The following is a 144,179-nucleotide window of genomic DNA, read 5'->3' on the forward strand; positions in this document are numbered from 1 at the left end:
CTAGGAGAATGCACCAACCAGGCTTCTATAACACAGAGCTTGCCACCTTGACCATAGCAACATGATTCTGAACATTGCCCGGAAACCTCTCCATATAACAAGACACCTTTACATATAAGGGTCTGCTGGCTGCACCGTGTCAGTCACAAGCCATGTGGAAGCCAATGGCAGATCCACATGGCCCCACCACAGATGTTTTATCACACACCTGCACACCACTGCTCTAGGCCCACTAATCAGCAGGCTCCAAATTACTGGCATCTCTGTTCTACACCATTTTCATGAAACCCAGTCAATCAAGGCACTGTCTGGTACACTCATGATCAGCAACAGGACATCCAAAGGTTCTCCAGTGCCACCTGGACATGGGAATATCAAAAATTTCATGGTATTTATCAAGCCATTTTTCAAGGATGAACTTGGAGGCACTGTGGGTTTCTATACATTCAGGAACCACTAAATGGTGAGGAAGCTCATTTCAATGAAAGCTCTGGAGAAACACTCAGAGGCAAGGTTTCCCAAGAGTGGCCAAAAGGTCACATCAAGCCAGGCCCATTGAGGTCTACAATGTGAGGTCCATGTGTGTTTTGACTCTCAATTATGGCTGCCAGGTCTTTAAGAATAAAATCATGTGATATCCTGGCTGAGATTCCCAGTGCTCTGCGGAAAGCCACCCTGGCCTAGATCTCAGTTTCCAAGAGCAACTCTCATGCGTGGCCTCCTAAAATCCCAACACAATTCATGGCAATACTTCTCTGAGTTCAGTTCCAGAACACAGTCTCTAAGGGGAATCACGCCAGAGTTCAAGACCAGGTGGACCAAGTCATCTCTTCCAACCACCACAGAAATGACCACAATTCAAACCAAAACACTGCCACATGGCCCTCATCTTCTTCCATATATGCACTCATCATAACCTCTGGCTGGAGGTTTCCATGAGGGGGCATCCGAAGACCTTGTCTAGAATAAGCTCCCTTGCCCCTCATTTGCCTAATGTCAGGGTGCCCTGGACACCCTTCCTGTGAACCAGGAGTGATCAAATAGGCCTGCCATTAGTACTGCTCTGCTTCTCCAATTTGAGGCCTACTGACTTTCGGGTATAGATTCTTTGTGTGAATTGGAGACATGACAAAACCCAACAACCTATGGGCTAGCCTCTGCAGGGCTTTGAAGAACTCATTTGATCCAAAGGATCCCTATTCTCACTTATGGAGGACAGCAACTTTCCAGAGGAAGGAGAGAGACTTCATCCACAATGACTGCTCTTTTTGCCATTTTGGCTTTGGATGCACACATGGGATCTTTCTTTAATCCATCAGGTGCTGAGAATCTAAGCCACAGCCTCACACAGGGCCAAGAGGCTGATTCACACACATCCCTTTGCACAGGAATTAAGCAAAAAGCCACAGGTGATGCCCCTTCATTTCCATTTGAAAACTGTTTACTTCAGGCTTCACAAAGGGGTGGCCTGAGGCAAAGACCTTCCTGACATTCAGGGCAACAGAACAATAGGTAAGCAAAAGGCCCAAAGCATGGTTTCTCCACTGACACTTTACTGGTCACACTGATATCTGAGTTTTCTGAGATGCTTGCCATTCCCTTCAGTTATCCAGTACATGGCCATGTCACAGAGCTGGGAAGTGGTACAAATCTTGGACACAAAACCATGAGCCTATTTTGGAGAGTGGCCAGAATTCAGGAAGAAAACAGGAACTTAGCCAGATAGTAGGTGTTGCCCATAGATAAGGCAAGCCCCAGTCCATTCATAAATTGGAAAGAATGAATGCTGGAAAGTTTTCTACTAGACAGGACACATCCATTGATTCATTCTCTTTTCCAATGTCTACAACCAGGGATACAGTGGGATACACAGACATAGAAACACTCGCCTTGTCAAACAACTTACTAGAAACAGTCCACTCCAAACCAAACAAACTGCCTTTCCTACCTAGTCTCAGAACATGAGAGAAAACCATAAACTCACACCCACACCCACGAAGGCACCTCCTTCCCCAAGTAGGTCTGTGACTATCTGGAGTGTCTTCTGACTGGTGGGCCATACAATGTTCCCCCAAAATGGCCCGTCCTCTCTCAGATCTGGCCTCCTTGGCCTACTCAATGAAATTGTCAGGACCCACCCGTGAGCCACTCACTACCTTCTTTCTCAGAAAAGTCCCCTCTTCAGAGCTTTCCTGGCATTTGGTCATCCTCACATCAGTAGGTACCAAGAAAGACTGACGCTGTCCTTCGTAAATGCAAACAAGTGAGCCCACTGGGACTGGGACTGAAACTGGCTCTGGGTGCCTGGCTTCCTGGTTGCCAAGTTCAGAGAGTTCCATCACCAAGGAAGTGAGGTGAGGTCACTTCCTTCAGGAACTGAATGCGGTCACTGCCTTGGCAACCAAATTGTCCTAACAGTTGCTTCCAAGGGTCCTATGAGATGGAGGCTGCCCCTGCTTCCTGTGACACTTTCACAAGTTAGAATGGTATATCCTCCATGGGCACCCAGGAACAGCTTTCCACACAGGCCTGGTTTGGTCCATCTTGTCTACATTAAGAAGAGTGCGGCTCATTCAGACACAACCATTCATCCTGACCAGGTTGTTTGCCATGGAAGAGGACTTTTGCTCTCTCATGTCCTTCAGAGCTGCCTACATCTCCTCCAGGGATCATTTCAGCATGGACCTTTGTGTTCTCAGCAGGTGGAAGATCCCCTACATTCCTCTATTGTAAGACCAACTCTGTCCCTGCTTTTATGTAAAGTTGGATTGAGGGAACAGTGTATGGTTAGGGGTAAGAACATGTTTGATTTGGGTTTGGAATCATTCTACTGCATGAAGAATTGTATTGGGAACCTGCGATATTTATAATAATATATAGGTGAAGTACATGTATGAAAAGAGAAATCTAAGTAAGCTTTGAAGCCCAGAAGGGCATTGGGCCCTTGACTGGGATACTTAGCTTTGAATTACATTCTGCACAGATCTCTCAGATAAATTGATATACAATGGCATAAGACCTTGTACCTTGGATGATTGAATGTGGAAGAGAACATCCAGTCAAAAAGGGATAGTAGGTAGGATTAGGAAGATAGTCAGTAGGTTTAGGAAGAAGAGTGAGTATAACATTTGGACCAAAAGTTCTTTAGCAGTAGGGTGTCAGAGAGTAGATGTAAATGTCAGCACATGTGAAGAGTCAGTCACAATAATGAATACGGGAAATTATGTAGGAAAGCAGATATCAATAGAGAGATTGGGAAATCAGTCAAAGTAGAAATTGAGTGATAGGATTAGATATTGTCAACAGGGTTGAGGTTGAATATGTAATCTTAGGACGAAGCAACTGTGTAGTCACCAATAGGATTGACATTTGAGAGCATCAGGCACCTGGACAAGGATGTTTTTAGTAATCCATGCTCACTTTCCATTTAGACTTTGGTACAATCATAAGTGTGAACTTTGCATTATGTGTCCAGAATATCACTGTGATAAAATGTATATGTAGATCAGGTGACATGAGTATTTCTTCCACCTTTTCTGGAGCAATATCTTGAAGATGTATTGATTAGTGTTTGGGGGCATCAATAGGTGTACCCTGTGTCTATGAATATAGAGATAATGCATGAATAGACCATACTGTGAATAAATAATATAACTGGTTCCCATTTACATAATGGATTGAACTGATACCTGAAAATATGTAGGAAATCTAATATTGATACACAATCATTCATTCCAACCAGTTATATATCTAATGGTAATATTAGGGTTCTGGTTTACCATGAATGCCCTGTGAGATTTGCTTGAAAAGTATTTATGGAAATCGAAAATAATGTGTTTGGAAAGAAGTCTCATGAAAATACCAGTCCAGAAATATACAGGAGTACATGTGTTCTGAAGCAGGAAGTGATTGAAAGTGAACCAAATGCCTGGAAATTTGTGAACTTGTGGATGAAATATATATCCTATGATGCGCATCAACTGAAGAAATAGTGATGTACCAGTGTCGAAAAAAAAGAAACGTCAAAATACTCATCATGTATCATAGGAATCTACTTGCATTGATGCTAAACTAGGTCAGTTACTGTAGAAATATTAGAATTTCTAAGCACCATTCACTAGGAAACAAATGTGTATTTCAGGTGGATGAATATTTCTGAGAATAATCTTTTGAAAAGATGATTATAAATCCACATACATGAACATGAATGAATTTAGGGAGTGTATAATAAGACACATATATTTCATACTTTGAAAAATCTGGAGAGAGAGAGTGTGTGTGTGTGTCTGTGTATATATATATATATATATATATATATATATATATATATATATACATTCAAACAATACAAACACACAGAGACTTTCAAAAGTAGAAATATATATGCCAATCAAAGTTCACCATGAAATATATATCATCCACAGATCCAAAAATATTTAATTTACTGAATATGGATTGATGCATCATGTTGTTCAAGTAGAAAGCTCACCCATAGGTTGAGTTTTCTGTTCCAACAGCGTTTAGGAGGAGTGATCTTTTCTCACAATTTGTATCTGCCATGTCAGCCACCTCACAAGAATGTACGTGGGATACCAGGTAGGATTCTATATGTGCATGTAAAAATACATGTGCTGAATAGGCTACAGAAAAAGGGAGACAGGAATTCACATATTGGTTAACTTTACAAACACATGGAGAACTACTTCTCTTAAATTGGACTAGATTTATAACACCTAGCCTTTATAATTCCAAAGGAAAGTCCAATTAGACACCATGCCTCCTCTGAACTGCATGTATTGCTATTCTGTTTGGGTTATTTTCCTCCATCATATCAGGATTGGTAAACAGAGTCTAGGAGGGTATGGGTTAGTGTCAGGGATTCAGTATTTTGAATGGAAAATAGGAAAATGAATCCAATGTGTATGCAATTCTGTGCTACACAAAAATCTTCCCACTCTCATCCAGAACAATGCCTTGACATTTCCTTTGCCCCAAGTAAGACACAATTCGAAGAGAAGAGTTAGAAAATCTGTGAATACATATATACAATGGAAAATGCTCAGGAGTTCACAACCTTGGAGGTTGTAGAGGAGTTTCCATAAGTAAGGTGTAAGGGTCCGGCGGAACGTCGGAGTAAGAGACCGCAAGAGACTGTCTTATGCAAAAGCAGAAGGGTGGGTTTATTTGGAGACCAGCATGCTAGGGCTCTCTCTATAGCAAAGAGAGATAGAGCCCTGAGAACTGCTTGAGCAGAGCTTATATACTTTTCTTGGAGAGGGCAGGGAGGGAAGTTCATTGATGGGTCAGGGTGAGTGAGCAGTTTGCCTGCAACGTAGTGAGGGAGTGCATCCTGCAGTTTGGCAGTTGGGGACAGCACATCCTGGGAACAAGATTAGCAAACAGTTCACAGTTGGGGACAACACATCCTGGGAACAAGATTAGCAAACAGTGTTTTGTTAAGCATATAGAAAAACAGAGTGACAAGTACCTATTTTATTAACCTTTCATTCCCCACTTCTTCTTCTGGCTACTTTTAATCATAAAAGTGATTATTGGGGGGTGTCACATTCTGTGTCTGCTAGTGGGGTATATTGTTGTCTGATTACCATAAGTTTGATTTGTCCAATTTGGGCCTGGAGAATGGAAACTACACGGTTGAGCAAACAGGGTCCTAATGTTAGCAACAATATAAGAATTATTAGAGGACCGGCCAAGGCTGATAAAAGCGTAGTTAACCAGGGGGACTGTGTGAACCAAGACTCATACCACCCTTTTTGGGTTTCTCTCTCTCTCTGACGCTCTTCAAGGCGTCCTCTTAGTTTACTCATTGATTCTTTTACAACTCCAGTATGGTCGGCATAAAAACAACATTCTTCCCTTAATGCAGCACAACGGCCCTCTTCTCTCAAGAAGAGGAGGTCTAATCCTCGCCTATTCTGTAAAACAACTTCAGAGAGAGAGGTTAAAGATTCCTGTAAAGCTGTGATGGAGGTTTCTAATATCTTTAAGTTTTGGTCCATTGCTGTTTCTAATTGGGTCATTCGTTGTGTCCCACGGACCAGGGCAGTAGTCCCTGTGCCCACCCCTGCAGCAATTCCCATTCCTAATAAGATGGCTAAAGTGAGGGATACAGGTTCTCGGCGAAACCGGGTTGTATGTTCCTCTATTTGATCTTCAAATGAATCTGCGTCATGATAGATCACTCTGGGAAACATCTGCACCATTACACAATAATTTACAGAGTTGTTAAATATCTGGGCTGAAATGCAAGGAGTCAACCCTGTGTCACATGCCCACAAAGTTCCATTATCAGGAGTAAGGTAACCCTGTGTAATGCCAATATTTTTTGTCTGGATACATAAGTGTTGTTTACTTTTAGGTGGAGACCCTATACATAAGCCTGCCCCAGTTACTTCTGGGAGGGTCAACTTAGGATTTTCACCCCAGTTACAGGAGGAACTCTGCGCTTTTACTGCATAAGTCCCATCAATTGCTATCCCTTCATAATAAGGGGGAGCAGAGGAGAGACAGAGCCAACAAGACTGAGTGAGATCTGGTTGTGTGAAATTCAGTACAGCAAAGGCTCCTTCAATTAGCTTCCAGGGGAAAGGGTTGACTTCACTCTGAATTGGGGAAGTAAATGAAGGTGAAACTTGAGGATTATGGGAAAGTGAAAGGTCCCTAGTAGGTTTAGGTTCGGGTGGTCTATGAGGCCCAATTTCTGGCTTGATGGGATTAGGCCCTATGGCCAAGGGAATTTCTTTTTTTTTCCAACCTGATAGTGAACCAAAGGCCAAAATCATATCCTGTGGTGTAAAATCGCATTCCATAGGTTTTTCCTGAAAGCCATGCCCAGACATTTTGGTTTCTTCCTTTGGAGGTGAAGGTTATATTTAGGGGGTTGCATAGGCTATTTGTGTTACATGGAATAGGGTCAACTAGTCTAGAAGCTTCCACTTGGGGACTCCGTTTAAATGGAAGACATTGTTTGGGATTTAATTTAGTATTATTTCTTCCTACCCGAATCAGACTGTTAGGGGAGTCTGGGTTCCACCAGATAGCCCCTGTATGCTCACATCCCCATGACTTACAGAAGAAGTCGGCTTTTCCTCCACACAGCCGTGACTGTTTGTGACTTCGATTGTCCGCTGGGCAAACATAATAATCCAGGCTACCCAACCTACATCTAACTTGTATGTCCCTACATCCATAATGTTTGTTTCCATTATCTATGATACGGAGGGGATTTAATGGAATTTTAGTGGGATCTTTTTCATCAGGGATATCCCAATAGGAAAGACCTATAGCCAGCTGACAAATATCCGGGTGGAGAGATGGCCACCAGGTCCCTAAGGGGGCTGTGTGCGAGACAGACCATACTTCCTGTCCAGTAGGATTTATGATCAGCCATCGCTGCTGAACGGGCTGATGAGGATTAGGACGACTGATGGTCAAGGGGAGGATCCATAGCCCTATCCACACGGCGAATACGCAATTTGAAAGGGTTATCAGTCTTTTCCAACTTCCAGCTAGAGTCTGGACAGGGAGCAGCCTTGAGATGAGAGGCATGGATCCAGGAGGTGATTCCGTCTACCTTTACTGCTGTAGGTGTTATAAGTAGCACCTGGTATGGTCCTTTCCAGCGAGGTTCTAGGGATGACACCTGATGTCGTCTTACGTAGACGAAGTCTCCTACTTGATATCGGTGTGGGGTCCCTTCGTCCCCAGGTTGGTAGGCAGTGGCCAGCTGTTTCCACAGGTATCTCTGGGTTCTTTCAAGAGCTTTTAGTCTGTCAAGCAAGGGGGTGTGAAAGGAATCGTTAGGTCTCAGAGTTGGGGTCAGGTCCCTTATTGGAGGAGGGGCACCATAGAGAATTTCATAGGGGGTGAGGTTACACAAAGAAACAGAGGGAGTATTTCTTGCACGAAACAGTGCATAAGGCAGGAGCATAGTCCAATCTTTTATGCCGGTCTCTAAGCTTAATTTCGTCAAGGTCTCTTTAATGGTTCTATTCATTCTTTCTACCTGTCCTGAGCTCTGGGGTCTATAAGCACAATGTAACTTCCAATTAATCCCCAGGGTCCTGGCCAACCCCTGACTTACCTGGGCCACGAATGCCGGTCCATTATCGGACCCTATTACCTTAGGCAGGCCATATCTTGGAAAAATATCTTCTAGGATCTTTTTGACCACCATTTGCGCCGTTTCTTTTTTTGCGGGGAAGGCTTCAATCCATCCTGAAAATGTGTCTATAAAGATTAGGAGATATTTAAGTCCATACCTTGCTGGCTTAATTTCAGTAAAGTCCACTTCCCAGAATTGTCCTGGTCTGGTTCCTCGAAGGCGCCTTCCTATAGGAAGCTTGGAGGGGTAAGCATTAACCAATTGACAGACCCGACAGGCTTTTGTTACTCGTTCAGCTAGTTTTTTTCGCTGTGAGCTGGTTAGTGGAAAACTCTGTTCTTGATCTTTTAGGAATGCCTGCAGTTTCTTTGAACCAAGGTGAGTGAGTTGATGTACATTCTTAACGTAGTGTAGGGCTTTCTGAAATTGCAAGTTGGGTTCAGTGTTGTCAAGGAGTTCAGTGTCAGTGTTCTCAGATGTTAAGTTGTCAGGGTGCTCCGATGTAGTTAAATCTCCTGACTCATATTTCCCCCGTATGGAAAGTGTTAACATGGTTACTCTGTTTAGAGCTGCCAATTTAGCCTCTTTATCTGCCTTCTTGTTCCCGACCACTACAGGATCGTTTCCTTTCTGGTGTCCTGGACAGTGCACTATAGCTAATTCTTTAGGGCTTTGTATTGCTGAGAGGAGGCGGAGGATTTCATCTTTGTTCTTTATTTCTTTTCCCGCCGAGGTTAACAGTCCCCTTTGCTGGTAGATAGCCCCATGTATATGAGCGGTAGCGAAGGCATAGCGGCTATCTGTGTATATGGTGGCCTTTTTGCCTGCTGCCAGCTCTAATGCCTTCGTGAGGGCGATCAACTCTGCCTTTTGAGCCAATGTTCCCTCTGGGAGGCTAGAGGACCAGATGACTTTAGTTCTGCTAACAATTGCTGCCCCAGCCCACCGCTTACCGTCCTGGAGAAAGCTGCTGCCATCAGTGAACCATATGACCTCAGGGTGGGGCAGTGGCTGATCCTTTAAATCCCGTCGTATACTGGTTTCTTCTGCCAGTATATGTTGACAGTCATGAGTGATGGGTTCTGATGATTGTTCAGGTAGTAGTGTAGCCGGGTTAAGCGGGGCGGGGGGTCCCAATATTATTCTGTCCTTGTCAAGTAACAGACTCTGATAGTGTGTTATTCTAGAGTTTGATAGCCATCTGTCTGGTGGCTGGCGAATGATGCTCTCTAGGGCATGGGGGGCTATAACGGTTAGCTTCTGCCCCAGCGTTAACTTATCAGCATCTTTGATTAGTAGGGCCGCCGCTGCTATAGCTTTTAGGCAATGAGGCCATCCACTAGCCACTGGGTCCAGCTTTTTAGATAAGTAGGCTATAGGCCTTTTCCAAGGTCCTAAAGTTTGAGTAAGCACTCCTCGTGCTATTCCTTTCTTTTCCTCAATGTAGAGAGTAAAGGGTTTTTCTACATCCGGGAGTGCTAAGGCCGGAGCAGATAGCAGCGCCCTTTTGATGTTATCAAAAGCTTGTTGGTGTTCAGGGTTCCATTGGAATTGGGCATTTCCCTTTAACAACAGGTATAAAGGAGCAGCTAAGGTTGCAAACCCAGGTATCCATAACCTGCAAAAGCCAGCAGTCCCAAGAAACTCTCTAAGTTGCCTCTTATTAGATGGGGGTGGTATCTGCACAACAGTTTGTTTTCTGGGCTCAGTGAGCCATCGTTTACCGCCCCTAAGGGAATAGCCCAGGGAGATTACTTCTTGCTGGCAAATTTGGGCCTTTTTGACAGAAGCTCTATACCCGAGTTGAGCAAGCTCAGATAGTAGTGCTTGGGTCCCAGACTCACAGTTTTCCTTGGTGTCCGCTGCCAGTAGCAGGTCATCCACATATTGGAGTAGGGTGACTTCAGGGTGCATGGTTCTGAAGTTATTGAGATCTCTGTGGAGGGCTTCATCAAAAAGAGTGGGGGAGTTCTTGAATCCCTGTGGAAGTCTGGTCCAAGTTAGTTGACCAGATGTTCCGGTTTCTGGATCTATCCACTCAAAAGCAAACAGCAATTGACTATCTTTATGCAGAGGCAAGCAAAAGAAAGCATCTTTTAAGTCCAGGACAGTATACCATTTTCGCTCAGGGTTAAGGGTGCTAAGCAGATTGTACGGATTAGGTACTGTGGGGTGAATGTCCTGTACTCTGTTATTGATCTCTCTTATGTCTTGAACAGGGCGATAGTCCCCGGTTCCTGGCTTTTTTACTGGTAGCAGGGGAGTGTTCCAGGCTGATTGACAGGGCCTTAGGACCCCTAAGGCCAGATATTTCTGAATATGGGGCCTTATCCCATCTTTAGCTTCTTTGCTCAGAGGATATTGTTTAATATTAATTGGGGAGGCTGAGGTTTTTAACTCCACCATTATTGGAGGTTGTTTCACGGCTAGGCCTAACCCAGCAGTTTCTGCCCAGGCATCTGGGTAATCTGTTATCCATTTCTGGGGTAGCTTGCCTGTTTGATCAGTCTTGGGGGGTGTGAAGAGTTGGTGTTCATCTTCTACTGACATAGTTAAAGCCATGACTATAGGAGTTTTTACTGAAGGATTTAGAAATTCCATTTGGGGGCCTTCAGGATTAAAAGTTATTCTGGCCCGGAGTTTGGTGAGCAGATCTCTGCCCATCAATGGGGCTGGGCATTCTGGGATCACTAGGAAGGAGTGATGGACTTTTCCTTTTCCCAGGTCCATGGTCCTCTTAGTTGTCCAAGCCCGATATTTACTGCCGTTAGCCCCTTGAACTAGAGACCTTTTAGTTGATAGAGGGCCCAATGGGGCCTTAAGGGCTGAGTATACTGCCCCTGTATCCACTTCAAAGTTTACTGGGGTCCCCTCCACTTCAACAGTTACCCTGAGCTCGGGGAGGGGATCCGAGCCTCGACTTTCCTAGTCATCCTCCAGAGTTAGAATGGCTGGTTGGCGTGGCTGTTTCTTTTTAGGGCACTCTTTGACCCAGTGTCCTTTTTCTCTACAGTAGGCACATTGGTCTGAGGCCAGATGTGGCTTTTGGCGTGGGCCCAGGTATCCCTTTCTGTCTCCCTGTCTCCTAACTTCTGGCCTATTTGTTGTTGTGACCAGGACCTTAGTCAATGCCTCAGTCTGTCTTTTGCTTCTTTCATCTTCTCTTTGCTCCCTTTCTTTCTCCCTTTGCTCCCTTTCTTTCTCCCTTTGCTCCCTTTCTTTCTCCCTCCTTTGTTCCTTCTCTTCCTCAGTTTCTCTCTTATAGTATACCTTCTCAGCTTCTCTGACTAAATCTCTCAAAGTCATATCTTGTAATCCATCTAAGCGTTGTAACTTTCTTTTAATATCCAGGGCAGCTTGCCCAATAAAGGCTATCATGACAGATGCCTTTTGATCCTCTGCCTGAGGATCAAAAGGAGTATATCTCCTATATGCCTCCATAATTCTCTCCAGAAACATAGAGGGTGATTCATTAGGCCCCTGTATAATCTCTCTTACCTTAGTCAAATTAGTTGGCCATCTAGCGGCTGCTCAGAGACCCGCTATTAGAGCCCGGCGATAAGTGGACAGATGCTCCCTACCTTCAAAGGTGTTGGGGTCCCAGTTAGGTCGGTTCAAGGGGAAGTCAGCTTCGATTATGTTGGGAAGTTGTGTCGGTCGCCCATCTGGTCCGAGGATATTTTTTCTTGCTTCCAGGAGGACTCTTTCTCGCTCCTCTGTCGTGAAGAGGGTGCCTAAAAGTTGTTGGCAGTCATCCCAAGTAGGCTGGTGTGAAAACATCAATGACTCGATCAGACCTGTGAGCCGGGTGGGGTCCTCGGAAAAAGGGGGATTGTTATTTTTCCAGTTATATAGATCTGAAGAGGAAAAAGGCCAATACTGGTAGATTTGCATTTCTCCACCATGGCCATCCTCTATCATTGGCCCATGAGGACGGAGGGGAAGTATCACGGGGGCTTCAGGATTTTTAATCATTCGCTGCCGGCGAGTTCCTTTAGCCGGGCCAGCTTCCTCCAGGGGAGGAGGGGCTATGTGTGCCTCAGGGAAGTCATCTGAAGGGTGCTGGGCTTGCTTAACCTCCTTTAATGGTGGAGAAGCTGAGTCAGCAGCAGGGGAATCACTTAGAGGGTGTTGGGGGTTGGGGAATGGAGGCAGGGGATAAGGAAAGGGAGGAGAGTCCAGCAGAGTCAAATCTTGAGACTCAGGGAGAACAAAGGGTAATGGAGGAGGTTTGAGAGATAGAATCGTAGGGGGAGGGGGAGGGGCAGGAACAGGGACAAGAAAAGCTTTCACCCAAGGAGGAGGAGATTCACAAAGGTCCTGCCAAGTTAAGATATACGGTTGTTGATCTGGATGGCTATGTGGCCCCGGCTGAAAAACAATATCTCTGACTTTCTGAATCAATGGGGAGTAGAAAGATCCTTCTGGAGGCCATCCAATTCCAAAGGCGGGCCACTCTGAGGCACAAAGAGTCTGCCAGGTCCGACGTTTGACTGAAAAAGAAAGATTCTGAGCCCTTATGCGGACTTCAGTCCAGTGATCAAGGGTCAGGGACAGAGGCGTGGAATGACTCTGTCCCATAATGAAAGTTACTTGAATAAAGACAGGGACAATACAAATGTGACACCAACACGGACACACAATGAACAGTAAACGTGTAACACAAATCTAGAGGCAAAGATTAAAAATAGACAGTGAATTCAACCTGAGAGAAAGGATAGTTGCCGGCAAGACCAGACGGGTTGGCAGCAGAATACAGATGAGGGCACCTTGTCCCTCCCAGATGGGGGCACCTCCGTCCCCCCCAGAGTCTCTCAAAGCGTCCCTTGAAGAGACGTGGTCTGTGGCTTCAGGGACACGTCTATCCCACCACCGCCAGGGGGAGCTCACGCTCTCCGCTGACAACCACACTCTGCCAACCCAAAACCAGAAAACCAGAAAAACCAGAAGGCTCTGAGAGCTCACGTTCTCCAGCCCAAAACCAGAAGGCTCTGAGAGCTCACGCTCTCCAGCCCAAAACCAGAAGGCTCTGAGAGCTCACGCTCTCCAGCCCAAAACCAGAAGGCTCTGAGAGCTCACGCTCTCCAGCCCAAAACCAGAAGGCTCTGAGAGCTCACGCTCTCCAGCCTAAAACCAGAAGGCTCTGAGAGCTCACGCTCTCCAGCCCCAAACCAGAAGGCTCTGAGAGCTCATGCTCTCCAGCCCAAAACCAGAAGGCTCTGAGAGCTCACGCTCTCCAGCCCAAAACCAGAAGGCTCTGAGAGCTCACGCTCTCCAGCCCAAAACCAGAAGGCTCTGAGAGCTCACGCTCTCCAGCCCAAAACCAGAAGGCTCTGAGCGATCGCAAAGGAAAAACAAGAAGGAGAAGAAGGAGGAGGAGAAGAAGAAGATATGGCACCTTACTTACCCCCCCTAAAGGAGTCTTGTTGAGGTCTCCCTGTCCGGCGATGTGCACTTCCCGGCCAACGCACCAAATGTAAGGGTCCGGCGGAACGTCGGAGTAAGAGACCGCAAGAGACTGTCTTATGCAAAAGCAGAAGGGTGGGTTTATTTGGAGACCAGCATGCTAGGGCTCTCTCTATAGCAAAGAGAGATAGAGCCCTGAGAACTGCTTGAGCAGAGCTTATATACTTTTCTTGGAGAGGGCAGGGAGGGAAGTTCATTGATGGGTCAGGGTGAGTGAGCAGTTTGCCTGCAACGTAGTGAGGGAGTGCATCCTGCAGTTTGGCAGTTGGGGACAGCACATCCTGGGAACAAGATTAGCAAACAGTTCACAGTTGAGGACAACACATCCTGGGAACAAGATTAGCAAACAGTGTTTTGTTAAGCATATAGAAAAACAGAGTGACAAGTACCTATTTTATTAACCTTTCAAAGGGACAGGGTAAACACTCCACAAACATGGAGCTCTGCTGGCCTAAAGACTTCTTGGGAAACTGCCTCTGAGTTTGGACCCTTGAAATATATGTTGTTGTCAGGAGCTTTATCTTCCTTTGTAGTGAGACCATCAAAGCTTGGTCTGCATCTATGTGGCCTGGAGGACATGGTTTCTGATTTTCCAATGAACATGAGGCAGTAGTGCTGAATTCTCTCTTTGTAGGTCAACTGTGGCCACTGGGGTCTAAGTCTTTCCCCGTGTGGACTGTGAGGTCATTTGGTCATCCTCCACTTTTCCTGGTGTTTCTTGCTGCTTCACTGGGAGTTTCCTATTTGCTTCATGAAATACAAGGAGTTCAACTGTTACACAGTGCTGGAGGGAGTTCTGTCACGTGTGCTGACTCAGGGTCCTAGGAGAATGCACCAACCAGGCTTCTAGCCCACAGAGCTTGCCCCTTGACCATAGCAACCTGATTCTGAACATTGCCTGGAAACATCTCCATATAACAAGATGCCTTTACCTGTAAGGGTCTGCTGGCGGCACCTTGTCAGTCACAAGCCATGTGGAAGCCATTGGTAGATCCACATGGCCCCACCACAGATGTTTTACAACACACCTTCACACCGCTGCTCTAGGCCCACTAACCAGCAGGCTCCAACTTACTGGCATCTCTGTTCTACATCATTTTCATGAAACCCAGTCAATCAAGGCACTGTCTGGTACACTCATGATCAGCAACAGGACATCCAAAGGTTCTCCAGTGCCACCTGAAATTTCAAAAATTTCATGGTATTTATCAAGCCATTTTTCAAGGATGAACTTGGAGGCACTGTGGGTTTCTATTCATTCAGGAACCACTAAATGGTGAGGAAGCTCATTTCAATGAAAGCTCTGGAGAAACACTCAGAGGCAAGGCTTCCCAAGAGTGGCGAAAAGATCACATCAAGCCAGGCCCATTGAGGTCTACAATGTGAGGTCCATGTGTGTTTTGACTCTCAATTATGGCTGCCGGGTCTTTAAGAATAATATCATGTGATATCCTGACTGAGATTCCCAGTGCTCTGTGGAAAGCCAACCTGGGCCTAGATCTCAGTTTCCAAGGGCAACTCTCATGCGTGGCCTCCTAAAATCCCAACACAATTCATGGCAATACTTCTCTGAGTTCAGTTCCAGAACTCAGTCTCTAAGGGGAATCATGCCAGATTCAAGACCTGGAGGACCAAGTCATCCCTTCCAACCGCCACAGAAAGGACCACAATTCAAACCAAAACACTGCCACATGGCCCTCATCTTCTTCCATATAGACACTCATCATAACCTCTGGCTGGAGGTTTCCATGAGGGGGGCAGCCCAAGACAGTGTCTAGAATAAGCTCCCTTGCCCCTCATTTGCCTAATGTCAGGGTGGCCTGGACACCCTTCCTGTGAACCAGGAGTGATCAAATACGCCTTCCATTAATACTGCTCTGCTTCTCCAAATTGAGGACTACTGACTTTCTGGTATAGATTCTTTGTGTGAATTGGAGACATGAGAAAACCCAAGAACCTATGGGCTAGCCTCTGCAGGGCTTTGAAGTACTCATTTGAACCAAAGGATCCCTATTCTCACTTGATGGAGGTCAGGAACTTTCCAGAGGAAAGCGAGAGACTTCATCCACAATGACTGCTCTTTTTGCCATTTTGGCTTTGGATGCACACATGGGATCTTTCTTTAATCGATCAGGTGCTGAGAATCTAAGCCACAGCCTCACAAAGGGACAAGAGGCTGATTCACACACATCCCTTTGCACAGGAATTAAGCAAAAAGACACAGGTGATGCCCCTTCATTTCCATTTGAAAACTGTTTACTTCAGGCTTCACAAAGGGGTGGCCTGAGGCAAAGACCTTCCTGACATTCAGGGCAACAGAACAATAGGTAAGCAAAAGGCCCAAAGCAGGGTTTCTCCACTGACACTTTACTGGTCACACTGATATCTGAGTTTTCTGAGATGCTTGCCATTCCCTTCAGTTATCCAGTACATGGCCATGTCACAGAGCTGGGAGGTGGTACATATCTTGGACACAAAACCATGAGCCTATTCTGGAGAGTAGCCGGAATTCAGGAAGAAAACAGGCACTAAGCAAGATAGTAGGTGTTGCCCATAGATAAGGCAAGCCCCAGTCCATTCATAAATAGGAAAGGATGAATGCTGGAAAGTTTTCTACTAGACAGGACGCATCCATTGATTCATTCTCTTTTCCAATGTCTACCAGCAGGGATACAGTGGGATACACAGACATAGAAACACTCGCCTTGTCAAACGACTTACTAGAAACAGTCCACTCCAAACCAAACAAACTGCTTTCCTACCTTTTCTCAGAACATGACACAAAACCATGAACTCACACCCACACCCACTAAGGAACCTCCTTCCCCCAAGTAAGTCTGTGACTATCTGGAGTGTCTTCTGACTGGTGGGCCATACAATGTTCCCCCAAAATTGCCCGTCCTCTCTCAGATCTGGCCTCCTTGGCCTACTCAATGAAGTTGTCAGGAGCCACCAGTGAGCCACTCACTACCTGCTTTCTCAGAAAAGTGCCCTCTTCGGAGCTTTCCTGGCATTTGGTCATCCTCACAAAAGAAGGTACCAAGAAAGACTGACTCTGTCCTTCGTAAATGCAAACAAGTCAGCCCACTGGGACTGGGACTGAAACTGGCTCTGGGTGCCTGGCTTCCTGGTTGCCAAGTTCAGAGAGTTCCATCACAAAAGAAGTGAGGTGAGGTCACTTCCTTCAGGAACTGAATGAGGTCACTGCCTTGGCAACCAAATTGTCCTAACAGTTGCTTCCAAGGGTCCTATGAGATGGAGGCTGCCCCTGCTTCCTGTGACACTTTCACAAGTTAGAATGGTATATCCTCCATAGGCACCCAGGAACAGCTTTCCACACAGGCCTGGTTTGGTCCATCTTGTCTACATTAAGAACGGAGAGGCTCATACAGACACAAACCTTCATCCTGACCAGGTTGTTTGCCATGGAAGATGAATTTTGCTCTCTCATGTCCTTCAGAGCTGCCTACATCTTCTCCAGGGATCATTTCTGCATGGACCTTTGAGTTCTCAGCATGTGGAAGATCCCCTACATTCCTCTATTGGAAGACCAACTGTGTCCCTGCTCTTCTGTAAAGTTGGATTGAGGGAACAGTGTATGGTTAGGGGTAAGAACATGTTTGATTTGGCTTAGGAATCATTCTCCTGGATGAAGAATGGTATTGGGAACCTGCGATAATTATAATAATATATAGGTGAAGTCTATGTATGAAAACAGAAATCTAAGTAAGCTTTGAAGCCCAGAAGTGCATTGGGCCCTTGACTGGGATACTTAGCTTTGAATTACATTCTGCACAGATGTCTCAGATAAATTGATATACAATGGCATAAGACCTTGTACCTTGGATGATTGAATGTGGAAGAGAACATCCAGTCAAAAAGGGATAGTAGGTAGGATTAGGCAGATAGTCAGTAGGTTTAGGAAGAAGAGTGAGTATAACATTTGGACCAAAAGTTCTTTAGCAGTAGGGTGTCAGAGAGTAGATGTAAATGTCAGCACATGTGAAGAGTCAGTCACAATAATGAATATGGGAAATTATGTAGGAAAGCAGATATCAATAGAGACATTGTGAAATCAGTCAAAGTATAAAGTGAGTGATAGGATTAGATATTTTCAACAGGTTTGAGGTTGAATATGTAATCTTCGGACGAAGCAACTGTGTAGTCACCAATACGATTGACATTTGAGAGCATTAGTCACCTGGACAAGGATGTTTTTAGTAATCCATGCTCACTATCCATTTAGACTTTGGTACAATCATAAGTGTGAACTTTGCATTATGTGTCCAGAATATCACTGTGATAAAATGTATATGTAGATCAGGTGACATGAGTATTTCTTCCACCATTTCTGGGAGCAATATCTTGAAGACGTATTGATTAGTATTTGGGGGCACCAATAGTTGTACCCTGTGTCTATGAATATAGAGATAATGCATGAATAGACCATACTGTGAATAAATAATATAACTGGTTCCCATTTACATAATGGATTAAACTGATACCTGAAAATATATAGGAAATCTAATATTGATACACAATCATTCATTCCAACGAGTTATATATCTAATGGTAATATTAGGGTTCTGGTTTACCATGAAAGCTGTGTGAGATTTGCTTGAAAAGTGATTATGGAAATCGAAAATATTGTGTTTGGAAACAAGTCTCATGAAAAGACCAGTCCAGAAATATACAGGAGTACATGTGTTCTGAAGCAGGAAGTGATTGAAAGTGAACCAAATGCCTGGAAATTTGTGAACTTGTGGATGAAATATATATCCTATGATGCGCATCAACTGAAGAAACAGTGATGTACCGGTGTCGAAAAAAAAAGAAACGTCAAAATACACATCATGTATAAGAGGAATCTACTTGCATTGATGCTAAACTGGGTCAGTTACTGTAGAAATATTAGGATTTCTAAGCACCATTCACTAGGAAACAAATGTGTATTTCAGGTGGATGAATATTTCTGAGAATAATCTTTTGAAAAGATGATTATAAATCCACATATATGAACATGAATGAATTTAGGGAGTGTATAATAAGACACATATAATTCATACTTTGAAAAATCTGGAGAGTGTGTGTGTGTGTGTGTATATATATATATATATATATATATATATATATATATATATATATATACATTCAAACAATACAAACACACATAGACTTTAAAAAGTCGAAATATATATGCCAATCAAAATTCATCATGAAATATATATCATCCACAGATCCAAAAATATTTAACTTACTGAACATGGATTTATGTATCATGCTGTTCACGTAGAAAGCTCACACATAGGTTGAATTTTCAGTTCCAACAGCATTTAGGAGGAGTGATCTCTTCTCACAATTTGTATCTGCCATATCAGCCACCTCACAAGAATGTATTTGGGATACCAGGTAGTATTCTATATGTGCATGTAAAAATACATGTGCTGAATAGGCTACAGAGAAAGGGAGACAGGGATTCACATATTGGTTAACTTTACAAACACATGGAGAACTACTTCTCTTAAATTGGACTAGATTTCTATCACCTAGCCTTTATAATTCCAAAGGAAAGTCCAATTAGACACCATGCCTCCTCTGAACTGCATGTATTGCTAATCTGTTTGGGTTATTTTCCTCCATCATATCAGGATTGGTAATCAGAGTTTAGGAGGGTATGGGTTAGTGTCAGGGATTCAGTATTTTGAATGGAAAATAGGAAAAGGAATCCAATGTGTATGCAATTATGTGCTACACAAAAATCTTCCCACTCTCATCAAGAACAATGCCTTGACATTACCTTTGCCCCAAGTAAGACACAATTCAAAGAGAAGAGTTAGAAAATCTGTGAATACATATATACAATGGAAGATGCTCAGGAGTTCACCACCTTGGAGGTGGTAGAGGAGTTTCCCTAATTAAGGGACAGGGTAAACACTCCACAAACATGGAGCTCTGCTGGCCTAAAGACTTCTTGGGAAACTGCCTCTGAGTTTGGACCCTTGAAATATATGTTGTTGTCAGGAGCTTTATCTTCCTTTGTAGTGAGACCATCAAAGCTTGGTCTGCATCTATGTGGCCTGGAGGACATGGTTTCTGATTTTCCAATGAACATGAGGCAGCAGTGCTGAATTCTCTCTTTGTAGGTCAACTGTGGCCACTGGGGTCTAAGTGTTTCCCCGTGTGGACTGTGAGGCCATTTGGTCATCCTCCACTTTTCCTGGTGTTTCTTGCTGCTTCACTGGGAGTTTCCTATTTGCTTCATGAAATACAAGGAGTTCAACAGGGACAAAGTGCTGGAGGGAGTTCGGTCACGTGTGCTGACTCAAGGTCCTTGGAGAATGCACCAACCAGGCTTCTATCCCACAGAGCTTGCCCCCTTGAACATAGCAACTTGATTCTGAACATTGCCGGGAAACCTCTCCATATAACAAGACGCCTTTACATATAAGGGTCTGCTGGCTGCACCGTGTCAGTCACAAGCCATGTGGAAGCCAATGGCAGATCCACATGGCCCCACCACAGATGTTTTATCACACACCTGCACACCACTGCTCTAGGCCCACTAATCAGCAGGCTCCAACTTACTGGCATCTCTGTTCTACACCATTTTCATGAAACCCAGTCAATCAAGGCACTGTCTGGTACACTCATGATCAGCAACAGGACATCCAAAGGTTCTCCTGTGCCACCTGGTCATGGGAATTTCAAAACTTTCATGGTATTTATCAAGGCATTTTTCAAGGATGAACTTGGAGGCACTGTGGGTTTCTATTCATTCAGGAACCACTAAATGGTGAGGAAGCTCATTTCAATGAAAGCTCTGGAGAAACACTCAGAGGCAAGGCTTCCCAAGAGTGGCCAAAAGGTGACATCAAGCCAGGCCCATTGAGGTCTACAATGTGAGGTCCATGTGTGTTTTGACTCTCAATTATGGCTGCCAGGTCTTTAAGAATAAAATCATATGATATCCTGGCTGAGATTCTCAGAGCTCTGTGGAAAGCCACCCTGGGCCTAGATCTCAGTTTCCAGGGGCAACTCTCATGAGTGGCCACCTAAAATCCCAACACAATTCATGGCAATACTTCTCTGAGTTCAGTTCCAGAACTCAGTCTCTAAGGGGAATCACGCCAGAGTTCAAGACCAGGTGGACCAAGTCATCCCTTCCATCTGCCACAGAAATGACCACAATTCAAACCAAAACACTGCCATATGGCCCTCATCTTCTTCCATGTAGGCACTCATCATAACCTCTGGCTGGAGGTTTCCATGAGGGGGGCAGCCCAAGACAGTGTCTAGAATAAGCTCCCTTGCCCCTCATTTGCCTAATGTCAGGGTGGCCTGGAAACCCTTCCTGTGAACCAGGAGTGATCAAATAAGCCTGCCATTAATACTGATCTGCTTCTCCAATTTGAGGCCTACTGACTTTCGGGTATAGATTCTTTGTGTGAATTGGAGACATGAGAAAACCCAAGAACCTATGGGCTAGCCTCTGCAGGGCTTTGAAGAACTCATTTGACCCAAAGGATCCCTATTCTCACTTGATGGAGGTCAGGAACATTCCAGAGGAAAGCGAGAGACTTCATCCACAATGACTGCTCTTTTGCCATTTTGGCTTTGGATGCACACATGGGATCTTTCTTTAATCCATCAGGTGCTGAGAATCTAAGCCACAGCCTCACACAGGGCCAAGAGGCTGATTCACACACATCCCTTTGCACAGGAATTAAGCAAAAGCCACAGGTGATGCCCCTTCATTTCCATTTGAAAACTGTTTACTTCAGGCTTCACAAAGGTGTGGCCTGAGGCAAAGACCTTCCTGACAGGGCAACAGAACAATAGGTAAGCAAAACGCCCAAAGCAGGGTTTCTCCACTGACACTTTACTGGTCACACTGATATCTGAGTTATCTGAGATGCTTGCCATTTCCTTCAGTTATCCATTACATGGCCATGTCTCAGAGCTGGGAGGTGGTACATATCTTGGACACAAAACCATGAGCCTATTCTGGAGAGTGGCCAGAATTCAGGAAGAAAACAGGAACTTAGCAAGATAGTAGGTGTTGCCCATAGATAAGGCAAGCCCCAGTCCATTCATAAATTCGAAAGGATGAATGCTGGAAAGTTTTCTACTAGACAGGACACATCCATTCATTCATTCTCTTTTCCCATGTCTACAACCAGGGATACAGTGGGATACACAGACATAGAAACACTCGCCTTGTCAAACGACTTACTAGAAACAGTCCACTGCAAACCAAACAAACTGCCTTTTCTACCTATTCTCAGAACATGACACAAAACCATAAACTCACACCCACAGCCACTAAGGCACCTCCTTCCCCCAAGTAGGTCTGTGACACTCCGGAGTGTCTTCTGACTGGTGGGCCATACAATGTTCCCCCAAAATGGCCCGTCCTCTCTCAGATCTGGCCTCCTTGGCCTACTCAATGAAGTTGTCAGGAGCCACCAGTGAGCCACTCACTACCTGCTTTCTCAGAAAAGTCCCCTCTTCAGAGCTTTCCTGGCATTTGGTCATCCTCACATCAGTAGGTACCAAGTAAGACTGACACTGTCCTTGGTAAATGGGAACAAATCAGCTCACTGGGACTGGGACTGAAACTGGCTCTGGGTGCCTGGCTTCCTGGTTGCCAAGTTCAGAGAGTTCCATCACAAAAGAAGTGAGGTGAGGTCACTTCCTTCAGGAACTGAATGAGGTCACTGCCTTGGCAACCAAATTGTCCTAACAGTTGCTTCCAAGGGTCCTATGAGATGGAGGCTGCCCCTGCTTCCTGTGACACTTTCACAAGTTAGAATGGTATATCCTCCATAGGCACCCAGGAACAGCTTTCCACAAAGGCCTGGTTTGGTCCATCTTGTCTACATTAAGAAGAGAGAGGCTCATACAGACACACCCATTCATCCTGACCAGGATGGTTGCCATGGAAGATGACTTTTGCTCTCTCATGTCCTTCAGAGCTGCCTACATCTTCTTCAGGGATCATTTCTGCATGGACCTTTGAGTTCTCAGCAGGTGGAAGATCCCCTACATTCCTCTATTGTAAGACCAACTCTGTCCCTGCTCTTCTGTAAAGTTGGATTGAGGAAACAGTGTATGGTTAGGGGTAAGAACATGTTGGATTTGGGTTAGGAATCATTCTACTGGATGAAGAATGGTATTGGGAACCTGCGATATTTATAATAATATATAGGTGAAGTATATGTATGACAACAGAAATCTAAGTAATCTTTGAAGCCCAGAAGGGCATTGGGCCCTTGACTGGGATACTTAGCTTTGAATTACATTCTGCAATGATGTCTCAGATAAATTGATATACAATGGCATAAGACCTTGTACTTTGGATGATTGAATGTGGAAGAGAACATCCAGTCAAAAAGGGATAGTAGGTAGGATTAGGAAGATAGTCAGTAGGTTTAGGAAGAAGAGTGAGTATAACATTTGGACCAAAAGTTCTTTAGCAGTATGGTGTCAGTTAGAGAGTAGATGTAAATGTCAGCACATGTGAAGAATCAGTCACAATAATGAATATGGGAAATTATGTAGGAAAGCAGATGTCAATAGAGACATTGGGAAATCAGTCAAAGTATAAAGTGAGTGATAGGATTAGATATTTTCAACAGGGTTGAGGTTGAATATGTAATCTTAGGACTAAGTAACTGTGTAGTCACCAATAGGATTGACATTTGAGAGCATCAGGCACCTGGACGAGGATGTTTTTAGTAATCCATGCTGACTTTTCATTTAGACTTTGGTACAATTATAAGTGTGAAGTTTGCATTATGTGTTCAGAATATCACTGTGATAAAATGTATATGTAGATCAGGTGACATATATTTCTTCCACCATTTCTGGGAGCAATATCTTGAAGACGTATTGATTAGTATTTGGGGGCACCAATGGGTGTACCCTGTGTCTATGAATATAGAGATAATGCATGAATAGACCATACTGTGAATAAATAATATAACTTTTCCCAATTTACATAATGGATTGAACTGATACCTGAAAATATATAGGAAATCTTATATTGATACACAATCATTCATTCCAACCAGTTATATATCTAATGGTAATATTAGGTTTATGGTTTACCATGAAGGCTGTGTGAGATTTGCTTGAAAAGTGATTATGGAAATCGAAAATAATGTGTTTGGAAAGAAGTCTCATGAAAAGACCAGTCCAGAAATATACAGGAGTACATGTGTTCTGAAGCAGGAAGTGATTGAAAGTGAACCAAATGCCTGGAAATTTGTGAACTTGTGGATGAAATATATATCCTATGATGTGCATCAACTGAAGAAATAGTGATGTACCAGTGTCGAAAAGAAAGAAACATCAAAATACACATCATGTATCATAGTAATCTACTTGCATTGATGCTAAACTCGGTCAGTTACTGTAGAAATATTAGGATTTCTAAGCACCATTCACTAGGAAACAAATGTGGATTTCAGGTGGATGAATATTTCTGAGAATAATCTTTTGAAAAGATGATTATAAATCCACATACATGAACATGAACGAATTTGGGGAGTGTATAATAAGACACATATATTTCATACTTTGAAAAATCGGGAGAGAGAGTGTGTGTGTTTGTGTGTGTGTGTGTGTGTATATATATATATATATATATATATATATATATATATATATATATACGAACAATACAAACACACAGAGACTTTAAAAAGTAGAAATATATATGCCAATCAAAATTCATCATGAAATATATATCATCCACAGATCCAAAAATATTTAATTTACTGAACATGGATTTATGTATCATGTTGTTCAAGTAGAAAGCTCACCCATAGGTTGAATTTTCAGTTCCAACAGCATTTAGGAGGAGAGATCTCTTCTCACAATTTGTATCTGCCATGTCAGCCACCTCACAAGAATGTACGTGGGTTACCAGGTAGGATTCTATATGTGCATGTAAAAATACATGTCCTGAATAGGCTACAGAGAAAGGGAGACAGGAATTCACATATTGGTTAACTTTACAAACACATGGAGAACTACTTCTCTTAAATTGGAGTAGATTTATAACACCTAGCCTTTATAATGCCAAAGGAAATTCCAATTATACACCATGCCTCCTCTGAACTGCATGTATTGCTATTCTATTTGGGTTATTTTCCTCCATCATTTCAGGATTGGTAAACAGAGTCTAGGAGGGTATGTGTTAGTGTCAGGGATTCAGTATTTTGAATGGAAAATAGGAAAATGAATCCAATGTGTATGCATTTCTGTGCTACACAAAAATCTTCCCACTCTCATCAAGAACAATGCCTTGACATTACCTTTGCCCCAAGTAAGACACAATTCGAAGAGAAGAGTTAGAAAATCTGTGAATACATATATACAATGGAAAATGCTCAGGAGTTCACAACCTTGGAGGTGGTAGAGGAGTTTCCATAAGTAAGGGACAGGGTAAACACTCCACAAAAATGGAGCTCTGTTGGCCTAAAGACGTCTTGAGAAACTGCCTCTGAGTTTGGACCCTTGAAATATATGTTGTTGTCAGGAGCTTTATCTTCCTTTGTAGTGAGACCATCAAAGCTTGGTCTGCATCTATGTGGCCTGGAGGACATGGTTTCTGATTTTCCAATGAACATGAGGCAGCAGTGCTGAATTCTCTCTTTGTAGGTAAACTGTGGCAACTGGGGTCTAAGTGTTTCCCCATGTGGACTGTGAGTCCATTTGCTCATCCTCCACTTTTCCTGGTGTTTCTTGCTGCTTCACTGGGAGTTTCCTATTTGCTTCATGAAGTACAAGGAGTTCAACTGGGACACAGTACTGGAGGGAGTTCTGTCACGTGTGCTGACTCAGGGTCCTAGGACAATGCACCAACCAGGCTTCTAGCCCACAGAGCTTGCCCCCTTGACCATAGCAACCTGATTCTGAACATTGCTCGGAAACCTCTCCATAGAACAAGATGCCTTTACATATAAGGGTCTGCTGGCTGCACCGTGTCAGTCACAAGCCATGTGGAAGCCAATGGCAGATCCACATGGCCCCACCACAGATGTTTTATCACACACCTGCACACCGCTGCTCTAGGCCCACTAATCAGCAGGCTCCAACTTACTGGCATCTCTGTTCTACACCATTTTCATGAAACCCAGTCAATCAAGGCACTGTCTGGTACACTCATGATCAGCAACAGGACATCCAAAGGTTCTCCAGTGCCACGTGGTCATGGGAATTTCAAAAATTTCATGGTATTTATCAAGCCATTTTTCAAGGATGAACTTGGAGGCTCTGTGGGTTTCTATTCATTCAGGAACCACTAAATGGTGAGGAAGCTCATTTCAATGAAAGCTCTGGAGAAACACTCAGAGGCAAGGCTTCCCAAGAGTGGCCAAAAGGTCACCTCAAGCCAGGCCCATTGAGGTCTACAATGTGAGGTCCATGTGTGTTTTGACTCTCAATTATGGCTGCCAGGTCTTTTTTTTTTTTTTATAGTCAATGGAATGTCACTCATCTTTATTTATTTATTTATTTATTTTTTTATTTTTGGTCGTTCAAAACATTACATAGTTCTTAATACATCATATTTCACAGTTTGATTCAAGTGGGTTATGAACTCCCAATTTTACCCCGTTGGTTGTTCAAAACATTACATAGTTCTTGATATATCATATTTCACATTTTGATTCAAGCGGGTTATGAACTCCCATTTTACCCCGTATACAGCTTGCATAATCACATCAGTTACACTTCATTGATTTACATATTGATAAACTCATGTCTGTTGTATTCTGCTGCCTTTCCTATCCTCTACTATCCCCCCTCCCCTCCCCTCCCCTCTTCTCTCTCTACGCCCTCTACTGTAATTCATTCCTCCCCCTTGTACTGTTTTTCCTTTTCCCCTCACTTCCTCTTATGTGTAATTTTGTATAACCCTGAGGGTCTCCTTCCATTTCCATGCAATTTCCCTTCTCTCTCCCTTTCCCTCCCACCTCTCATCCTTGTTTAATGTTGGTCTTCTTCTCGTGCTCTTCTTCCCTAGTCTGTTCTTAGTTACTCTCCTTATATCAAAGGAGATATTTGACATTTGTTTTTTAGTGCTTGGCTAGCTTCACTTAGCATTATCTGCTCTAATGCCATCCGTTTCCCACCAAATTCTATGATTTTGTCATTTTTTACTGCAGAGTAATACTCCATTGTGTATAAATGCCACATTTTTTTTTTATCCATTCGTCTATTGAAGGGCATCTAGGTTGATTCCACAGTCTTGCAATTGTGAATTGTGCTGCTATGAACATCGATGTAGCAGTGTCCCTGTAGCATGCTCTTTTTAGGTCATTAGGGAATAGACCGAGAAGGGGAATGGCTGGGTCAAATGGTGGTTCCATTCCCAGCTTTCCAAGAAATCTCCATACCGCTTTCCAAATTGGCTGCACCAATTTGCAGTCCCACCAACAATGTACAAGTGTACCCTTTTCCCCACAACCTGGTGTTCGACTTCATAATGGCTGCCTATCTTACCGGAGTGAGATGGTATCTTAGGGTGGTTTTGATTTGCATTTCTCTGACTGCTAGAGATGGTGAGCATTTTTTCATGTACTTATTGATTGATTGTATGTCCTCCTCTGAGAAGTGTCTATTCAAGTCCTTGGCCCATTTGTTGATTGGGTTATTTGTTATCTTATTGTCTAATTTTCTGAGTTCTTTATATATTCTGGATATTAGAGCTCTATCTGAAGTGTGAGGAGTAAAGATTTGTTCCCATGATGTAGGTTCCCTATTTACCTCTCTTATTGTTTCTTTTGCTGAGAAAAAAACTTTTTAGTTTAAGTAAGTCCCATTTGTTGATTCGAAATGTTAACTCTTGTGCTATGGGTGTCCTATTGAGGAATTTGGAGCCCGACCTCACAGCATGTAGGTCGTAGCCAACTTTTTCTTCTATCAGATGCCGTGTCTCTGATTTGATATCAAGCTCCTTGATCCATTTTGAGTTAACTTTTGTGCTTGGCGAGAGAAAGGGATTCAGATTCATTTTGTTGCATATGGATTTCCAGTTTTCCCAGCACCATTTGTTGAAGATGCGATCCTTCCTCCATTGCATGCTTTTAGCCCCTTTATCAAATATAAGAAAGTTGTAGTTTTGTGGGTTGGTTTCTGTGTCCTCTATTCTGTACCATTGGTCCACCCACCTGTTTTGGTACCAGTACCATGCTGTTTTTGTTACTATTGCTCTGTAGTATAGTTTGAGATCTGGAATCGCTATACCACCTGATTCACACTTCCTGCTTAGTATTGTTTTTGCTATTCTGGGTCTTTTATTCTTCCATATGAATTTCATGATTCCTTTCTCCATTTCTACAAGAAATGCCGTTGGGATTTTGATTGGCATTGCATTAAACCTATAGAGAACTTTTGGTAATATCGCCATTTTGATGATGTTAGTTCTGCCTATCCATGAACAGGGTATGTTTTTCCATCTTCTAAGGTCTTCTTCAATTTCTCTTTTTAGGGTTCTGTAGTTTTCATTGTATAAGTCTTTCACCTCTTTTGTTAGGTTGATTCCCAAGTATTTTATTCTTTTGAGGATATTGTGAACGGCGTGGTTGTCCTCGTTTCCATTTCAGAGGATTTGTCGCTGATATACAGGAATGCCTTTGATTTATGCGTGTTGATTTTATAACCTGCCACTTTGCTGAATTCATTTATTATCTCTAATAGTTTCTTTGTAGACCCTGTTGGGTCTGCTAGGTATAGAATCATGTCATCTGCAAATAGTGATAATTTAAGTTCTTCTTTTCCTATTTTTATGCCTTTAATTTCTTTCGTCTGTCTAATTGCTCTGGCCAGTGTTTTGAGAACTATGTTGAACAGAAGTGGTGAAAGAGGGCATCCCTGTCTTGTTCCAGATCTTAGAGGGAATGCCTTCAATTTTTCTCCATTCAGAATTATGCTAGCCTGAGGCTTAGCATAAATTGCTTTTACAATGTTGAGGTATGTTCCTGTTATCCCTAGTTTTTCAAGAGTTTTGAACATAAAGGGATGCTGTACTTTGTCGAATGCTTTTTCCGCATCTATCGAGATGATCATATGGTTCTTATTTTTAAGTCTATTGATGTGGTGAATAACATTTATTGATTTCCGTATATTGAACCAACCTTGCATACCAGGGATGAATCCTACTTGATCATGGTGCACAATTTTTTTGATATGTTTTTGTATCCGATTCGCCAGAATTTTATTGAGGATTTTTGCATCTAGGTTTATTAGAGATATTGGTCTGTAGTTTTCTTTCTTAGAAGTGTCTTTGTCTGGTTTCGGAATCAGGGTGATGTTGGCCTCGTAGAATGAATTTGGAAGTTCTCCCTCTTTTTCTATTTCCTGAAATAGCTTGAAAAGTATTGGTATTAGTTCCTCTTTAAAGATTTTGTTAAACTCTGCTGTATACCCGTCCTGTCCTGGGCTTTTCTTAGATTGTAATCTTTTGGTGGTTTCTTCTATTTCCAAAACTGATATTGGTCTGTTTAGGTTGTCTATATCCTCCTGACTCAATCTGGGCAGACTATATGACTTAAGAAATTTATCGATGCCTTCACTATCTTCTATTTTATTGGAGTATAAGGATTCAAAATAATTTCTGATTATCTTCTGTATTTCTGAAGTGTCTGTTGTGGTATTGCCTCTTTCATCCCGTATGCTGGTAATTTGAGTTCTCTCTCTACTTCTCTTCGTTAGCATGGCTAAGGGTCTGTCAATTTTATTTATTTTTTCAAAGAACCAACTTTTAGTTTTGTCAATTTTTTCAATTGTTTCTTTTGTTTCGATTTCATTAATTTCAGCTCTGATTTTAATTATTTCTTGCCTTCTACTTCTTTTGCTATTGTTTTGCTCTTCTTTTTCTAGGATTTTGAGATGAAGTATGAGATCATTTATTTGTTGTTTTTTTCTTTTTTTAAGGAATGCACTCCAAGTAATGAATTTTCCTCTTAGAACTGCTTTCAATGTGTCCCATAGATTCCGATATGTTGTGTCTGTGTTTTCATTTAACTCTAAGAATTTTTTAATTTCCTCCTTGATGTCTTCTAAAACCCATTGATCATTCAGTAACCTATTGTTCATTCTCCAAGTGATGCATGATTTTTCCTTCCTTCTTTTATCGTTGATTTTCAGTTTCATTCCATTGTGATCAGATAAGATGCATGGTATTATCTCTACACCTTTATATTGACTAAGAGTTTCCCTGTGACATAATATATGTTCTATTTTTGAGAAGGATCCATGTGCTGCTGAGAAAAAAGTGTAGCTGCTTGATGTTGGGTGGTATAGTCTATATGTGTCAATTAAGTCTAGGTTGTTAATTGTATTATTGAGTTCTATAGTTTCCTTATTCAGCTTTTGTTTGGAAGATCTGTCCAGTGGTGAGAGAGGTGTGTTAAAGTCTCCCATGATTATTGTATGGTGGTGTATTAGATTCTTGAACTTGAGAAGAGTTTGCTTGATGAACGTAGCAGCCCCGTTGTGTGGGGCATATATATTTATGATTGTTATGTCTTGTTGGTGTATGGTTCCCTTGAGCAGTATGTAGTGTCCCTCTTGATCCCTGTTGATTAACTTTGGCTTGAAATCTATTTTATTTAATATGAGTATGGACACTCCTGCTTGTTTCCGCAGTCCATATGAGTGATATGATTTTTCCCAACCTTTCACCTTCAGTCTATGTATATCTTTTCCTATCAAATGCATCTCCTGCAGGCAGCATATTGTTGGGTCTTGTTTTCTGATCCATTCAACTAGCCTGTGTCTCTTAATTGGTGAGTTTAAGCCATTAACATTTAGGGTTATTATTGAGATATGGTTTGTTCTTCCAGCCATAGTTTGTGTATTAATGCTATTAAACCTGATTTGTTTTCCTCTTTGATTATTTCCCCCCCTTTACTGTCCTACCTCCCACTGTTGGTTTTCATTGTTGTTTTCCATTTCCTCTTCCTGTAATGTATTGCCAAGCATTTTTTGAAGAGATGGTTTTCTAGCTGCAAATTCTTTTAACTTTTGTTTGTCTTGGAATGTTTTAATTTCATCTTCCATCCTGAAGCTTAATTTTGCGGGATACCCGATTCTTGGTTGGAATCCATTTTCTTTTAGCGTTTGAAATATGTTATTCCAGGATCTTCTAGCTTTTAGAGTCTGTGTTGAGAGATCAGCTGTTATCCTGATTGGTTTACCCCTAAATGTAATCTGCTTCCTTTCCCTTGTAGCTTTTAAAATTCTCTCCTTATTCTGTATGTTGGACATCTTCATTATAATGTGTCTAGGTGTGGATCTCTTATGATTTTGCACATTCCGCGCCCTGTAGGCTTCTAGGATTTGGGATTCTGTCTCATTCTTCAAGTCTGGGAAGTTTTCTTGTATTATTTCACTGAATAGATTGCTTAATCCTTTGGTTTGGAGCTCTGTGCCTTCCTGTATCCCAATGACTCTTAAGTTTGGTCTTTTGATATTATCCCATAGCTCTTGAATGTTCTGCTCATGGTTTCTTAGTAGACTTGCTGAGCTATCTATGTTCTTTTCAAGTTGAAATACTCTGTCTTCATTGTCTGATGTTCTATCTTCTAAGTGATCCACTCTGCTGGTAGTATTCTCAATTGAGTTTTTAAGTTGGTTTATTGTTTCCTGCATTTCTAGTATTTCTATTTGTTTGTTTTTTATTACCTCTATCTCCCTGTGAAATTGATCTTTTACTTCCTGGATTTGTTTGTCAATGTGATCTTTCATTGTCTGATTTTGCTGTCTCATGTCTTCCTTGAGACTCCAGATCATCTGAAGCATGTATGTCCTGAGCTCTCTATCTGACATTCCATCTGTTGCAGCTATTATCTCTTCTAAAGTTGAGTTGACCTGCATTGCCTGTGGTCCTTTCTTTCCTTGTCGTTTCATACCGCTGGCGTTTCTTTCTGCTTGGTGAAATTGTTGTGTCTTTGATATTTTCCCTCTATTTATTTATATTGCTCTTGTATAGTTGAAAAATCACCCTTGCAGGGCAGGTAGTGGCTGTGATCCTCCTCCAATTAGTGTGATCCGTCTACCATGCTGGCAGGCCCTAGGTCTGCTTTGCTGGTTGGTCAAAGGTCCACCTACCCAGCAGGGGCCAGGGGCACCTGTGTCACACCGTAGGTTGCTGGGCCTAACCTCCCGATGGGTTGCAGGTTCCCCTCACTTGCAGGCACTGGGGGAGGGGCCGGTTCTGCCCCTCAGCAGGCTTTGGGCCCGCTCTGCTGGTGTTCACAGTCCCCCGCCTACCTGCAGACACTGGGGGAGGGGACGGGCCTTGCCCTCAGCCATCCGCCGGACCTGTCCTTGTGGGTCCGGTCTGCGTTCACTGCCGGCGCGTGTAGCTGCTGTCACTTGGCTGGTTGCTGGTCCTGACACGCCCGCCAGTGGCTTGCAGGTTCGCCCGCTGCCAGGTCTTTAAGAATAAAATCATGTGATATCCTGGCTGAGATTCCCAGTGCTCTGTGGAAAGCCACCCTGGGCCTAGATCTCAGTTTCCAAGGGCAACTCTCATGCGTGGACTCCTAAAATCCCAACACAATTCATGGCAATACTTCTCTGAGTTCAGTTCCAGAACTCAGTCTCTAAGGGGAATCAAGCAAGGGTTCACGACCAGGTGGACCAAGTCATCCCTTCCAACCACCACAGAAATGACCACAATTCAAACCAAAACACTGCCACATGGCCCTCATCTTCTTCCATATAGGCACTCATCATAACCTCTGGCTGGAGGTTTCCATGAGGGGGGCAGCCCAAGACAGTGTCTAGAATAAGCTCCCTTGCCCCTTATTTGCCCAATGTCAGGGTGGCCTGGACACCCTTCCTGTGAACCAGGAGTGATCAAATACGCCTGCCATTAATACTGCTCTGCTTCTCCAATTTGAGGCCTACTGACTTTTGGGTATAGATTCTTTGTGTGAATTGGAGACATGAGAAAATCCAAGAACCTATGGGCTAGCCTCTGCAGGGCTTTGAAGAACTCATTTGACCCAAAGGATCCAATTCTCACTTGATGGAGGTCAGGAACTTTCCAGAGGAAGGAGAGTCTTCATCCACAATGACTGCTCTTTTTGCCATTTTGGCTTTGGATGCACACATGGGATCTTTCTTTAATCCATCAGGTGCTGAGAATCTAAGCCACAGCCTCACACAGGGCCAAGAGGCTGATTCACACACATCCCTTTGCACAGGAATTAAGCAAAAGCCACAGGTGATGCCCCTTCATTTCCATTTGAAAACTGTTTACTTCAGGCTTCACAAAGGGGTGGCCTGAGGCAAAGACCTTCCTGACAGTCAGGGCAACAAAACAATAGGTAAGCAAAAGGCCCAAAGCAGGGTTTCTCCACTGACACTTTACTGGTCACACTGATATCTGAGTTTTCTGAGATGCTTGCCATTCCCTTCAGTTTTCCAGTACATGGCCATGTCACAGTGCTGGGAGGTGGTACATATCTTGGACACAAAACCATGAGTCTATTCTGGAGAGTGGCCAGAATTCAGGAAGAAAACAGGAACTTAGCAAGATAGTAGGTGTTGCCCATAGATAAGGCAAGCCCCAGTCCATTCATAAATTGGAAAGGATGAATGCTGGAAAGTTTTCTACTAGAAAGGACACATCCATTGATTCATTCTCTTTTCCCATGTCTACAACCTGGGATGCAGTGGGATGCACAGACAGAAACTCTCGCCTTGTCAAATGACTTACTAGAAACAGTCAACTCCAAAGCAAACAAACTGCCTTTCCTACCTATTCTCAGAACATGAGACAAAACCGTAAACTCACACTCACACCCACTAAGGCACCTCCTTCCCCCAAGTAGGTCTGTGACTATCCGGAGTGTCTTCTGACTGGTGGGCCATACAATGTTCCCCCAAAATGGCCCGTCCTCTCTCAGATCTGGCCTCCTTGGCCTACTCAATGAAGTTGTCAGGAGCCACCCGTGAGCCACTCACTACCTGCTTTCTCAGAAAAGTCCCCTCTTCAGAGCTTTCCTGGCATTTGGTCATCGTCACATCAGTAGGTACCAAGAAAGACTGACTCTGTCCTTGGTAAATGCAAACAAGTGAGCCCACTGGGACTGGGACTGAAACTGGCTCTGAGTGCCTGGCTTCCTGGTTGCCAAGTTCAGAGAGTTCCATCACCAAGGAAGTGAGGTGAGGTCATTTCCTTCAGGATCTGAATGAGGTCACTGTCTTGGCAACCAAATTGTGCTAACAGTTGCTTCCAAGGGTCCTATGAGATGGAGGCTGCTCCTGCTTCCTGTGACACTTTCACAAGTTAGAATGGTATATCCTCCATAGGCACCCAGGAACAGCTTTCCACACAGGCCTGGTTTGGACCATCTTGTCTACATTAAGAAGAGAGAGGCTCAAACAGACACACCCCTTCATCCTGACCAGGTTGTTTGCCATGGAAGATGACTTTTGCTCTCTCATGTCCTTCAGAGCTGCCTACATCTACTCCAGGTATCATTTCTGCATGGACCTTTGAGTTCTCAACAGGTGGAAGATCCCCTTACATTCCTCTATTGTAAGACCAACTCTGTCCCTGCTCTTCTGTAAAGTTGGATTGAGGGAACAGTGTATGGTTAGGGGTAAGAACATGTTTGATTTGGGTTAGGAATCATTCTACTGGATGAAGAATGGTTTTGGGAACCTGCGATATTTATAATAATATATGCGTGAAGTATATGTATGAAAACAGAAATCTAAGGAAGCTTTGAAGCCCAGAAGGGCATTGAGCCCTTGACTGAGATACTTAGCTTTGAATTACAATCTGCACAGCTGTCTCAGATAAATAGATATACAATGGCACAAGACCTTGTACCTTGGATGATTGAATGTGGAAGAGAACATCCAGTCAAAAAGGGATAGTAGGTAGGATTAGGAAGATAGTCAGTAGGTTTAGGAAGAAGAGTGAGTATAACATTTGGACCAAAAGTTCTTTAGCAGTAGGGTGTCAGAGAGTAGATGTAAATGTCAGCACATGTGAAGAGTCAGTCACAATAATGAATATGGGAAATTATGTAAGAAAGCAGATATCAATAGAGACATTGGGAAATCAGTCAAAGTATAAAGTGAGTGATAGGATTAGATATTTTCAACAGGGTTGAGGTTAAATATGTAATCTTAGGACGAAGCAACTGTGTAGTCACCAATAGGATTGCCATTTGAGAGCATCAGGCACCTGGACGAGGATGTTTTTAGTAATCCATGCTCACTTTCCATTTAGACTTTGGTACAATCATAAGTGTGAACTTTGCATTATGTGTCCAGAATATCACTGTGATAAAATGTATATGTAGATCAGGTGACATGAGTATTTCTTCCACCATTTCTGGGAGCAATATCTTGAAGACGTATTGATTAGTATTTGGGGGCACAGGTAGGTGTACCCTGTGTCTATGAATATAGAGATAATGCATGAATAGACCATACTGTGAATAAATAATATAACTGGTTCCAATTTACATAATGGATTGAACTGATACCTGAGAATATATAGGAAATCTAATATTGATACACAATCATTCACTCCAACCAGTTATATATCTAATGGTAATATTAGGGTTATGGTTTACCATGAAGGCTGTGTGAGATTTGCTTGAATAGTGATTATGGAAATCGAAAATAATGTGTTTGGAAAGAAGTCTCATGAAAAGACCAGTCCAGAAATATACAGGAGTACATATGTTCTGAAGCAGGAAGTGATTGAAAGTGAACCAAATGCCTGGAAATTTGTGAACTTGTGGATGAAATATATATCCTATGATGTGCATCAACTGAAGAAATAGTGATGTACCAGTGTCGAAAAAAAAGTAACGTCAAAATACACATCATGTATCATAGGTATCTACTTGCATTGATGCTAAACTCGGTCAGTTACTGTAGAAATATAAGGATTTCTAAGCAACATTCACTAGGAAACAAATGTGTATTTCAGGTGGATGAATATTTCTGAGAATAATCTTTTGAAAAGATGATTATAAATCCACATACATGAACATGAATGAATTTAGGGTGTGTATAATAAGACACATATATTTCATACTTTGAAAAATCTGGAGAGAGTGTGTGTGTGTGTGTGTGTGTGTGTGTGTGTGTGTATGTATATATATATATATATATACACATTCAAACAATACAAACACACAGAGACTTTAAAAAGTAGAAATATATATGCCAATCAAAATTCATCATGAAATATATATCATCCAGAGATCCAAAAATATTTATTTTACTGAACATGGATTTATGTATCATGTTGTTCAGGTAGAAAGCTCACCAATAGGTTGAATTTTCAGTTCCAACAGCATTTAGGAGGAGTGATCTCTTCTCACAATTCTTATCTGCCATGTCAGCCAGCTCACAAGAATGTACGTGGGATACCAGGTAGGATTCTATATGTGCATGTAAGAATACATGTGCTGAATAGGCTACAGAGAAAGGGAGACAGGAATTCACATATTTGTTAACTTTACAAACACATGGAGAACTACTTCTCTTAAATTGGACTAGATTTATAACACCTAGCCTTTATAATGGCAACGGAAAGTACAATTAGACAACATGCCTCCTCTGAACTGCATGTATTGCTATTTGTTTGGGTGATTTTCCTCCATCATATCAGGATTGGTAATCAGAGTCTAGGAGGGTATGGGTTAGTGTCAGGGATTCAGGATTTTGAATGGAAAATAGGAAAATGAATCCAATGTGTATGCAATTCTGTGCTACACAAAAATCTTCCTACTCTCATCAAGAACAATGCATTGACATTACCTTAGCCCCGAGTAAGACACAATTCGAAGAGAAGAGTTAGAAAATCTGTGAATACATATATACAATAGAAAATGCTCAGGAGTTCACAACCTTGGAGGTGGTAGAGGAGTTTCCATAAGTAAGGGACAGGGTAAACACTCCACAAAAGTGGAGCTCTGCTGGCCTAAAGACTGCTTGGGAAACTGCCTCTGAGGTTGGACCCTTGAAATATATGTTGTTGTCAGGAGCTTTATCTTCCTTTGTAGTGAGACCATCAAAGCTTGGTCTGCATCTTGTGGCCTGGAGGACATGGTTTCTGATTTTCCAATGAACATGAGGCAGCAGTGCTGAAATTCTCTCTTTATAGGTAAACTGTGGCCACTGGGGTCTAAGTGTTTCCCCGTGTGGACTGTGAGGCCATTTGGACATCCTCCACTTTTCCTGGTGTTTCTTGCTGCTTCACTGGGAGTTTCCTATTTGCTTCATGAAATACAAGGAGTTCAACTGGGACACAGTGCTAGAGGGAGTTGCTGTGCTGACTCAGGGTCCTAGGAGAATGCACCAACCAGGCTTCTATACCACAGAGCTTGCCACCTTGACCATAGCAACCTGATTCTGAACATTGCCCGGAAAACTCTCCATATAACAAGACGCCTTTACATATAAGGGTCTGCTGGCTGCACCGTGTCAGTCACAAGCCATGTGGAAGCCAATGGCAGATCCACATGGCCCCACCACAGATGTTTTATCACACACCTGCACACCGCTGCTCTAGGCCCACTAATCAGCAGGCTCCAACTTACTGGCATCTCTGTTCTACACCATTTTCATGAAACCCAGTCAATCAAGGCACTGTCTGGTACACTCATGATCAGCAACAGGACATCCAAAAGTTCTCCAGTGTCACCTGGTCATGGGAATTTCAAAAATTTCATGGTATTTATCAAGCCATTGTTCAAGGATGAACTTGGGGGCACTGTGGGTTTCTATTCATTCAGGAACCACTAAATGGTGAGGAAGCTCATTTCAATGAAAGCTCTGGAGGAACACTCAGAGGCAAGGCTTCCCAAGAGTGGCCAAAAGGTCACATCAAGCCAGGCCCATTGAGGTCTACAATGTGAGGTCCATGTGTGTTTTGACTCTCAATTATGACTGCCAGGTCTTTAAGAATGAAATCATGTGATATCCTGGCTGATATTCCCAGTGCTCTGTGGAAAGCTACCCTGGGCCTAGATCTCAGTTTCCAAGGGCAACTCTCATGCTTGGCCTCCTAAAATCCCAACACAATTCATGGCAATACTTCTTTGAGTTCAGTTCCAGAACTCCGTCTCTAAGGGGAATCACGCCAGAGTTCAAGACATGGTGGACCAAGGCATCCCTTCCAACTGCCACAGAAATGACCACAATTCCAACCAAAACACTGCCACATGGCCCTCATCTTCTTCCATGTAGGCACTCATCATAACCTCTGGCTGGAGGTTTTCATGAGGGGGGCAGCCCAAGACAGTGTCTAGAATAAGCTCCCTTTCCCCTCATTTGCCTAATGTCAGGGTGGCCTGGAAACCCTTCCTGTGAACCAGGAGTGATCAAATATGCCTGCCATTAATACTGCTCTGCTACTCCAATTTCAGGCCTACTGACTTTCGGCTGTACATTCTTTGTGGGAATTGGAGACATGAGAAAACCCAAGAACCTATGGGCTAGCCTCAGCAGGGCTTTGAAGAACTCATTTGACCCAAAGGATCCCTATTCTCACTTGATGGAGGTCAGGAACTTTCCAGAGGAAAGCGAGAGACTTCATCCACAATGACTGCTCTTTTTGCCATTTTGGCTTTGGATGCACACATGGGATCTTTCTTTAATCCATCAGGTGCTGAGAATCTAAGCCACAGCCTCACACAGGGCCAAGAGGCTGATTCACACATATCCCTTTGCACAGGAATTAAGCAAAAAGCCACAGGTGATGCCCCTTCATTTCCATTTGAAAACTGTTTACTTCAGGCTTCACAAAGGGGTGGCCTGAGGCAAAGACCTTCCTGACAGTCAGGGCAACAGAACAATAGGTAAGCAAAAGGCCCAAAGCAGGGTTTCTCCACTGACACTTTACTGGTCACACTGATATCTGAGTTTTCTGAGATGCTTGCCATTCCCTTCAGTTATCCAGTACATGGCCATGTCACAGAGCTGGGAGGTGGTACATATCTTGGACACAAAACCATGAGCCTATTCTGGAGAGTGGCCAGGATTCAGGAGGAAAACAGGAGCATAGCAAGATAGTAGGTGTTGCCCATAGATAAGACAAGCCCCAGTCCATTCATAAATTGGAAAGGATGAATGGTGGAAAGTTTTCTACTAGACAGGACAAATCCATTGATTCATTCTCTTTTCCAATGTCTACAACCAGGGATACAGTGGGATACACAGACATAGAAACACTTGCCTTGTCAAACGACTTACTAGAAACAGTCCACTCCAAACCAAACAAACTGCCTTTCCTACCTATTCTCAGAACATGAGACAAAACCATAAACTCACACCCACACCCACTAAGGCACCTCCTTCCCCCAAGTAGGTCTGTGACTATCCAGAGTGTCTTCTGATTGGTGGGCCATACAATGATCCCCCAAAATGGCCCATCCTCTCTCAATTCTGGCCTCCTTGGCCTACTCAATGAAGTTGTCAGGAGCCACCTGTGAGCCTCTCACTACCTGCTTTCTCAGAAAAGTCCCCTCTTGAGAGCTTTCCTGGCATTTGGTCATCCTCACATCAGTAGGTACCAAGTAAGACTGACACTGTCCTTGGTAAATGGGAACAAATCAGCTCACTGGGACTGGGACTGAAACTGGCTCTGGGTGCCTGGCTTCCTGGTTGCCAAGTTCAGAGAGTTCCATCACAAAAGAAGTGAGGTGAGGTCACTTCCTTCAGGAACTGAATGAGGTCACTGCCTTGGCAACCAAATTGTCCTAACAGTTGCTTCCAAGGGTCCTATGAGATGGAGGCTGCCCCTGCTTCCTGTGACACTTTCACAAGTTAGAATGGTATATCCTCCATAGGCACCCAGGAACAGCTTTCCACACAGGCCTGGTTTGGTCCATCTTGTCTACATTAAGAAGAATGCGGCTCATTCAGACAGACCTCTTCATCCTGACCAGGTTGTTTGCCATGGAAGAGGACTTTTGCTCTCTCATGTCCTTCAGAGCTGCCTACATCTTCTCCAGGCATCCTTTCTGCATGGACCTTTGAGTTCTCAGCAGGTGGAAGATCCCCTACATTCCTCTATTGTAAGACCAACTGTGTCCCTGCTCTTCTGTAAAGTTGGATTGAGGGAACAGTGTATGGTTAGGGGTAAGAACATGTTTGATTTGGGTTAGGAATCATTCTACTGGATGAAGAATGGTATTGGGAATTGCGATATTTATAATAATATATAGGTGAAGTATATATATGAAAACAGAAATCTAATTAAGCTTTGAAGCCCAGAAGGGCATTGGGCCCTTGACTGGGATACTTAGCTTTGAATTACATTCTGCACAGATGTCTCAGATAAATTGATATACAATGGCATTAGACCTTGTACCTTGGATGATTGAATGTGGAAGAGAACATCCAGTCAAAAAGGGATAGTAGGTAGGATTAGGCAGATAGTCAGTAGGTTTAGGAAGAAGAATGAGTATAACATTTGGACCAAAAGTTCTTTAGCAGTAGGGTGTCAGAGAGTAGATGTAAATGTCAGCACATGTGAAGAGTCAGTCACAATAATGAATATGGGAAATTATGTAGGAAAGCAGATATCAATTGAGACATTGTGAAATCAGTCAAAGTATAAAGTAAGTGATAGGATTAGATATTTTCAACAGGGTTGAGGTTGAATATGTAATCTTAGGATGAAGCAACTGTGTAGTCACCAATACGATTGACATTTGAGAGCATTAGTCACCTGGACAAGGATGTTTTTAGTAATTCATGCTCACTGTCCATTTAGACTTTGGTACAATCATAAGTGTGAACTTTGCATTATGTGTCCAGAATATCACTGTGATAAAATGTATATGTAGATCAGGTGACATGAGTATTTCTTCCACCATTTCTGGGAGCAATATCTTGAAGACGTATTGATTAGTATTTGGGGGCACCAATAGTTGTACCCTGTGTCTATGAATATAGAGATAATGCATGAATAGACCATACTGTGAATAAATAATATAACTGGTTCCCATTTACATAGTGGATTGAACTGATACCTGAAAATATATAGGAAATCTAATATTGATACACAATCATTCATTCCAACCAGTTATATATCTAATGGTAATATTACCGTTATGGTTTACCATGAAGGCTGTGTGAGATTTGCTTGAAAAGTGATTATGGAAATCGAAAATAATATGTTTGGAAAGAAGTCTCATGAAAAGACCAGTCCAGAATTATACAGGAGTACATGTGTTCTGAAGCAGGAAGTGATTGAAAGTGAACCAAATGCCTGGAAATTTGTGAACTTGTGGATGAAATATATATCCTATGATGCACATCAACTGAAGAAATAGTGATGTACCAGTGTCAAAAAAAAAAGAAACGTCAAATACACATCATGTATCATAGGAATCTACTTGCATTGATGCTAAACTCGGTCAGTTACTGTAGAAATATTAGGATTTCTAAGCACCATTCACTAGGAAACAAATGTGTATTTCAGGTGGATGAATATTTATGAGAATAATCTTTTGAAAAGATGATTATAAATCCACATACATGAAAATGAATGAATTTAGGGAGTGTATAATAAGACACACATATTTCATACTTTGAAAAATCTGGAGAGAGTGTGTGTGAGTTTGTGTGGGTGCATATATATATATATATATATATATATATATATATATATATATGTATGCACACACATTCAAACAAAATAAACATAGAGAGACTTTAAAAAGAAGAATATATATGCCAATCAAAATTCATCATGAAATATATATCATCCACAGATCCAAAAATATTTAATTTACAGAACATGGATTTATGTATCATGTTGTTCAAGTAGAAAGCTCACCCATAGGTTGAATTTTCAGTTCCAACAGCGTTTAGGAGGCATGATCACTTCTCACAATTTGTATCTGCCATGTCAGCCTCCTCACAGGAATGTACGTGGGATACCAGGTAGGATTCTATATGTGCATGTAAAAATACATGTGCTGAATAGGCTACAGAGAAATGGAGACAGGAATTCACATATTTGATAACTTTACAAACACATGGAGAACTACTTCTCTTAAATTGGACTAGATTTATAACACCTAGACTGTATAATGCCAAAGGAAAGTCCAATTAGATACCATGTCTCCTCTGAACTGCATGTATTGCTATTCTGTTTGGGTTATTTTCCTCCATCATATCAGGATGGGTAATCAGAGTCTAGGAGAGTATGGGTTAGAGTCAGGGATTCAGTATTTTGAATGGAAAATAGGAAAATGAATCCAATGTGTATGCAATTCTGTGCTACACAAAAATCTTCCCACTCTCATCAAGAACAAAGCCTTGACATTACCTTTGCCCCAAGTAAGACACAATTCGAAGAGAAGAGTTAGAAAATCTGTGAATACATATATGCAATGGAAAATGCTCAGGAGTTCACAACCTTGCAGGTGGTAGAGGAGTTTCCATAAGTAAGGGACAGGGTAAACACTCCACAAACATAGAGCTCTGCTGTCCTAAAGACTTCTTGGGAAACTGCCTCTGAGGTTGGACCCTTGAAATATATGTTGTTGCCAGGAGCTTTATCTTCCTTTGTAGTGAGACCATCAAAGCTTGGTCTGCATCTATGTGGCCTGGAGGACATGGTTTCTGATTTTCCAATGAACATGAGGCAGCAGTGCTGAATTCTCTCTTTGTAGGTGAACTGTGGCCACTGGGGTCTAAGTGTTTCCCCGTGTGGACTGTGAGGCCATTTGGTCATCCTCCACTTTTCCTGGTGTTTCTTGCTGCTTCACTGGGAGTTTCCTATTTGCTTCATGAAATACAAGGAGTTCAACTGGGACACAGTGCTGGAGGGAGTTCTGTCACGTGTGCTGACTCAGGGTCCTAGGAGAATGCACCAACCAGGCTTCTATCCCACAGAGCTTGCCCCCTTGACCATAGCAACCTGATTCTGAACATTGCCCGGAAACCTCTCCATATAACAAGATGCCTTTACATATAAGGGTCTGCTGGCTGCACTGAGTCAGTCACAAGCCATGTGGAAGCCAATGGCACATCCACATGGCCCCACCACAGATGTTTTATCACACACCTGCACACCACTGCTCTAGGCCCACTAATCAGCAGGCTCCAACTTACTGGCATCTATGTTCTACACAATTTTCATGAAACCCAGCCAATCAAGTGCTGTCTGGATCACTCATGATCAGCAACAGGAGATCCAAACGTTCTCCAGTGCCACCTGGTCATGGGAATTTCAAAAATTTCATGGTATTTATCAAGCCATTTTTCAAGGATGAACTTGGAGGCACTGTGGGTTTCTATTCATTCAGGAACCACTAAATGGTGAGGAAGCTCATTTCAATGAAAGCACTGGAGAAACACTCAGAGGCAAGGCTTCCCAAGAGTGGCCAAAAGGTCACCTCAAGCCAGGCCCATTGAGGTCTACAATGTGAGGTCCATGTGTGTTTTGACTCTCAATTATGGCTGCCAGGTCTTTTTTTTTTTTTATAGTCAATGGAATATCACTCATCTTTATTTATTTATTTATTTATATTTGGTCGTTCAAAACATTACATAGTTCTTAATACATCATATTTCACAGTTTGATTCAAGTGGGTTATGAACTCCCAATTTTACCCCGTTGGTTGTTCAAAACATTACATAGTTCTTGATATATCATATTTCACATTTTGATTCAAGCAGGTTATGAACTCCCATTTTACCCCGTATACATTTTGCATAATCACATCAGTTACACTTCATTGCTTTACATATTGATAAACTCATGTCTGTTGTATTCTGCTGCCTTTCCTATCCTCTACTATCCCCCCTCCCCTCCCCTCCCCTCTTCTCTCTCTACGCCCTCTACTGTAATTCATTCCTCCCCCTTGTACTGTTTTTCCTTTTCCCCTCACTTCCTCTTGTGTGTAATTTTGTATAACCCTGAGGGTCTCCTTCCATTTCCATGCAATTTCCCTTCTCTCTCCCTTTCCCTCCCACCTCTCATCCTTGTTTAATGTTGGTCTTCTTCTCGTGCTCTTCTTCCCTAGTCTGTTCTTAGTTACTCTCCTTATATCAAAGGAGACAGTTGACATTTGTTTTTTAGTGCTTGGCTAGCTTCACTTAGCATTATCTGCTCTAATGCCATCCGTTTCCCACCAAATTCTATGATTTTGTCATTTTTTACTGCAGAGTAATACTCCATTGTGTATAAATGCCACATTTTTTTTATCCATTCGTCTATTGAAAGGCATCTAGGTTGATTCCACAGTCTTGCAATTGTGAATTGTGCTGCTATGAACATCGATGTAGCAGTGTCCCTGTAGCATGCTCTTTTTAGGTCATTAGGGAATAGACCGAGAAGGGGAATGGCTGGGTCAAATGGTGGTTCCATTCCCAGCTTTCCAAGAAATCTCCATACCGCTTTCCAAATTGGCTGCACCAATTTGCAGTCCCACCAACAATGTACAAGTGTACCCTTTTCCCCACAACCTGGTGTTCGACTTCATAATGGCTGCCTATCTTACCGGAGTGAGGTGGTATCTTAGGGTGGTTTTGATTTGCATTTCTCTGACTGCTAGAGATGGTGAGCATTTTTTCATGTACTTATTGATTGATTGTATGTCCTCCTCTGAGAAGTGTCTATTCAAGTCCTTGGCCCATTTGTTGATTGGGTTATTTGTTATCTTATTGTCTAATTTTCTGAGTTCTTTATATATTCTGGATATTAGAGCTCTATCTGAAGTGTGAGGAGTAAAGATTTGTTCCCATGATGTAGGTTCCCTATTTACCTCTCTTATTGTTTCTTTTGCTGAGAAAAAAACTTTTTAGTTTAAGTAAGTCCCATTTGTTGATTCGAAATGTTAACTCTTGTGCTATGGGTGTCCTATTGAGGAATTTGGAGCCCGACCTCACAGCATGTAGGTCGTAGCCAACTTTTTCTTCTATCAGATGCCGTGTCTCTGATTTGATATCAAGCTCCTTGATCCATTTTGAGTTAACTTTTGTGCTTGGTGAGAGAAAGGGATTCAGATTCATTTTGTTGCATATGGATTTCCAGTTTTCCCAGCACCATTTGTTGAAGATGCTATCCTTCCTCCATTGCATGCTTTTAGCCCCTTTATCAAATATAAGAAAGTTGTAGTTTTGTGGGTTGGTTTCTGTGTCCTCTATTCTGTACCATAGGTCCACCCACCTGTTTTGGTACCAGTACCATGCTGTTTTTGTTACTATTGCTCTGTAGTATAGTTTGAGATCTGGAATCGCTATACCACCTGATTCACACTTCCTGCTTAGTATTGTTTTTGCTATTCTGGGTCTTTTATTCTTCCATATGAATTTCATGATTCCTTTCTCCATTTCTACAAGAAATGCCATTGGGATTTTGATTGGCATTGCATTAAACCTATAGAGAACTTTTGGTTATATCGCCATTTTGATGATGTTAGTTCTGCCTATCCATGAACAGGGCATGTTTTTCCATCTTCTAAGGTCTTCTTCAATTTCTCTTTTTAGGGTTCTGTAGTTTTCATTGTATAAGTCTTTCACCTCTTTTGTTAGGTTGATTCCCAAGTATTTTATTCTTTTTGAGGATATTGTGAACGGCGTGGTTGTCCTCGTTTCCATTTCAGAGGATTTGTCGCTGATATACAGGAATGCCTTTGATTTATGCGTGTTGATTTTATAACCTGCCACTTTGCTGAATTCATTTATTATCTAATAGTTTCTTTGTAGACCCTGTTGGGTCTGCTAGGTATAGAATCATGTCATCTGCAAATAGTGATAATTTAAGTTCTTCTTTTCCTATTTTTATGCCTTTAATTTCTTTCGTCTGTCTAATTGCTCTGGCCAGTGTTTTGAGAACTATGTTGAACAGAAGTGGTGAAAGAGGGCATCCCTGTCTTGTTCCAGATCTTAGAGGGAATGCCTTCAATTTTTCTCCATTCAGAATTATGCTAGCCTGAGGCTTAGCATAAATTGCTTTTACAATGTTGAGGTATGTTCCTGTTATCCCTAGTTTTTCAAGAGTTTTGAACATAAAGGGATGCTGTACTTTGTCGAATGCTTTTTCCGCATCTATCGAGATGATCATATGGTTCTTATTTTTAAGTCTATTGATGTGGTGAATAACATTTATTGATTTCCGTATATTGAACCAACCTTGCATACCAGGGATGAATCCTACTTGATCATGGTGCACAATTTTTTTGATATGTTTTTGTATCCGATTCGCCAGAATTTTATTGAGGATTTTTGCATCTAGGTTCATTAGAGATATTGGTCTGTAGTTTTCTTTCTTTGAAGTGTCTTTGTCTGGTTTCAGAATCAGGGTGATGTTGGCCTCGTAGAATGAATTTGGAAGTTCTCCCTCTTTTTCTATTTCCTGAAATAGCTTGAAAAGTATTGGTATTAGTTCCTCTGTAAAGGTTTTGTTAAACTCTGCTGTATACCCGTCCTGTCCTGGCCTTTTCTTGGATGGTAATCTTTTGATGGTTTCTTCTATTTCCAAAATTGATATTGGTCTGTTTAGGTTGTCTATATCCACCTGACTCAATCTGGGCAGACTATATGACTTAAGAAATTTATCGATGCCTTCACTATCTTCTATTTTATTGGAGTATAAGGATTCAAAATAATTTCTGATTATCTTCTGTATTTCTGAAGTGTCTATTGTGATATTGCCTCTTTCATCCCGTATGCTGGTAATTTGAGTTCTCTCTCTACTTCTCTTCGTTAGCATGGCTAAGGGTCTGTCAATTTTATTTATTTTTTCAAAGAACCAACTTTTAGTTTTGTCAATTTTTTCAATTGTTTCTTTTGTTTCGATTTCATTAATTTCAGCTCTGATTTTAATTATTTCTTGCCTTCTACTTCTTTTGCTATTGTTTTGCTCTTCTTTTTCTAGGATTTTGAGATGAAGTATGAGATCATTTATTTGTTGGTTTTTTCTTTTTTTAAGGAATGCACTCCAAGCAATGAATTTTCCTCGTAGAACTGCTTTCAATGTGTCCCATAGATTCCGATATGTTGTGTCTGTGTTTTCATTTAACTCTAAGAATTTTTTAATTTCCTCCTTGATGTCTTCTAAAACCCATTGATCATTCAGTAACCTATTGTTCATTCTCCAAGTGATGCATGATTTTTCCTTCCTTCTTTTATCGTTGATTTTCAGTTTCATTCCATTGTGATCAGATAAGATGCATGGTATTATCTCTACACCTTTATATTGACTAAGAGTTTCCCTGTGACATAATATATGTTCTATTTTTGAGAAGGATCCATGTGCTGCTGAGAAAAAAGTGTATCTGCTTGATGTTGGGTGGTATAGTCTATATGTGTGAATTAAGTCTAGGTTGTTAATTGTATTATTGAGTTCTATAGTTTCCTTATTCAGCTTTTGTTTGGAAGATCTGTCCAGTGGTGAGAGAGGTGTGATAAAGTCTCCCATGATTATTGTATGGTGGTCTATTAGATTCTTGAACTTGAGAAGAGTTTGCTTGATGAACGTAGCAGCCCCGTTGTTTGGGGCATATATATTTATGATTGTTATGTCTTGTTGGTGTATGGTTCCCTTGAGCAGTATGTAGTGTCCCTCTTGATCCCTTTTGATTAACTTTGGCTTGAAATCTATTTTATTTGATATGAGTATGGACACTCCTGCTTGTTTCCGCAGTCCATATGAATGATATGATTTTTCCCAACCTTTCACCTTCAGTCTATGTATATCTTTTCCTATCAAATGCATCTCCTGCAGGCAGCATATTGTTGGGTCTTCTTTTCTGATCCATTCAACTAGCATGTGTCTCTTAATTGGTAAGTTTAAGCCATTAACATTTAGGGTTATTATTGAGATATGGTTTGTTCTTCCAGCCATAGTTTGTGTATTAATGCTATTAAACCTGATTTGTTTTCCTCTTTGATTATTTCCCCCCCTTTACTGTCCTACCTTCCACTGTTGGTTTTCATTGTTGTTTTCCATTTCCTCTTCCTGTAATGTTTTGCCAAGGATTTTTTGAAGAGATGGTTTTCTAGCTGCAAATTCTTTTAACTTTTGTTTGTCTTGGAATGTTTTAATTTCATCTTCCATCCTGATGCTTAATTTCGCGGGATACCCGATTCTTGGTTGGAATCCATTTTCTTTTAGCGTTTGAAATATGTTATTCGAGGATCTTCTAGCTTTTAGAGTCTGTGTTGAGAGATCAGCTGTTATCCTGATTGGTTTACCCCTAAATGTAATCTGCTTCCTTTCCCTTGTAGCTTTTAAAATTCTCTCCTTATTCTGTATGTTGGGCATCTTCATTATAATGTGTCTAGGTGTGGATCTCTTATGATTTTGCACATTTGGCGCCCTGTAGGCTTCTAGGATTTGGGATTCTGTCTCATTCTTCAAGTCTGGGAAGTTTTCTTGTATTATTTCACTGAATAGATTGCTTAATCCTTTGGTTTGGAGCTCTGTGCCTTCCTGTATCCCAATGACTCTTAAGTTTGGTCTTTTGATATTATCCCATAGCTCTTGAATGTTCTGCTCATGGTTTCTTAGTAGACTTGCTGAGCTATCTATGTTCTTTTCAAGTTGAAATACTCTGTCTTCATTGTCAGATGTTCTATCTTCTAAGTGATCCACTCTGCTGGTAGTTTTCTCAATTGAGTTTTTAAGTTGGTTTATTGTTTCCTGCATTTCTAGTATTTCTATTTGTTTGTTTTTTATTACCTCTATCTCCCTGTGAAATTGATCTTTTTCTTCCTGGATTTGTTTGTCAATGTGATCTTTCATTGTCTGATTTTGCTGTCTCATGTCTTCCTTGAGACTCCAGATCATCTGAAGCATGTATGTCCTGAGCTCTCTATCTGACATTCCATCTGTTGCAGCTATTATCTCTTCTAAAGTTGAGTTGACCTGCATTGCCTGTGGTCCTTTCTTTCTTTGTCGTTTCATACCGCTGGCGTTTCTTTCTGCTTGGTGAAATTGTTGTGTCTTTGATATTTTCCCTCTATTTATTTATATTGCTCTTGTATAGTTGAAAAATCACCCTTGCAGGGCAGGTAGTGGCTGTGATCCTCCTCCAATTAGTGTGATCCGTCTACCATGCTGGCAGGCCCTAGGTCTGCTTTGCTGGTTGGTCAAAGGTCCACCTACCCAGCAGGCGCCAGGGGCACCTGTGTCACTCCGTAGGTTGCTGGGCCTAACCTCCCTATAGGTTGCAGGTTCGCCTCAGTTGCAGGCACTGGGGGACGGGCCGGTTCCGCCCCTCAGCAGGCTTTGGGCCCGCTCTGCTTGTGTTCACAGTCCCCCGCCTACCTGCAGACACTGGGGGAGGGGACGGGCCTAGCACTCAGCCGTCCACCGGACCTGTCCTTGTGGGTCCGGTCTGCGTTCCCTGTCGGCGCGTGTAGCTGCTGTCACTTGGCTGGTTGCTGGTGCTGACCCGCCCGCCGGTGGCTTGCAGTTTCGCCTCGCTGGCGGGCACTGGGGGAGGGGCCGGTTCCGCCCATCAGCAGGCTTTGGGCCTGCTCTGCTGGTGTTCACAGTCCCCCGCCTACCTGCAGACACTGGGGGAGGGGACGGCCTAGCCCTCAGCCGTCCGCTGGACCTGTCCTTGTGGGTCCGGTCTGCGTTCACTGCCGGCGCGTGTAGCTGCTGTCACTTGGCTGGTTGCTGGTCCTGACCCGCCCGCCGGTGGCTTGCAGGTTCGCCCGCTGCCAGGTCTTTAAGAATAAAATCATGTGATATCCTGGCTGAGATTCCCAATGCTCTGAGGAAAGCCACCCTGGGCCTAGATCTCAGTTTCCAAGGGCAACTCTCATGCGTGGACTCCTAAAATCCCAACACAATTCATGGCAATACTTCTCTGAGTTCAGTTCCAGAACTCAGTCTCTAAGGGGAATCAAGCCAGGGTTCACGACCAGGTGGACCAAGTCATCCCTTCCAACCGCCACAGAAATGACCACAATTCAAACGAAAACACTGCCACATGGCCCTCATCTTCTTCCATATAGGCACTCATCATAACCTCTGCCTGGAGGTTTCCATGAGGGGGGCAGCCCAAGACAGTGTCTAGAATAAGCTCCCTTGCCCCTTATTTGCCCAATGTCAGGGTGGCCTGGACACCCTTTCTGTGAATCAGGAGTGATCAAATACGCCTGCCATTAATACTGCTCTGCTTCTCCAATTTGAGGCCTACTGACTTTTGGGTATAGATTCTTTGTGTGAATTGGAGACATGAGAAAATCCAAGAACCTATGGGCTAGGCTCTGCAGGGCTTTGAAGAACTCATTTGACCCAAAGGATCCCTATTCTCACTTGATGGAGGTCAGGAACTTTCCAGAGGAAGGAGAGAGACTTCATCCACAATGACTGCTCTTTTTGCCATTTTGGCTTTGGATGCACACATGGGATCTTTCTTTAATCCATCAGGTGCTGAGAATCTAAGCCACAGCCTCACACAGGGCCAAGAGGCTGATTCACACACATCCCTTTGCACAGGAATTAAGCAAAAGCCACAGGTGATGCCCCTTCATTTCCATTTGAAAACTGTTTACTTCAGGCTTCACAAAGGGGTGGCCTGAGGCAAAGACCTTCTTGACAGTCAGGGCAACAAAACAATAGGTAAGCAAAAGGCCTAAAGCAGGGTTTCTCCACTGACACTTTACTGGTCACACTGATATCTGAGTTTTCTGAGATGCTTGCCATTCCCTTCAGTTTTCCAGTACATGGCCATGTCACAGTGCTGGGAGGTGGTACATATCTTGGACACAAAACCATGAGCCTATTCTGGAGAGTGGCCAGAATTCAGGAAGAAAACAAGAACTTAGCAAGATAGTAGGTGTTGCCCATAGATAAGGCAAGCCCCAGTCCATTCATAAATTGGAAAGGATGAATGCTGGAAAGTTTTCTACTAGACAGGACACATCCATGGATTCATTCTCTTTTCCAATGTCTACAACCAGGGATACAGTGGGATACACAGACATAGAAACACTCACCTTGTCAAACGACTTACTAGAAACAGTCCACTCCAAACCAAACAAACTGCCTTTCCTACCTCTTCTCAGAACATGGCACAAAACCATAAACTCACACCAACACCACTAAGGCACCTCCTTCCCCCAAGTAAGTTTGTGACTATCCGGAGTGTCTTCTGACTGGTGGGGCATACAATGTTCCCCCAAAATGGCCCGTCCTCTCTCAGATCTGGCCTCCTTGGCCTACTCAATGAAGTTGTCAGGAGCCACCAGTGAGCCACTCACTACCTGTGTTCTCAGAAAAGTCCCCTCTTGAGAGCTTTCCTGGCATTTGGTCATCCTCACATCAGTAGGAACCAAGAAAGACTGACTCTGTCCTTGTAAATGCAAACAAGTGAGCCCACTGGGAATGGGACTGAAACTGGCTCTGGGTGCCTGGCTTCATGGTTCCCAAGTTCAGAGAGTTCCATCACCAAGGAAGTGAGGTGAGGTCACTTCCTTCAGGAACTGAATGAAGTCACTGCCTTGGCTACCAAACTGTCGTAACAGTTGCTTCCAAGGGTCCTATGAGTTGGAGGCTGCCCCTGGTTCCTGTGACACTTTCACAAGTTAGAATTGTATATCCTCCATTGGCACCCAGGAACAGCTTTCCACACAGGCCTGTTTTGGTCCATCTTGTCTACATTAAGAAGAGAGAGGCTCATACAGACACAACCCTTCATCCTGACCAGGTTGTTTGCCATGGAAGAGGACTTTTGCTCTCTCATGTCCTTCAGAGCTGCCTACATCTTCTCCAGGGATCATTTCTGCATGGACCTTTGAGTTCTCAGCACGTGGAAGATCCCCTACATTCCTCTATTGTAAGACCAACTGTGTCCCTGCTCTTCTGTAAAGTTGGATTGAGGGAACAGTGTATGGTTAGGGGTAAGAACATGTTTGATTTGCGTTAGGAATCATTCTACTGGATGAAGAATTTTATTGGGAACCTGTGATATTTATAATAATATATAGGTGAAGTATATGTATGACAACAGAAATCTAAGTAAGCTTTGAAGCCCAGAAGGGCATTGGGCCCGTGACTGGGATACTTAGCTTTCAATTACATTCTGCACAGATGTCTCAGATAAATTGATATACAATGGCATGATACCTTGTACCTTGGATGATTGAATGTGGAAGAGAACATCCAGTCAAAAAGGGATAGTAGGTAGGATTAGGAAGATAGTCAGTAGGTTTAGGAAGAAGAGTGAGTATAACATTTGGACCAAAAGTTCTTTAGCGGTAGGGTGTCAGTTAGAGAGTAGATGTAAATGTCAGCACATGTGAAGAGTCAGTGACAATAATGAATATGGGAAATTATGTAGGAAAGCAGATATCAATAGAGACATTGGGAAATCAGTCAAGTGAGTGATAGGATTAGATATTTTCAAAAGGTTGAGGTTGAATATGTAATCTTAGGACAAAGCAACTGTGTAGTCACCAATAGGATTGACATTTGAGAGCATCAGGCACCTGGACAAGGATGTTTTGAGTAATCCATGCTCACTTTCCATTTAGACTTTGGTACAATCATAAGTGTGAACTTTGCATTATTTGTCCAGAATATCACGGTGATAAAATGTATATGTAGATCAGGTGACATGAGTATTTCTTCCACCATTTCTGGGAGCAATATCTTGAAGACGTATTGATTAGTATTTGGGGGCACCAATAGGTGTGCCCTGTGTCTATGAATATAGAGATAATGCATGAATAGACCATACTGTGAATAAATAATATAACTGGTTCCAATTTACATAATGGATTGAACTGATACCTGAAAATATATAGGAAATCTAATATTGATACACAATCATTCATTCCAACCAGTTATATATCTAATGGTAATATTAGGGTTCTGGTTTACCATGAAGGCTGTGTGAGATTTGCTTGAAACGTGATTATGGAAATCGAAAATAATGTGTTTGGAAAGAAGTCTCATGAAAAGACCAGTCCAGAAATATACAGGAGTACATGTGTCCCGAAGCAGGAAGTGATTGAAAGTGAACCAAATGCCTGGAAATTTGTGAAATTGTGGATGAAATATATATCCTATGATGTGCATCAACTGAAGAAATAGTGATGTACCAGTATAGAAAAAAAAGAAACGTCAAAATACACATCATGTATCATAGGAATCTACTTGCATTGATGCTAAACTCGGTCAGTTACTATAGAAATATTAGGATTTCTAAGGACCATTCACTAGGAAACAAATGTGTATTTCAGGTGGATGAATATTTCTGAGAATAATCTTTGGAAAAGATGATTATAAATCCACATACATGAACATGAATGAATTTAGGGAGTGTATAATAAGACACATATACGTCATACTTTGAAAAATCTGGAGAGAGAGACTGTGTGTGTGTGTGTGTGTGTGTGTGTGTTTGTGTATATATATATATATATATATATATATATATATATATATACATACATTCAAACAATACAAACACACAGAGACTTTAAAAAGTCGAAATATATATGCCAATCAAAATTCATCATGAAATATGTATCATCCACAGATCCAAAAATATTTAATTTACTGAACATGGATTTATGTATCATGTTGTTCAAGTAGAAAGCTCACCCATAGGTTGAATTTTCAGTTCAAACAGCATTTACGAGGAGTGATCTCTTGTCACAATTTGTATCTGCCATGTCAGCCTCCTCACAAGAATGTACGTGGGATACCAGGTAGGATTCTCTCTGTGCATGTAAAAATACATGTGCTGAATAGGCTACAGAGAAAGGGAGACAGGAATTCACATACTTGTTAACTTTACAAACACATGGAGAACTACTTCTCTTAAATTGGACTAGATTTATAACACCTAGCCTTTATAATGCCAAAGGAAAGTCCAATTATACACCATGCCTCCTCTGAACTGCATGTATTGCTATTCTGTTTGGGTTATTTTCCTCCATCATATCAGGATTGGTAATCAGAGTCTAGGAGGGTATGGGTTAGTGTCAGGGATTCAGTATTTTGAATGGAAAATAGGAAAATGAATCCAATGTGTATGCAATTCTGTGCTACACAAAAATCTTCCCACTCTCATCAAGAACAATGCCTTGACATTACCTTTGCCCCAAGTAAGACACAATTCGAAGAGAAGAGATAGAAAATCTGTGAATAAATATATATATACAATGGAAAATGCTCATGAGTTCACAACCTTGGAGGTGGTAGAGGAGTTTCCATAAGTAAGGGACAGGGTAAACACTCCACAAAAGTGGAGCTCTGCTGGCCTAAAAACTTCTTGGGAAATTGCCTCTGAGGTTGGACCCTTGAAATATATGTCGTTGTCAGGAGCTTTATCTTCCTTTGTAGTGAGACCATCAAAGCTTGGTCTCCATCTATGTGGCCTGGAGGACATGGTTTCTGATTTTCCAATGTACATGAGGCAGCAGTGCTGAATTCTCTCTTTGTAGGTCAACTGTGGCCACTGGGGTCTAAGTGTTTCCCCATGTGGACTGTGAGGCGATTTGGTCATCCTCCACTTTTCCTGGTGTTTCTTGCTGCTTCACTGGGAGTTTCCGATTTGATTCATGAAATACAAGGAGTTCAACTGGGACACAGTGCTGGAGGGTGTTCTGTCACGTGTGCTGACTCAGGGTCCTAGGAGAATGCACCAACCAGGCTTCTAGCCCACAGAGCTTGCCCCCTTGACCATAGCAACCTGATTCTGAACATTGCCCGGAAACCTCTCCATATAACAAGATGCCTTTACATATAAGGCTCTGCTGGCTGCACTGTGTCAGTCACAAACCATGTGGAAGCCAATGGCAGATCCACATGGCCCCAACACAGATGTTTTATCACACACCTGCACACCACTGCTCTAGGCCCACTAATCAACAGGCTCCAACTTACTGGCATCTCTGTTCTACACCATTTTCATGAAACCCAGTCAATCAAGGCACTGTCTGGTACACTCATGATCAGCAACAGGACATCCAATGGTTCTCCAGTGCCACCTGGTCATGGGAATTTCAAAAATTTCATGGTAAATATCAAGCCATTTTTCAAGGATGAACTTGGAGGCACTGTGGGTTTCTATTAATTCAGGAACCACTAAATGGTGAGGAAGCTCATTTCAATGAAAGCTCTGGAGAAACACTCAGAGGCAAGGCTTCCCAAGAGTGGCCAAAAGGTCACATCAAGCCAGGCCCATTGAGGTCTACAATGTGAGGTCCATGTGTGTTTTGACTCTCAATTATGGATGCCAGGTCTTTAAGAATAAAATCATGTGATATCCTGGCCGAGAATCCCAGTGCTCTGTGGAAAGACACCCTGGGCCTAGATCTCAGTTTCGAAGGGCAACTCTCATGCGTGGCCTCCTAAAATCCCAACACAATTCATGGCAATACTTCTCTGAGTTCAGTTCCAGAACGCAGTCTCTAAGGGGAATCACGCCAGAGTTCAAGACCACGTGGACCAAGTCATCCCTTCCAACCGCCACAGAAATGACCACAATTCAAACCAAAACACTGCCACATGGCCCTCATTTTCTTCGATATAGGCACTCATCATAACCTCTGGCTGGAGGTTTCCATGAGGGGGGCTCCCAAAGACAGTGTCGAGAATAAGCTCCCTTGTGCCTCATTTGCCTAATGTCAGGGTGGCCTGGACACCCTACCTGTGAACCAGGAGTGATCAAATAAGCCTGCCATTAATACTGCTCTGCTTCTCCAAATTGAGGCCTACTGACTTCCGGGTATAGATTCTTTGTGTGAATTGGAGACATGAGAAAACTCAAGAACCTATGGGCTAGCCTCTGCAGGGCTTTGAAGAACTCATTTGACCCAAAGGATCCCTATTCTCACTTGATGGAGGTCAGGAACTTTCCAGAGGAAAGCGAGAGACTTCATCCACAATGACTGCTCTTTTTGCCATTTTGGCTTTGGATGCACACATGGGATCTTTCTTTAATCCATCAGGTGCGGAGAATCTAAGCCACAGCCTAACACAGGGCCAAGAGGCTGATTCACACACATCCCTTTGAATAGGAATTAAGCAAAAAGCCACAGGTGATGCCCCTTCATTTCCATTTGAAAACTGTTTACTTCAGGCTTCACAAAGGTGTGGCCTGAGGAAAAGACCTTCCTGATATTCAGGGCAACAGAACAATAGGTAAGCAAAAGGCCCAAAGCAGGGTTTCTCCACTGACACTTTACTGGTCACACTGATATCTGAGTTTTCTGAGATGCTTGCCATTCCCTTCAGTTATCCAGTACATGGCCATGTCACAGAGCTGGGAGGTGGTACATATCTTGGACACAAAAGCATGAGCCTATTCTGGAGAGTGGCCAGAATTCAGGAAGAAAACTGGAACTTAGCAAGATAGTAGGTGTTGCCCATAGATAAGGCAAGCCCCAGTCCATTCATAAATTGGAATGGATGAATCCTGGAAAGTTTTCTACTAGACAGGACACATCCATGAATTCATCCTCTTTTCCAATGTCTACAACCAGGGATACAGTGGCATAAACAGACTTAGAAACACTCGCCTTGTCAAATGACATACTAGAAACTGTCCACTCCAATCCAAACAAACTGCCTTTCCTACCTATTCTCAGAACATGGCACAAAACCATAAACTCACACCAACACCACTAAGGCACCTCCTTCCCCCAAGTAGGTTTGTGACTATCCAGAGTGCCTTCTGACTGGTGGGCCATACAATGTTCCCCCCAAATGGGCCGTCCTCTCTCAGATCTGGCCTCCTTGGCCTACTCAATGAACTTGTCAGGAGCCACCAGGGAGCCACTCACTACCTGCTTTCTCAGAAAAGTCCCCTCTTCAGAGCTTTACTGGCATTTGGTCATCCTCACATCAGTAGGTACCAAGAAAGACTGACTCTGTCCTTGGTAAATGCAAAGAAGTCATCCCACTGGGACTGGGACTGAAACTGGCTCTGAGTGCCTGGCTTCCTGGTTGCCAAGTTTAGAGAGTTCCATCACCAAGGAAGTGAGGTGAGGTCACTTCCTTCAGGAACTGAATGAGGTCAGTGCCTTGGCAACCAAATAGTCCTAACAGTTGCTTCCAAGGGTCCTATGAGATGGAGGCTGCCCCTGCTTCCTGTGACACTTTCACAAGTTAGAATGTTATATCCTCCATATGCACCCAGGAACAGCTTTCCACACAGGCCTGGTTTGGTCCATCTTGTCTACATTAAGAAGAGAGAGGCTCATAGAGACACACCCCTTCATCCTGACCAGGTTGTTTGACATGGAAGATGACATTTGCTCTCTCATGTCCTTCAGAGCTGCCTACAACTTCTCCAGGGATCATTTCTGCATGGACCTTTGAGTTGTCAGCACGTGGAAGATCCCCTACATTCCTCTATTGTAAGACCAACTCTGTCCCTGCTCTTCTGTAAAGTTGGATTGAGGGAACAGTGTATGGTTAGGGGTAAAAACATGTTTGATTTGGGTTAGGAATCATTCTACTGGATGAAGAATGGTATTGGGAACCTGCAATATTTATAATAATATATAGGTGAAGTATATGTATGAAAACAGAAATCTAAGTAAGCTTTGAAGCCCAGAAGGGCATTGGGCCCTTGACTGGGATACTTAGCTTTGAATTACATTCTGCACAGCTGTCTCAGATAAATTGATATACAATGGCATAAGACCCTGTACCTTGGATGATTGAATGTGGAAGAGAACATCCAGTCAAAAAGGGATAGTAGGTAGGATTAGGAAGATAGTCAGTAGGTTTAGGAAGAAGAGTGAGTATAACATTTGGACCAAAAGTTCTTTAGCAGTAGTGTGTCAGTTACAGAGTAGATGTAAATGTCAGCACATGTGAAGAGTCAGTGACAATAATGAATATGGGAAATTATGTAGGAAAGCAGATATCAATAGAGACATTGGGAAATCAGTCAAAGTGTAAATTGAGTGATAGGATTAGAAATTTTCAACAGGGTTGAGGTAGAATATGTAATCTTAGGACGAAGCAACTGTGTAGTCACCAATAGGATTGACATTTGAGAGCATCAGGCACCTGGACGGGGATGCTTTTAGTAATCCATGCTCACTTTCCATTTAGACTTTGGTACAATCATAAGTGTGAACTTTGCATTATGTGTCCAGAATATCACTGTGATAAAATGTAAATGTAGATCAGGTGACATGAGTATTTCTTCCACTATTTCTGGGAGCAATATCTTGAAGACGTATTGATTAGTATTTGGGGGCACCAATAGGTGTACCCTGTGTCTATGAATATAGAGATAATGCATGAATAGATCATACTGTGAATAAATAAAATAACTGGTTCCAATTTACATAATGGATTGAACTGATACCTGAAAATATATAGGAAATCTAATATTGATACACAATAATTCATTACAACCAGTTATATATCTAATGGTAATATTAGGGTTATGTTTTACCATGAATACTGTGTGAGATTTGCTTGAAAAGTGATTATGGAAATCGAAAATAATGTGTTTGGAATGAAGTCTCATGAACAGACCAGTCAAGAAATATACAGGAGTACATGTGTTCTGAAGCAGGAAATGATTCAAAGTGAACCAAATGCCTGGAAATTTGTGAACTTGTGGATGAAATATATATCCTATGATGTGCATCAAATGAAGAAATAGTGATGTACCAGTGTCGAAAAAAAAAGAAACGTCAAAATACACATCATGTATCATAGGAATCTACTTGCATTGATGCTAAACTCGGTCAGTTACTGTAGAAATATTAGGATTTCTAAGCACCATTCACTAGGAATCAAATGTGTATTTCAGGTGGATGAATATTTCTGAGAATAACCTTTTGAAAAGATGATTATAAATCCACATACATGAACATGAATGAATTTAGGGAGTGTATAATAAGATACATATATTTGATACTTTGAAAAATCTGGAGAGTGTGTGTGTGTGAGTTTGTGTGTGTGTGTGTGTGTGTGTGTATATATATATATATTTTCAAAAAATACAAACATACAGAGACTTTAAAAAGTAGAAATATATATGCCAATCAAAATTCATCATGAAATATATATCATCCACAGATCCAAAAATATTTAATTTACTGAACATGGATTTATGTATCATGTTGTTCAAGTAGAAAGCTCACCTATAGGTTGAATTTTCAGTTCCAACAGCTTTTAGGAGGTGTGATCTCTTCTCACAATTTGTATCTGCCATGTCAGCCACCTCACAAGAATGTACGTGGGATACCAGGTAGAATTCTATATGTGCATGTAAAAATACATGTGCTGAATAGGCGACAGAGAAAGGGAGACAGGAATTCACATATTGGTTAACTTTACAAACACATGGAGAACTACTTCTCTTAAATCGGACTAGATTTATAACACCTAGCCTTTATATTGCCAAAGGAAAGTCCAATTATACACCATGCCTCCTCTGAACTGCATGTATTGCTATTCTGTTTGGGTGATTTTCTCCATCATATCAGGATTGGTAATCAGAGTCTAGGAGGGTATGGGTTAGTGTCAGGGATTCAGTATTTTGAATGGAAAATAGGAAAATGAATCCAAAGTGTGTGCAATTCTGTGCTACACAAAAATCTTCCCACTCTCATCAAAACAATGCCATAACATTACCTTAGCCCCGAGTAAGACACAATTCGAAGAGAAGAGTTAGAAAATCTGTGAATAAATATATACAATGGAAAATGCTCAGGAGTTCACAACCTTGCAGGTGGTAGAGGAGTTTCCATAAGTAAGGGACAGGGTAAACACTCCACAAACATGGAGCTCTGCTGGCCTAAAGACTTCTTGGGAAACTGCCTCTGAGTTTGGACCCTTGAAATATATGTTGTTGTCAGGAGCTTTATCTTCCTTTGTAGTGAGACCATCAAAGCTTGGTCTGCATCTATGTGGCCTGGAGGACATGGTTTCTGATTTTCCAATGAACATGAGGCAGCAGTGCTGAATTCTCTCTTTGTAGGTCAACTGTAGCCACTGGGTTCTAAGTGTTTCCCCGTGTGGACTGTGAGGCCATTTGGTCATCCTCCACTTATCCTGGTGTTGCTTGCTGCTTCACTGGGAGTTTCCTATTTGCTTCATGAAATACAAGGAGTTCAACTGGGACACAGTGCTGGAGGGAGTTCTGTCACGTGTGCTGACTCAGGGTCCTAGGACAATGCACCAACCAGGCTTCTATCCCACAGAGCTTGCCCCCTTGACCATAGTAACCTGATTCTGAACATTGCCCGGAAAACTCTCCATATAACAAGTCGCCTTTACATATAAGGTTCTGCTGGCTGCACCGTGTCAGTCACAAGCCATGTGGAAGCCAATGGCAGATCCACATGGCCCCACCACAGATGTTTTATCACACACCTGCACACGACTGCTCTAGGCCCATAGTCAGCAGGCTCCAACTTACTGGCATCTCTGTTCTACACCATTTTCATGAAACCCAGTCAATCAAGGCACTGTCTGGTACACTCATGATCAGCAACAGGACATCCAAAGGTTCTCCAGTGCCACCTGGTCATGGGAATTTCAAAACTTTCATGGTATTTATCAAGCCATTTTTCAAGGATGAACTTGGAGGCACTGTGGGTTTCTATACATTCAGGAACCACTAAATGGTGAGGAAGCTCATTTCAATGAAAGCTCTGGAGAAACACTCAGAGGCAAGGCTTCCCAAGAGTGGCCAAAAGGTCACATCAAGCCAGGCCCATTGAGGTCTACAATGTGAGGTCCATGTGTGTTTTGACTCTCATTTATGGCTGCCAGGTCATTGAGAATAAAATCATGTGATATCCTGGCCGAGATTCCCAGTGCTCTGTGGAAAGCCACCCTGGGCCAAGAAATCAGTTTCCAAGGGCAACTCTCATGCGTGGCCTCCTAAAATCCCAACAGATTTCATTGCAATACTTCTCTGAGTTCAGTTCCAGAACTCAGTCTCTAAGGGGAATCACGCCAGAGTTCAAGGCCAGGTGGACCAAGTAATCCCTTCAAACCACCACAGAAATGACCACAATTCAAACCAAAACACTGCCATATGGCCCTCATCTTATTCCATATAGACACTCATCATAACCTCTGGCTGGAAGTTTCCATGAGGGGGGCAGCCCAAGACTGTGTCTAGAATAAGCTCCCTTTCCCCTCATTTGCCTAAAGTCAGGGTGTTCTGGACAACCTTCCTTTGACCCAGGAGTGATCAAATACGCATGCCATTTATACTGCTCTGCTTCTCCAATTTGAGGCCGACTGTCTTTTGGGTATAGATTCTTTGTGTGAATTGGAGACATGAGAAAACCCAAGAACCTATGGGCTAACCTCTGCAGGGCTTTGAAGAACTCATTTGACCCAAAGGATCCCTATTCTCACTTGATGGAGGACAGCAACTTTCCAGAGGAAGGAGAGAGACTTCATCCACAATGAGTGCTCTTTTTGCCATTTTGGCTTTGGATGCACACATGGGATCTTTCTTTAATCCATCAGGTGCTGAGAATCTTAGCCGCAGCCTCACACAGGGCCAAGAGGCTGATTCACACACATCCCTTTGCACAGGAATTAAGCAAAAAGCCACAGGTGATGCCCCTTCATTTCCATTTGAAAACTGTTTACTTCAGGCTTCACAAAGGGGTGGCCTGAGGCAAAGACCTTCCTGACACTCAGGGCAACCGAACAATAGGTAAGCAAAAGGCCCAAAGCAGGGTTTCTCCACTGACACTTTACTGGTCACACTGATATCTGAGTTTTCTGAGATGCTTGTCATTCCCTTCAGTTATTCAGTACATGGCCATGTCACAGAGCTGGGAGGTGGTACATAGATAAGGCAAGCCCCACTCCATTCATAAATTGGAAAGGATGAATGCTGGAAAGTTTTCTACTAGACAGGACACGTCCATAGATTCATTCTCTTTGCCAATGTCTACAACCATGGATACATGGGATACACAGACATAGAAACACTCGCCTTGTCAAACGACTTACTAGAAACGGTCCACTCCAAACCAAACAAACTGCCTTTCCTACCTATTCTCAGAACATGACACAAAACCATAAACTCACACCCACACCCACTAAGGCACCTCCTTCCCCCAAGTAGGTCTGTGACTATCCGGAGTGTCTTCTGACTGGTGGGCCATACAATGTTCTCCCAAAATGGCCCGTCCTCTCTCAGATCTGGCTTCCTTGGCCTACTCAATGAAGTTGTCAGGAGCCACCAGTGAGCCACTCACTACCTGCTTTCTCAGAAATGTCCCCTCTTCAGAGCTTTCCTGGCATTTGGTCATCCTCACAACAGTAGGTACCAAGAAAGACTGACTCTGTCCTTGGTAAATGAAAACAAGTCAGCCCACTGGGACTGGGACTGAAACTGCCTCTGGGTGCCTGGCTTCCTGGTTGCCATGTTCAGAGAGTTTCATCACCAAGGAAGTGAGGTGAGGTCACATCCTTCAGGAACTGAATGAGGTCAGTGCCTTGGCAACCAAATTGTCCTAACAGTTGCTTCCAAGGGTCCTATGAGATGGAGGCTGCCCCTGCTTCCTGTGACACTTTCACAAGTTAGAATGGTATATCCTCCATTGGCACCCAGGAACAGCTTTCCACACAGGCCTGGTTTGGTCCATCTTGTCTACATTAAGAAGAGTGCGGCTCATTCAGACACACCCCTTCATCCTGACCAGGTTGTTTGCCATGGAAGATGACTTTTGCTCTCTCATGTCCTTCAGAGCTGCTTACACCTTCTCCAGGGTTCATTTCTGCATGGACCTTTGAGCAGCAGGTGGAAGATCCCCTACATTCCTCTATTGTAAGACCAACTCTGTGCCTGCTCTCCTGAAAAGTTGGATTGAGGGAACAGTGTATGGTTAGGGGTAAGAACATGTTTGATTTGGGTTAGGAATCATTCTACTGGATGAAGAATGGTATTGGGATCCTGCGATATTTATAATAATATATAGGTGAAGTATATGTATGAAAACAGAAATCTAAGTAAGCTTTGAAGCCCAGAAGGGCATTGGGCCCTTGACTGGGATACTTAGCTTTGAATTACATTCTGCACAGAAGTCTCAGATAAATTCATATACAATGGCATAAGACCTTGTACCTTGGATGATTGAATGTGGAAGAGAACATCCAGTCAAAAAGGGATAGTAGGTAGGATTATGAAGATAGTCAGTAGGTTTAGGAAGAAGAGTGAGTATAACATTTGGACCAAAAGTTCTTTAGCAGTAGGGTATCAGTTAGAGAGTAGATGTAAATGTCAGCACATGTGAAGAGTCAGTCACAATAATGAATATGGGAAATTATGTAGGAAAGCAGATATCAATAGAGACATTGGGAAATCAGTCAAAGTATAAAGTGAGTGATAGGATTAGATATTTTCAACAGGGTTGAGGTTGAATATGTAATCTTAGGACGAAGCAACTGTGTAGTCACCAATAGGATTGACATTTGAGAGCATCAGGCACCTGGATGAGGATGTATTTAGTAATCCATGATCACTTTCCATTTAGACTTTGGTACAATCATAAGTGTGAACTTTGCATTATGTGTCCAGAATATCACTGTGATAAAATGTATATGTAGATCAGGTGACATGAGTATTTCTTCCACCATTTCTGGGAGCAATATATTGAAGATGTATTGATTACTGTTTGGGGGTATCAATAGGTGTACCCTGTGTCTATGAATATAGAGATAATGCATGAATAGACCATACTGTGAATAAATAATATAACTGGTTCCAATTTACATAATGGATTGAACTGATACGTGAAAATATATAGGAAATCTAATATTGATACACAATCACTCACTCCAACCAGTTATATATCTAATGGTAATATTAGGGTTCTGGATTACCATGAAGGCTGTGTGAGATTTGCTTGAAAAGTGATTATGGAAATCGAAAATAATGTGTTTGGAAAGAAGTCTCATGAAAAGACCAGCCCAGAAATATACAGGAGTACATGTGTTCTGAAACAGGAAGTGATTGAAAGTGAACCAAATGCCTGGAAATTTGTGAACTTGTGGTGGAAACATATATCCATGATGTGCATCAACTGAAGAAGTAGTGATGTACCAGTGTGGAAAGAAAAGAAACTTCAAAATACACATCATGTATCATAGGAATCTACTTGCATTGATGCTAAACTGGGTCAGTTACTGTAGAAATATTAGGATTTCTAAGCACCATTCACTAGGAATCAAATGTGTATTTCAGGTGGATGAATATTTCTGAGAATAATCTTTTGAAAAGATGATTTTAAATCCACATACATGAACATGAATGAATTTAGGGAGTGTATAATAAGACACATATATTTGATACTTTGAAAAATCTGGAGAGTGTGTGTGTGTGAGTTTGTGTGTGTGTGTGTGTGTGTGTATATATATATATATATATATATATATATATATATATATATTTTTTTTTTCAAAAAATACAAACATACAGAGACTTTAAAAAGTAGAAATATATATGCCAATCAAAATTCATCATGAAATATATATCATCCACAGATCCAAAAATATTTAATTTACTGAACATGGATTTATGTATCATGTTGTTCAAGTAGAAAGCTCACCTATAGGTTGAATTTTCAGTTCCAACAGCTTTTAGGAGGTGTGATCTCTTCTCACAATTTGTATCTGCCATGTCAGCCACCTCACAAGAATGTACGTGGGATACCAGGTAGAATTCTATATGTGCATGTAAAAATACATGTGCTGAATAGGCGACAGAGAAAGGGAGACAGGAATTCACATATTGGTTAACTTTACAAACACATGGAGAACTACTTCTCTTTAATCGGACTAGATTTATAACACCTAGCCTTTATATTGCCAAAGGAAAGTCCAATTATACACCATGCCTCCTCTGAACTGCATGTATTGCTATTCTGTTTGTCTTATTTTCCACCATCATATCAGGATTGGTAATCAGAGTCTAGGAGGGTATGGGTTAGTGTCAGGGATTCAGTATTTTTAATGGAAAATAGGAAAATGAATCCAATGTGTATGCAATTCTGTGCTACACAAAAATCTTCCCACTCTCATCAAAACAATGCCTTGACATTACCTTAGCCCCGAGTAAGACACAATTCGAAGAGAAGAGTTAGAAAATCTGTGAATACATATATACAATGGAAAATGCTCAGGAGTTCACAACCTTGGAGGTGGTAGAGGAGTTTCCATAAGTAAGGGACAGGGTAAACACTCCACACACATGGAGCTCTGCTGGCCTAAAGACTTCTTGGGAAACTGCCTCTGAGGTTGGACCCTTGAAATATATGTTGTTGTCAGGAGCTTTATCTTCCTTTGTAGTGAGACCATCAAAGCTTGGTCTGCATCTATGTGGCCTGGAGGACATGGTTTCTGATTTTCCAATGAACATGAGGCAGCAGTGCTGAATTCTCTCTTTGTAGGTCAACTGTGGCCACAGGGTTCTAAGTGTTTCCCCGTGTGGACTGTGAGGCCATTTGGTCATCCTCCACTTTTCCTGGTGTTTCTTGCTGCTTCACTGGGAGTTTCCTATTTGCTTCATGAAATACAAGGAGTTCAACTGGGACACAGTGCTGGAGGGAGTTTTGTCACGTGTTCTGACTCAGGGTCCTAGGACAATGCACCAACCAGGCTTCTATCCCACAGAGCTTGCCCCCTTGACCATAGCAACCTGATTCTGAACATTGCCCGGAAACCTCTCCTTATAACAAGATGCCTTTACATATAAGGGTCTGCTGGCTGCACCGTGTCAGTCACAAGCCATGTGGAAGCCAATGGCAGAGCCACATGGCCCCACCACAGATGTTTTATCACACGCCTGCACACCACTGCTCTAGGCCCACTAATCAGCAGGCTCCAATTTACTGGCATCTCTGTTCTACACCATTTTCATGAAACCCAGTCAATCAAGGCACTGTCTGGTACACTCATGATCAGCAACAGGACATCCAAAGGTTCTCCAGTGCCACCTGGTCATGGGAATTTCAAAAATTTCATGGTATTTATCAAGCCATTTTTCAAGGATGAACTTGGAGGCACTGTGGGTTTCTATTCATTCAGGAACCACTAATTGGAGAGGAAGCTCATTTCAATGAAAGCTCGGAGAAACACTCAGAGGCAAGGCTTCCAAAGAGTGGCTAAAAGGTCACATCAAGCCGAGGCCCATTGAGGTCTACAATGTGAGGTCCATGTGTGTTTTGACTCTCAATTATGGCTGACAGGTTTTAAAGAATAAAATCATGTGATATCCTGGCTGAGATTCCCAGTGGTGTGTGGAAAGCCACCCTGGGCCTAGATCTCAGTTTCCAAGGGCAACTCTCTTGTGTGGCCTCCTAAAATCCCAACACAATTCATGGCAATACATCTCTGAGTTCAGTTCCAGAACTCAGTCTCTAAGGAGAATCATGCCAGAGTTCAAGACCAGGTGGACCAAGTCATCCCTTCCAGCCGCCACAGATGACCACTATTCAAATCAAAACACTGCCACATGGCCCTCATCTTCTTCCATATATGCACTCATCATAACCTCTGGCTGGAGGTTTTCATGAGGGGAGCAGCCCAAGACAGTGTATGGTTAGGGGTAAGAACATGTTGGATTTGGGTTAGGAATCATTCTACTGGATGAAGAATGGTATTGGGAACCTGCGATATTTATAATAATATATAGGTGAAGTATATGTATGAAAACAGAAATTTAAGTAAGCTTTGAAGCCCAGAAGGGCATTGGGCCCTTGACTGGGATACTTAGCTTTGAATTACAATCCGCACAGCTGTCTCAGATAAATAGATATACAATGGCATAAGACATTGTACCTTGGATGATTGAATGTGGAAGAGAACATCCAGTCAAAAAGCGATAGTAGGTAGGATTAGGAAGATAGTCAGTAGGTTTAGGAAGAAGAGTGAGTATAACATTTGTACCAAAAGTTCTTTAGCAGTATTGTGTCAGTTAGAGCGTAGATGTAAATGTCAGCACATGTGAAGAGTCAGTCACAATAATGAATATGGGAAAATATGTAGGAAAGCTGATATCAATAGAGACATTGGGAAATCAGTCAAAGTATAAAGTGAGTGATAGGATTAGATATTTTCAACAGGGTTGAGGTTGAATATGTAATCTTAGGACGAAGCAACTGTGTAGTCACCAATAGGATTGACATTTGATAGCATCAGGCACCTGGACGAGGCTGTTTTTAGTAATCTATGCTCACTTTCCATTTAGATTTTGGTACAATCATAAGTGTGAACTTTGCATTATGTGTCCAGAATATCACTGTGATAAAATGTATATGTAGATCAGGTGACATGAGTATTTCTTCCACCATTTCTGGGAGCAATATCTTGAAGACGTATTGATTAGTATTTGGGGGCACCGGTAGGTGTACCCTGTGTCTATGAATATAGAGATAATGCATGAATAGACCATACTGTGAATAAATAATATAACTGGTTCCACTTTACATAATGGATTGAACTGATACCTGAAAATATATAGGAAATCTAATATTGATACACAATCACTCACTCCAACCAGTTATATATCTAATGGTAATATTAGGGTTATGGTTTACCATGAAGGTTGTGTGAGATTTGCTTGAAAAGTGATTATGGAAATCGAAAATAAAGTGTTTGGAAAGAAGTCTCATGAAAAGACCAGTCCAGAAATATACAGGAGTACATATGTTCTGGAGCAGGAAGTGATTGAAAGTGAAACAAAAGCCTGGAAATTTGTCAACTTGTGGATGAAATATATATCCTATGATGTGCATCAACTGAAGAAATAGTGATGTACCAGTGTCGAAAAAAAAAGTAACGTCAAAATACACATCATGTATCATAGGAATCTACTTGCATTGATGCTAAACTCGGTCAGTTACTGTAGAAATATTAGGATTTCTAAGCACCATTCACTAGGAAACAAATGTGTATTTCAGGTGGATGAATATTTCTGAGAATAATCTTTTGAAAAGATGATTATAAATCCACATACATGAACATGAATGAATTTAGGGAGTGTATAATAAGACACATATATTTCATACTTTGAAAAATCTGGAGAGAAAGAGAGAGAGAGAGAGAGTGTGTGTGTGTGTGTGTGTGTGTATACATTCGAACAATACAAACACACAGAGACTTTAAAAAGTAGAAATATATATGCCAATCAAAATTCATCATGAATTATACATCATCCACAGATCCAAAAATATTTGTTTTACTGAACATGGATTTATGTATCATGTTGTTCAGGTAGAAAGCTCACCCATAGGTTGAATTTTCAGTTCCAACAGCTTTCTGGAGGAGTGATCTCTTCTCACAATTTGTATCTGCCATGTCAGCCACCTCACAAGAATGTACGTGGGATACCAGGTAGGATTCTATATATGCATGTAAGAATACATGTGCTGAATAAGCTACAGAGAAAGGGAGACAGGAATTCACATATTGGTTAACTTTACAAACACATGGAGAACTACTTCTCTTAAATCGGACTAGATTTATAACACCTAGCCTTTATAATGCCAAAGGAAAGTCCAATTATACACCATGCCTCCTCTGAACTGCATGTATTGCTATTATGTTTGGGTGATTTTCTCATTAATATCAGGATTGGTAATCAGAGTCTAGGAGGGTATGGGTTAGTGTCAGGGATTCAGTATTTTGAATGGATAATAGGAAAATGAATCCAATGTGTATGCAATTCTGTGCTACACAAAAATCTTCCCACTCTCATCAAGAACAATGCCTTGACATTACCTTCGCCCCTAGCAAGACACAATTCGAAGAGAAGAGTTAGAAAATCTGTGAATACATATATACAATGGAAAATGCTCAGGAGTTCACAACCTTAGAGGTGGTAGAGGAGTTTCCATCAGTAAGGGACAGGGTAAACACTCCACAAACATGGAGCTCTGCTGGCCTAAAGACTTCTTGGGAAACTGCCTCTGAGGTTGGACCCTTGAAATGTATGTTGTTGTCAGGAGCTTTATCTTCCTTTGTAGTGAGACCATCAAAGCTTGGTCTGCATCTATGTGGCCTGGAGGACATGGTTTCTGATTTTCCAATGAACATGAGGCAGCAGTGCTGAATTCTCTCTTTGTAGGTCAACTGTGGCCACTTGGTTCTAAGTGTTTCCCCGTGTGGACTGTGAGGCCATTTGGTCATCCTCCACTTTTCCTGGTGTTTCTTGCTGCTTCACTGGGAGTTTCCTATTTGCTTCATGAAATACAAGGAGTTCAACTGGGACACAGTGCTGGAGGGAGTTCTGTCACGTGTGCTGACTCAGGGTCCTAGGAGAATGCACCAACCAGGCTTCTATCCCACAGAGCTTGCCCCCTTGACCATAGCAACCTGATTCTGAACATTGCCCGGAAACCTCTCCATAGAACAAGATGCCTTTACATATAAGGGTCTGCTGGCTGCACCGTGTCAGTCACAAGCCATGTGGAAGCCAATGGCAGATCCACATGGCCCCACCACAGATGTTTTATCACACACCTGCACACCACTGCTCTAGGCCCACTAATCAGCAGGCTCCAACTTACTGGCATCTCTGTTCTACACCATTTTCATGAAACCCAGTCAATCAAGGCACTGTCTGGTACACTCATGATCAGCAACAGGACATCCAAAGGTTCTCCAGTGCCACCTGGTCATGGGAATTTCAAAAATTTCATGGTATTTATCAAGCCATTTTTCAAGGATGAACTTGGAGGCACTGTGGGTTTCTATTCATTCAGGAACCACTAAATGGTGAGGAAGCTCATTTCAATGAATGCTCTGGAGAAACACTCAGAGGCAAGGCTTCCCAAGAGTGGCCAAAAAGATACATCAAGCCAGGCCCATTGAGGTCTACAATGTGAGGTCCATGTGTGTTTTGACTCTCAATTATGGCTGCCAGGTCTTTGAGAATAAAATCATGTGATATCCTGGCTGAGATTCCCAGTGCTCTGTGGAAAGCCACCCTGGGCCTAGAACTCAGTTTCCAAGGGCAACTCTCATGCGTGGCCTCCTAAAATCCCAACACAGTTCATGGCAATACTTCTCTGAGTCAGTTCCAGAACTCAGTCTCTAAGGGGAATCACGCCAGAGTTCAAGGCCAGGTGGACCAAGTAATCCCTTCAAACCACCACAGAAATGACCACTATTCAAACCAAAACACTGCCCAATGGCCCTCATCTTCTTCCATATAGACACTCATCATAACCTCTGGCTGGAAGTTTCCATGAGGGTGGCAGCCCAAGACAGTGTCTAGAATAAGCTCCCTTTCCCCTCATTTGCCTAATGTCAGGGTGGCCTGTGAACCAGGAGTGATCAAATACGCCTGCCATTAATACTGCTCTGCTTCTCCAATTTGAGGCCTACTGACTTTCGGGTATAGATTCTTTGTGGGAATTGGAGACATGAGAAAACCGAAGAACCTATGGGCTAGCCTCTGCAGGGCTTTGAAGAACTCATTTGACCCAAAGGATCCCTATTCTCACTTGATGGAAGTCAGGAACTTTCCAGAGGAAAGCGAGAGACTTCATCCACAATGACCGCTCTTTTTGCCATTATGGCTTTGGATGCACACATGGGATCTTTCTTTAATCCATCAGGTGCTGAGAATCGAAGCCACAGCCTCACACAGGGCCAGGAGGCTGATTCACACACATCCCTTTGCACAGGAATTAAGCAAAAAGCCACAGGTGTTCCCCCTTCATTTCCCTTTGAAAACTGTTTCCTTCAGGCTTCACAAAGGGGTAGCCTGAGGCAAAGACCTTCCTGACATTCAGGGTAACAGAACAATAGGTAAGCAAAAGCCCCAAAGCAGGGTTTCTCCACTGACACTTTACTGGTCACACTGATATCTGAGTTTTCTGAGATGCTTGCCATTCCCTTCAGTTATTCAGTACATGGCCATGTCACAGAGCTGGGAGGTGGTACATATCTTTTACACAAAACCATGAGCCTATTCTGGAGAGTGGCCAGAATTCAGGAAGAAAATAGGAACTTAGCAAGATAGTAGGTGTTGCCCATAGGTAAGGCAAGCCCCAGTCCAATCATAAATTGGAAAGGAGGAATGCTGGAAAGTTTTCCAGCAGACAGGACACATCCATTGATTCATTCTCTTTTCCAATGTCTACAACCAGGGATACAGTGGGATACACAGACATAGAAACACTCGCCTTTTCAAACGACGTACTAGAAACAGTCCACTCCAAACCAAACAAACTGCTTTCCTACCTTTTCTCAGAACATGACACAAAACCATAAACTCACACCCACACCCACTAAGGCACCTCCTTCCCCCAAGTAGGTCTGTGACTATCCGGAGTGTCTACTGACTGGTGGGCCATACAATGTTCCCCCAAAATTGCCCGTCCTCTCTAAGATCTGGCCTCCTTGGCCTACTCAATGAAGTTGTCAGGAGCCACCCGTGAGCCACTCACTACCTGCTTTCTCAGAAATGCCCCTCTTCAGAGCTTTCCTGGCATTTGTTCATCCTCACATCAGTAGGTACCAAGAAAGACTGACTCTGTCCTTGGTAAATGCAAACAAGTGACCCTACTGGGACTGGGACAATGAAAGCTCTGGAGAAACACTCAGAGGCAAGGCTTCCCAATAGTGGCCAAAGGGTCACATCAAGCCAGGCCCATTGAGGTTTACAATGTGAGGTCCATGTGTGTTTTGACTCTCAGTTATGGCTGCCAGGTCTTTAAGAATAAAATCATGTGATATCCTGGCTGAGATTCCCAGTGCTCTGTGGAAAGCCACCCTGGGCCTAGATCTCAGTTTCCAAGGGCAACTCTCATGCGTGGCCTCCTAAAATCCCAACACAATTCATGGCAATACTTCTCTGAGTTCAGTTCCAGAACGCAGTCTCTAAGGGGAATCACGCCAGAGTTCCAGACCAGGTGGAACAAGTCATCCCTTCCAACCGCCACAGAAATGACCACAATTCAAACCAAAACACTGCCCCATGGCCCTCATCTTCTTCCATATAGACACTCATCATAACCTCTGGCTGGAGGTTTCCATGAGGGGGGCAGCCCAAGACAGTGTCTAGAATAAGCTCCCTTGCCCCTCATTTGCCCAATGTCAGGGTGGCCTGGACACCCTTCCTGTGAACCAGGAGTGATCAAATATGCCTGCCATTAATACTGCTCTGCTTCTCCAATTTGAGGCCTACTGACTTTCGGGTATAGATTCTTTGTGGGAATTGGAGACATGAGAAAACCCAAGAACCTATGGGCTAGCCTCTGCAGGGCTTTGAAGAACTCATTTGACCCAACGGATCCCTATTCTCACTTGTTGGGGGTCAGGAACTTTCCAGAGGAAAGCGAGAGACTTCATCCACAATGACTGCTCTTTTTGCCATTTTGGCTTTGGATGCACACATGGGTGTCGCGACCCCTTGCCCGCAAGGAAGACGCAACTCAGGAATCTTCTTTCAGCAGTTTATTCAGGTCCTTGATACTTTTTCTTCTTTCTGCTGTTTATTCAGGCCTTTGTATTGACATGTCTTTTAGCTTCTACTCCTACTCCTACTACTACTTCTACTGCTACTCCTACTGCCACTACTACTACTGCTACTACTACTGCCACTACTACTACTGCTACTACTACTGCCACTACTACTACTGCCGTGTGCCCCAGCCTTAATAAAGCAGATAAAGCCCCAATGCACAACTGCCACGTGGACTTTTCTCATAGGGTGCCAAGTCACAGCGTGCCAACTCATTCTGATAAGGAGTTGTTTGTCACAGACTACAGGGGAAACCAGCGCCATCTTGTAATGGCGGCCACAGTACACAGAAACGGCTCACCACACATGGGATCTTTCTTTAATCCATCAGGTGCTGAGAATCTAAGCCACAGCCTCACACAGGGACAAGAGGCTGATTCACACACATCCCTTTGCAAAGGAATTAATCAAAAAGCCACAGGTGTTGCCCCTTCATTTCCATTTGAAAACTGTTTCCTTCAGGCTTCACAATGGGGTAGCCTGAGGCAAAGACCTTCCTGGCATTCAGGGCAACAGAACAATAGGTAAGCAAAAGGCCCAAAGCAGGGTTTCTCCACTGACACTTTACTGGTCACACTGATATCTGAGTTATCTGAGATGCTTGCCATTCCCTTCAGTTATCCAGTACATGGCCATGTCACAGAGCTGGGAGGTGGTACATATCTTGGACACAAAACCATGAGCCTATTCTGGAGAGTGGCCAGAATTCAGGAAGAAAACAGGAACTTAGCAAGATAGTAGGTGTTGCCCATAGATAAGGCAAGCCCCAGTCCATTCATAAATTGGAAAGGATGAATGCTGGAAAGTTTTCTGGCCGACAGGACACATCCATTGATTCATTCTCTTTTCCAATGTCTACCAGCAGGGATACAGTGGGATACACAGACATACAAACACTTGCCTTGTCAAACGACTTACTAGAAACAGTCCACTCCAAACCAAACAAACTGCCTTTCCTACCTATTCTCAGAACATGAGACAAAACCATAAACTCACACCCACAGCCACTAAGGCACCTCCTTCCCCCAAGTAGGTCTGTGACTATCCTGAGTGTCTTCTGATTGGTGGGCCATACAATGTTCCCCCAAAATGGCCCGTCCTCTCTCAGATCTGGCCTCCTTGGCCTACTCAATGAAGTTGTCAGGACCCACCCGTGAGCCACTCACTACCTGCTTTCTCAGAAAAGTCCCCTCTTCAGAGCTTTCCTGGCATTTGGTCATCCTCACATAAGTAGGTACCAAGAAAGACTGACTCTGTCCTTGGTTAATGCAAATAAGTCAGCCCACTGGGACTGGGACTGAAACTGGCTCTGGGTGCCAGGATTCCTGGTTGCCAAGTTCAGAGAGTACCATGACAAAAGAAGTGAGGTGAGGTCACTTCCTTCAGGAACTGAATGAGGTCACTGCCTTGACAACCAAATTGTCCTAACAGTTGCTTCCAAGGGTCCTATGAGATGGAGGCTGCCCCTGCTTCCTGTGACACTTTCACAAGTTAGAATGGTATAATCCTCCATAGGCACCCAGGAACAGCTTTCCACACAGGCCTGGTTTGGTCCATCTTGTCTACATTAAAAAGAGTGCGGCTCATTCAGACACACCCCTTCATCCTGACCAGGTTGTTTGCCATGGAAGATGACTTTTGCTCTCTCATATCCTTCAGAGCTGCCTACATCTTCTCCAGGGATCATTTCTGCATGGACCGTTGAGTACTCAGCAGGTGGAAGATCCCCTACATTCCTCTATTAAAAGACCAACTCTGTCCATGCTCTTCGGTAAAGTTGGATTGAGTTAACAGTGTATGGTTAGGGGTAAGAACATTTTTGATTTTGGTTAGGAATCATTGTACTGGATGAAGAATTGTATTGGGAACCTGCGATATTCATAATAATATATAGGTGAAGTATATGTATGAAAACAGAAATCTAAGTAAGCTTTGAAGCCCAGAAGAGCATTGGGCCCTTGACTGGGATACTTAACTTTGAATTACATACTGCACAGATGTCTCAGATAAATTGATATACAATGGCATTAGACCTTGTACCTTGGATGGTTGAATGTGGAAGAGAACATCCAGTCAAAAAGGGATAGTAGGTAGGATTAGGAAGGTAGTCAGTAGGGTTAGGAAGAAGAGTGAGTATAACATTTGGACCAAATGTTCTTTAGCAGTAGGGTGTCAGTTAGAGAGTAGATGTAAATGTCAGCACATGTGAAGAGTCAGTCACAATAATGAATATGGGAAATTATGTAGGAGAGCAGATATCAATAGAGACATTGAGAAATCAGTCAAAGTATAAAGTGAGTGATAGGATTAGATATTTTCAACAGGGTTGAGGTTGAATATGTAATCTTAGGACGAAGCAACTGTGTAGTCACCAATAGGATTGACATTTGAGAGCATTAGGCCCCTGGACAAGGATGTTTTTAGTAATCCATGCTCACTTTCCATTTAGACTTTGGTACAATCAAAAGTGTGAACTTTGCATTATGTGTCCAGAATATCACTGTGATCAAATGTATATGTAGATCAGGTGACATGAGTATTTCTTCCACCATTTCTGGGAGCAATATCTTGAAGACGTATTGATTCGTATTTGGGGGCACCAATAGGTGTACCCTGTGTCTATGAATATAGAGATAATGCATGAATAGACCATACTGTGAATAAATAATATAACTGGTTCCCATTTACATAATGGATTGAACTGATACCTGAAAATATATAGGAAATCTAATATTGATACACAATCATTCATTCCAAACAGTTATATATCTAATGGTAATATTAGGGTTCTGGTTTACCATGAAGGCTGTGTGAGATTTGCTTGAAAAGTGATTATGGAAATCGAAAATAATGTGTTTGGAAAGAAGTCTCATGAAAAGACCAGTCCAGAAATATACAGGAGTACATGTGTTCTGAAGCAGGAAGTGATTGAAAATGAACCAAATGCCTGGAAATTTGTGAACTTGTGGATGAAATATAGATCCTATGATGTGCATCAACTGAAGAAATAGTGATGTACCAGTGTCGAAAAAAAAGAAACATCAAAATACATATCATGTATCATAGGAATCTACTTGCATTGATGCTAAACTCGGTCAGTTACTGTAGAAATATTAGGATTTCTAAGCACCATTCACTAGGAAACAAATGTGTATTTCAGGTGGATGAATATTTCTGAGAATAATCTTTTGAAAAGATGATTATAAATCCACATACATGAACATGAATGAATTTAGGGAGTGTATAATAAGACACATATTTTTCATACATTGAAAAATCTGGAGAGAGAGAGAGTGTGTGTGTGTGTGTGTGTGTGTATATATATATATATATATATATATATACATATATATATATATATGTATATATATATATATATATATATATATATATATACACATTCAAACAATACAAACACACAGAGACTTTAAAAAGTTGAAATATATATGCCAATCAAAATTCATCATGAAATATATATCATCCACAGATCCAAAAATATTTAATTTACTGAACATGGATTTATGGATCATGTTGTTCAAGTAGAAAGCTCACCCATAGGTTGAATTTTCAGTTCCAACAGCTTTCAGGAGGAGTGATCTCTTCTCACAATTTGTATCTGCCATGTCAGCCACCTCACAAGAATGTACGTGGGATACCAGGTAGGATTCTATATGTGCATGTAAAAATACATGTGCTGAATAGGCTACAGAGAAAGGGAGACAGGAATTCACATATTTCTTAACTTTACAAACACATGGAGAACTACTTCTCTTAAATTGGACTAGACTTATAACACCTAGCCTTTATAATGCCAAAGAAAAGTCCAATTAGACACCATGCCTCCTCTGAACTGCATGTATTGCTATTCTGTTTGGGTTATTTTCCTCCATCATATCAGGATTGGTAATCAGAGTCTAAGAGGGTATGGGATAGTGTCAGGGATTCAGTATTTTGAATGGAAAATAGGAAAATGAATCCAATGTGTATGCAATTCTGTGCTACACAAGAATCTTCCCACTCTCATCAAGAACAATGCCTTGAAATTACCTTTGCCCTAAGTAAGACACAATTCGAAGAGAAGAGTTAGAAAATCTATGAATACATGTATACAATGGAAAATGCTCAGGAGTTCACAACCTTGGAGGTGGTAGAGGAGTTTCCATAAGTAAGGGACGGGGTAAACACTCCACAAACATGGAGCTCTGCTGGCCTAAAGACTTCTTAGGAAACTGCCTCTGAGGTTGGACCCTTGAAATATATGTTGTTGTCAGGAGCTTTATCTTCCTTTGTAGTGAGACCATCAAAGCTTGGTCTGCATCTATGTGGCCTGGAGGACATGGTTTCTGATTTTCCAATGAACATGAGGCAGCAGTGCTGAAATTCTCTCTTTGTAGGTAAACTGTGGCCACTGGGGTCTAAGTGTTTCCCCGTGTGGACTGTGAGGCCATGTGGTCATCCTCCACTTTTCCTGGTGTTTCTTGCTACTTCACTGGGAGTTTCCTATTTGCTTCATGAAATACAAGGAGTTCAACTGGGACACAGTGCTGGAGGGATTTCTGTCACGTGTGCTGACTCAGGGTCCTATAAGAATGCACCAACCGGGATACGTTCGTTAGCTTACTCCTTTCTGCCCGTGGACGCCGCCGAGAAAGCATCGTTAAAGTCTGTCTTATCCTGGAATAACATATTTCAAACACTGAAAAACAATGGGCTCCAACCAAGAATCGTGTATCCGCGAAATTAAGCTTCAGGTTAGAAGATGAAATTAAAACCTTCCACAATAAACAAAAGTTAAAAGAATTCGCAGCTAGATATCCATCTCTTCAAAAAATCCTTGGCAAAACATTACAGGAAGAGGAAATGGGAAATAACATTGAAAACCAACAATGGGAGGTAGGACAGTAAAGGGGGGAAAGTAGTCAAAGTGGATAACAAATCAGGTTTAGTAACATCAATAAACAAATATGGATAGAAGAACAAACCATATCTCAATAATAACCCTAAATGTTAATGGCTTAAACTCACCAATTAAGAGACACAGGCTAGTAGAATGGATCAAAAAACAAGACCCAACAATATGCTGTCTACAGGAGACGCATTTGATAGGAAAAGATATACATAGACCGAAGGTGAAAGGTTGGGAAAAATCATATCACTCATATGGACCGCGGAAACAAGCAGGAGTGTCCATACTCATATCTAATAAAATAGATTTCAAGCCAAAGCTAATCAAAAGGGATATAGAAGGACACTTCATACTGCTCAAGGGAACCATACACCAACAAGACATAACAATCATAAATATATATGCCCCAAATAATGGTGCAGCTGTGTTCATCAAGCAAACTCTTCTCAAGTTCAAGAGTCTAATAGACCAACATACAATAATCATGGGAGACTTCAACACACCTCTCTCACCACTGGACAGATCTTCCAAACAAAAGTTAAATAAGGAAACTATAGAACTCAATAACACAATTAACAACCTAGACTTAATTGACATATATAGACTATACCACCCAACATCAAGTAGCTACACTTTTTTCTCAGCAGCACATGGAACCTTCTCAAAAATAGACCATATACTATGTCACAGGGCAACTCTTAGACAATACAAAGGGGTAGAGATAATACCATGCATCTTATCTGATCATAATGGAATGAAACTGAAAATCAATGATAAAAGAAGAAAGGAAAAAGCAAGCATCACCTGGAGAATGAACAATAGGTTGCTGAGTGATCAATGGGTTTTAGAAGACATCAAGGAGGAAATTAAAAAATTCCTAGAGTTAAATGAAAACACAGACACAACATATCGGAATCTATGGGATACATTGAAAGCAGTTCTAAGAGGAAAATTCATTGCTTGGAGTTCATTCCTCAAAAAAAGAAAAAAACCAACAAATAAATGATCTCATACTTCATCTCAAAATCCTAGAAAAAGAAGAGCAAAACAACAGCAAAAGAAGTAGAAGGCAAGAAATAATTAAAATCAGAGCTGAAATTAATGAAATTGAAACAAAAGAAACAATTGAAAAAATTGACAAAACTAAAAGCTGGTTCTTTGAAAAAATAAATAAAATTGACAGACCCTTAGCCATGCTAACGAAAAGAAGAAGAGAGAGAACCCAAATTACTAGCATACGGGATGAAAAAGGCAATATCACAACAGACACTTCAGAAATACAGAAGATAATCAGAAATTACTTTGAATCCTTATACTCCAATAAAATAGAAGATAGTGAAGGCATAGATAAATTCCTTGAGTCCTATGATCTGCCCAGATTGAGCCAGGAGGATATAGACAACCTAAACAGACCAATAACAATAGAGGAAATAGAAGAAACCATCAAAAGACTACCAACTAAGAAAAGCCCAGGACCGGATGGGTATACAGCAGAGTTTTACAAAACCTTTAAAGAGGAACTAACACAAATACGTTTCAAGCTATTTCAGGAAATAGAAAAAGAGGGAGAACTTCCAAATTCATTCTACGAGGCCAACATCACCCTGATTCCGAAACCAGACAAAGACACATCAAAGAAGGAAAACTACAGACCAACATCTCTAATGAACCTTGACGCAAAAATCCTCAATAAAATTCTGGCGAATCGGATTCAAATACATATCAAAAAAATTATACATCATGATCAAGTAGGATTCATCCCTGGGATGCAAGGCTGGTTTAATATACGGAAATCAATAAATGTTATTCACCACATCAATAGACTTAAAAATAAGAACCATATGATCATCTCAATAGATGCAGAAAAAGCATTCGACAAAGTACAGCATCCCTTTATGTTCAAAACGCTAGAAAAATTAGGGATAACAGGATCATACCTCAACATTGTAAAAGCAATCTATGATAAGCCACAGGCCAGCATCATTCTGAATGGAGAAAAATTGAAGGCATTCCCTCTAAGATCTGGTACAAGACAGGGATGCCCTCTCTCACCACTTCTGTTCAACATAGTCCTCGAAACACTGGCCAGAGCAATTAGACAGTCAAAAGAAATTAAAGGCATAAAAATAGGAAAAGAAGAACTTAAATTATCACTATTTGCAGATGATATGATTCTATACCTAGCAGACCCAAAAGGGTCTACAAAGAAGCTATTAGAGCTAATAAATGAATTCAGCAAAGTGGCAGGATATAAGATCAACACGCATAAATCAAAGGCATTCCTGTATATCAGCGACAAATCCTCTGAAACGGAAATGAGGACAACTATTCCATTCACAATATCCCCCCAAAAAATAAAATACTTGGGAATCAACCTAACAAAAGAGGTGAAAGATTTATACAATGAAAATTACAGAACCCTAAAGAAAGACATAGAAGAAGACCTTAGAAGATGGAAAAACATACCCTGCTCATGGATAGGCAGAACTAACATCATCAAAATGGCGATATTACCAAAAGTTCTCTATAAGTTCAATGCAATGCCAATCAAAATCCCAACAGCATATCTTGTAGAAATAGATAAAAGCATCATGAAATTCATATGGAATAATAAAAGACCCAGAATAGCAAAAACAATACTAAGCAGGAAGTGTGAATCAGGCGGAATAGCGATACCAGACTTCAAACTATACTACAGAGCAATAGTAACAAAAACAGCATGGTACTGGTACCAAAACAGGCGGGTGGACCAATGGTACAGAATAGAGGACACAGTAACCAATCCACAAAACTACAACTATCTTATATTTGATCAAGGGGCTAAAAGCATGCAATGGAGGAAGGATAGCATCTTCAACAAATGGTGCTGGGAAAACTGGAAATCCATTTGCACCAAAATGAATCTGAATCCCTATCTCTCGCCGTGCACAAAAGTTAACTCAAAATGGATCAAGGAGCTTGATATTAAATCAGAGACACGGCATCTGATAGAAGAAAAAGTTGGTTATGATCTACACGCTGTGGGATCGGGCTCCAAATTCCTCAATAGGACACCCATAGCGCTAGAGTTAACAAATAGAATCAACAAATGGGACTTACTCAAACTAAAAAGTTTTTTCTCAGCAAAAGAAACAATAAGAGAGAGAAATAGGGAGCCTACATCCTGGGAACAAATCTTTACTCCACACACTTCAGATAGAGCCCTAATAACCAGAATATACAAAGAACTCAAAAAAATTAGACAATAAGATAACAAATAACCCAATCAATAAATGGGCCAAGGACCTGAACAGACACTTCTCAGAGGAGGACATACAATCAATCAACAAGTACATTTAAAAATGCTCACCATCGCTAGCAGTCAGAGAAATGCAAATCAAAACGACCCTAAGATACCATCTCACTCCAGTAAGACTGGCAGCCATTAGGAAGTCAAACAACAATAAGTGCTGGAGAGGATGCGGGGAAAAGGGCACTCTTGTTCATTGCTGGTGGGACTGCAAATTGGTGCAGCCAATTTGGAAAGCAGTATGGAGATTTCTCGGAAAGCTGGGAATGGAACCACCATTTGACCCAGCTATTCCCCTTCTAGGTCTATTCCCTAAAGCCCTAACAAGAGCATGCTACAGGGACACTGCTACATCGATGTTCATAGCAGCTCAATTCACAATTGCAAGACTGTGGAACCAGCCTAGATGCCCTTCAATAGATGAATGGATAAAAAAAATGTGGCATTTATACACTATGGAGTATTACTCTGCATTAAAAAAATGACAAAATCATAGAATTTGGAGGGAAATGGATGGCATTAGAGCAGATTATGCTAAGTGAAGCTAGTCAATCTTTAAAAAACAAATACCAAATGACTCCTTTGATATAAGGGGTGTAAACAAGGACAGGGTAGGGACAAAGAGCTTGAGAAGAATATTTACAGTAAACAGGGATGAGAGGTGGGAGGGAAAGGGAGTGAGAAGGGAAATTGCATGGAAATGGAAGGCGATCCTCAGGGTTATACAAAATGTCATATAAGAGGAAAGGAGGGGTAAGTCAAGAGAATACAAATGGAAGAAATGATTTACAGTAGAAGGGGTAGAGAGAGAAAAGAGGAGGGGAGGGGAGGGGAGGGGAGGGGGGATAGTAGACAATAGGACAGACAGCAGAATACATCAGACACTAGAAAGGCAATATGTCAATCAATGGAAGGGTAACTGATGTGATACAGCAATTTGTATACGGGGTAAAAGCGGGAGTTCATAATCCACTTGAATCAAACCGTGTAATATGATGTATTAAGAACTATGTAACGTTATGAACGACCAATAAAAAAAAAAAGAAAAAAAAAGTATGCAACAACCAGGCTTCTATCCCACAGAGCTTGCCCCCTTGACCATAGCAACCTGATTCTGAACATTGCCTGGAAACCTCTCCATATAACAAGACGCCTTTACATATAAGGTTCTGCTGGCTGCACCTTCTCAGTCACAAGTCATGTGGAAGCCAATGGCACATCCACATGGCCCCACCACAGATGTTTTATCACACACCTGCACACCACTGCTCTAGGCCCACTAATCAGCAGGCTCCAAATTACTGGCATCTCTGTTCTACACTATTTTCATGAAACCCAGTCAATCAAGGCACTGTCTGGTACACTCATGATCAGCAACAGGACATCCAAAGGTTCTCCAGTGCCACCTGGTCATGGGAATTTCAAAAATTTCATGGTATTTATCAAGCCAAGAATGAACTTGGAGGTACTGTGGGTTTCTATTCATTCATGAACCACTAAATGGTGAGGAAGCTCATTTCAATGAATGCTCTGGAGAAACACTCAGAGGAAAGGCTTCCCAAGAGTGGCCAAAAGGTCACATCAAGCCAGGCCCATTGAGGTCTACAATGTGAGGTCCATGTGTGTTTTGACTCTCAATTATGGCTGCCAGGTCTTTAAGAATAAAATCATGTGATATCCTGGCTGAGACTCCCAGTGCTCTGTGGAAAGCCACCCTGGGCCTAGATCTCAGTTTCCAAGGGCAACTCTCATGAGTGGCCTCCTAAAACCCAACACAATTCATGGCAATACTTCTCTGAGTTCAGTTCCAGAACTCAGTCTCTAAGGGGAATCACGCCAGAGTTCAAGACCAGGTGGACCAAGTCATCCCTTCCAACCGCCACAGAAATGACCACAATTCAAACCAAAACACTGCCACATGTCGCTCATCTTCTTCCATATAGACACTCATCATAACCTCTGGCTGGAGGTTTCCATGAGGGGGGCAGCCCAAGACAGTGTCCAAAATAAGCTCCCTTGCCCCTCATTTGCCTAATGTCAGGGTGGCCTGGACAACGTTCCTGTGAACCAGGAGTGATCAAATAAGCCTGCCATTAATACTGCTCTGCTTCTCCAATTTGAGGCCTACTGACTTTTGGGTATAGATTCTTTGTGTGAATTGGAGACATGAGAAAACTCAAGAACCTATGGGCTAGCCTCTGCAGGGCTTTGAAGAACTCATTTGACCCAAAGGATCCCTATTCTCACTTGATGGAAGTCAGGAACTTTCCAGAGGAAAGCGAGAGACTTCATCCACAATGACTGCTCTTTTTGCTATTTTGGCTTTGGATGCACACATGGGATCTTTCTTTAATACATCAGGTGCTGAGAATCTAAGCCACAGCCTCACACAGGGCCAAGAGGCTGATTCACACACATCCCTTTGCAAAGGAATTAAGCAAAAAGCCACAGGTGATGCCCCTTCATTTCCATTTGAAAACTGTTTACTTCAGGCTTCACAAAGGGGTGGCCTGAGGAAAAGACCTTCCTGACATTCAGGGCAACAGAACAATAGGTAAGCAAAAGGCCCAAAGCAGGGTTTCTCCACTGACACTTTACTGGTCACACTGATATCTGAGTTTTCTGAGATGCTTGCCATTCCTTTCAGTTATCCAGTTCATGGCCATGTCACAGAGCTGGGAGGTGGTACAAATCTTGGACACAAAACCATGAGCCTATTCTGGAGAGTGGCCAGAATTCAGGAAGAAAACTGGAACTTAGCAAGATAGTAGGTGTTGCCCATAGATAAGGCAAGCCCCAGTCCATTCATAAATTGGAAAGGATGAATGCTGGAAAGTTTTCTACTAGACAGGACACATCCATGGATTCATTCTCTTTTCCAATGTCTACAACCAGGGATACAGTGGGATACACAGACATAGAAACACTCGCCTTGTCAAACGACTTACTAGAAACAGTCCACTCCAAACCAAACAAACTGCCTTTCCTACCTCTTCTCAGAACATGGCACAAAACCATAAACTCACACCAACACCACTAAGGCACCTCCTTCCCCCAAGTAGGTTTGTGACTATCCGGAGTGTCTTCTGACTGGTGGGGCATACAATTTTCCCCCAAAATGGCCCGTCCTCTCTCAGATCTGGCCTCCTTGGCCTACTCAATGAAGTTGTCAGGAGCCACCAGTGAGCCACTCACTACCTGTGTTCTCAGAAAAGTCCCCTCTTGAGAGCTTTCCTGGCATTTGGTCATCCTCACATCAGTAGGAACCAAGAAAGACTGACTCTGTCCTTGTAAATGCAAACAAGTGAGCCCACTGGGAATGGGACTGAAACTGGCTCTGGGTGCCTGGCTTCATGGTTCCCAAGTTCAGAGAGTTCCATCACCAAGGAAGTGAGGTGAGGTCACTTCCTTCAGGAACTGAATGAGGTCACTGCCTTGGCTACCAAACTGTCCTAACAGTTGCTTCCAAGGGTCCTATGAGATGGAGGCTGCCCCTGCTTCCTGTGACACTTTCACAAGTTAGAATGGTATATCCTCCATTGGCACCCAGGAACAGCTTTCCACACAGTACTGGTTTGGTCCATCTTGTCTACATTAAGAAGAGAGAGGCTCATACAGACACAACCCTTCATCCTGACCAGGTTGTTTGCCATGGAAGATGACTTTTGCTCTCTCATGTCCTTCAGAGCTGCCTACATCTTCTCCAGGGATCATTTCTGCATGGACCTTTGAGTTCTCAGCAGGTGGAAGATCCCCTACATTCCTCTATTGTAAGACCAACTCTGTCCCTGCTAATCTGTAAAGTTGGATTGAAGGAACAGTGTATGGTTATGGGTAAGAACATGTTTGATTTGGGTTAGGAATCATTCTACTGGATGAAGAATGGTATTGGGAACCTGCGATATTTATAATAATATATAGGTGAAGTATATGTATGAAAACAGAAATCTAAGTAAGCTTTGAAGCCCAGAAGGGCATTGGGCCCGTGACTGGGATACTTAGCTTTGAATTACATTCTGCACAGATGTCTCAGATAAACTGATATACAATGGCATGATACCTTGTACCTTGGATGATTGAATGTGGAAGAGAACATCTAGTCAAAAAGGGATAGTAGGTAGGATTAGGAAGATAGTCAGTAGGTTTAGGAAGAAGAGTGAGTATAACATTTGGACCAAAAGTTCTTTAGCAGTAGGGTGTCAGTTCGAGAGTAGATGTAAATGTCAGCACATGTGAAGAGTCAGTGACAATAATGAATATGGGAAATTATGTAGGAAAGCAGATATCAATAGAGACATTGGGAAATCAGTCAAGTGAGTGATAGGATTAGATATTTTCAACAGGTTGAGGTTGAATATGTAATCTTAGGACAAAGCAACTGTGTAGTCACCAATAGGATTGACATTTGAGAGCATCAGGCACCTGGACAAGGATGTTTTGAGTAATCCATGCTCACTTTCCATTTAGACTTTGGTACAATCATAAGTGTGAACTTTGCATTATTTGTCCAGAATATCACGGTGATAAAATGTATATGTAGATCAGATGACATGAGTATTTCTTCCACCATTTCTGGGAGCAATATCTTGAAGACGTATTGATTAGTATTTGGGGGCACCAATAGGTGTGCCCTGTGTCTATGAATATAGAGATAATGCATGAATAGACCATACTGTGAATAAATAATATAACTTGTTCCCATTTACATAATGGATTGAACTGATACCTGAAAATATATAGGAAATCTAATATTGATACACAATCATTCATTCCAACCAGTTATATATCTAATGGTAATATTAGGGTTCTGGTTTACCATGAAGGCTGTGTGAGATTTGCTTGAAACGTGATTATGGAAATCGAAAATAATGTGTTTGGAAAGAAGTCTCATGAAAAGACCAGTCCAGAAATATACAGGAGTACATGTGTCCTGAAGCAGGAAGTGATTGAAAGTGAACCAAATGCCTGGAAATTTGTGAAATTGTGGATGAAATATATATCCTATGATGTGCATCAACTGAAGAAATAGTGATGTACCAGTGTAGAAAAAAAAGAAACGTCAAAATACACATCATGTATCATAGGAATCTACTTGCATTGATGCTAAACTCGGTCAGTTACTGTAGAAATATTAGGATTTCTAAGCACCATTCACTAGGATACAAATGTGTATTTCAGGTGGATGAATATTTCTGAGAATAATCTCTTGAAAAGATGATTATAAATCCACATACATGAACATGAATGAATTTAGGGAGTGTATAATAAGACACATATATTTCATACTTTGAAAAACCTGGAGAGAGTGTGTGTGTGTGTGTGTGTGTGTGTGTGTGTGTATATATATATATATATATATATATATATATATATATATACATTCAAACACTACAAACACACAGAGACTTTAAAAAGTAGAAATATATACGCAAATCAAAATTCATCATGAAATACATATCATCCACAGATCCAAAAATATTTAGTTTACTGAACATGGATTTATGTATCATGTTGTTCAAGTAGAAAGCTCACCCATAGGTTGAATTTTCAGTTCCAACAGCTTTTAGGAGGAGGGATCTCTTCTCACAATTTGTATCTGCCATGTCAGCCACCTCACAAGAATGTACGTGGGATACCAGCTAGGATTCTCTATGTGCATGTAAAAATACATGTGCTGAATAGGCTACAGAGAAAGGGAGACAGGAATTCAAATATTTGTTAACTTTACAAACACATGGAGAACTATTTCTCTTAAATTGGACTAGATTTATAACACCTAGACTGTATAATGCCAAAGGAAAGTCCAATTAGATACCATGCCTCCTCTGAACTGCATGTATTGCTATTCTGTTTGGGTTATTTTCCTCCATCATATCAGGATTGGTAATCAGATTCTAGGAGGGTATGGGTTAGTGTCAGGGATTCAGTATTTTGAATGGAAAATAGGAAAATGAATCCAATGTGTATGCAATTCTGTGCTACACAAAAATCTTCCCACTCTCATCACGAACAATGCCTTGACATTACCTTTGCCCCAAGTAAGACACAATTCGAAGAGAAGAGTTAGAAAATCTGTGAATACATATATACAATGGAAAATGCTCAGGAGTTCACACGCTTGCAGGTGGTAGAGGAGTTTCCATAAGTAAGGGACAGGGTAAACATTCCACAAACATGGAGCTCTGCTGGCCTAAAGACTTCTTGGGAAACTGCCTCTGAGGTTGGACCCTTGAAATATATGTTGTTGTCAGGAGCTTTACCTTCCTTTGTAGTGAGACCATCAAAGCTTGGTCTGCATCTATGTGGCCTGGAGGACATGGTTTCTGATTTTCCAATGAACATGAGGCAGCAGTGCTGAATTCTCTCTTTGTAGGTGAACTGTGGCCACTGGGGTCTAAGTGTTTCCCCGTGTGGACTGTGAGGCCATTTGGTCATCCTCCACTTTTCCTGGTGTTTCTTGCTGCTTCACTGGGAGTTTCCTATTTGCTTCATGAAATACAAGGAGTTCAACTGGGACACAGTGCTGGAGGGATTTCTGTCACGTGTGCTGACTCAGGGTCCTAGGAGAATGCACCAACCAGGCTTCTAGCCCACAGAGCTTGCCCCCTTGACCATAGCAACCTGATTCTGAACATTGCCCGGAAACCTCTCCATATAACAAGACGCCTTTACATATAAGGTTCTGCTGGCTGCACCGTGTCAGTCACAAGCCATGTGGAAGCCAATGGCAGATCCACATGGCCCCACCACAGATGTTTTATCACACACCTGCACACCACTGCTCTAGGCCCACTAATCAGCAGGCTCCAACATACTGGCATCTCTGTTCTACACAATTTTCATGAAACCCAGCCAATCAAGTGCTGTCTGGTACACTCATGATCAGCAACAGGACATCCAAACGTTCTCCAGTGCCACCTGGTCATGGGAATTTCAAAAATTTCATGGTATTTATCAAGCCATTTTTCAAGGATGAACTTGGAGGCACTGTGGGTTTCTATTCATTCAGGAACCACTAAATGGTGAGGAAGCTCATTTCAATGAAAGCTCTGGAGAAACACTCAGAGGCAAGGCTTCCCAAGAGTGAACAAAAGGTCACATCAAGCCAGGCCCATTGAGGTCTACAATGTGAGGTCCATGTGTGTTTTGACTCTCAATTATGGATGCCAGGTCTTTAAGAATAAAATCATGTGATATCCTGGCCGAGATTCCCAGTGCTCTCTGCAAAGCCACCCTGGGCCTAGATCTCAGTTTCCAAGGGCAACTCTCATGTTTGGCCTCCTTAAATCCCAACACAATTCATGGCAATACTTCTCTGAGTTCAGTTCCAGAACTCAGTCTCTAAGGGGAATCACGCCAGAGTTCAAGACCAGGTGGACCAAGTCATCCCTTCCAGCCACCACAGAAATGACCACAATTCAAATCAAAACACTGCCACATGGCCCTCATCTTCTTCCATATAGGCACTCATCATAACCTCTGGCTGGAGGTTTCCATGAGGGGGCAGCCCAAGACAGTGTCTAGAATAAGCTCCCTTGCCCCTCATTTGCCTAATGTCAGGGTGGCCTGGACACCCTACCTGTGAACCAGGAGTGATCAAATAAGCCTGCCATTAATACTGCTCTGCTTCTCCAATTTGAGGCCTACTGACTTTTGGGTATAGATTCTTTGTGTGAATTGGAGACATGAGAAAACTCAAGAACCTATGGGCTAGCCTCTGCAGGGCTTTGAAGAACTCATTTGACCCAAAGGATCCCTATTCTCACTTGATGGAAGTCAGGAACTTTCCAGAGGAAAGCGAGAGACTTCATCCACAATGACTGCTCTTTTTGCTATTTTGGCTTTGGATGCACACATGGGATCTTTCTTTAATACATCAGGTGCTGAGAATCTAAGCCACAGCCTCACACAGGGCCAAGAGGCTGATTCACACACATCCCTTTGCAAAGGAATTAAGCAAAAAGCCACAGGTGATGCCCCTTCATTTCCATTTGAAAACTGTTTACTTCAGGCTTCACAAAGGGGTGGCCTGAGGAAAAGACCTTCCGGACATTCAGGGCAACAGAACAATAGGTAAGCAAAAGGCCCAAAGCAGGGTTTCTCCACTGACACTTTACTGGTCACACTGATATCTGAGTTTTCTGAGATGCTTGCCATTCCTTTCAGTTATCCAGTTCATGGCCATGTCACAGAGCTGGGAGGTGGTACAAATCTTGGACACAAAACCATGAGCCTATTCTGGAGAGTGGCCAGAATTCAGGAAGAAAACTGGAACTTAGCAAGATAGTAGGTGTTGCCCATAGATAAGGCAAGCCCCAGTCCATTCATAAATTGGAAAGGATGAATGCTGGAAAGTTTTCTACTAGACAGGACACATCCATGGATTCATTATCTTTTCCAATGTCTACAACCAGGGATACAGTGGGATACACAGACATAGAAACACTCGCCTTGTCAAACGACTTACTAGAAACAGTCCACTCCAAACCAAACAAACTGCCTTTCCTACCTCTTCTCAGAACATGGCACAAAACCATAAACTCACACCAACACCACTAAGGCACCTCCTTCCCCCAAGTAGGTTTGTGACTATCCGGAGTGTCTTCTGACTGGTGGGGCATACAATTTTCCCCCAAAATGGCCCGTCCTCTCTCAGATCTGGCCTCCTTGGCCTACTCAATGAAGTTGTCAGGAGCCACCAGTGAGCCACTCACTACCTGTGTTCTCAGAAAAGTCCCCTCTTGAGAGCTTTCCTGGCATTTGGTCATCCTCACATCAGTAGGAACCAAGAAAGACTGACTCTGTCCTTGTAAATGCAAACAAGTGAGCCCACTGGGAATGGGACTGAAACTGGCTCTGGGTGCCTGGCTTCATGGTTCCCAAGTTCAGAGAGTTCCATCACCAAGGAAGTGAGGTGAGGTCACTTCCTTCAGGAACTGAATGAGGTCACTGCCTTGGCTACCAAACTGTCCTAACAGTTGCTTCCAAGGGTCCTATGAGATGGAGGCTGCCCCTGCTTCCTGTGACACTTTCACAAGTTAGAATGGTATATCCTCCATTGGCACCCAGGAACAGCTTTCCACACAGTACTGGTTTGGTCCATCTTGTCTACATTAAGAAGAGAGAGGCTCATACAGACACAACCCTTCATCCTGACCAGGTTGTTTGCCATGGAAGATGACTTTTGCTCTCTCATGTCCTTCAGAGCTGCCTACATCTTCTCCAGGGATCATTTCTGCATGGACCTTTGAGTTCTCAGCAGGTGGAAGATCCCCTACATTCCTCTATTGTAAGACCAACTCTGTCCCTGCTAATCTGTAAAGTTGGATTGAAGGAACAGTGTATGGTTATGGGTAAGAACATGTTTGATTTGGGTTAGGAATCATTCTACTGGATGAAGAATGGTATTGGGAACCTGCGATATTTATAATAATATATAGGTGAAGTATATGTATGAAAACAGAAATCTAAGTAAGCTTTGAAGCCCAGAAGGGCATTGGGCCCTTGACTGGGATACTTAGCTTTGAATTACATTCTGCACAGATGTCTCAGATAAACTGATATACAATGGCATGATACCTTGTACCTTGGATGATTGAATGTGGAAGAGAACATCTAGTCAAAAAGGGATAGTAGGTAGGATTAGGAAGATAGTCAGTAGGTTTAGGAAGAAGAGTGAGTATAACATTTGGACCAAAAGTTCTTTAGTAGTAGGGTGTCAGTTAGAGAGTAGATGTAAATGTCAGCACATGTGAAGAGTCAGTGACAATAATGAATATGGGAAATTATGTAGGAAAGCAGATATCAATAGAGACATTGGGAAATCAGTCAAGTGAGTGATAGGATTAGATATTTTCAACAGGTTGAGGTTGAATATGTAATCTTAGGACAAAGCAACTGTGTAGTCACCAATAGGATTGACATTTGAGAGCATCAGGCACCTGGACAAGGATGTTTTGAGTAATCCATGCTCACTTTCCATTTAGACTTTGGTACAATCATAAGTGTGAACTTTGCATTATTTGTCCAGAATATCACGGTGATAAAATGTATATGTAGATCAGGTGACATGAGTATTTCTTCCACCATTTCTGGGAGCAATATCTTGAAGACGTATTGATTAGTATTTGGGGGCACCAATAGGTGTGCCCTGTGTCTATGAATATAGAGATAATGCATGAATAGACCATACTGTGAATAAATAATATAACTGGTTCCAATTTACATAATGGATTGAACTGATACCTGAAAATATATAGGAAATCTAATATTGATACACAATCATTCATTCCAACCAGTTATATATCTAATGGTAATATTAGGGTTCTGGTTTACCATGAAGGCTGTGTGAGATTTGCTTGAAACGTGATTATGGAAATCGAAAATAATGTGTTTGGAAAGAAGTCTCATGAAAAGACCAGTCCAGAAATATACAGGAGTACATGTGTCCTGAAGCAGGAAGTGATTGAAAGTGAACCAAATGCCTGGAAATTTGTGAAATTGTGGATGAAATATATATCCTATGATGTGCATCAACTGAAGAAATAGTGATGTACCAGTGTAGAAAAAAAAGAAACGTCAAAATACACATCATGTATCATAGGAATCTACTTGCATTGATGCTAAACTCGGTCAGTTACTGTAGAAATATTAGGATTTCTAAGCACCATTCACTAGGAAACAAATGTGTATTTCAGGTGGATGAATATTTCTGAGAATAATCTCTTGAAAAGATGATTATAAATCCACATACATGAACATGAAAGAATTTAGGGAGTGTATAATAAGACACATATATTTCATACTTTGAAAAACCTGGAGAGAGAGTGTGTGTGTGTGTGTGTGTGTGTGTGTATATATATATATATATATATATATATATATATATATATATATATATATACATTCAAACACTACAAACACACAGAGACTTTAAAAAGTAGAAATATATATGCAAATCAAAATTCATCATGAAATACATATCATCCACAGATCCAAAAATATTTAGTTTACTGAACATGGATTTATGTATCATGTTGTTCAAGTAGAAAGCTCACCCATAGGTTGAATTTTCAGTTCCAACAGCTTTTAGGAGGAGGGATCTCTTCTCACAATTTGTATCTGCCATGTCAGCCACCTCACAAGAATGTACGTGGGATACCAGCTAGGATTCTCTATGTGCATGTAAAAACACATGTGCTGAATAGGCTACAGAGAAAGGGAGACAGGAATTCAAATATTTGTTAACTTTACAAACACATGGAGAACTATTTCTCTTAAATTGGACTAGATTTATAACACCTAGACTGTATAATGCCAAAGGAAAGTCCAATTAGATACCATGCCTCCTCTGAACTGCATGTATTGCTATTCTGTTTGGGTTATTTTCCTCCATCATATCAGGATTGGTAATCAGAGTCTAGGAGGGTATGGGTTAGTGTCAGGGATTCAGTATTTTGAATGGAAAATAGGAAAATGAATCCAATGTGTATGCAATTCTGTGCTACACAAAAATCTTCCCACTCTCATCACGAACAATGCCTTGACATTACCTTTGCCCCAAGTAAGACACAATTCGAAGAGAAGAGTTAGAAAATCTGTGAAAACATATATACAATGGAAAATGCTCAGGAGTTCACAAGCTTGCAGGTGGTAGAGGAGTTTCCATAAGTAAGGGACAGGGTAAACATTCCACAAACATGGAGCTCTGCTGGCCTAAAGACTTCTTGGGAAACTGCCTCTGAGGTTGGACCCTTGAAATATATGTTGTTGTCAGGAGCTTTATCTTCCTTTGTAGTGAGACCATCAAAGCTTGGTCTGCATCTATGTGGCCTGGAGGACATGGTTTCTGATTTTCCAATGAACATGAGGCAGCAGTGCTGAATTCTCTCTTTGTAGGTGAACTGTGGCCACTGGGGTCTAAGTGTTTCCCCGTGTGGACTGTGAGGCCATTTGGTCACCCTCCACTTTTCCTGGTGTTTCTTGCTGCTTCACTGGGAGTTTCCTATTTGCTTCATGAAATACAAGGAGTTCAACTGGGACACAGTGCTGGAGGGATTTCTGTCACGTGTGCTGACTCAGGGTCCTAGGAGAATGCACCAACCAGGCTTCTATCCCACAGAGCTTGCCCCCTTGACCATAGCAACCTGATTCTGAACATTGCCCGGAAACCTCTCCATATAACAAGACGCCTTTACATATAAGGTTCTGCTGGCTGCACCGTGTCAGTCACAAGCCATGTGGAAGCCAATGGCAGATCCACATGGCCCCACCACAGATGTTTTATCACACACCTGCACACCACTGCTCTAGGCCCACTAATCAGCAGGCTCCAACATACTGGCATCTCTGTTCTACACAATTTTCATGAAACCCAGCCAATCAAGTGCTGTCTGGTACACTCATGATCAGCAACAGGACATCCAAACGTTCTCCAGTGCCACCTGGTCATGGGAATTTCAAAAATTTCATGGTATTTATCAAGCCATTTCTCAAGGATGAACTTGGAGGCACTGTGGGTTTCTATTCATTCAGGAACCACTAAATGGTGAGGAAGCTCATTTCAATGAAAGCTCTGGAGAAACACTCAGAGGCAAGGCTTCCCAAGAGTGAACAAAAGGTCACATCAAGCCAGGCCCATTGAGGTCTACAATGTGAGGTCCATGTGTGTTTTGACTCTCAATTATGGATGCCAGGTCTTTAAGAATAAAATCATGTGATATCCTGGCCGAGATTCCCAGTGCTCTCTGCAAAGCCACCCTGGGCCTAGATCTCAGTTTCCAAGGGCAACTCTCATGTTTGGCCTCCTTAAATCCCAACACAATTCATGGCAATACTTCTCTGAGTTCAGTTCCAGAACTCAGTCTCTAAGGGGAATCACGCCAGAGTTCAAGACCAGGTGGACCAAGTCATCCCTTCCAGCCACCACAGAAATGACCACAATTCAAATCAAAACACTGCCACATGGCCCTCATCTTCTTCCATATAGGCACTCATCATAACCTCTGGCTGGAGGTTTCCATGAGGGGGCAGCCCAAGACAGTGTCTAGAATGAGCTCCCTTGCCCCTCATTTGCCTAATGTCAGGGTGGCCTGGACACCCTACCTGTGAACCAGGAGTCATCAAATACGCCTGCCATTAATACTGCTCTGCTTCTCCAAATTGAGGCCTACTGACTTCCGGGTATAGATTCTTTGTGTGAATTGGAGACATGAGAAAACTCAAGAACCTATGGGCTAGCCTCTGCAGGGCTTTGAAGAACTCATTTGACCCAAAGGATCCCTATTCTCACTTGATGGAGGTCAGGAACTTTCCAGAGGAAAGCGAGAGACTTCATCCACAATGACTGCTCTTTTTGCCATTTTGGCTTTGGATGCACACATGGGATCTTTCTTTAATCCATCAGGTGCTGAGAATCTTAGCCACAGCCTCACACAGGGCCAAGAGACTGATTCACACACATCCCTTTGCACAGGAATTAAGCAAAAAGCCACAGGTGATGCCCCTTCATTTCCATTTGAAAACTGTTTACTTCTGGCTTTGCAAAGTAGTGGCCTGAGGAAAAGACCTTCCTGATATTCAGGGCAACAGAACAATAGGTAAGCAAAAGGCCCAAAGCAGGGTTTCTCCACTGACACTTTACTGGTCACACTGATATCTGAGTTTTCTGAGATGCTTGCATTTCCCTTCAGTTATCCAGTTCATGGCCATGTCACAGAGCTGGGAGGTGGTACAAATCTTGGACACTAAACCATGAGCCTATTCTGGAGAGTGGCCAGAATTCAGGAAGAAAACTGGAACTTAGCAAGATAGTAGGTGTTGCCCATAAATAAGGCAAGCCCCAGTCCATTCATAAATTGGAAAGGATGAATGCTGGAAAGTTTTCTACTAGACAGGACACATCCAAGGATTCATCCTCTTTTCCAATGTCTACAACCAGGGATACAGTGGGATAAACAGACATAGAAACACTCGCCTTGTCAAATTACTTACTAGAAACTGTCCACTCCAAACCAAACAAACTGCCTTTCCTACCTATTCTCAGAACATGAGACAAAACCATAAACTCACACCAAAACCACCAAGGCACCTCCTTCCCCCAAGTAGGTTTGTGACTTTCTGGAGTGTCTTCTGACTGGTGGGCCATACAATGTTCCCCCCAAATGGCCAGTCCTCTCTCAGATCTGGCCTCCTTGGCCTACTCAATGAAGTTGTCAGGAGCCACCAGTGAGCCACTCATTACCTGCGTTCTCAGAAAAGTCCCCTCTTGAGAGCTTTCCTGGCATTTGGTCATCCTCACATCAGTAGGAACCAAGAAAGACTGACTCTGTCCTTGTAAATGCAAACAAGTGAGCCCACTGGGAATCGGACTGAAACTGGCTCTGGGTGCCTGGCTTCCTGGTTGCCAAGTTCAGAGAGTTCCATCACAAAAGAAGTGAGGTGAGTTCACTTCCTTCAGGAACTGAATGAGGTCACTGCCTTGGCAACCAAACTGTCCTAACAGTTGCTTCCAAGGGTCCTATGAGATGGAGGCTGCCCCTGCTTCCTGTGACACTTTCACAAGTTAGAATGGTATATCCTCCATTGGCACCCAGGAACAGCTTTCCACACAGGTCTGGTTTGGTGCATCTTGTCTACATTAAGAAGAGAGAGGCTCATACAGACACAACCCTTAATCCTGACCAGGTTGTTTGCCATGGAAGATGACTTTTGCTCTCTCATGTCCTTCAGAGCTGCCTACATCTTCTCCAGGGATCATTTCTGCATGGACCTTTGAGTTCTCAGCAGGTGGAAGATCCCCTACATTCCTCTATTGTAAGACCAACTCTGTCCCTGCTAAACTGTAAAGTTGGATTGAGGGAACAGTGTATGGTTATGGGTAAGAACATGTTTGATTTGGGTTAGGAATCATTCTACTGGATGAAGAATGGTATTGGGAACCTGCGATATTTATAATAATATATAGGTGAAGTATATGTATGACAACAGAAATCTAAGTAAGCTTTGAAGCCCAGAAGGGCATTGGGCCCGTGACTGGGATACGTAGCTTTGAATTACATTCTGCACAGATGTCTCAGATAAACTGATATACAATGGCATGATACCTTGTACCTTGGATGATTGAATGTGGAAGAGAACATCTAGTCAAAAAGGGATAGTAGGTAGGATTAGGAAGATAGTCAGTAGGTTTAGGAAGAAGAGTGAGTATAACATTTGGACCAAAAGTTCTTTAGCAGTAGGGTGTCAGTTAGAGAGTAGATGTAAATGTCAGCACATGTGAAGAGTCAGTGACAATAATGAATATGGGAAATTATGTAGGAAAGCAGATATCAATAGAGACATTGGGAAATCAGTCAAGTGAGTGATAGGATTAGATATTTTCAACAGGTTGAGGTTGAATATGTAATCTTAGGACAAAGCAACTGTGTAGTCACCAATAGGATTGACATTTGAGAGCATCAGGCACCTGGACAAGGATGTTTTGAGTAATCCATGCTCACTTTCCATTTAGACTTTGGTACAATCATAAGTGTGAACTTTGCATTATTTGTCCAGAATATCACGGTGATAAAATGTATATGTAGATCAGATGACATGAGTATTTCTTCCACCATTTCTGGGAGCAATATCTTGAAGACGTATTGATTAGTATTTGGGGGCACCAATAGGTGTGCCCTGTGTCTATGAATATAGAGATAATGCATGAATAGACCATACTGTGAATAAATAATATAACTTGTTCCCATTTACATAATGGATTGAACTGATACCTGAAAATATATAGGAAATCTAATATTGATACACAATCATTCATTCCAACCAGTTATATATCTAATGGTAATATTAGGGTTCTGGTTTACCATGAAGGCTGTGTGAGATTTGCTTGAAACGTGATTATGGAAATCGAAAATAATGTGTTTGGAAAGAAGTCTCATGAAAAGACCAGTCCAGAAATATACAGGAGTACATGTGTCCTGATGCAGGAAGTGATTGAAAGTGAACCAAATGCCTGGAAATTTGTGAAATTGTGGATGAAATATATATCCTATGATGTGCATCAACTGAAGAAATAGTGATGTACCAGTGTAGAAAAAAAAGAAACGTCAAAATACACATCATGTATCATAGGAATCTACTTGCATTGATGCTAAACTCGGTCAGTTACTGTAGAAATATTAGGATTTCTAAGCACCATTCACTAGGATACAAATGTGTATTTCAGGTGGATGAATATTTCTGAGAATAATCTCTTGAAAAGATGATTATAAATCCACATACATGAACATGAATGAATTTAGGGAGTGTATAATAAGACACATATATTTCATACTTTGAAAAACCTGGAGAGAGTGTGTGTGTGTGTGTGTGTGTGTGTGTGTATATATATATATATATATATATATATATATATATATATATATATACATTCAAACACTACAAACACACAGAGACTTTAAAAAGTAGAAATATATATGCAAATCGAAATTCATCATGAAATACATATCATCCACAGATCCAAAAATATTTAGTTTACTGAACATGGATTTATGTATCATGTTGTTCAAGTAGAAAGCTCACCCATAGGTTGAATTTTCAGTTCCAACAGCTTTTAGGAGGAGGGATCTCTTCTCACAATTTGTATCTGCCATGTCAGCCACCTCACAAGAATGTACGTGGGATACCAGCTAGGATTCTCTATGTGCATGTAAAAATACATGTGCTGAATAGGCTACAGAGAAAGGGAGACAGGAATTCAAATATTTGTTAACTTTACAAACACATGGAGAACTATTTCTCTTAAATTGGACTAGATTTATAACACCTAGACTGTATAATGCCAAAGGAAAGTCCAATTAGATACCATGCCTCCTCTGAACTGCATGTATTGCTATTCTGTTTGGGTTATTTTCCTCCATCATATCAGGATTGGTAATCAGAGTCTAGGAGGGTATGGGTTAGTGTCAGGGATTCAGTATTTTGAATGGAAAATAGGAAAATGAATCCAATGTGTATGCAATTCTGTGCTACACAAAAATCTTCCCACTCTCATCACGAACAATGCCTTGACATTACCTTTGCCCCAAGTAAGACACAATTCGAAGAGAAGAGTTAGAAAATCTGTGAAAACATATATACAATGGAAAATGCTCAGGAGTTCACAAGCTTGCAGGTGGTAGAGGAGTTTCCATAAGTAAGGGACAGGGTATACATTCCACAAACATGGAGCTCTGCTGGCCTAAAGACTTCTTGGGAAACTGCCTCTGAGGTTGGACCCTTGAAATATATGTCGTTGTCAGGAGCTTTACCTTCCTTTGTAGTGAGACCATCAAAGCTTGGTCTGCATCTATGTGGCCTGGAGGACATGGTTTCTGATTTTCCAATGAACATGAGGCAGCAGTGCTGAATTCTCTCTTTGTAGGTGAACTGTGGCCACTGGGGTCTAAGTGTTTCCCCGTGTGGACTGTGAGGCCATTTGGTCATCCTCCACTTTTCCTGGTGTTTCTTGCTGCTTCACTGGGAGTTTCCTATTTGCTTCATGAAATACAAGGAGTTCAACTGGGACACAGTGCTGGAGGGATTTCTGTCACGTGTGCTGACTCAGGGTCCTAGGAGAATGCACCAACCAGGCTTCTAGCCCACAGAGCTTGCCCCCTTGACCATAGCAACCTGATTCTGAACATTGCCCGGAAACCTCTCCATATAACAAGACGCCTTTACATATAAGGTTCTGCTGGCTGCACCGTGTCAGTCACAACCATGTGGAAGCCAATGGCAGATCCACATGGCCCCACCACAGATGTTTTATCACACACCTGCACACCACTGCTCTAGGCCCACTAATCAGCAGGCTCCAACATACTGGCATCTCTGTTCTACACAATTTTCATGAAACCCAGCCAATCAAGTGCTGTCTGGTACACTCATGATCAGCAACAGGACATCCAAACGTTCTCCAGTGCCACCTGGTCATGGGAATTTCAAAAATTTCATGGTATTTATCAAGCCAAGAATGAACTTGTAGGTACTGTGGGTTTCTATTCATTCATGAACCACTAAATGGTGAGGAAGCTCATTTCAATGAATGCTCTGGAGAAACACTCAGAGGCAAGGCTTCCCAAGAGTGGCCAAAAGGTCACATCAAGCCAGGCCCATTGAGGTCTACAATGTGAGGTCCATGTGTGTTTTGACTCTCAATTATGGCTGCCTGGTCTTTAAGAATAAAATCACGTGATATCCTGGCTGAGACTCCCAGTGCTCTGTGGAAAGCCACCCTGGGCCTAGATCTCAGTTTCCAAGGGCAACTCTCATGCGTGGCCTCCTAAAATCCCAACACAATTCATGGCAATACTTCTCTGAGTTCAGTTCCAGAACTCAGTCTCTAAGGGGAATCACGCCAGAGTTCAAGACCAGGTGGACCAAGTCATCCCTTCCAACCGCCACAGAAATGACCACAATTCAAACCAAAACACTGCCACATGTCGCTCATCTTCTTCCATATAGACACTCATCATAACCTCTGGCTGGAGGTTTCCATGAGGGGGGCAGCCCAAGACAGTGTCCAAAATAAGCTCCCTTGCCCCTCATTTGCCTAATGTCAGGGTGGCCTGGACAACGTTCCTGTGAACCAGGAGTGATCAAATAAGCCTGCCATTAATACTGCTCTGCTTCTCCAATTTGAGGCCTACTGACTTTTGGGTATAGATTCTTTGTGTGAATTAGAGACATGAGAAAACCCAAGAACCTATGGGCTAGCCTCTGCAGGGCTTTGAAGAACTCATTTGACCCAAAGGATCCCTACTCTCACTTGATGGAGGTCAGGAACTTTCCAGAGGAAAGCGAGAGACTTCATCCACAATGACTGCTCTTTTTGCCATTTTGGCTTTGGATGCACACATGGGATCTTTCTTTAATCCATCAGGTGCTGAGAATCTAAGCCACAGCCTCACACAGGGCCAAGAGGCTGATTCACACACATCCCTTTGCACAGGAATTAAGCAGAAAGCCACAGGTGATGCCCCTTCATTTCCATTTGAAAACTGTTTACTTCAGGCTTCACAAAGGGGTGGCCTGAGGCAAAGACCTTCCTGACAGTCAGGGCAAGAGAACAATAGGTAAGCAAAAGGCCCAAAGCAGGGTTTCTCCACTGACAATTTAGTGGTCACACTGATATCTGAGTTTTCTGAGATGCTTGCCATTCCCTTCATTTATCCAGTTCATGGCCATGTCACAGAGCTGGGAGGTGGTACAAATCTTGGACACAAAACCATGAGCCTATTCTGGAGAGTGGCCAGAATTCAGGAAGAAAACTGGAACTTAGCAAGATAGTAGGTGTTGCCCATAGATAAGGCAAGCCCCAGTCCATTCATAAATTGGAAAGGATGAATGCTGGAAAGTTTTCTACTAGACAGGACACATCCATGGATTCATTCTCTTTTCCAATGTCTACAACCAGGGATACAGTGGGATACACAGACATAGAAACACTCAGCTTGTCAAACGACTTACTAGAAACAGTCCACTTCAAACCAAACAAACTGCCTTTCCTACCTCTTCTCAGAACATGGCACAAAACCATAAACTCACACCAACACCACTAAGGCACCTCCTTCCCCCAAGTAGGTTTGTGACTATCCGGAGTGTCTTCTGACTGGTGGGGCATACAATGTTCCCCCAAAATGGCCCGTCCTCTCTCAGATCTGGCCTCCTTGGCCTACTCAATGAAGTTGTCAGGAGCCACCAGTGAGCCACCCACTACCTGTGTTCTCAGAAAAGTCCCCTCTTGAGAGCTTTCCTGGCATTTGGTCATCCTCACATCAGTTGGAACCAAGAAAGACTGACTCTGTCCTTGTAAATGCAAACAAGTGAGCCCACTGGGAATGGGACTGAAACTGGCTCTGGGTGCCTGGCTTCATGGTTCCCAAGTTCAGAGAGTTCCATCACCAAGGAAGTGAGGTGAGGTCACTTCCTTCAGGAACTGAATGAGGTCACTGCCTTGGCTACCAAACTGTCCTAACAGTTGCTTCCAAGGGTCCTATGAGATGGAGGCTGCCCCTGCTTCCTGTGACACTTTCACAAGTTATAATGGTATATCCTCCATTGGCACCCAGGAACAGCTTTCCACACAGGCCTGGTTTGGTCCATCTTGTCTACATTAAGAAGAGAGAGGCTCATACAGACACAACCCTTCATCCTGACCAGGTTATTTGCCATGGAAGATGACTTTTGCTCTCTCATGTCCTTCAGAGCTGCCTACATCTTCTCCAGGGATCATTTCTGCATGGACCTTTGAGTTCTCAGCACGTGGAAGATCCCCTACATTCCTCTATTGTAAGACCAACTCTGTCCCTGCTCTTCTGTAAAGTTGGATTGAGGGAACAGTGTATGGTTAGGGGTAAGAACATGTTTGATTTGCGTTAGGAATCATTCTACTGGATGAAGAATTTTATTGGGAACCTGTGATATTTATAATAATATATAGGTGAAGTATATGTATGACAACAGAAATCTAAGTAAGCTTTGAAGCCCAGAAGGGCATTGGGCCCGTGACTGGGATACTTAGCTTTGAATTACATTCTGCACAGATGTCTCAGATAAATTGATATACAATGGCATGATACCTTGTACCTTGGATGATTGAATGTGGAAGAGAACATCCAGTCAAAAAGGGATAGTAGGTAGGATTAGGAAGATAGTCAGTAGGTTTAGGAAGAAGAGTGAGTATAACATTTGGACCAAAAGTTCTTTAGCGGTAGGGTGTCAGTTCGAGAGTAGATGTAAATGTCAGCACATGTGAAGAGTCAGTGACAATAATGAATATGGGAAATTATGTAGGAAAGCAGATATCAATAGAGACATTGGGAAATCAGTCAAGTGAGTGATAGGATTAGATATTTTCAACAGGTTGAGGTTGAATATGTAATCTTAGGACAAAGCAACTGTGTAGTCACCAATAGGATTGACATTTGAGAGCATCAGGCACCTGGACAAGGATGTTTTGAGTAATCCATGCTCACTTTCCATTTAGACTTTGGTACAATCATAAGTGTGAACTTTGCATTATTTGTCCAGAATATCACGGTGATAAAATGTATATGTAGATCAGGTGACATGAGTATTTCTTCCACCATTTCTGGGAGCAATATCTTGAAGACGTATTGATTAGTATTTGGGGGCACCAATAGGTGTGCCCTGTGTCTATGAATATAGAGATAATGCATGAATAGACCATACTGTGAATAAATAATATAACTGGTTCCAATTTACATAATGGATTGAACTGATACCTGAAAATATATAGGAAATCTAATATTGATACACAATCATTCATTCCAACCAGTTATATATCTAATGGTAATATTAGGGTTCTGGTTTACCATGAAGGCTGTGTGAGATTTGCTTGAAACGTGATTATGGAAATCGAAAATAATGTGTTTGGAAAGAAGTCTCATGAAAAGACCAGTCCAGAAATATACAGGAGTACATGTGTCCTGAAGCAGGAAGTGATTGAAAGTGAACCAAATGCCTGGAAATTTGTGAAATTGTGGATGAAATATATATCCTATGATGTGCATCAACTGAAGAAATAGTGATGTACCAGTGTAGAAAAAAAACAAACGTCAAAATACACATCATGTATCATAGGAATCTACTTGCATTGATGCTAAACTCGGTCAGTTACTGTAGAAATATTAGGATTTCTAAGCACCATTCACTAGGAAACAAATGTGTATTTCAGGTGGATGAATATTTCTGAGAATAATCTCTTGAAAAGATGATTATAAATCCACATACATGAACATGAAAGAATTTAGGGAGTGTATAATAAGACACATATATTTCATACTTTGAAAAACCTGGAGAGAGAGTGTGTGTGTGTGTGTGTGTGTGTGTGTGTGTGTGTGTGTGTATATACATTCAAACACTACAAACACACAGAGACTTTAAAAAGTAGAAATATATATGCAAATCAAAATTCATCATGAAATACATATCATCCACAGATCCAAAAATATTTAGTTTACTGAACATGGATTTATGTATCATGTTGTTCAAGTAGAAAGCTCACCCATAGGTTGAATTTTCAGTTCCCACAGCTTTTAGGAGGAGGGATCTCTTCTCACAATTTGTATCTGCCATGTCAGCCACCTCACAAGAATGTACGTGGGATACCAGCTAGGATTCTCTATGTGCATGTAAAAATACATGTGCTGAATAGGCTACAGAGAAAGGGAGACAGGAATTCAAATATTTGTTAACTTTACAAACACATGGAGAACTATTTCTCTTAAATTGGACTAGATTTATAACACCTAGACTGTATAATGCCAAAGGAAAGTCCAATTAGATACCATGCCTCCTCTGAACTGCATGTATTGCTATTCTGTTTGGGTTATTTTCCTCCATCATATCAGGATTGGTAATCAGAGTCTAGGAGGGTATGGGTTAGTGTCAGGGATTCAGTATTTTGAATGGAAAATAGGAAAATGAATCCAATGTGTATGCAATTCTGTGCTACACAAAAATCTTCCCACTGTCATCACGAACAATACCTTGACATTACCTTTGCCCCAAGTAAGACACAATTCGAAGAGAAGAGTTAGAAAATCTGTGAAAACATATATACAATGGAAAATGCTCAGGAGTTCACAAGCTTGCAGGTGGTAGAGGAGTTTCCATAAGTAAGGGACAGGGTAAACATTCCACAAACATGGAGCTCTGCTGGCCTAAATACTTCTTGGGAAACTGCCTCTGAGGTTGGACCCTTGAAATATATGTCGTTGTCAGGAGCTTTATCTTCCTTTGTAGTGAGACCATCAAAGCTTGGTCTCCATCTATGTGGCCTGGAGGACATGGTTTCTGATTTTCCAATGAACATGAGGCAGCAGTGCTGAATTCTCTCTTTGTAGGTGAACTGTGGCCACTGGGGTCTAAGTGTTTCCCCGTGTGGACTGTGAGGCCTTTTGGTCATCCTCCACTTTTCCTGGTGTTTCTTGCTGCTTCACTGGGAGTTTCCTCTTTGCTTCATGAAATACAAGGAGTTCAACTGGGACACAGTGCTGGAGGGATTTCTGTCACGTGTGCTGACTCAGGGTCCTAGGAGAATGCACCAACCAGGCTTCTAGCCCACAGAGCTTGCCCCCTTGACCATAGCAACCTGATTCTGAACATTGCCCGGAAACCTCTCCATATAACAAGACGCCTTTACATATAAGGTTCTGCTGGCTGCACCGTGTCAGTCACAAGCCATGTGGAAGCCAATGGCAGATCCACATGGCCCCACCACAGATGTTTTATCACACACCTGCACACCACTGCTCTAGGCCCACTAATCAGCAGGCTCCAACATACTGGCATCTCTCTTCTACACAATTTTCATGAAACCCAGCCAATCAAGTGCTGTCTGGTACACTCATGATCAGCAACAGGACATCCAAACGTTCTCCAGTGCCACCTGGTCATGGGAATTTCAAAAATTTCATGGTATTTATCAAGCCAAGAATGAACTTGGAGGTACTGTGGGTTTCTATTCATTCATGAACCACTAAATGGTGAGGAAGCTCATTTCAATGAATGCTCTGGAGAAACACTCAGAGGCAAGGCTTCCCAAGAGTGGCCAAAAGGTCACATCAAGCCAGGCCCATTGAGGTCTACAATGTGAGGTCCATGTGTGTTTTGACTCTCAATTATGGCTGCCAGGTCTTTAAGAATAAAATCATGTGATATCCTGGCTGAGACTCCCAGTGCTCTGTGGAAAGCCACCCTGGGCCTAGATCTCAGTTTCCAAGGGCAACTCTCATGCGTGGCCTCCTAAAACCCAACACAATTCATGGCAAAACTTCTCTGAGTTCAGTTCCAGAACTCAGTCTCTAAGGGGAATCACGCCAGAGTTCAAGACCAGGTGGACCAAGTCATCCCTTCCAACCGCCACAGAAATGACCACAATTCAAACCAAAACACTGCCACATGTCGCTCATCTTCTTCCATATAGACACTCATCATAACCTCTGGCTGGAGGTTTCCATGAGGGGGGCAGCCCAAGACAGTGTCCAAAATAAGCTCCCTTGCCCCTCATTTGCCTAATGTCAGGGTGGCCTGGACAACGTTCCTGTGAACCAGGAGTGATCAAATAAGCCTGCCATTAATACTGCTCTGCTTCTCCAATTTGAGGCCTACTGACTTTTGGGTATAGATTCTTTGTGTGAATTGGAGACATGAGAAAACCCAAGAACCTATGGGCTAGCCTCTGCAGGGCTTTGAAGAACTCATTTGACCCAAAGGATCCCTATTCTCACTTGATGGAGGTCAGGAACTTTCCAGAGGAAAGCGAGAGACTTCATCCACAATGACTGCTCTTTTTGCCATTTTGGCTTTGGATGCACACATGGGATCTTTCTTTAATCCATCAGGTGCTGAGAATCTAAGCCACAGCCTCACACAGGGCCAAGAGGCTGATTCACACACATCCCTTTGCACAGGAATTAAGCAAAAAGCCACAGGTGATGCCCCTTCATTTCCATTTGAAAACTGTTTACTTCAGGCTTCACAAAGGGGTGGCCTGAGGCAAAGACCTTCCTGACAGTCAGGGCAACAGAACAATAGGTAAGCAAAAGGCCCAAAGCAGGGTTTCTCCACTGACAATTTAGTGGTCACACTGATATCTGAGTTTTCTGAGATGCTTGCCATTCCCTTCATTTATCCAGTTCATGGCCATGTCACAGAGCTGGGAGGTGGTACAAATCTTGGACACAAAACCATGAGCCTATTCTGGAGAGTGGCCAGAATTCAGGAAGAAAACTGGAACTTAGCAAGATAGTAGGTGTTGCCCATAGATAAGGCAAGCCCCAGTCCATTCATAAATTGGAAAGGATGAATGCTGGAAAGTTTTCTACTAGACAGGACACATCCATGGATTCATTCTCTTTTCCAATGTCTACAACCAGGGATACAGTGGGATACACAGACATAGAAACACTCACCTTGTCAAACGACTTACTAGAAACAGTCCACTCCAAACCAAACAAACTGCCTTTCCTACCTCTTCTCAGAACATGGCACAAAACCATAAACTCACACCAACACCACTAAGGCACCTCCTTCCCCCAAGTAGGTTTGTGACTATCCGGAGTGTCTTCTGACTGGTGGGGCATACAATGTTCCCCCAAAATGGCCCGTACTCTCTCAGATCTGGCCTCCTTGGCCTACTCAATGAAGTTGTCAGGAGCCACCAGTGAGCCACCCACTACCTGTGTTCTCAGAAAAGTCCCCTCTTGAGAACTTTCCTGGCATTTGGTCATCCTCACATCAGTAGGAACCAAGACTGACTCTGTCCTTGTAAATGCAAACAAGTGAGCCCACTGGGAATGGGACTGAAACTGGCTCTGGGTGCCTGGCTTCATGGTTCCCAAGTTCAGAGAGTTCCATCACCAAGGAAGTGAGGTGAGGTCACTTCCTTCAGGAACTGAATGAGGTCACTGCCTTGACTACCAAACTGTCCTAACAGTTGCTTCCAAGGGTCCTATGAGATGGAGGCTGCCCCTGCTTCCTGTGACACTTTCACAAGTTAGAATGGTATATCCTCCATTGGCACCCAGGAACAGCTTTCCACACAGGCCTGGTTTGGTCCATCTTGTCTACATTAAGAAGAGAGAGGCTCATACAGACACAACCCTTCATCCTGACCAGGTTGTTTGCCATGGAAGATGACTTTTGCTCTCTCATGTCCTTCAGAGCTGCCTACATCTTCTCCAGGGATCATTTCTGCATGGACCTTTGAGTTCTCAGCACGTGGAAGATCCCCTACATTCCTCTATTGTAAGACCAACTCTGTCCCTGCTCTTCTGTAAAGTTGGATTGAGGGAACAGTGTATGGTTAGGGGTAAGAACATGTTTGATTTGCGTTAGGAATCATTCTACTGGATGAAGAATTTTATTGGGAACCTGTGATATTTATAATAATATATAGGTGAAGTATATGTATGACAACTGAAATCTAAGTAAGCTTTGAAGCCCAGAAGGGCATTGGGCCCGTGACTGGGATACTTAGCTTTGAATTACATTCTGCACAGATGTCTCAGATAAATTGATATACAATGGCATGATACCTTGTACCTTGGATGATTGAATGTGGAAGAGAACATCCAGTCAAAAAGGGATAGTAGGTAGGATTAGGAAGATAGTCAGTAGGTTTAGGAAGAAGAGTGAGTATAACATTTGGACCAAAAGTTCTTTAGCGGTAGGGTGTCAGTTCGAGAGTAGATGTAAATGTCAGCACATGTGAAGAGTCAGTGACAATAATGAATATGGGAAATTATGTAGGAAAGCAGATATCAATAGAGACATTGGGAAATCAGTCAAGTGAGTGATAGGATTAGATATTTTCAACAGGTTGAGGTTGAATATGTAATCTTAGGACAAAGCAACTGTGTAGTCACCAATAGGATTGACATTTGAGAGCATCAGGCACCTGGACAAGGATGTTTTGAGTAATCCATGCTCACTTTCCATTTAGACTTTGGTACAATCATAAGTGTGAACTTTGCATTATTTGTCCAGAATATCACGGTGATAAAATGTATATGTAGATCAGGTGACATGAGTATTTCTTCCACCATTTCTGGGAGCAATATCTTGAAGACGTATTGATTAGTATTTGGGGGCACCAATAGGTGTGCCCTGTGTCTATGAATATAGAGATAATGCATGAATAGACCATACTGTGAATAAATAATATAACTGGTTCCAATTTACATAATGGATTGAACTGATACCTGAAAATATATAGGAAATCTAATATTGATACACAATCATTCATTCCAACCAGTTATATATCTAATGGTAATATTAGGGTTCTGGTTTACCATGAAGGCTGTGTGAGATTTGCTTGAAACGTGATTATGGAAATCGAAAATAATGTGTTTGGAAAGAAGTCTCATGAAAAGACCAGTCCAGAAATATACAGGAGTACATGTGTCCTGAAGCAGGAAGTGATTGAAAGTGAACCAAATGCCTGGAAATTTGTGAAATTGTGGATGAAATATATATCCTATGATGTGCATCAACTGAAGAAATAGTGATGTACCAGTGTCGAAAAAAAAGAAACGTCAAAATACACATCATGTATCATAGGAATCTACTTGCATTGATGCTAAACTCGGTCAGTTACTGTAGAAATATTAGGATTTCTAAGGATCATTCACTAGGAAACAAATGTGTATTTCAGGTGGATGAATATTTCTGAGAATAATCTCTTGAAAAGATGATTATAAATCCACATACATGAACATGAATGAATTTAGGGAGTGTATAATAAGACACATATATTTCATACTTTGAAAAACCTGGAGAGAGTGTGTGTGTGTGTGTGTGTGTGTGTGTGTGTGTGTATATATATATATATATATATATATATATATATATATATATACATTCAAACACTACAAACACACAGAGACTTTAAAAAGTAGAAATATATATGCAAATCAAAATTCATCATGAAATACATATCATCCACAGATCCAAAAATATTTAGTTTACTGAACATGGATTTATGTATCATGTTGTTCAAGTAGAAAGCTCACCCATAGGTTGAATTTTCAGTTCCAACAGCTTTTAGGAGGAGGGATCTCTTCTCACAATTTGTATCTGCCATGTCAGCCACCTCACAAGAATGTACGTGGGATACCAGCTAGGATTCTCTATGTGCATGTAAAAATACATGTGCTGAATAGGCTACAGAGAAAGGGAGACAGGAATTCAAATATTTGTTAACTTTACAAACACATGGAGAACTATTTCTCTTAAATTGGACTAGATTTATAACACCTAGACTGTATAATGCCAAAGGAAAGTCCAATTAGATACCATGCCTCCTCTGAACTGCATGTATTGCTATTCTGTTTGGGTTATTTTCCTCCATCATATCAGGATTGGTAATCAGAGTCTAGGAGGGTATGGGTTAGTGTCAGGGATTCAGTATTTTGAATGGAAAATAGGAAAATGAATCCAATGTGTATGCAATTCTGTGCTACACAAAAATCTTCCCACTCTCATCATGAACAATGCCTTGACATTACCTTTGCCCCAAGTAAGACACAATTCGAAGAGAAGAGTTAGAAAATCTGTGAAAACATATATACAATGGAAAATGCTCAGGAGTTCACAACCTTGCAGGTGGTAGAGGAGTTTCCATAAGTAAGGGACAGGGTAAACATTCCACAAACATGGAGCTCTGCTGGCCTAAATACTTCTTGGGAAACTGCCTCTGAGGTTGGACCCTTGAAATATATGTCGTTGTCAGGAGCTTTATCTTCCTTTGTAGTGAGACCATCAAAGCTTGGTCTCCATCTATGTGGCCTGGAGGACATGGTTTCTGATTTTCCAATGAACATGAGGCAGCAGTGCTGAATTCTCTCTTTGTAGGTGAACTGTGGCCACTGGGGTCTAAGTGTTTCCCCGTGTGGACTGTGAGGCCTTTTGGTCATCCTCCACTTTTCCTGGTGTTTCTTGCTGCTTCACTGGGAGTTTCCTATTTGCTTCATGAAATACAAGGAGTTCAACTGGGACACAGTGCTGGAGGGATTTCTGTCACGTGTGCTGACTCAGGGTCCTAGGAGAATGCACCAACCAGGTTTCTAGCCCACAGAGCTTGCCCCCTTGACCATAGCAACCTGATTCTGAACATTGCCCGGAAACCTCTCCATATAACAAGACGCCTTTACATATAAGGTTCTGCTGGCTGCACCGTGTCAGTCACAAGCCATGTGGAAGCCAATGGCAGATCCACATGGCCCCACCACAGATGTTTTATCACACACCTGCACACCACTGCTCTAGGCCCATTAATCAGCAGGCTCCAACTTACTGGCATCTCTGTTCTACACCATTTTCATGAAACCCAGTCAATCAAGGCACTGTCTGGTACACTCATGATCAGCAACAGGACATCCAAAGGTTCTCCAGTGCCACGTTGTCATGGGAATTTCAAAAATTTCATGGTATTTATCAAGCCATTTCTCAAGGATGAACTTGGAGGCACTGTGGGTTTCTATTCATTCAGGAACCGCTAAATGGTGAGGAAGCTCATTTCAATGAAAGCTCTGGAGAAACACTCAGAGGAAAGGCTTCCCAAGAGTGGCCAAAAGGTCACATCAAGCCAGGCCCATTGAGGTCTACAATGTGAGGTCCCTGTGTGTTTTGACTCTCAATTATGGCTGCCAGGTCTTTAAGAATAAAATCATGTGATATCCTGGCTGAGACTCCCAGTGCTCTGTGGAAAGCCACCCTGGGCCTAGATCTCAGTTTCCAAGGGCAACTCTCATGCGTGGCCTCCTAAAACCCAACACAATTCATGGCAATACTTCTCTGAGTTCAGTTCCAGAACTCAGTCTCTAAGGGGAATCACGCCAGAGTTCAAGACCAGGTGGACCAAGTCATCCCTTCCAACCGCCACAGAAATGACCACAATTCAAACCAAAACACTGCCACATGTCGCTCATCTTCTTCCATATAGACACTCATCATAACCTCTGGCTGGAGGTTTCCATGAGGGGGGCAGCCCAAGACAGTGTCCAAAATAAGCTCCCTTGCCCCTCATTTGCCTAATGTCAGGGTGGCCTGGACAACGTTCCTGTGAACCAGGAGTGATCAAATAAGCCTGCCATTAATACTGCTCTGCTTCTCCAATTTGAGGCCTACTGACTTTTGGGTATAGATTCTTTGTGTGAATTAGAGACATGAGAAAACCCAAGAACCTATGGGCTAGCCTCTGCAGGGCTTTGAAGAACTCATTTGACCCAAAGGATCCCTATTCTCACTTGATGGAGGTCAGGAACTTTCCAGAGGAAAGCGAGAGACTTCATCCACAATGACTGCTCTTTTTGCCATTTTGGCTTTGGATGCACACATGGGATCTTTCTTTAATCCATCAGGTGCTGAGAATCTAAGCCACAGCCTCACACAGGGCCAAGAGGCTGATTCACACACATCCCTTTGCACAGGAATTAACCAAAAAGCCACAGGTGATGCCCCTTCATTTCCATTTGAAAACTGTTTACTTCAGGCTTCACAAAGGGGTGGCCTGAGGCAAAGACCTTCCTGACATTCAGGGCAACAGAACAATAGGTAAGCAAAAGGCCCAAAGCAGGGTTTCTCCACTGACAATTTAGTGGTCACACTGATATCTGAGTTTTCTGAGATGCTTGCCATTCCCTTCATTTATCCAGTTCATGGCCATGTCACAGAGCTGGGAGGTGGTACAAATCTTGGACACAAAACCATGAGCCTATTCTGGAGAGTGGCCAGAATTCAGGAAGAAAACTGGAACTTAGCAAGATAGTAGGTGTTGCCCATAGATAAGGCAAGCCCCAGTCCATTCATAAATTGGAAAGGATGAATGCTGGAAAGTTTTCTACTAGACAGGACACATCCATGGATTCATTCTCTTTTCCAATGTCTACAACCAGGGATACAGTGGGATACACAGACATAGAAACACTCACCTTGTCAAACGACTTACTAGAAACAGTCCACTCCAAACCAAACAAACTGCCTTTCCTACCTCTTCTCAGAACATGGCACAAAACCATAAACTCACACCAACACCACTAAGGCACCTCCTTCCCCCAAGTAGGTTTGTGACTATCAGGAGTGTCTTCTGACTGGTGGGGCATACAATGTTCCCCCAAAATGGCCTGTCCTCTCTCAGATCTGGCCTCCTTGGCCTACTCAATGAAGTTGTCAGGAGCCACCAGTGAACCACCCACTACCTGTGTTCTCAGAAAAGTCCCCTCTTGAGAGCTTTCCTGGCATTTGGTCATCCTCACATCAGTAGGAACCAAGAAAGACTGACTCTGTCCTTGTAAATGCAAACAAGTGAGCCCACTGGGAATGGGACTGAAACTGGCTCTGGGTGCCTGGCTTCCTGGTGTCCATGTTCAGAGAGTTCCGTCACCAAGGAAGTGAGGTGAGGTCACTTCCTTCAGGAACTGAATGAGGTCACTGCCTTGGCTACCAAACTGTCCTAACAGTTGCTTCCAAGGGTCCTATGAGATGGAGGCTGCCCCTGCTTCCTGTGACACTTTCACAAGTTAGAATGGTATATCCTCCATAGGCACCCAGGAACAGCTTTCCACACAGGCCTGGTTTGGTCCATCTTGTCTACATTAAGAAGAGAGAGGCTCATACAGACACAACCCTTCATCCTGACCAGGTTGTTTGCCATGGAAGATGACTTTTGCTCTCTCATGTCCTTCAGAGCTGCCTACATCTTCTCCAGGGATCATTTCTGCATGGACCTTTGAGTTCTCAGCACGTGGAAGATCCCCTACATTCCTCTATTGTAAGACCAACTCTGTCCCTGCTCTTCTGTAAAGTTGGATTGAGGGAACAGTGTATGGTTAGGGGTAAGAACATGTTTGATTTGCGTTAGGAATCATTCTACTGGATGAAGAATTTTATTGGGAACCTGTGATATTTATAATAATATATAGGTGAAGTATATGTATGACAACAGAAATCTAAGTAAGCTTTGAAGCCCAGAAGGGCATTGGGCCCTTGACTGGGATACTTAGCTTTGAATTACATTCTGCACAGATGTCTCAGATGAATTGATATACAATGGCATGATACCTTGTACCTTGGATGATTGAATGTGGAAGAGAACATCCAGTCAAAAAGGGATAGTAGGTAGAATTAGGAAGATAGTCAGTAGGTTTAGGAAGAAGAGTGAGTATAACATTTGGACCAAAAGTTCTTTAGCGGTAGGGTGTCAGTTCGAGAGTAGATGTAAATGTCAGCACATGTGAAGAGTCAGTCACAATAATGAATATGGGAAATTATGTAGGAAAGCAGATATCAATAGAGACATTGGGAAATCAGTCAAGTGAGTGATAGGATTAGATATTTTCAACAGGTTGAGGTTGAATATGTAATCTTAGGACAAACAACTGTGTAGTCACCAATAGGATTGACATTTGAGAGCATCAGGCACCTGGACAAGGATGTTTTGAGTAATCCATGCTCACTTTCCATTTAGACTTTGGTACAGTCATAAGTGTGAACTTTGCATTATTTGTCCAGAATATCACGGTGATAAAATGTATATGTAGATCAGGTGACATGAGTATTTCTTCCACCATTTCTGGGAGCAATATCTTGAAGACGTATTGATTAGTATTTGGGGGCACCAATAGGTGTGCCCTGTGTCTATGAATATAGAGATAATGCATGAATAGACCATACTGTGAATAAATAATATAACTGGTTCCAATTTACATAATGGATTGAACTGATACCTGAAAATATATAGGAAATCTAATATTGATACACAATCATTCATTCCAACCAGTTATATATCTAATGGTAATATTAGGGTTCTGGTTTACCATGAAGGCTGTGTGAGATTTGCTTGAAACGTGATTATGGAAATCGAAAATAATGTGTTTGGAAAGAAGTCTCATGAAAAGACCAGTCCAGAAATATACAGGAGTACATGTGTCCTGAAGCAGGAAGTGATTGAAAGTGAACCAAATGCCTGGAAATTTGTGAAATTGTGGATGAAATATATATCCTATGATGTGCATCAACTGAAGAAATAGTGATGTACCAGTGTAGAAAAAAAAGAAACGTCAAAATACACATCATGTATCATAGGAATCTACTTGCATTGATGCTAAACTCGGTCAGTTACTGTAGAAATATTAGGATTTCTAAGCACCATTCACTAGGAAACAAATGTGTATTTCAGGTGGATGAATATTTCTGAGAATAATCTCTTGAAAAGATGATTATAAATCCACATACATGAACATGAAAGAATTTAGGGAGTGTATAATAAGACACATATATTTCATACTTTGAAAAACCTGGAGAGAGTGTGTGTGTGTGTGTGTGTGTGTGTGTGTGTGTGTATATATATATATATATATATATATATATATATATATATATATATACATTCAAACACTACAAACACACAGAGACTTTAAAAAGTAGAAATATATATGCAAATCAAAATTCATCATGAAATACATATCATCCACAGATCCAAAAATATTTAGTTTACTGAACATGGATTTATGTATCATGTTGTTCAAGTAGAAAGCTCACCCATAGGTTGAATTTTCAGTTCCAACAGCTTTTAGGAGGAGGGATCTCTTCTCACAATTTGTATCTGCCATGTCAGCCACCTCACAAGAATGTACGTGGGATACCAGCTAGGATTCTCTATGTGCATGTAAAAATACATGTGCTGAATAGGCTACAGAGAAAGGGAGACAGGAATTCAAATATTTGTTAACTTTACAAACACATGGAGAACTATTTCTCTTAAATTGGACTAGATTTATAACACCTAGACTGTATAATGCCAAAGGAAAGTCCAATTAGATACCATGCCTCCTCTGAACTGCATGTATTGCTATTCTGTTTGGGTTATTTTCCTCCATCATATCAGGATTGGTAATCAGAGTCTAGGAGGGTATGGGTTAGTGTCAGGGATTCAGTATTTTGAATGGAAAATAGGAAAATGAATCCAATGTGTATGCAATTCTGTGCTACACAAAAATCTTCCCACTCTCATCACGAACAATGCCTTGACATTACCTTTGCCCCAAGTAAGACACAATTCGAAGAGAAGAGTTAGAAAATCTGTGAAAACATATATACAATGGAAAATGCTCAGGAGTTCACAAGCTTGCAGGTGGTAGAGGAGTTTCCATAAGTAAGGGACAGGGTAAACATTCCACAAACATGGAGCTCTGCTGGCCTAAAGACTTCTTGGGAAACTGCCTCTGAGGTTGGACCCTTGAAATATATGTTGTTGTCAGGAGCTTTATCTTCCTTTGTAGTGAGACCATCAAAGCTTGGTCTCCATCTATGTGGCCTGGAGGACATGGTTTCTGATTTTCCAATGAACATGAGGCAGCAGTGCTGAATTCTCTCTTTGTAGGTGAACTGTGGCCACTGGGGTCTAAGTGTTTCCCCGTGTGGACTGTGAGGCCATTTGGTCATCCTCCACTTTTCCTGGTGTTTCTTGCTGCTTCACTGGGAGTTTCCTATTTGCTTCATGAAATACAAGGAGGTCAACTGGGACACAGTGCTGGAGGGATTTCTGTCACGTGTGCTGACTCAGGGTCCTAGGAGAATGCACCAACCAGACATCTAGCCCACAGAGCTTGCCCCCTTGACCATAGCAACCTGATTCTGAACATTGCCCGGAAACCTCTCCATATAACAAGACGCCTTTACATATAAGGTTCTGCTGGCTGCACCGTGTCAGTCACAAGCCATGTGGAAGCCAATGGCAGATCCACATGGCCCCACCACAGATGTTTTATCACACACCTGCACACCACTGCTCTAGGCCCACTAATCAGCAGGCTCCAACATACTGGCATCTCTGTTCTACACAATTTTCATGAAACCCAGCCAATCAAGTGCTGTCTGGTACACTCATGATCAGCAACAGGACATGCAAACGTTCTCCAGTGCCACCTGGTCATGGGAATTTCAAAAATTTCATGGTATTTATCAAGCCAAGAATGAACTTGGAGGTACTGTGGGTTTCTATTCATTCATGAACCACTAAATGGTGAGGAAGCTCATTTCAATGAATGCTCTGGAGAAACACTCAGAGGCAAGGCTTCCCAAGAGTGGCCAAGAGGTCACATCAAGCCAGGCCCATTGAGGTCTACAATGTGAGGTCCATGTGTGTTTTGACTCTCAATTATGGCTGCCAGGTCTTTGAGAATAAAATCATGTGATATCCTGGCTGAGACTCCCAGTGCTCTGTGGAAAGCCACCCTGGGCCTAGATCTCAGTTTCCAAGGGCAACTCTCATGCGTGGCCTCCTAAAACCCAACACAATTCATGGCAATACTTCTCTGAGTTCAGTTCCAGAACTCAGTCTCTAAGGGGAATCACGCCAGAGTTCAAGACCAGGTGGACCAAGTCATCCCTTCCAACCGCCACAGAAATGACCACAATTCAAACCAAAACACTGCCACATGGCCCTCATCTTCTTCCATATAGACACTCATCATAACCTCTGGCTGGAGGTTTCCATGAGGGGGGCAGCCCAAGACAGTGTCTAGAATAAGCTCCCTTGCCCCTCATTTGCCTAATGTCAGGGTGGCCTGGACAACGTTCCTGTGAACCAGGAGTGATCAAATACACCTGCCATTAATACTGCTCTGCTTCTCCAATTTGATGCCTACTGACTTTTGGGTATAGATTCTTTGTGTGAATTGGAGACATGAGAAAACCCAAGAACCTATGGGCTAGCCTCTGCAGGGCTTTGAAGTACTCATTTGACCCAAAGGATCCCTATTCTCACTTGATGGAGGTCAGGAACTTTCCAGAGGAAAGCGAGAGGCTTCATCCACAATGACTGCTCTTTTTGCTATTTTGGCTTTGGATGCACACATGGGATCTTTCTTTAATCCATCAGGTGCTGAGAATCTAAGCCACAGCCTCACACAGGGCCAAGAGGCTGATTCACACACATCCCTTTGCAAAGGAATTAAGCAAAAAGCCACAGGTGATGCCCCTTCATTTCCATTTGAAAACTGTTTACTTCAGGCTTCACAAAGGGGTGCCCTGAGACAAAGACTTTCCTGATATTCAGAGCAATGGAACAATAGGTAAGCAAAAGGCCCAAAGCAGGGTTTCGCCACTGACACTTTACTGGTCACACTGATATCTGAGTTTTCTGAGATGCTTGACATTCCCTTCAGTTATCCAGTACATGGCCATGTCACAGAGCTGGGAGGTGGTACATAACTTGGACACAAATCCATGAGCCTATTCTGGAGAGTGGCCGGAATTCAGGAAGAAACCAGGAACTTAGCAAGATAGTAGGTGTTGCCAATAGATAAGGCAAGCTCCAGTCCATTCATAAATCGGAAAGTATGAATGCTGGAAAGTTTTCTACTAGACAGGACACATCCATTGATTCATTCTCTTTTCCAATGTCTACAACCAGGGATACAGTGGGATACACAGACATGGAAACACTCGCCTTGTCAAACGACTTACTAGAAACAGTCCACTCCAAACCAAACAAACTGCCTTTCCTACCTATTCTCAGAACATGAGAGAAAGCCATAAACTCACACCCACACTCACTAAGGCACCTCCTTCCCCCAAGTAGGTCTGTGATTATCCGGAGTGTCTTCTAACTGGTGGGCCATACAATTTTCCCACAAAATGGCCCATCCTCTCTCAGATCTGGCCTCCTTGGCCTACTCAATGAAGTTGTCAGGAGCCACCCGTGAGCCACTCACTACCTTCTTTCTCAGAAAAGTCCCCTCTTCAGAGCTTTCCTGGCATTTGATCATCCTCACATCAGTAGGTACCAAGAAAGACTGACTCTGTCCTTGGTAAATGCAAACAAGTCAGCCCACTGGGACTGGGACTGAAACTGGCTCTGGGTGCCTGGCTTCCTGTTTACCAAGTTCAGAGAGTTCCATCACCAAGGAAGTGAGGTGAGGTCACTTCCTTCAGGAACTGAATGAGGTCACTGCCTTGGCAACCAAATTGTCCTAACAGTTGCTTCCAATGGTCCTATGAGATGGAGGCTGCCACTGCTTCCTGTGACACTTTCACAAGTTAGAATGGTATATCCTCCATAGGCACCCAGGAACAGCTTTCCACACAGGCCTGGTTTGGTCCATCTTGTCTACATTAAGAAGAGTGGGGCTCATTCAGACACAACCCTTCATCCTGACCAGGTTGTTTGCCATGGAAGATGACTTTTGCTCTCTCATGTCCTTCAGAGCTGCCTACATCTTCTCCAGGGATCATTTCTGCATGGACCTTTCAGTTCTCAGCAGGTGGAAGATCCCCCACATTGCTCTATTGTAAGACCAACTGTGTCCCTGCTCTTCTGTAAAGTTGGATTGAGGGAACAGTGTATGGTTAGGGGTAAGAACATGTTTGATTTGGGTTAGGAATCATTCTACTGGATGAAGAATGGTATTAGGAACCTGTGATGTTTATAAAAATATATAGGTGAAGTATATGTATGAAAACAGAAATCTAAGTAAGCTTTGAAGCCCAGAAGGGCATTGGGCCCTTGACTGGGATACTTAGCTTTGAATTACATTCTGCACAGCTGTCTCAGATAAATTGATATACAATGCCATAAGACCTTGTAACTTGGATGATTGAATGTGGAAGAGAACATCCAGTCAAAAAGGGATAGTAGGTAGGATTAGGAAGAAAGTCAGTAGGTTTAGGAAGAAGAGTGAGTATAACATTTGGACCAAAAGTTCTTTAGCAGTAGGGTATCAGTTCGAGAGTAGATGTAAATGTCAGCACATGTGAAGAGTCAGTCACAATAATGAATATGGGAAATTATGTAGGAAAGCAGATATCAATAGAGACATTGGGAAATCAGTCAAAGTATAAAGTGAGTGATAGGATTAGATATTTTCAACAGGGTTGAGGTTGAATATGTAATCTTAGGACGAAGCAACTGTGTAGTCACCAATAGGATTGACATTTGAGAGCATCAGGCACCTGGACGAGGATGTATTTAGTAATCCATGATCACTTTCCATTTAGACTTTGGAACAATCATAAGTGTGAACTTTGCATTATGTGTCCAGAATATCACTGTGATAAAATGTATATGTAGATCAGGTGACATGAGTATTTCTTCCACCATTTCTGGGAGCAATATATTGAAGATGTATTGATTACTGTTTGGTGGAGTCAATAGGTGTACCCTGTGTCTATGAATATAGAGATAATGCATGAATAGACCATACTGTGAATAAATAATATAACTGGTTCCAATTTACATAATGGATTGAACTGATACCTGAAAATATATAGGAAATCTAATATTGATACACAATCATTCATTCCAACCAGTTATATATCTAATGGTAATATTAGGGTTCTGGATTACCATGAAGGCTGTGTGAGATTTGCTTGAAAAGTGATTATGGAAATCTAAAATAATGTGTTTGGAATGAAGTCTCATGAAAAGACCAGCCCAGAAATATACAGGAGTACATGTGTTCTGAAACAGGAAGTGATTGAAAGTGAACCAAATGCCTGGAAATTTGTGAACTTGTGGATGAAACATATATCCTATGATGTGCATCAACTCAAGAAGTAGTGATGTACCAGTGTGGAAAGAAAAGAAACTTCAAAATACACATCATGTATCATAGGAATCTACTTGCATTGATGCTAAACTCGGTCAGTTACTGTAGAAATATTAGGATTTCTAAGCACCATTCACTAGGAATCAAATGTGTATTTCAGGTGGATGAATATTTCTGAGAATAATCTTTTGAAAAGATGATTATAAATCCACATACATGAACATGAATGAATTTAGGGAGTGTATAATAAGACACATATATTTGATACTTTGAAAAATCTGGAGAGTGTGTGTGTGTGAGTTTGTGTGTGTGTGTGTGTGTATATATATATATATGTTTTCAAAAAATACAAACATACAGAGACTTTAAAAAGTAGAAATATATATGCCAATCAAAATTCATCATGAAATATGTATCATCCACAGATCCAAAAATATTTAATTTACTGAACATGGATTTATGTATCATGTTGTTCAAGTAGAAAGCTCACCTATAGGTTGAATTTTCAGTTCCAACAGCTTTTAGGAGGTGTGATCTATTCTCACAATTTGTAGCTGCCATGTCAGCCACCTCACAAGAATGTACGTGGGATACCAGGTAGAATTCTATATGTGCATGTAAAAATACATGTGCTGAATAGGCGACAGAGAAAGGGAGACAGGAATTCACATATTGGTTAACTTTACAAACACATGGAGAACTACTTCTCTTAAATCGGACTAGATTTATAACACCTAGCCTTTATATTGCCAAAGGAAAGTCCAATTATACACCATACCTCCTCTGAACTGCATGTATTGCTATTCTGTTTGGGTGATTTTCTCCATCATATCAGGATTGGTAATCAGAGTCTAGGAGGGTATGGGTTAGTGTCAGGGATTCAGTATTTTGAATGGAAAATAGGAAAATGAATCCAATGTGTATGCAATTCTGTGCTACACAAAAATCTTCCCACTCTCATCAAAACAATGCCTTGACATTACCTTAGCCCCGAGTGAGACACAATTCGAAGAGAAGAGTTAGAAAATCTGTGAATACATATATACAATGGAAAATGCTCAGGAGTTCACAACCTTGGAGGTGGTAGAGGAGTTTCCATAAGTAAGGGACAGGGTAAACACTCCACAAACATGGAGCTCTGCTGGCCTAAAGACTTCTTGGGAAACTGCCTCTGAGGTTGGACCCTTGAAATATATGTTGTTGTCAGGAGCTTTATCTTCCTTTGTAGTGAGACCATCAAAGCTTGTTCTACATCTATGTGGCCTGGAGGACATGGTTTCTGATTTTCCAATGAACATGAGGCAGCAGTGCTGAATTCTCTCTTTGTAGGTCAACTGTGGCCACTGGGTTCTAAGTGTTTCCCCGTGTGGACTGTGAGGCCATTTGGTCACCTGTGGTGAGCCGTTTCTGTGAACTGTGGCCGCCATTACAAGATGGCGCTGGTTTCCCCTGTAGTCTGTGACAAACAACTCCTTATCAGAATGAGTTGGCACGCTGTGACTTGGCACCCTGTGAGAAAAGTCCACGTGGCAGCTTCGCATTGGGGCTTGAGGTGATTTATTAAGGCTGGGAGGGGCATCCGGGGGAGAGAAGAAAAAGTATCAAGGACCTGAATAAACTGCTGAGAGAAGATTCCTGAGTTGCGTCTTCCTTGCGGGCAAGGGGTCGCGACAAGTGGTGCCGAAACCCGGGAACCAGAACTTTCAGTCAGTCAGGGGTGGTGCACCGGTTAGTCCCAGGTGAGTGGGATCTGCTATGAAAGCAGGGATAGTCCCAGTACGTGGGATCCGCGTCCAAAGCGGGGTCAGCTCCTCTGCAAAGAAAGAGAGAGCCTCATATTTATTGCAGCTGCACTGTGTACTTTCACTTTTGTTTTCTGTGTTTCTTTTGTTGTGTCATCTCGTTTTTGTTTTTTGTGGTATCTCTTGTTGTTTTTTGTGCGTCTTTTGTTGTTGTGTCATGGGTGTCGCATCTTCAAGTCCGCTCCTCCTGGCCCTAGATGACCTGTTACGTTCCAAGGGCCTGGAAGTGAAACGTAGTACTTTAGAGAGATTTTTACAGAAGACAGATATTGCTGCGCCGTGGTTTGCATTTTCGGGCAGCCTTACTATACCTAGTTGGGACAAATTAGGGAAAGATCTGGATTTCGCTTACAAACAAGGAACTTTAAGGGGCAGTACCATTCCGCTTTGGAAATTAGTGAGGGGGTGTATAATGGATGGTAAATGCCAGAAAGCTGTGAGCGAGGGCCAGGCTGTTCTTGAGCAATTGCATGAAGAAAAATCCGAGGGGTCTCATAGCGAGGTAGCAGAAAGTCTTAGGAGTAAGAGTGGTGAACAGATAAGGGAGTCTAAAGTTAAACAGAGGAGAAGGCTCTATCCGGACTTGACTGAGTTAAAAACTCCCAAGGACACAAGTAGCTCGGAGAGTTCTGAGGAATTGGATCCACCCTAGCCGCTCTCAACCCCGCCTTCTCATCTTCCCCCTCCCTATCAGGCCCACAGAAAAGTCTTAATTGACCTTCTCCAGAATATTCACCATGGCTTATTTTAGGACTTTCAGCAAAAGAATCTCTACAAAAAGGTTTAATGTAGATAAACTTCCTATTTTCATGTTGCCCTGTTTTATTTGGCTACTGTCTAAAAAAAAAAAATCAGCATTCCAGGCACTGGACACTCCCTTACTAGTTTTTCACAAAAATATGTAACAAGGCCTCTGGCCTTGAGCTGGGCTTCACAGTGCTGACTACATTTCTAAGATAAGGGAGTTACTAACTGGGCTCCAGGGTAACAGCTGGCAGGAGGAAAAACTGGAAAGGGAGATAGAAGAACTGGAGGGTCGATTAAAAAAGTCAAGATTTAAAGCACCTACGGCCCCGATGCAGTCATGCTCCCTCCTTGTAACCCCGATTGGGACAAGGACAACCCCAGAAGGCTGGGGGGTGTTCAGTGGCAGCCTAAGACGGCCCAAACTTCCCAGTAATTGAAAACTTGGATGCCGATGGACAGCCGGCCAGAGTACATGTTCCTTTAGCCTTTAAGGATATTTAACAACTAAAGGAGGCAGTTACTAATTACGGATCCCATGCCCCCTTTGCATTGACTCTCTTCGAGTCTTTCTCTGCCAATCAGCTGACACCTAGTGACTGGCAACAGCTTTGCATGGCTGTGTTGTCCGGAGGGGATTTTTTGTTGTGGAAAAGTGAAAATCAAGAGAGGTGTCGCGAGCTAGCCCGAGTCAATCAGGACACCGGCTTCCCACGGCATAACCTTGAAATGTTAACAGGCTTGGGACAATATGCTATCATAAATCAACAAATTAATTATAATCCTGGGGTCTATGCTCAGATAGCTACAGCAGCCATTTAGGCTTGGAAGGCTCTACCTATTTCAAATGCTAAAACAAAAATTTCAAAAATTGCTCAAGGACCCTCTGAGCCTTATTCTGACTTCATTGCCTGATTGATACAGGTAGCAGAAAAAATATTCCCTAACTTGGAACAAGCCATGCCGGTCATTAAGCAATTGGCTCTTAAATATGCAAATTCCTATTGCCAAAATGCCATTAAATCTACCAGAGCAAAGAGTGTTGATGACATGATTCGAGCTTGTAAGGATATTGATGGAGCTCATATTACAGGACAGGTTCTGGCCGCTGCCCTCAAAACGGAAACAGGGGCCCGGCCCGGGCCCCGGAAGCCTAGGTGTATGGGGCAATCCAGGGATGGAATGGTACCCCGGGGAGTGGGCGACTTCGTCACCTCCCACGGACCAACCCCTTTCTATCTGTAGACTCCCTAGGGGAATGCCAGGAAGTACAGGATGTACAACTGCAACCGCAGGTCGCAGAGACAGAACAAGCTGCTACCCCAGTAAGATCTTGGCCAGGCGGGGGAAAATGCAGACAAAATCAAACAAAATGCAATCGGCTAAAAAAACTTGGAGAACTTTTGCCCTAAAAATGGACACCAGACTCCATGGTGTTTGCATCACCATGGTAACCATGGGGTGCCTGGCCGGCATAGCTGCTTCCTGGTCCCACCTCCCACACTTTTGCGGGCTTCTGATTGGTTTTTCCACAGTCACTCAGACAGGACTTCTAGTCCCGCTTTCCAGCCACTAACCTGTACTGCTGTGTTTCAGGTTTCTACCGGAGCTGCTCAGAGCCTGTATTTTTTTTTACAACAAAATGCCTACCTGTAAATGCTAATGAAAGATATCTTTTTCAGACAAAATTTAATTCCACAGGTTTCTATGTTACAGTCCTAAATTTAAGCTAGTTCTAAGTTAAATAACCTGACTTTTTCTCTATAGTTGTGTTACTACATAATGTTCTATTGATGAGAGATATCAAATATGCTTCTTTTTACTTTACTTTTAATTTTAAAGGTTATGAGGATGCATTTGCTCGCCACAGGAACAAGCCGGCAAAGTTCCTGTGATGACCAAAAAATCCTTATTTTCATTGCTAACTATAAAAATAAAAATGTATACTCAAGGATCTTATTTCAGTTACATCAAGTGACGTCACATTAAAGAGTGCACTCCTAGCTAAAAATAAATTTAAATGGATCCAAATATTTTAAGACCACGTGGTTACATAAAGTTAATACAATTATAAGTTATGTTCTTATTCTTAATATATATATATATGTGTTTAGATATTTAGATAACCTATATTTGTTAATCTATAAATTAATTAGCACATGCCTAATTAATTAGTTAATATATATTTGCCTAATTGTTTTTCTTCAACAGAAAACCTATAATTTAAGTTTTATATTTACATTTATCAGATACTCTGTTTTTTCAGTTACAGATATTTGAGATAAATGTGTTTACTATAAATTTGCTTTTAAGTAAAAATACAATCAAGTAATTTCTAAATCTCAAAGTAGAATTATTCAACACATTTTATCTGGGATTTTGGCTGCTAATCAAAGGATAGAGTTACTTCAAGCTCAAGTTGAGGAATTGTCTGACCTAGTACATTTGGGTTGTATTGATCAACGAGCACATTTATGTATAACCTCTGTCAGATTTTATGATTCCAGAAATGCCTCATGCATCATCGGAGAATATCTATCCGGAACCTGGTCCATGGAAGCAGAAAACTTGATCCAGTCTCAACTAACTCAGATTGCTGTTTTGAATAACACCCATGTCAATCCAGTGACCTTGGGTCAATTTACCAATTGGTTGTCATCTGCCTTTTCCTTTTTTAAGGAGTGGGTGGGAATAGGCATTTTTGATGCAATGTGTTGCTTTGGTATGTTTCTCTGCTTGTGGTTTCTCTGTCGCCTCAAGGCCCGCAGTGCTCACGATAAGGCTATGATCATACAAGCTCTTGCTGCTTTAGAAAACGGCAACTCGCCACAAGTTTGGCTTGCGCATCTTAAACAGTAAATCTTTGACATGGTCGTTGCACCCCAAGTTATTATAACATTGCACTGGGATCGACATGTCTTTCCTCGCTATTCTCTTAGTGTTGGAAAGCCCTTGCACTCTGCCGGTCTTGCTGCCATTGCACGCAGATGGGTTTCCACACTAGTGCTTCTCTATCGCTTTAAAGTCCGTGCCTTTCTTTCAGGGTGCTGTCAGCTTGTTTGTCGTTGTAAACAGCCACAGTTCAGCCTCAGCTATCCCCCTCCGTCCACCATCGTCACGGTACAGGATGCGAGGCAAGGCACTGCACTTGAGTGATCCTTGGAGTGGACCTCAAGGAGAGCATGTCCTATTGCATGCGGGTTTGACGTCCTTCCTTACCCCACCTTATCCACGCCCCGCCCCACGAAAAAAGGCGTCGGCTGATATGGCCTCAGATCTGGGGAAGGGCCCTCCTTAGGGCTGAGCCGTACTATGCAGCCACTTCTGCATAGTGGGATAGGACCTCTACTCTCGCCTGTATTGTCGTAATAAAACAAAAAAGGGGGAACTGTGGTGAGCCGTTTCTGTGAACTGTGGCCGCCATTACAAGATGGCGCTGGTTTCCCCTGTAGTCTGTGACAAACAACTCCTTATCAGAATGAGTTGGCACGCTGTGACTTGGCACCCTGTGAGAAAAGTCCACGTGGCAGCTTCGCATTGGGGCTTGAGGTGATTTATTAAGGCTGGGAGGGGCATCCGGGGGAGAGAAGAAAAAGTATCAAGGACCTGAATAAACTGCTGAGAGAAGATTCCTGAGTTGCGTCTTCCTTGCGGGCAAGGGGTCGCGACAGTCACCCTCCACTTTTCCTGGTGTTTCTTGCTGCTTCACTGGGAGTTTCCTATTTGCTTCATGAAATACAAGGAGTTCAACTGGGACACAGTGCTGGAGGGAGTTCTGTCACGTGTGCTGACTCAGGGTCCTAGGAGAATGCACCAACCAGGCTTCTATCCCACAGAGCTTGCCCCCTTGACCATAGCAACCTGATTCTGAACATTGCCCGGAAAACTCTCCATATAACAAGTCGCCTTTACATATAAGGTTCTGCTGGCTGCACCGTGTCAGTCACAAGCCATGTGGAAGCCAATGGCAGATCCACATGGCCCCACCACAGATGTTTTATCACACACCTGCACACCACTGCTCTAGGCCCACTAATCAGCAGGCTCCAACTTACTGGCATCTCTGTTCTACACCATTTTCATGAAACCCAGTCAATCAAGGCACTGTCTGGTACACTCATGATCAGCAACAGGACATCCAAAGGTTCTCCAGTGCAACCTGGTCATGGGAATTCCAAAAATTTCATGGTAATTATCAAGCCATTTTTCAAGGATGAACTTGGAGGCACTGTGGGTTTCTATTCATTCAGGAACCACTAAATGGTGAGGAAGCTCATTTCAATGAAAGCTCTGGAGAAACACTCAGAGGCAAGGCTTCCCAAGAGTGGCCTAAAGGTCACATCAAGCCAGGCCCATTGAGGTCTACAATGTGAGGTCCATGTGTGTTTTGACTCTCATTTATGGCTGCCAGGTCTTTGAGAATAAAATCATGTGATATCCTGGCTGAGAACCCCAGTGCTCTGTGGAAAGCCACCCTGGGCCAAGCAATCAGTTTCCAAGGGCAACTCTCATGCATGGCCTCCTAGAATCCCAACAGATTTCATTGCAATACTTCTCTGAGTTCAGTTCCAGAACTCAGTCTCTAAGGGGAATCACGCCAGAGATCAAGGCCAGGTGGACCAAGTAATCCCTTCCAAACACCACAGATATGACCACAATTCAAACCAAAACACTGCCACATGGCCCTCATCTTATTCCATATAGACACTCATCACAACCTCTGGCAGGAAGTTTCCATGAGGGGGGCAGCCCAAGACAGTGTCTAGAATAAGCTCCCTTTCCCCTCATTTGCCTAATGTCAGGGTGGTCTGGACAACCTTCCTTTGACCCAGGAGTGATCAAATACGCATGCCATTTATACTGCTCTGCTTCTCCAATTTGAGGCCGACTGACTTTTGGGTATAGATTCTTTGTGTGAATTGGAGACATGAGAAAACCCAAGAACCTATGGGCTAACCTCTGCAGGGCTTTGAAGAACTCATTTGACCCAAAGGATCCCTATTCTCACTTGATGGAGGACAGCAACTTTCCAGAGGAAGGAGAGAGACTTCATCCACAATGACTGCTCTTTTTGCCATTTTGGCTTTGGATGCACACATGGGATCTTTCTTTAATCCATCAGGTGCTGAGAATCTTAGCTGCAGCCTCACACAGGGCCAAGAGGCTGATTCACACACATCCCTTTGCACAGGAATTAAGCAAAAAGCCACAGGTGATGCCCCTTCATTTCCATTTGAAAACTGTTTACTTCAGGCCTCACAAAGGGGTGGCCTGAGGCAAAGACCTTCCTGACAGTCAGGGCAACCGAACAATAGGTAAGCAAAAGGCCCAAAGCAGGGTTTCTCCACTGACACTTTACTGGTCACACTGATATCTGAGTTATCTGAGATGCTTGCCATTCCCTTCAGTTATTCAGTACATGGCCATGTCACAGAGCTGGGAGGTGGTACATAGATAAGGCAAGCCCCACTCCATTCATAAATTGGAAAGGATGAATGCTGGAAAGTTTTCTACTAGACAGGACACGTCCATAGATTCATTCTCTTTGCCAATGTCTACAACCATGGATACAGTGGGATACACAGACATAGAAACACTCGCCTTGTCAAACGACTTACTAGAAACAGTCCACTCCAAACCAAACAAACTGCCTTTCCTACCTATTCTCATAACATGACACAAAACCATAAACTCACACCCACACCCACTAAGGCACCTCCTTCCCCCAAGTAGGTCTGTGACAATCCGGAGTGTCTTCTGACTGGTGGGCCATACAATGTTCTCCCAAAATGGCCCGTCCTCTCTCAGATCTGGCCTCCTTGGCCTACTCAATGAAGTTGTCAGGAGCCACCAGTGAGCCACTCACTACCTGCTTTCTCAGAAATGTCCCCTCTTCAGAGCTTTCCTGGCATTTGGTCATCCTCACAACAGTAGGTACCAAGAAAGACTGACTCTGTCCTTGGTAAATGAAAACAAGTCAGCCCACTGGGACTGGGACTGAAACTGGCTCTGGGTGCCTGGCTTCCTGGTTGCCATGTTCAGAGAGTTTCATCACCAAGGAAGTGAGGTGAGGTCACTTCCTTCATTAACTGAATGAGGTCAGTGCCTTGGCAACCAAATTGTCCTAACAGTTGCTTCCAAGGGTCCTATGAGATGGAGGCTGCCCCTGCTTCCTGTGACACTTTCACAAGTTAGAATGGTATATCCTCCATAGGCACCCAGGAACAGCTTTCCACACAGGCCTTGTTTGGTCCATCTTGTCTACATTAAGAAGAGAGAGGCTCATACAGACACACCCCTTCATCCTGACCAGGTTGTTTGCCATGGAAGATGACTTTTGCTCTCTCATGTCCTTCAGAGCTGCTTACACCTTCTCCAGGGATCATTTCTGCATGGACCTTTGAGCAGCAGGTGGAAGATCCCCTACATTCCTCTATTGTAAGACCAACTCTGTCCCTGCTCTCCTGAAATGTTGGATTGAGGGAACAGTGTATGGTTAGGGGTAAGAACATGTTTGATTTGGGTTAGGAATCATTCTACTGGATGAAGAATGGTATTGAGAACCTGCGAGATTTATAATAATATATACGTGAAGTATGTGTATGAAAACAAAAATCTAAGTATGCTTTGAAGCCCAGAAGGGCATTGGGCCCTTGACTGGGATACTTAGCTTTGAATTACATTCTGCACAGCTGTCTCAGATAAATTGATATACAATGGTATAAGACCTTGTACCATGGATGATTGAATGTGGAAGAGCATATCCAGTCAAAAAGGGATTGTAGGTAGGATTAGGAGGATAGTCAGAAAGTTTTGGAAGAAGAGTGAGTATAACATTTGGACCAAAAGTTCTTTAGCAGTAGGGTTTCAGTTAGAGAGTAGATGTAAATGTCAGCACATGTAAAGAGTCAGTCACAATAATGAATATGGGAAATTATGTAGGAAAGCAGATATCAATAGAGACATTGGGAAATCAGTCAAAGTATAAAGTGAGTGATAGGATTAGATATTTTCAACAGGGTTGAGGTTGAATATGTAATCTTAGGACGAAGCAACTGTGTAGTCACCAATAGGATTGACATTTGAGAGCATTAGGCCCCTGGACAAGGATGTTTTTAGTAATCCATGCTCACTTTCCATTTAGACTTTGGTACAATCATAAGTGTGAACTTTGCATTATGTGTCCAGAATATCACTGTGATAAAATGTATATGTAGATCAGGTGACATGAGTATTTCTTCCACTATTTCTGGGAGCAATATCTTGAAGACGTATTGATTAGTATTTGGGGGCACCAATAGGTGTACCCTGTGTCTATGAATATAGAGATAATGCATGAATAGACCATACTGTGAATAAATAATATAACTGGTTCCAATTTACATAATGGATTGAACTGATACCTGAAAATATATAGGAAATCTAATATTGATACACAATCATTCATTCCAACCAGTTATATATCTAATGGTATTATTAGGGTTCTGGTTTACCATGAGTGCTGTGTGAGATTTGCTTGAAAAGTGATTATGGAAATCGAAAATAATGTGTTTGGAAAGAAGTCTCATGAAAAGACCAGTCCAGAAATATACAGGAGTACATGTGTTCTGGAGCAGGAAGTGATTGAAAGTGAATGAAATGCCTGGAATTTTGTGAACTTGTGGATGAAATATATATCCTATGATGTGCATCAACTGAAGAAATAGTGATGTACCAGTGTCAAAAAGAAAAACATCAAAATACACATCATGTATCATAGGAATGTACTTGCATTGATGCTAAACTCGGTCAGTTACTGTAGAAATGTTAGGATTTCTAAGCACCATTCACTAGGAAACAAATGTGTATTTCAGGTGGATGAATATTTCTGAGAATAATCTTTTGAAAAGATGATTATAAATTAACATACATGATCATGAATGAATTTAGGGAGTGTATAATAAGACACATATATTTCATACTTTGAAAAATCTGGAGAGTGTGTGTGTGTGTGTATATATATATATATATATATATATATATATATATATATATACACACACACACACACTCTCTCTTTCTCTCCATGCTGGTCCTGACCCGCCCGCCAGTGGCTTGCAGGTTCGCCCGCTGCCAGGACTTTAAGAATAAAATCATGTGATATCCTGGCTGAGATTCCCAGTGCTCTGTGGAAAGCCACCCTGGGCCTAGATCTCAGTTTCCAAGGGCAACTCGCATGCGTGGACTCCTAAAATCCTGACACAATTCATGGCAATACTTCTCTGAGTTCAGTTCCAGAACTCAGTCTCTAAGGGGAATCAAGCCAGGGTTCACGACCAGGTGGACCAAGTCATCCCTTCCAACCGCCACAGAAATGACCACAATTCAAACGAAAACACTGCCACATGGCCCTCATCTTCTTCCATATAGGCACTCATCATAACCTCTGCCTGGAGGTTTCCATGAGGGGGGCAGCCCAAGACAGTGTCTAGAATAAGCTCCCTTGCCCCTCATTTGCCCAATGTCAGGGTGGCCTGGACACCCTTCCTTTGAACCAGGAGTGATCAAATACGCCTGCCATTAATACTGCTCTGCTTCTCCAATTTGAGGCCTACTGACTTTTGGGTATAGATTCTTTGTGTGAATTGGAGACATGAGAAAACCCAAGAACCTATGGGCTAGCCTCTGCTGGGCTTTGAAGAACTCATTTGACCCAAAGGATCCCTATTCTCACTTGATGGAGGTCAGGAACTTTCCAGAGGAAGGAGAGAGACTTCATCCACAATGACTGCTCTTTTTGCCATTTTGGCTTTGGATGCACACGTGGGATCTTTCTTTAATCCATCAGGTGCTGAGAATCTAAGCCACAGCCTCACACAGGGCCAAGAGGCTGATTCATACACATCCCTTTGCACAGGAATTAAGCAAAAGCCACAGGTGATGCCCCTTCATTTCCATTTGAAAACTGTTTACTTCAGGCTTCACAAAGGGGTGGCCTGAGGCAAAGACCTTCCTGACAGTCAGGGCAACAAAACAATAGGTAAGCAAAAGGCCCAAAGCAGGGTTTCTCCACTGACACTTTACTGGTCACACTGATATCTTAGTTTTCTGAGATGCTTGCCATTCCCTTCAGTTTTCCAGTACATGGCCATGTCACAGTGCTGGGAGGTGGTACATATCTTGGACACAAAACCATGAGCCTATTCTGGAGAGTGGCCAGAATTCAGGAAGAAAACAGGAACTTAGCAAGATAGTAGGGGTTGCCCATAGATAAGGCAAGCCCCAGTCCATTCATAAATTGGAAAGGATGAATGCTGGAAAGTTTTTTACTAGACAGGACACATCCATTGATTCATTCTCTTTTCCCATGTCTACAACCTGGGATACAGTGGGATGCACAGACAGAAACTCTCGCCTTGTCAAATGACTTACTAGAAACAGTCCACTCCAAAGCAAACAAACTGTCTTTCCTACCTATTCTCAGAACATGAGACAAAACCATAAACTCACACCCACTAAAACTAAGGCACCTCCTTCCCCCAAGTAGGTCTGTGACTATCCGGAGTGTCTTCTGACTGGTGGGCCATACAATGTTCCCCCAAAATGGCCCGTCCTCTCTCAGATCTGGCCTCCTTGGCCTACTAAATGAAGTTGTCAGGAGCCACCCGTGAGCCACTCACTACCTGGTTTCTCAGAATAGTCTCCTCTTCAGAGCGTTCCTGGCATTTGGTCATCCTCACATCAGTTGGTACCAAGAAAGACTGACTCTGTCCTTGGTAAATGCAAACAAGTGAGCCCACTGGGACTGGGACTGAAACTGGCTCTGGGTGCCTGGCTTCCTGGTTGCCAAGTTCAGAGAGTTCCATCACAAAAGAAGTGAGGTGAGGTCACTTCCTTCAGGAAGTGAATGAGGTCACTGCCTTGGCAACCAAATTATCCTAACAGTTGCTTCCAAGGGTCCTATGAGATGGAGGCTGCCCTGGCTTCCTGTGACACTTTCACAAGTTAGAATGGTATATCCCCCATAGGCACCCAGGAACAGCTTTCCACAAAGGCCTGGTTTGGACCATCTTGTCTACATTAAGAAGAGAGAGGTTCAAACAGACACACCCCTTCATCCTGACCAGGTTGTTTGCCATGGAAGATGAATTTTGCTCTCTCATGTCCTTCAGAGCTGCCTACATCTTCTCCAGGAATCATTTCTGCATGGACCGTAGAGTTCTCAGCAGGTGGAAGATCCCCTACATTCCTCTATTGTAAGACCAACTATGTCCCTGCTCTTCTGTAAAGTTGGATTGAGGGAACAGTGTATGGTTAGGGGTAAGAACATGTTTGATTTGGGTTAGGAATCATTCTGCTTAATGAAGAATTGTATTGGAAACCTGCAATATTTATAATAATATATAGGTGAAGTACATGTATGAAAACAGAAATCTAAGTAAGCTTTGAAGCCCAGAAGGGCATTGGGCCCTTGACTGGGATACTTAGCTTTGAATTACATTCTGCACAGATGTCTCAGATAAATTGATATACAATGGCATAAGACCTTGTACCTTGGATGATTGAATGTGGAAGAGAACATCCAGTCAAAAAGGGATAGTAGGTAGGATTAGGAAGATAGTCAGTAGGTTTAGGAAGAAGAGTGAGTATAACATTTGGACCAAAAGTTCTTTAGCAGTAGGGTGTCAGTTAGAGAGTAGATGTAAATGTCAGCACATGTGAAGAGTCAGTCACAATAATGAATATGGGAAATTAGGTAGGAGAGCAGATATCAATAGAGACATTGGGAAATCAGTCAAAGTATAAAGTGAGTGATAGGATTAGATATTTTCAACAGGGTTGAGGTTGAATATGTACTCTTAGGACGAAGCAACTGTGTAGTCACCAATAGGATTGACATTTGAGAGCATTAGGCCCCTGGACAAGGATGTGTTTAGTAATCCATGCTCACTTTCCATTTAGACTTTGGTACAATCATAAGTGTGAACTTTGCATTATGTGTCCAGAATATCAGTGTGATCAAATGTATATGTAGATCAGGTGACATGAGTATTTCTTCCACCATTTCTGGGAGCAATATCTTGAAGACGTGTTGATTAGTATTTGGGGGCACCAATAGGTGTACCTTGTGTCTATGAATATAGAGATAATGCATGAATAGACCATACTGTGAATAAATAGTATAACTGGTTCCAATTTACATAATGGATTGAACTGATACCTGAAAATATATAGGAAATCTAATATTGATACACAATCATTCATTCCAACCAGTTATATATCTAATGGTAATATTAGGGTTCTGGTTTACCATGAAGGCTGTGTGAGATTTGCTTGAAAAGTGATTATGGAAATCGAAAATAATGTGTTTGGAAAGAAGTCTCATGAAAAGGCCAGTCCAGAAATATACAAAAGGACATGTGTTCTGAAGCAGGAAGTGATTGAAAGTGAACCAAATGCCTGTAAATTTGTGAACTTGTGGATGAAATATATATCCTATGATGTGCATCAACTGAAGAAATAGTGATGTACCAGTGTCGAAAAAAAAGAAACGTCAAAATACACATCATGTATCATAGGAATCTACTTGCATTGATGCTAAACTCGGTCAGTTACTGTAGAAATATTAGGATTTCTAAGGACCATTCACTAGGAAACAAATGTGTATTTCAGGTGGATGAATATTTCTGAGAATAATCTTTGGAAAAGATGATTATAAATCCACATACATGAACATGAATGAATTTAGGGAGTGTATAATAAGACACATATACTTCATACTTTGAAAAATCTGGAGAGAGAGACTGTGTGTGTTTGTGTGTGTGTGTGTGTGTGTTTGTGTATATATATATATATATATATATATATATATATATATATATATATACATACATTCAAACAATACAAACACACAGAGACTTTAAAAAGTCGAAATATATATGCCAATCAAAATTCATCATGAAATATGTATCATCCACAGATCCAAAAATATTTAATTTACTGAACATGGATTTATGTATCATGTTGTTCAAGTAGAAAGCTCACCCATAGGTTGAATTTTCAGTTCCAACAGCATTTACGAGGAGTGATCTCTTGTCACAATTTGTATCTGCCATGTCAGCCTCCTCACAAGAATGTACGTGGGATACCAGGTAGGATTCTATATGTGCATGTAAAAATACATGTGCTGAATAGGCTACAGAGAAAGGGAGACAGGAATTCACATACTTGTTAACTTTACAAACACATGGAGAACTACTTCTCTTAAATTGGACTAGATTTATAACACCTAGCCTTTATAATGCCAAAGGAAAGTCCAATTATACACCATGCCTCCTCTGAACTGCATGTATTGCTATTCTGTTTGTGTTATTTTCCTCCATCATATCAGGATTGGTAATCAGAGTCTAGGAGGGTATGGGTTAGTGTCAGGGATTCAGTATTTTGAATGGAAAATAGGAAAATGAATCCAATGTGTATGCAATTCTGTGCTACACAAAAATCTTCCCACTCTCATCAAGAACAATGCCTTGACATTACCTTTGCCCCAAGTAAGACACGATTCGAAGAGAAGAGTTAGAAAATCTGTGAATACATATATACAATGGAAAATGCTCAGGAGTTCACAACCTTGGAGGTGGTAGAGGAGTTTCCATAAGTAAGGGACAGGATAAACACTCCCCAAACATGGAGCTCTGCTGGCCTAAAGACTTCTTGGGAAACTGCCTCTGAGGTTGGACCCTTGAAATATATGTTGTTGTCAGGAGCTTTATCTTCCTTTGTAGTGAGACCATCAAAGCTTGGTCTGCATCTATGTGGCCTGGAGGACATGGTTTCTGATTTTCCAATGAACATGAGGCAGCAGTGCTGAATTCTCTCTTTGTAGGTCAACTGTGGCCACTGGGGTCTAAGTGTTTCCCCGTGTGGACTGTGAGGCCATTTGGTCATCCTCCACTTTTCCTGGTGTTTCTTGCTGCTTCACTGGGAGTTTCCTATTTGCTTCATGAAATACAAGGAGTTCAACTGGGACACAGTGCTGGAGGGAGTTCTGTCACGTGTGCTGACTCAGGGTCCTAGGAGAATGCACCAACCAGGCTTCTATCCCACAGAGCTTGCCCCCTTGACCATAGCAACCTGATTCTGAACATTGCCCGGAAACCTCTCCATAGAACAAGATGCCTTTACATATAAGGGTCTGCTGGCTGCACCGTGTCAGTCACAAGCCATGTGGAAGCCAATGGCAGATCCACATGGCCCCACCACAGATGTTTTATCACACACCTGCACACCACTGCTCTAGGCCCACTAATCAGCAGGCTCCAACTTACTGGCATCTCTGTTCTACACCATTTTCATGAAACCCAGTCAATCAAGGCACTGTCTGGTACACTCATGATCAGCAACAGGACATCCAAAGGTTCTCCAGTGCCACGTGGTCATGGGAATTTCAAAAATTTCATGGTATTTATCAAGCCATTTCTCAAGGATGAACTTGGAGGCACTGTGGGTTTCTATTCATTCAGGAACCACTAAATGGTGAGGAAGCTCATTTCAATGAAAGCTCTGGAGAAACACTCAGAGGCAAGGCTTCCCAAGAGTGGCCAAAAGGTCACATCAAGCCAGGCCCATTGAGGTCTACAATGTGAGGTCCCTGTGTGTTTTGACTCTCAATTATGGCTGCCAGGTCTTTAAGAATAAAATCATGTGATATCCTGGCTGAGATTCCCAGTGCTCTGTGGAAAGCCACCCTGGGCCTAGATCTCAGTTTCCAAGGGCAACTCTCATGCGTGGCCTCCTAAAATCCCAACACAATTCATGGCAATACTTCTCTGAGTTCAGTATCAGAACTCAGTCTCTAAGGGGAATCACGCCAGAGTTCAAGCCCAGGTGGACAAAGTCATCCCTTCCAACCGCCACAGAAATGACCACAATTCCAACCAAAACACTGCCACATGGCCCTCATCTTCTTCCATATAGACACTCATCATAACCTCTGGCTGGAGGTTTCCATGAGGGGGCAGCCCAAGACAGTGCCTAGAATAAGCTCCCTTGCCCCTCATTTGCCTAATGTCAGGGTGGCCTGTGAACCAGGAGTGATCAAATACGCCTGCCATTAATACTGCTCTGCTTCTCCAAATTGAGGACTACTGTCTTTCGGGTATAGATTCTTTCTGTGAATTGGAGACATGAGAAAACCCCTGAACCTATGGGATAGCCTCTGCAGGGCTTTGAAGAGCTCATTTGACCCAAAGGATCCCTATTCTCACTTGATGGAGGTCAGGAACTTTCCAGAGGAAAGTGAGAGGCTTCATCCACAATGACTGCTCTTTTTGCCATTTTGGCTTTGGATGCACACATGGGATCTTTCTTTAATCCATCAGGTGCTGAGAATCTAAGCCACAGCCTCACACAGGGCCAAGAGGCTGATTCACACACATCCCTTTGCAAAGGAATTAAGCAAAAAGCCACAGGTGATGCCCCTTCATTTCCATTTGAAAACTGTTTACTTCAGGCTTCACAAAGGGGTAGCCTGAGGCAAAGACCTTCCTGACATTCAGGGCAACAGAACAATAGGTAAGCAAAAGGCCCAAAGCAGGGTTTCTCCACTGACACTTTACTGGTCACACTGATATCTGAGTTTTCTGAGATGCTTGCCATTCCCTTCAGTTATCCAGTACATGGCCATGTCACAGAGCTGGGAGGTGGTACATATCTTGGACACAAAACCATGAGCCAATTCTGGAGAGTGGCCAGAATTCAGGAAGAAAACAGGAACTTAGCAAGATAGTAGGTGTTGCCCATAGATAAGGCAAGCCCCAGTCCATTCATAAATTGGAAAGGATGAATGCTGGAAAGTTTTCTACTAGACAGGACGCATCCATTGATTCATTCTCTTTTCCAATGTCTACAACCAGGGATACAGTGGGATACACAGACATAGAAACACTCGCCTTGTCAAATGACTTACTAGAAACAGTCCACTCCAAACCAAACAAACTGCCTTTCCTACCTATTCTCAGAACATGAGACAAAACCATAAACTCACACCCACACCCACTAAGGCACCTCCTTCCCCCAAGTAGGTCTGTGACTATCTGGAGTGTCTTCTGACTGGTGGGCCATACAATGTTCCCCCAAAATGGCCCGTCCTCTCTCAGATCTGGCCTCCTTGGCCTACTCAATGAAGTTGTCAGGAGCCACCAGTGAGCCACTCACTACCTGCTTTCTCAGAAAAGTCCCCTCTTCAGAGCTTTCCTGGCATTTGGTCATCCTCACATCAGTAGGTACCAAGAAAGACTGACTCTCTCCTTGGTAAATGCAAACAAGTCAGCCCACTGGGACTGGGACTGAAACTGGCTCTGGGTGCCTGGCTTCCTGGTTGCCAAGTTCAAAGAGTTCCATCACAAAATAAGTGAGGTGAGGTCACTTCCTTCAGGAACTGAATGAGGTCACTGCCTTGGCAACCAAATTGTCCTAACAGTTGCTTCCAAGGGTCCTATGAGATGGAGGCTGCCCCTGCTTCCTGTGACACTTTCACAAGTTAGAATGGTATATCCTCCATAGGCACCCAGGAACAGCTTTCCACACAGGCCTGGTTTGGTCCATCTTGTCTACATTAAGAAGAGAGAGGTTCATACAGACACAACCCTTCATCCTGACCAGGTTGTTTGCCATGGAAGATGACTTTTGCTCTCTCAGGTCCTTCAGAGCTGCCTACTTCTTCTCCAGGGATCATTTCTGCATGGACCTTTGAGTTCTCAGCAGGTGGAAGATCCCCTACATTCCTCTATTGTAAGACCAACTCTGTCCCTGCTCTTCTGTAAAGTTGGATTGAGGGAACAGTGTATGGTTAGGGGTAAGAACATGTTTGAATTGGGTTAGGAATCATTCTGCTGGATGAAGAATTGTATTGGAAACCTGCAATATTTATAATAATATATAGGTGAAGTACATGTATGAAAACAGAAATCTAAGTAAGCTTTGAAGCCCAGAAGGGCATTGGGCCCTTGACTGGGATACTTAGCTTTGAATTACATTCTGCACAGATGTCTCAGATAAATTGATATACAATGGCATAAGACCTTGTACCTTGGATGATTGAATGTGGAAGAGAACATCCAGTCAAAAAGGGATAGTAGGTAGGATTAGGAAGATAGTCAGTAGGTTTAGGAAGAAGAGTGAGTATAACATTTGGACCAAAAGTTCTTTAGCAGTAGGGTGTCAGTTAGAGAGTAGATGTAAATGTCAGCACATGTGAAGAGTCAGTCACAATAATGAATATGGGAAATTAGGTAGGAGAGCAGATATCAATAGAGACATTGGGAAATCAGTCAAAGTATAAAGTGAGTGATAGGATTAGATATTTTCAACAGGGTTGAGGTTGAATATGTACTCTTAGGACGAAGCAACTGTGTAGTCACCAATAGGATTGACATTTGAGAGCATTAGGCCCCTGGACAAGGATGTGTTTAGTAATCCATGCTCACTTTCCATTTAGACTTTGGTACAATCATAAGTGTGAACTTTGCATTATGTGTCCAGAATATCACTGTGATCAAATGTATATGTAGATCAGGTGACATGAGTATTTCTTCCACCATTTCTGGGAGCAATATCTTGAAGACGTGTTGATTAGTATTTGGGGGCACCAATAGGTGTACCTTGTGTCTATGAATATAGAGATAATGCATGAATAGACCATACTGTGAATAAATAGTATAACTGGTTCCAATTTACATAATGGATTGAACTGATACCTGAAAATATATAGGAAATCTAATATTGATACACAATCATTCATTCCAACCAGTTATATATCTAATGGTAATATTAGGGTTCTGGTTTACCATGAAGGCTGTGTGAGATTTGCTTGAAAAGTGATTATGGAAATCGAAAATAATGTGTTTGGAAAGAAGTCTCATGAAAAGGCCAGTCCAGAAATATACAGGAGTACATGTGTTCTGAAGCAGGAAGTGATTGAAAGTGAACCAAATGCCTGTAAATTTGTGAACTTGTGGATGAAATATATATCCTATGATGTGCATCAACTGAAGAAATAGTGATGTACCAGTGTCGAAAAAAAAGAAACGTCAAAATACACATCATGTATCATAGGAATCTACTTGCATTGATGCTAAACTCGGTCAGTTACTGTAGAAATATTAGGATTTCTAAGGACCATTCACTAGGAAACAAATGTGTATTTCAGGTGGATGAATATTTCTGAGAATAATCTTTGGAAAAGATGATTATAAATCCACATACATGAACATGAATGAATTTAGGGAGTGTATAATAAGACACATATACTTCATACTTTGAAAAATCTGGAGAGAGAGACTGTGTGTGTGCGTGTGTGTGTGTGTGTGTTTGTGTATATATATATATATATATATATATATATATATATATATATATACATACATTCAAACAATACAAACACACAGAGACTTTAAAAAGTCGAAATATATATGCCAATCAAAATTCATCATGAAATATGTATCATCCACAGATCCAAAAATATTTAATTTACTGAACATGGATTTATGTATCATGTTGTTCAAGTAGAAAGCTCACCCATAGGTTGAATTTTCAGTTCCAACAGCATTTAGGAGGAGTGATCTCTTCTCACAATTTGTATCTGCCATGTCAGCCTCCTCACAAGAATGTACGTGGGATACCAGGTAGGATTCTATATGTACATGTAAAAATACATGTGCTGAATAGGCTACAGAGAAAGGGAGACAGGAATTCACATACTTGTTAACTTTACAAACACATGGAGAACTACTTCTCTTAAATTGGACTAGATTTATAACACCTAGCCTTTATAATGCCAAAGGAAAGTCCAATTATACACCATGCCTCCTCTGAACTGCATGTATTGCTATTCTGTTTGTGTTATTTTCCTCCATCATATCAGGATTGGTAATCAGAGTCTAGGAGGGTATGGGTTAGTGTCAGGGATTCAGTATTTTGAATGGAAAATAGGAAAATGAATCCAATGTGTATGCAATTCTGTGCTACACAAAAATCTTCCCACTCTCATCAAGAACAATGCCTTGACATTACCTTTGCCCCAAGTAAGACACGATTCGAAGAGAAGAGTTAGAAAATCTGTGAATACATATATACAATGGAAAATGCTCACGAGTTCACAACCTTGGAGGTGGTAGAGGAGTTTCCATAAGTAAGGGACAGGATAAACACTCCCCAAACATGGAGCTCTGCTGGCCTAAAGACTTCTTGGGAAACTGCCTCTGAGGTTGGACCCTTGAAATATATGTTGTTGTCAGGAGCTTTATCTTCCTTTGTAGTGAGACCATCAAAGCTTGGTCTGCATCTATGTGGCCTGGAGGACATGGTTTCTGATTTTCCAATGAACATGAGGCAGCAGTGCTGAATTCTCTCTTTGTAGGTCAACTGTGGCCACTGGGGTCTAAGTGTTTCCCCGTGTGGACTGTGAGGCCATTTGGTCATCCTCCACTTTTCCTGGTGTTTCTTGCTGCTTCACTGGGAGTTTCCTATTTGCTTCATGAAATACAAGGAGTTCAACTGGGACACAGTGCTGGAGGGAGTTCTGTCACGTGTGCTGACTCAGGGTCCTAGGAGAATGCACCAACCAGGCTTCTATCCCACAGAGCTTGCCCCCTTGACCATAGCAACCTGATTCTGAACATTGCCCGGAAACCTCTCCATAGAACAAGATGCCTTTACATATAAGGGTCTGCTGGCTGCACCGTGTCAGTCACAAGCCATGTGGAAGCCAATGGCAGATCCACATGGCCCCACCACAGATGTTTTATCACACACCTGCACACCACTGCTCTAGGCCCACTAATCAGCAGGCTCCAACTTACTGGCATCTCTGTTCTACACCATTTTCATGAAACCCAGTCAATCAAGGCACTGTCTGGTACACTCATGATCAGCAACAGGACATCCAAAGGTTCTCCAGTACCTCGTGGTCATGGGAATTTCAAAAATTTCATGGTATTTATCAAGCCATTTCTCAAGGATGAACTTGGAGGCACTGTGGGTTTCTATTCATTCAGGAACCACTAAATGGTGAGGAAGCTCATTTCAATGAAAGCTCTGGAGAAACACTCAGAGGCAAGGCTTCCCAAGAGTGGCCAAAAGGTCACATCAAGCCAGGCCCATTGAGGTCTACAATGTGAGGTCCCTGTGTGTTTTGACTCTCAATTATGGCTGCCAGGTCTTTAAGAATAAAATCATGTGATATCCTGGCTGAGATTCCCAGTGCTCTGTGGAAAGCCACCCTGGGCCTAGATCTCAGTTTCCAAGGGCAACTCTCATGCGTGGCCTCCTAAAATCCCAACACAATTCATGGCAATACTTCTCTGAGTTCAGTACCAGAACTCAGTCTCTAAGGGGAATCACGCCAGAGTTCAAGCCCAGGTGGACAAAGTCATCCCTTCCAACCGCCACAGAAATGACCACAATTCCAAACAAAACACTGCCACATGGCCCTCATCTTCTTCCATATAGACACTCATCATAACCTCTGGCTGGAGGTTTCCATGAGGGGGCAGCCCAAGACAGTGTCTAGAATAAGCTCCTTTGCCCCTCATTTGCCTAATGTCAGGGTGGCCTGTGAACCAGGAGTTATCAAATACGCCTGCCATTAATACTGCTCTGCTTCTCCAAATTGAGGACTACTGACTTTCGGGTATAGATTCTTTCTGTGAATTGGAGACATGAGAAAACCCAAGAACCTATGGGATAGCCTCTGCAGGGCTTTGAAGAACTCATTTGACCCAAAGGATCCCTATTCTCACTTGATGGAGGTCAGGAACTTTCCAGAGGAAAGTGAGAGGCTTCATCCACAATGACTGCTCTTTTTGCCATTTTGGCTTTGGATGCACACATGGGATCTTTCTTTAATCCATCAGGTGCTGAGAATCTAAGCCACAGCCTCACACAGGGCCAAGAGGCTGATTCACACACATCCCTTTGCAAAGGAATTAAGCAAAAAGCCACAGGTGATGCCCCTTCATTTCCATTTGAAAACTGTTTACTTCAGGCTTCACAAAGGGGTAGCCTGAGGCAAAGATCTTCCTGACATTCAGGGCAACAGAACAATAGGTAAGCAAAAGGCCCAAAGCAGGGTTTCTCCACTGACACTTTACTGGTCACACTGATATCTGAGTTTTCTGAGATGCTTGCCATTCCCTTCAGTTATCCAGTACACGGCCATGTCACAGAGCTGGGAGGTGGTACATATCTTGGACACAAAACCATGAGCCAATTCTGGAGAGTGGCCAGAATTCAGGAAGAAAACAGGAACTTAGCAAGATAGTAGGTGTTGCCCATAGATAAGGCAAGCCCCAGTCCATTCATAAATTGGAAAGGATGAATGCTGGAAAGTTTTCTACTAGACAGGACGCATCCATTGATTCATTCTCTTTTCCAGTGTCTACAACCAGGGATACAGTGGGATACACAGACATAGAAACACTCGCCTTGTCAAATGACTTACTAGAAACAGTCCACTCCAAACCAAACAAACTGCCTTTCCTACCTATTCTCAGAACATGAGACAAAACCATAAACTCACACCCACACCCACTAAGGCACCTCCTTCCCCCAAGTAGGTCTGTGACTATCTGGAGTGTCTTCTGACTGGTGGGCCATAATATGTTCCCCAAAATGGCCCGTCCTCTCTCAGATCTGGCCTCCTTGGCCTACTCAATGAAGTTGTCAGGAGCCACCAGTGAGCCACTCACTACCTGCTTTCTCAGAAAAGTCCCCTCTTCAGAGCTTTCCTGGCATTTGGTCATCCTCACATCAGTAGGTACCAAGAAAGACTGACTCTCTCCTTGGTAAATGCAAACAAGTCAGCCCACTGGGACTGGGACTGAAACTGGCTCTGGGTGCCTGGCTTCCTGGTTGCCAAGTTCAAAGAGTTCCATCACCAAGGAAGTGAGGTGAGGTCACTTCCTTCAGGAACTGAATGAGGTCACTGCCTTGGCAACCAAATTGTCCTAACAGTTGCTTCCAAGGGTCCTATGAGATGGAGGCTGCCCCTGCTTCCTGTGACACTTTCACAAGTTAGAATGGTATATCCTCCATAGGCACCCAGGAACAGCTTTCCACACAGGCCTGGTTTGGTCCATCTTGTCTACATTAAGAAGAGAGAGGCTCATACAGACACAACCCTTCATCCTGACCAGGTTGTTTGCCATGGAAGATGACTTTTGCTCTCTCATGTCCTTCAGAGCTGCCTACTTCTTCTCCAGGGATCATTTCTGCATGGACCTTTGAGTTCTCAGCAGGTGGAAGATCCCCTACATTCCTCTATTGTAAGACCAACTCTGTCCCTGCTCTTCTGTAAAGTTGGATTGAGGGAACAGTGTATGGTTAGGGGTAAGAACATGTTTGATTTGGGTTAGGAATCATTCTACTGGATGAAGAATGGTATTGGGAACCTGCGATATATATAATAATGTATAGGTGAAGTATATGTATGACAACAGAAATCTAAGTAAGCTTTGAAGCCCAGAAGGGCATTGGGCCCTTGACTGGGATACTTAGCTTTGAATTACATTCTGCACAGATGTCTCAGATGAATTGATATACAATAGCATAAGACCTTGTACCTTGGATGATTGAATGTGGAAGAGAACATCCAGTCAAAAAGGGATAGTAGGTAGGATTAGGAAGATAGTCAGTAGGTTTAGGAAGAAGAGTGAGTATAACATTTGGACCAAAAGTTCTTTAGCAGTAGGGTGTCAGTTAGAGAGTAGATGTAAATGTCAGCACATGTGAAGAGTCAGTCACAATAATGAATATGGGAAATGAGGTAGGAGAGCAGATATCAATAGAGACATTGGGAAATCAGTCAAAGTATAAAGTGAGTGATAGGATTAGATATTTTCAACAGGGTTGAGGTTGAATATGTACTCTTAGGACGAAGCAACTGTGTAGTCACCAATAGGATTGACATTTGAGAGCATTAGGCCCCTGGACAAGGATGTGTTTAGTAATCCATGCTCACTTTCCATTTAGACTTTGGTACAATCATAAGTGTGAACTTTGCATTATGTGTCCAGAATATCAGTGTGATCAAATGTATATGTAGATCAGGTGACATGAGTATTTCTTCCACCATTTCTGGGAGCAATATCTTGAAGACGTGTTGATTAGTATTTGGGGGCACCAATAGGTGTACCTTGTGTCTATGAATATAGAGATAATGCATGAATAGACCATACTGTGAATAAATAGTATAACTGGTTCCAATTTACATAATGGATTGAACTGATACCTGAAAATATATAGGAAATCTAATATTGATACACAATCATTCATTCCAACCAGTTATATATCTAATGGTAATATTAGGGTTCTGGTTTACCATGAAGGCTGTGTGAGATTTGCTTGAAAAGTGATTATGGAAATCGAAAATAATGTGTTTGGAAAGAAGTCTCATGAAAAGGCCAGTCCAGAAATATACAGGAGTACATGTGTTCTGAAGCAGGAAGTGATTGAAAGTGAACCAAATGCCTGTAAATTTGTGAACTTGTGGATGAAATATATATCCTATGATGTGCATCAACTGAAGAAATAGTGATGTACCAGTGTCGAAAAAAAAGAAACGTCAAAATACACATCATGTATCATAGGAATCTACTTGAATTGATGTTAAACTCGGTCAGTTACTGTAGAAATATTAGGATTTCTAAGGACCATTCACTAGGAAACAAATGTGTATTTCAGGTGGATGAATATTACTGAGAATAATCTTTGGAAAAGATGATTATAAATCCACATACATGAACATGAATGAATTTAGGGAGTGTATAATAAGACACATATATTTCATACTTTGAAAAATCTGCAGAGAGAGACTGTGTGTGTGTGTGTGTGTGTGTGTGTGTGTGTGTGTTTGTGTATATATATGTATATATATATATATATATATATATATATATATACATACATTCAAACAATACAAACACACAGAGACTTTAAAAAGTCGAAATATATATGCCAATCAAAATTCATCATGAAATATGTATCATCCACAGATCCAAAAATATTTAATTTACTGAACATGGATTTATGTATCATGTTGTTCAAGTAGAAAGCTCACCCATAGGTTGAATTTTCAGTTCCAACAGCATTTACGAGGAGTGATCTCTTGTCACAATTTGTATCTGCCATGTCAGCCTCCTCACAAGAATGTACGTGGGATACCAGGTAGGATTCTATATGTGCATGTAAAAATACATGTGCTGAATAGGCTACAGAGAAAGGGAGACAGG

The sequence above is a fragment of the Urocitellus parryii genome, chromosome 5 (genome assembly GCF_045843805.1).
Source record: "Urocitellus parryii isolate mUroPar1 chromosome 5, mUroPar1.hap1, whole genome shotgun sequence".
In the NCBI taxonomy this organism is placed as follows: domain Eukaryota; kingdom Metazoa; phylum Chordata; class Mammalia; order Rodentia; family Sciuridae; genus Urocitellus; species Urocitellus parryii.